This window comes from Centropristis striata, chromosome 21 (genome assembly GCF_030273125.1).
Source record: "Centropristis striata isolate RG_2023a ecotype Rhode Island chromosome 21, C.striata_1.0, whole genome shotgun sequence".
NCBI classification, from domain to species: Eukaryota; Metazoa; Chordata; class Actinopteri; order Perciformes; family Serranidae; genus Centropristis; species Centropristis striata.
The window spans coordinates 25,193,957-25,296,472 of NC_081537.1; the positions used below are offsets into that span (position 1 = coordinate 25,193,957).

A 102,516-nucleotide genomic window follows, 5' to 3' on the forward strand; every position below is an offset into this window, starting at 1 on the left:
TGCAGTGTAAACAGTTGTTGCTGGAACTTTTCCTGCAGGATTTTCCGTCATTGAATCAGACTTTCACCATCTGAAAGGACATGGACATTAGAACTGAGCTGCAGAAGGCTGGTTTTCTCTCAGCCCACTTAAATTAAAATAGGCTGAAAGGTTATTATTCATTTTCTGCCTAATGACACATAAATAAAACTTCCTCCTCCTGATTTAACCTTTCTTTAACCTGCCTGGAGAGACTGAAACGTCCTGCGGTCAGTGAAGTGGCTCCTGCAGGTAACAGACTGCTGACCACACAAGGTTTAAAAAATAAAAAAAATAAAACAGGTTTCCAGCCTGAGAAGGATCCCACGGCAGCACCTGGCCCACAGAGAACTCCCACCAGGATTAACCCAATCAGCTCCAGACACACAGAGAGGAGCAGCTGGTGGAGCGGGCAGCTCTCCAACACGGAGGGAGAGAAGGAGGGAGGGAGAGAAGAGGAGGAGGGACAGAGAGAGAGGAGAGAAGAGGAGGAGGGAGGGAGAGACAGAGGAGGGAGAGAGAGAGGAGGGAGGGAGGGAGAAAGAGTGGAGGGAGAAAAGGAGGGAGGGAGAGACAGAGGAGGAGAGAGAGAAGGAGGGAGGGAGGGAGGGAGGGAGGAGGAGGGAGGTAGAAAGAGAGAGGGGAGGGAGAGAAGGAACGAGAAGAGAGGAGGGAAGGAGAGAGAAGGAGGAGGGCGAGAGGGAAAAGGAGAGAGAGAGAAGGAGCGAGAAAGAGAGAAGGAGCGAGAAGAGGAGAGAGGAGGGAAGGAGAGAGAGAAGGAAAGAGAGTTAGAGAAGGAAAGAGTTAGAGAGAAAGAAGGGAGAGAGAGAGGGAGAGGAGAGAAAGAACAAAGCGTCTCGTCCTGCCAACATCTCAGCTCAACATTCCCAAACACATCTGACCGTCAGTTCTTCTGCTGCTGTTTCTGAGCTCAACGCTTCTCGACTGGGTGTCAAAGTTGGCGCCGTGTGTGTGTGTGTGTGTGTGTGTGTGTGTGTGTGTGTGAGGCCTCAGCAGGGTCAGTGTGACACAGGGTCTCTGTTTAGTCCTCAGGGCCTCGCTGCCTCGCTGCCAACACTCGACCTTTGTGCCGATCTGTTCCTGCAGCTTCTGTTCCTGCAGGGTTTAATATCATACAGATCATTTTAACAGTTTTATTTCCTCCTCAGTGGATTTGAAAGTGTTAAAATCATCTTGTTCCACATTTTATGAAGCTGCAGTGTTCTTATGGCTGCACCTGCAGATATTTTACATTTTTTGTGAATCTTTCTCGATTTATAGTTTGCAGGTGCATCTCAATACAATAGAATATGATGTAAAAGTCCATTTCCAGTAGTTCAAGTCAAACAGCCCCAACCAAGTATTGAGTCATATAGATGGACATACTTTTCAGAGGAGAACATTTCCATATTAAACATACTTTTTAAAATTGGTCCTTTGTAATATTACATTTTTTGAGACACAAAATTTTAGGTCTTCATTAAATGTAAAAAAGACATGAAATGTTTCATTCTGTGTGTAATGGATCTATATAATGTTTTATTTCACCTTTTTTAATTGAATGGCTGACATAAATACACTTTCTAATTCTAATTTATTGAGATGAACCTGTAGTCAGAAAATAGTGAAAATGATGGATCCCAGTCTCTCAAAAGGGATGTCTTGTCAGATCAAAACCCAAAGATTTCCACTTTAATATGATATAAAACAGAGGAGAGCAGCTAAATCTCCAGATTTGAATCTAAAAACTGCATTTTCTGCCACTTTAAAATCCCTTTAACGATTAATTGACTTTCAATGTGGTTGTGAATTATGTTTCTATTCCACGTCACGTTATTCTAACTAAGAAAAAAGAGCTGCTGCTGTCTTTAACAAGCTCTTAAATAATGCAAAACCACTATTGATTGAAGCTGCAGTGTTTTTATGGCTGCACATGCAGATATTTTACATTTATTGTGAATCATTTTATAAACATTTTCCCCAAAATGTGACAAGACAGAAACTTTGTGATCTCCACTTGAGTTTAAACTGAAAGTCTTGTTGATTTGAACCAAGCTTTATTATTCAGAAATATTAAAAAATATGCAAAATATAGTGAATATATATTCATATAAATATCTGAATTATTTAAAAAAGTCACCATTTCTTACAGATATTTTTTTTAAATAGACAATTCATTTAAATTATACTTTATTATTATATTGTGTGATTATCTTTCCCTTAACATCACTTTTACATCACATTTTTAATATATTTTTTAAATTATATTCAGTCACCGGCAACCTTCATATAAGTAAACCACCAACACAGTTTCATTTTACATTATTTATTTATATTTTTTACACCAGAAATTGTTGTAGAACTTTTGGGTTTGAAACCATTGGCTGCACAGATTTGGTGCGAAATTCTGCCATTTCTTTGTGCTTAACCCTTAATAGGGCACTCATTGAAATACTTGCAAATTCCAAATTTCAACCCTAGAGAATATTGGAGGATATTACATACAGCCAGAATGTGTAAAAAAACATATGAAAATAATATTTTGAGAAAAAAGTTTATGAGATTAAAGTGGCAAATCTACAAGAAAAAATGCACAGATTTATGAGATTTAAAGGGGTGAATCTGGGAGAAAAAAGTTGCTTTTCCCCCCACTTTTTTCTTGTAAATCTGCGCCTTTTTTTCTTGTAGTTTTGCCACTTTAATCTAGTAAAGTTGCAACTTTTTTCTCAAAATATTACCTGAAGTTACCAAATATAGTTCTTTGCCTGATAAAGGGTTAAGATTCCTGCAAGAAACAGCATTTTTTGTGCAATTGTATGGCAGCTCTTGTGTTGTGTTCCTGCTGAGGAAGCCCCTTATTGTAAGTCTAGTGTGTCAGCCATCCATCCTCTGAATGCTCCAGGTCTCTAGTTTGTGGTTGTAAAGTTTCATGAGGCTGTGATTATCCTAGAGGTCACAGCAGCTCATTTTATACACTGAACTCAAGTTTTACTCACTAACATCATCTTCAGACTTTAGTTTGTATATTCTGAAAGTTTAGATGTTGTTGATTGTTGGCAGCAAAGTGTCTGTGTGGTGTTTATTTGTAGTTAATGTAATTATCGTGATGATCCTCCTCAGATATCTCCTGCTCTCTCAGATTATTGGTCTCTCTCCAGTTCATTGTCCTGAGACTCTTAACTGTAAGTTCATTAACCTGCGTCTAATACAGATAATCGTCTCAGTGGGAGACTTAAGAAAGTGTTAGTTGTCATCTCTGACCCCCCAATTAACGAGCTTTACCCTCTCATCACGACAAAAAAAAAAAAAAAAAACACAAACAAACCAAAAAGTCCCACATTAAATAATGATGCTATACATATATATTACATAAACACGATGATTCTTATCTCTTCCTTTTTTCTCTCTCAGTTTGAAGCAGACATGTGTGGGTTTATACATTTCTGCACACTGCTATATGTACATAAGTATTTTAACATAATTTCTTTATTATTATTGTCATGTTGTAAACTATAGTTATTGATTTTATTTGCATCCATGGCTCAGGGTTCACGGTGGAAGAATTTTTGTTCAACCAACCGACTTAAAAAAAGTGATGCATTATCTTTAAAATGAATTATTTTAAAATGTCAAAAGTAAGAAAAAATTGTGTTTTTGTGTTCATCCATCCCTCGTGTAATTGTTGTTTTGTTGACGTCTTTTACTCCCAAATAAGTTAGTTAGTAACAATTAGTAAAATTAGTAAATAATCATACTGCTTCGCCCTTTTCTTATCTCTTGTGGGTAAATAGAGAGAAGACTCTTTTAAATCCAAAATCCTGCGTTCCGTGTCTTACTCTTTGGTCCCTTATGGACAATTTTAGACATATTTCTTCCCACATGCTGTTAAAATCTCTTAATAACTATGCCCACTAATATAGGAATGTTTTTTTTATTTCAGACTTGATACAAACAGTAAGGTGAGAAAACATGAAAAATCAATAAATGTCTTGGAAACATTGGAACAATATAATAATAATAATAATCATAATAATAATAATAATAATTCATAATAATGTAAAGGTGAAACATTTACTCAAACACTGTACTTATGTATTTGACTTTATACTTTTACTCCATTACGTCTCATATATATATATATATATATATATATATATATATATATATATATATATATATATATATATATATATATATATATATATATATGTGTATATATATATATATATATATATATATATTTCCATCCATCCATCCATTTTCTTCCGCTTATCCGGGGCCGGGTCGCGGGGGCAGCAGGCTAAGCAGGGCAGTCCAGACGTCCCTCTCCCCAGCCACAACGTCCAGCTCCTCCTGGGGGACCCCGAGGCGTTCCCAGGCCAGGCGAGAGATATAATCCCTCCACCGTGTTCTGGGTATATATATATATATATATATATATATATATATATATATATATATATTTATATTACATGTTTTTTTGTTTTTTATATAATATGTTAATGTATCACAAATGCTGTTGATTAGTTTTTAATTTACAATAACAAAGAGATCATTTGGCTGCATGGTAAGAATTTTCTCATTTCAGCCGCTTGTATCCGCGATCTTGCTCTTTAGGTCACTACCCACAGTTCATGACCATAGGTGAGGGTTGGAACGTAGATGGACCGGTAAATCGAGAGCTTTGCCTTCCGGCTCAGCTCCTTCTTCACCACGACGGTCCGGTACAACTATATATATATTTATATATATATATATATATATATATATATATATATATATATATATTTATATATATTTATATTACATGTTTTTTTGTTTTTTATATAATATGTTAATGTATCACAAATGCTGTTGATTAGTTTTTAATTTACAATAACAAAGAGATCATTTGGCTGCATGGTAAGAATTTTTTAGAGTCTTAAATAATCAAACGTAGCAGAGAAAAATAAAAATAAAATTTCCCCTCCCAAAAAACCCCAACTCAAACTAAAAAAAAAAGAAGCTTAAAGAAGTATTTAGACCCTTTATTTATGTAAAAGTAGCAGTAATACAGTGTAGAAATACTCTGCAAGTAAAAGTCCTGCAATTAAAACCATACTCAAGTAAGTACATTTTCTCAAATATAGTGCATTCTGCACGATAAATACTTTTACTTTGGGTATTTTTAAGAAGGCCTGTACTCTGATACTAATACTTGAGTAAAGTTTTAATGCAGAACTAAAGTGTCACTTAATTTTACTGCTATTTTTACTCCAGTAGAAGCTCTGAAAGCTGAATACAGAAGTGTTTTTAATGTGTGCTTTTGTAATATTTGCAGTGTGTGTGGTGCATTAGGTGTTATATAAATCCCGTGTTTCAGATGTTGTATTTGCACTTCTTTGTTTACAGCTCTGTGGCAGCAGATGGCTCGGTGTCAGCAGACAGGTTGCATTTCAGGACAGCCAGTGAGCTCCGCAGCGCCCCGCTCAGGCCTGCAGCGGCACTGCGAGGACGAGCTGCGAGCCCGGCGAGAGACTGAAGACACAACACCGCTGTCTGCACTCAGGTAAGAGCAAACCGGACGGATTTCTTTTATTTCTATCAATCCAGAATCAAAGCAATCACAGCGAGACTCCGCAGCAAACCGCAGAGCTGCGAGCAGAAACGCTGCGTCGTTATTTCTCCATCGGCATTCGTCTTGTCACTTAATATTTTTTGCATGAGGTGGGAGAGGTTGGGCCTCTGAGCGTTTACACGTATAGAAATATCATGCACATGAATGAAATGCGTTTTTCTTCCATCATATTGCTGCACAAACTCTCCTGCAGCGCGTGATTTTTGCACGTTTACGCTGTTTTTCTGTTTTTATTAAATGTAATTGTGCGCGATTTCTCCATCGATCCTGCATCTACAATAAACACAGAAACGTGTTTTTGTTGCAGCCACAGTCACCTCCCTCCACGTACACAAGCCGTGTTTTCTCCTCATTCCCTGCAAAAACAAAAATGTCTCCATCCTCCTCCGGAGCAGGTCCTTCTGCTGCTCCAGCCTCATGCGCGGAGATTGTCCTTGCGCGCTGTAACAAGACTAATCCGCCAGAATATTTATAATCTCATTATTAATGGATCACAAGGGAGGACAACAATGCAATGTTATTTTTCTAATGTACAGTCCAGATTAGCTGCTAGTCTTCTTTGTGTCGTGTGAGTGTCAATGTGGCTCTTCACGTTTTTTCCGCTCCCGTTATTCTGGATCTTTCGCTTCTTTTCTTACATCTGAGGGCCTAAATGGTTTCTAGCATCGCTGTACGTGCAGCACGCAATCCCTCCTTTTATTCTGTAAAAATCTGTGCATCTGAAAAGCAATGCACACACACACTACCCCCCCTCCTGGTTTGTTGCAATCAATTACATATATGTTCATATTCCTACATTATTTAGAGAGCACATTCTGTTGGGAATCGGGCCGATGCGGCGCCTGTGCGCAAATGCCAAGCCCATTTTTCATTTGATCAACAGTGGAGAGTGTGCGCGCAGCAGCGCAGATACTCCGCTGTCACACAGCCCGAGCAGTGAACCAGGCTGCTTATCTGACACATATGGGCTGCTCGGTAATCCGCCCGGGGTCAGCGGACAGGATCTGATGGCACAGTAGGTGCATGAAAAGCTTTTGAACCTGAGTGAAAACAATAGGGCTTAATGCTGTGTTTGCATGCCAGTGGTAATAGGTCTGGAGGACTGGATGGATTTGTTGGGAGTGAATCTCTTTCTTTTCGCCTCCTGACACACCTCTTTCCATCCTCATGGGAAGAGCCAGTTTCTTGTTCCATTGATTTCTGGAGGGAGGGAGGGAGGGCCGGGCATGTTGTAGTCTGTAACCGCAGCTGGAAATCATTCCAACCGGCCAGATGATCCGCAGCCGAGAGGAATGAAAGACATCTCAGTGTCATTTTGTTAATGTTTGGACAGACATGAAGCAGCCTGCTGCAAGTTTCTGCAGCGCTGGAATGAAATGCACTGGTATGCACGCAGTCAGGTCTGACACGGACCCTCCCTGCAGGAACTGCTGAAGTTGAGCTTCAGGTTGAAGGACGGCTGCAGGGTCTAGTAACACACCGATCTCTTTAGTCATTTCATATTATCAGTACGTGTTTTTTGCTTTTTGCATGTTGTTTTTGCGATATAAGATGCTCAGAGTAAGTGCTCTGGAAGTCAGGTGATGTATAAAGAGCAAGAAAGTCCGCGTAGGGAGGACGGAGTGGATGCATGGGTCAAACAAACACACACAGCACCTTGTGCCCCGTGTGAAACATCAACATTGACTACTTTATTTCCACTCAATAATTTGGGTTTTTAAAAATGTTGTGTCCCCTAGAATGTCTGACCTTCACTATATTGACTTGTATCTGTGCAAAGATTGTCACTAGAGACTTGTTTTCACTCCTTTAACTGAAGGAGGAGATGTCTGTGTGCTTCACTACAATCTGAGATTCAAACGTTCACCGTGTGGATAGATCAGTTAAATAACAACTTCAGTTGAGTCGATCAAAAGAAACCTGAAACCTGCAGTACAGAGTCGACCTGTCGGTACAGAGAGTAAAACACAGTGTGACATGGTAGCAGATGTTAATGTGCATTTCACAGCTACTAATGCTGCATCAGTGATACATCAGACTTCTCCTCTGGAGGATCTCTAATCTTTCCTCTGACAGAGAAAACGGAGCAGGTCAACCTGGTACATGAGCAGCGTTAGTGAAGGGTGGAGGCAGATACAGAATATCTCTGTGAGAGAGAAAGAATAAATCTCTTCCAGTCTTTTTTTATCAAGTAAACCATGTTAGATAAAATATTAATCACAGCAGAGTATTTCTACTTTAAAAAGCATCTTGAGTGGAACTTACATACACTACTTACAAACATACCTATTTGAACTTAAAACCAGATCTTTTTGCAAACATAACCAAGTTGTGTTTGAATTCACAACATTAAAAATGTGTTTCAAACTGCAATCTTTATGTATCCTAATATGAGGAGTTGGGAATCAGAACGGGGCATAAAACCTGTAGGAGTCAAACAGAAAATACCCTTTTTGTTATTTTGCATTGATGTAGTTTCAGACGTGTTTTAGCCACGTGCTAAACACAAACAACTGCAGAAACTTGAAGATTTAACCTTTCAAATGGAGCCGCATACGTTTATTTGGGCCTCATAATTCTGTTATAAGCTTTTTCTCAAAAGATTTTTTGGTGCAACTCAAACCAAGCCCTAACCCACAGACAGGTGGATTTTGAGAGTTTAATTGACATGCAGAAAGCTTAAAATGCATAAAAATTTGCATGCTATATTTTGGCCTTCCTATGAGATCACATAGATCATGCAAGAAAAATGTAACTGTTATTATGAGAGGTCTGATTCTTTGCTACATTATTTAGTTTTTGTCTTCGGTTAGACATTGGAGACCTTTCTCCATCTTGATAAAGGTTGGAAGACATTTAATGAAGAGATAATGATTGAAATGAGTGAAGGACTTTAATCGTTCTGTCGATAACAAAGCTGCAGGCTCACTGTGGTCCTCTGGGCCGTTAACTGAAACAATCACTCTCTGACTTCATCCAGTCATCGTGCATTATGAAATGAATCCACAGTGAAGTGCTCCATTTAGCAGAGAGTGACGGCTGCAGCCTCGTGTGGAGGTGACCTCACCCAGCAACAACACCACTGACGTTACTTTTACATCAGTTCTTCAGACTCACATATCTGCCTCAGAGCTGAAAATATCAGGCTGTTCATCTATTAGTCAATAGATGGAAATTAATCTGCAAAAAAACTTTTTTTAAAGTCATTTTTATGCAGAAATGACAAATATTCGTCTCAAATTTGCTGCTTTTTCTGCGTCATAATTGTGAAATTAACAAAGCAACTATTTGAAGACGTCAACTTGAGTTTTTGCAAATTGTGACACAATATTTTATCGTAACATTATTCCCGACACAATAACTGATAATGAGAAGAATCATCAGTTGCAGCCTGAATCTGCTCTCTCTTTCTCTCTCTGTGGTCAAACCACAGAGTTGCTTTTGCTTAAAGTTTGTAATTATTCTTTTCATAAAATCAAACTTTTACAGTTTTTGATTCTGGGGAGTGTCCCTCTTGAGCCAAACATTACCCTTTTCTTTGTGCATGTGCGCATTTAATCAGGTTTACATTGAGAAAAAGAGGAACATGACAGAGTTTTAACTGTCAGCTGCTCTGACGTTCGTCTGATTGAGTCGTCTCGTTAAAGAGAAGAAGAAAAGCCACGGAGAGCTTTAAATGCATTCTTGAAGGCAGTTAATTGGCACCATGCTGATGGAGGAGTTAGGTTCACTTCACCAGGAAACGTGTGTGTGTGTGCATGTGTGTGCATGTGTGTGCATGTGTGTGCATGTGTGTGTGTGTGCATGTGTGTGTGTGTGTGTGTGCAGCTCTTGTGTACATATTGAGACATGCAGCAGCTGGAGATCTTTCCTCTCTGCACCATGACAACACGAGAAGAATTCCTCATGTTTTCAGTTCCATCCTGCAGGAGTGTCATGTTGTTGCACGGCTGCAGGATGCTGCAAGAATTTTCACCCTCTGGGGGCGTCCACTGCTCCCCTGGAGAAAATCTAGTGCTTTTTAAAGTTAAATAATCTCTCTGGTGCTCTTTGAGGCTGCAGCTACCAGGAACTTTGTGCTCATGTAAACAATTTTGTGCTCTAGTAAACAATTTCAATCATAAACACATTAGCTGTGTAGATCATTATTCTGTTCTATTATCCTGGGAAATGATCCATCATGGACTCATCTGTAGAAGTAAAAGCTGTTTGAATTTATCATCTCGTTTTTCCTTTTTTAATATTATCTTGACCTTTCTTTCTCCGGAGTGGGATCAATATTTGTCTTTTATTGTCTTATCATATATAAATAAAAAGTCACACCCACAGAGCCTGGTGAACATTTTTAGGACAATATAAACTATCACGATAAACGATAGTGTCGTTGTGTTGATGTGGTTTTAGTTTTATAACGATTTTAGAGCATACTAACTTCATCCTTTTCCACAACAATTACTTTTTAAATCTCGAGAATATTAAACATTGGAATTGAAATGTGGAAAATAAATATTAAAGCATAAATAAATAAACTACAACCAAAACAATTAAATTAGACTTTCAGGCTCTGTTAACAAAACATTACAATGAGATAATCATTATGTATTTTATTATTAAAATAACATCTGGAAACAGCTGGAATGGCTGCTCTGGGAAATATAGTTTATTTTTGGCAATTCGTGCTGCCTGTTAAACATTTGCAGCATTACTTTGAACACAAAAAAGCACAAAAAGTCACACATGTAAACAACAAAATATCGAGTCCAGAAAAAACTATTGTGTCGAATGATAAGTCGATATAGTAATTATCATGACAGGCCTGGGGATTATATATTGACGTGGAAACAGTCCAGATTTTCTTGTCCTTTTTAAGAGTCAAGCTCCAAAAACCTTAAGTGCATCTAAAGTCGCTTTCACAACCCAAAGTTTAGTCCGTTTCAGTGGAACTTGCTTGTGAACGCTAGTTAGGTTTGATTCACTGTGAACGTAATCCGACCCAGCGAGAACCATCCAGCAGCGTATCATGATGGGATCCTCCCATACTCCTTAAATTTGAGAAATAAAACACATTGATCAGTTTATTTTAGATGAGGCATGTCCAAACTGTTCCAGAAAGGGCCATGTGGCTGCAGGTTTTCTTTCCAACCAAGCAGAAGCAGATCTCAGGGTTCAAATAGCTGATTGGTCGAATCAGGTGTGCTCTTGATTAGTTGGAACAAAAAAAATTCTGGAATAGTTCAGACATGCCTGTTTTAGACTATCAGCGGCCATATAATCTTTAATATCGAATCTCAAATCAAATCTTTATTGCCTGATGAGCTGATTCTTGGTGTATTTCAGGTTTTAGGTGCTTGCGATCAGTCAGCTGTGGTGCAGCTGCTCCCAATAAAATTAATTATTAGCATCTTCTCTGTTTTAGCAGCAGTAGAGTCAGATTTCAACACTCACACGCCGGGTTCAGACAGAGAGTTTACTGTCTAGACGAGGGCGGGAGAATTTTGTGTCAAAGCGACAAAGCAAAAGCGCTGGAAAATCTTCTTGTCGTGACATCACTAGTTAGCATCAGAGTTTGACAAAATTTCCACAAACATGGAAATTTTGCCGACCAGGAACCAGAAATTCATTCAAACTCCTCATGATGAATAAACCAAACTTCATGTGTGAAATTGGTGTAGATTTTTAAAAAATCTGGACATTCTGTCATTTTATTTCTTCAAACTAGAAGCTAATTATTAATTTGATGATACGACTCATCCGACGTGTTGAATCTAGGGCTGCACCGATCGATCGGCACTGATTTCCTTAATTTTGCGGGATCAGCCGATTCTTTTATGTCAAACCGATCTTATCTAGCGATCTTATCTAGCGATCTTATCTAGCGATCTTATCTACCTCCGCAAAGGTCTATTTGCTGTTTATTTTATTTGAATAGCCACAAAGCTGCTGCATTTGGGCATTTGTTCTTGTTTTACTATAACGAAACCAAAAACTCAGGACACTTTATTTATGGTTGCAGTTCTTTTGTTAGTTTGTCCTGTAAATTATTTTAAGTTCAATATTTTATTAACTACCTCAGACATTGTGATTTCCTTTATTTGTTAAAGGGAAATACTGCTGTGTGTGTTATTGTTTTTCAATAAAATAAGATTCAAACATTGAAGGTGTATGCTGTGAGTTATAAAAAAATCGGTATCGGCCAAAATCGGAATCGGCAGGTCAGGCTTTTTAAAAATCGGTGATCGGCTAGAAAATTGCAATGTGTAAAAGGAGACCTTTGGTTCTGTGCGGAGCAGAAACAGTAGCAGTATGATGTGTTGTCGTCCTGCTCCGTCTCAGGCGGAGGAGATGCATCATGCTGTCGTGTCTTTTCCTCCTTGTGCAAACTGGAAGTGAAAGTCAGACTTTGATTATGTAACGTCTTGTTTTTAGAGTCTGACAGGAGGATGAGGATGTGTGCAGAGGTAGCAGGATGTGGTGAACACCCTGCAGGTAACGAAACAAAGAGGGTAAATAAAAGAGACTGCTGAGTCCCAGCAGCAAGATGTTTCCCTGCAGCACTTAGAGAGACGGAGGGCAAAATGGAAACGGCTCCACCTCCACCGCCCCCCCACCCTCCGCCCAGCGCGGGCCGGGCCTGTTGGAGGAAGGTGGAGCCGGTCTGCTGCTGCTGGAGGCTGCTGGAGGAGGAAAGTAGGTCAGAGATGCAGGAGCAGCCGAGCATGAGAGCAGCATCATCGTCTCTCAGCTGAGCTACGAGCACGACAGCACAAACCTTTGTTTCTGTTTGTCTGTTTCAGCACAAATACACCAAGAATCAGCTCGTCAGGCATTAAAATGATCAGAGAAATGTTAAATATTCTCTGCTTTCAGCTAAAAGATTCACTGCTTTTCTCTCTTTCATGTCGATGTTAAAGAAATATCTTTGTCTTTGTCATTTTGCACTATTTTTTAGGTTTCAGTTGTTTTCTCTGCCTTGAATTAGAGCTGAACCGTGATTGGTCTTTTTGATTTATCGATGTCTGCAGCTAATGATTATAGATTATCTCTTCAGGTGTCTAAACACACAAATATTGAGTTTCTAATCATGTAAAATACCATAAAAAGGCAGCAGGGAACCAGAAAATATGTGTCATTCTGCTCAGGAAAATAATAGAAACAATTAATCGAATATCAAAGAAAACATTTTGACAAGAATTAATCATTTAAATATTTTTTCAAGATAATTTGCTAAAGAAAATCTGTCTCCATCCTCTAAAATGTGAGGATTTTCTTTGTTTTATATGATAGTAAACTGAATATTTTGGGGGGTTTTGTGACAGTAGAAGCGATTTTAAGACTGTAAACCTGTGAAGGTCACTTTTATAGAATAAACAATTAATTATTTGTACGAAATCTGTCTGAAAACATCCTGCTAGTGTAAGTGTGTCCTGTAGTCCTTAGGTTAGTGTTAGGGATCAAGTTTGGTTCAGATTTACTGTCTATCTTAATTTAAGGGTCCAACTCCAAAAACCTTTAGTGCATCTAAAGATGCTTTCACAACCCAAAGTTTAGTCCGTTTCAATGGAACTCGCTTGTGAATGTCAGTGCGGTTGAATTCGAGATGTTGAATAAAGTGACAAAAACAAAAGACGTTTATAAAATAATTGGAGATCAACTGGAGAAGAATTTGTGCACGATAGATCAGATCAGAGTCAGGATAAAAAAAAACGTCACAGCAATATTTCATGGTGTATTTGGCTTTGTGTTTCTTTTTTTATTTCCAACTTTCCAACCAATAAGAAATACATCTGCGAGTATTTTTCCAGCCCTCGCCTTCGTATACGCTGCTCAACAAATCTTTTTTTTTTTTTATTTGGTCCGCTTACATTTCTACACAACAGGATCTCCATAATACCCGTACGGTTCACTGCTAAAAAAGCTGCAGTTTCTGTGGATTTAGGCTACAAAAGCTCTAAAAGACAGTTTAAACAGGAAATAAATGAAGTGAATGAGTTAGGAGGACGACAGAAAAAGTTGTTAACTTTTGTTTTACATGGGAAACCAACGCTGTTCTCCTGCTCTCATTCTGTCCGTTATCATTTTTGTTTTAGAAAGGTCCTTTGGTCATTTTGTGTCTTTTTTGGTAATCTTGTGTCCTTTTTGGTGATTTACGTCTTTTTTTCTGTAATATTATGCCTGTTTTTCACCATTTTGTGTCTTTTTTGATCATTTTGTGTCTTTTTTTGTAATTTTGTATCTTATTTTGGTTCTTTTTTTGCCATTTTACTTTTTTTTTTTTTTTACCATTTTGTGTCTTTTTTTTGTAATTTTGTGTATTTGTTGGTCATTTTACGTCTTTTTTTTGTCATTTTGTGTCTTTCTTGTGACAAACCTGTTCTCTTCAGTTTGTTGGACCTGTTCTCCTCCCTCCCTCCCTCCCTGAGTGTGACATCACCATTAAAACTCCACATCACCCTCAATCATTACTGCTACGTCAGCAAGATGGAGCAGAGGAAAGTCTGAAACGTAAATATGAGTCGGATTCTGCTGCCTGTACAAACGATCTATACTGTTGTTTATGAGGGGAGACCAATCTGCTCTGTGAAGGAAACTTGACTAAATATTATAAATTTCACACTGATTCAGACAAACCAGATGGACTCGGATTGTGAAAACGCCCTAAAAGCATCTTTTCGTTCGTGCCTGTCATGTTTGTTGGTTTATGTGTATAATCACTTAACAGAAAGCATTTTGCCCACTTTGCTGCATCACACTGTGTGGGCAGAAACACTCAGTCTGAGCCTGTCCTGCTGCTGCTCCTGGAGCTGTGTCAACACCCTGTTGACCGGCTCCTCTCAGACCGTCTTAGCTGGTTTGCTCGGGAGCCAAGATTATATTTTCACACGCCCCTGAGAGGAACGAGCTGCATCAGCAGACCTCTGAAACCTCTCTGCCCCTCATCAAGCTGCGACAAAGAGCGCTGTCACGTTCTTTCTGCAGCAGGTGAAATGTGTGTGTGTTTTTGTCCCAGAGCAAATTATGAAGCCTGGACCCCCCTGACTAACTCTCAGGTTTAGAGTCTGACTCAGACCGACTCCTGTAATAAAAGCTGCTACAGACTAATGTAAATATAACCAGCAGCAGCAGCAGGATCCAGCTCTTATCAGCGGATAGTGTTTGCTCTCTGAGCTGCAGGATGTGAGCGAGTCCTCAGAGTCTTTGTTGGCAGTGAGTGCAGCTCGCTCTCTTGTTGTTTGGATTCTGTCATGTGTAACGCTACAATGGCCGTCCTGTCCCGGAGCGCTCAGACTTCAGTATTCATCAGGATTTCTATGGGACGCACAGACATCTCTTTATGGTTTATAATAAATCTTCACTCACTGTTCCTTTAAATGCATCTTTTTAAAGGACAAGTCTGCTGTTATTTTAAGTTCTTCTTAGTGTTACAACCCCCATGTAAAGACAAGACCATTAATGGGTGTGTGTGTGTGTGTGTGTGTGTTTATGAGTGTGTCAATTTATGTGTGTGTGTGTGTGTGAGTGTGTCAATGTATGTGTGTGTGTGTGTGTGTGTGTGTGTGTGTGTATGAGTGTGTCAATTTATGTGTGTGTGTGTGTGTGTTTGTGTGTATCAATGTGTGTGTGTGTGTGTGTGTGTGTGTGTGTGTGTGTGTGTGTGTGTGTGTGTGTGTGTGTGTGTGGCTCTCAGCTGGCTTGAGACCTTTGAATCGCTGCTCAGATCTCCAGCGCTGCCATCACTGTAGGTCTGCTGTTGGCACCGTTTGTTGGGGGATAGAAAAGGTCCAATCAGAGCTCTGTGGGCCGGATTAAGAATGGGGGCGTTGTGTTCCTGCACCGGAGCCAGAAAAATGACAAAAAAAGGCATGAAAGTGTCCGAGAGCGTGGGAGAGATCGATGCAGCTGTGCAGGCTGTAAGTCAACTTATAGAGATAATAACTCTTAAATTTGTGTTTTTCCTTAATGCAAATGTTAAATTAACGGCTAATAATAATGTTGCTTCAGTGTTGACTCACAGTGATGTTGGGGGGCGGGGCTTCTGGTCAGTGGGCGGGTCTCCTGATCGGTTAGAGCAGAAATCTGAAATTCAGTCTTCAGATTATCAAGATCAGAACCACTTATCTTGAGCATTAAATATTTTTTAAAAATCACAAATATTAAGATTTGTTTTTAAAAAGCCTAGTAAGAAGTGCACCGACAACCCACCTGCTTTAAACACAGCTAGGTTCTCTTTTAAAGCATTTATTTGATTTGCAAAGCAATTAAAATAGGCAATTTTATTGACCTGAATATCTGTTCTAAACATCTTCAGATCCACAGTTGTACATTTTTTATATTCATTTCAGCTAATGGCAGTAAAATGTTGTACTATGTTACTATTCCAAGATAATTTATTAATAAGAAGTTGTTTTTTTAAGAAAGACAAGAAGAAGAAAAAAGGTTAAAGCTTCTACAACCGCCATCCCAAAGAAGTTGGGACTCTGTGCAGAATATCCCAAAAATTTTAAATTGTTGTATAAGGTGATTTTGCTCAGGAGGAGTTAAAATGTTTTACTTTGACAGAATAAATCATAGTGCATAGAAATAAAGACATCTACTGTTAAGTTAATGAAGAATGAGAGAAATCAATAATTTAAAAGAAAAAATAAATAAATAAATAAATGAAGCATAAATAATTAAATGAAAACACAGAAAACATAATAATAATATTTATAATAATAATAATAATAATTAAAAAAATAAAGAACATCAATTTAAAAAAATACATAGAATTAATTCCAACAAGGAACACACAAAATAAGCAAAACAACAACAACAACAATGATAATAATAATAATAATAAAAAATAAAAATAAAAAACAAATAAAATGTATAAGAATACAAAGAATTAATACCAACAAGGAACAGATAAAATGAGCAGAAAATTAATAATATTAACAATAACAATAATGCTGATAATAAACTAATAATAATAATAATAATAATAATAATAATAATAATAATAATAATAATAATAATGCATCACTGGCAAATTTTTAGGTGGAATATTTTCTTGCATAAGTTGACCATTCCTTTTGTTTTTATTGCCTCTCCTGCATAAACTTTAGTGATGTTTGGATCTTGTAGCGCTTAAAAATGTCAATTTATTTCACCAGGATTATGCAAACTGTCAATATTCTATTTTCTCACATAGAGAAAAAGAAAAGTGTTTCTGCTCCTTCTGAACACTGCAGCATTCATCAAACAAACATGAGCAGATAGTGACTTTGTTGGCACTATTTTCTTGTAATGTGTTGAATTGTATTTGTGCTGTAATCAGGGCGCCACTGGAAATGAGAGCTTGCTCTCAAGTGGCCCTCCCTGAATAAAGGTGAAATGAAAAAAATTATGTATGCGTGTGTGTGTGTGTGTGTGTGTGTGTGTGTGTGTGTGTGTGTGTGTGTGTGTGTGTGTGTGTGTGTGTGTGTGTGAGACTGAGTCAAAACTAACTGCAGTGCGTGTTTTTGATCAGTGTGTGTTTTTGGTGGAGCTCTGTGGCTCAGAGGAAGAAGATTATACTTAGTAGGATTAAATTAGTTTGTGGTTTTGTTCTTTTTATGGAGTTTATTGACATTTATATCACCAGACTTCTGTTTTTTCGTCTTACAGACATTAACTGGAGATTTATAGTTTCAGACGGAGGATGTTTTTAAATCTGAAGTGTTCTTTGGCCTCGTCTTGTCCCGTTCACATCGTTTGTGCTGCAGACGTTGTTCAAACAGCCGAGGTCAGCAGATATGAATGTACACAGAGAGGAAGGTCACACAGCCGAGCCAAGGCGCCTTTATGGTCCTGAGTTACCACGGCAACAGTTTGGGCATTACTGGCTGTAAAGAGGCGATTGCATCACTGAGAAGAGTTTGTGGGGAAAAACTAAAGAGGAGTGGGGGGGCTCTGCTTTAATGTGAAGGAAAGTCATTAAACAAGTAAAAATGCTGCAAGTTTTACTACAAAATGTACTTGAAGTATCAAAAGCACTGCAGAAGTGTGGTCCTTTAACTAATATATTATCATATGTGATAATAATATATTATTATATGTGACTTATATTATAGTCGAGTTTTTAAGTGTTTTTGGCTCTCTTTGTTTGTTTGTTTGTCAGTAGGATAACAGAAAAACTGCTGCGCCGATTTTAATGAAATTTGGAGTGAGAGTTTATCATGGGCAGAATAAAAACACTTTAAATTTTGGAGCAGATCTGAATCACGATGCACAAATAATTCTTTACTTACGTTAATGCACAAAATTCACTGCATGTACACAGTGCCCCTTAAAGTTGGAATAAAACAGGATTGTGTCTGAAAACAAAATTATTCCAACTTTATGGGCGACCGTGCATAATAATGTTAAATATTACTTAATGAAGTTACTGTTAAATAACTGAGCCTTCAGAGCACCTTTGCAGAGTCATAACGGTAAATCCACATAAAAAAAGTTTTTATTCCAGCTCAAAATTGTACTCCATATAGTTTATATCGGTTAGCTGTGTTTTTTTCCTCTTTAAAATCAGTATCAACCTTAAAAAACCCAAATCTTTCAGACTCAAAACATTAATGCTACAAGAATTATTTACGTTTAGAGGAGAAATGTCTCTTAGGTGGAAAACAACTCTGGTTTAGTGTTTTAGTTTGTAAACTTTTCATATTTTGCTATAAATAAATTTGTAAAGTAACTTGTAACTGCAGCAGTCAGATAAATGTAGAGGAGAAAAAGGACAAAACTTTCTTTCTTTCTTCAAAATGTCAAAGTACCTTAAACCTAACCAGAGGACACTGTGCGAATCTACTCAGTTTCTTTCACCACCAACAAACATATTAAACATAGTAATCAGATTACTTCCTGTTGCTGACTGTTGATAAACTGTAAAAACTCATGATATAAACAGTCTGCCGCTTCCTCCTGCAGCAGCTGACAGATTAAAGTGTTTCTGAGGCAGCAAAAATAAATAAATCACAACAAACACGGAAGGAAAGAGCAGTTTATTACGACATAATCTGTGTGTGTGTGTGTGTGTGTGTGTGTGTGTGTGTGTGTGTGAGAGAGAGAGAGAGAGAGAGAGATTCGGAGTGAATCTGCTGATGTAACAAGCTGCTTGTCTTTAATCTGACAAATAATCCTCTTTTTATGAGATCTGACTCAGGACGCAACTTCCTGTCGCACAGTTACTATGTAACTAAGTACATTTACTCAAGTACTTACTAAAGTACAAGTCTGAGGTACCACATACGAAATCTTAGGTCAGTCTGACTAACGGTCAGCGAATATGCCCTACACACACACACACACACACACACACACACAGACGCTTCTTGCTTTTATAGATAGATATTTGTCAAACAAATGTACCTTTAGTTGTACCAGGCACTAAAATGAACAAGAAATTGAAGAAAAAAATGGTCTAATATTTTTTTCCATGACTGTAAGTAATAAACTGTGTTAGTTTTGTGTTAATCTGTCAGTTATAAAGAGTTTCCTGCAGCTCTGAGCCGGTTCAGGTTCAGTCGTGGTTGTTTAGGAAGTAATGACAGTGAGAGCGTGGTGCACATGGACACAGCGACTATTTTTATCTGTCAGTCTGTAACATGAAGCTGAGTCTTCACGTCACGCTGTAAAAATAACCCACTCAGTGTCTGTTTACATGTGGAGGTGACGGACTCGTCCTGCACGCCGCTCAGCAGAAACGTGTGACTCGTCATATGTTTCATCCTGGAATAACTTTCATCTCCTCCTTCTATCTGTCTGTCTGTCCGTCTGTGTGTCTGTGGCCGTCCTGCAGCCTGACCTGCGACCGGCAATGGACTACATGAACAACGCCTCCAACAGCTACAGCTCCGGAGACACCATGAGCTCCTCTCTCGCCAACATGACCATCAACGACCAGCACCACCAGGAGAACGGCGTGCAGGCGGGACACAGAAGCCCCGGGGACGCCAAGATGAAAGGTCAGCACACCGTTATTATTTATACAGCAAAATATGACAAAGATTTACAGTCTGTGCAGCACACGACGCACTTTGTCCTCCATTCAGCTGAGAAAAACTCTCTAGAAACAGTTGGAATGAACTGGAAGAAACTTCTAGAAGAGCCACTGAGAAGCAGATCCTCAGTGATGCAATAGTTGCATGTCTGAAGATCAGAGCAGTGAAACAGTTTTGCCAACAAAGATGCTCCTCAGTTTGGGCTAAAAGATGAAAGTAAACACACCTGATAGAGCAGAAACAGAGATCCAACAGGCTGCAGGTGCAAATATACGATTAAATATTATCAGGAAGTCGAGGTTGATGATTGTGAAGATTCATCAGGCTGAGAGAAAAGATTTTACTGCAAGTTATCAGGATGTAAACAGCAGAAAAGGAGAATCAACTAAAAATGAATCTGCAGAAAATTTAAATGTGGTTTGTTGACGTTGCAGCTTGTTGCATGACGTCATTTTTTGCAGGAGCCAAATATCACAAAGATTTACAGTCTGTAGCTTCCAAAAACTCTCCAAAAAACACTCGGACAGGAAAGAAATGGAAGAAACTTCTAGAAGGGCAACAGAGAAGCAGATCCTCAGTGATGCAATAGTCGCAAGTTTGTAGATCAGAGCAACAAAACAACAGAAACACCATTTTTGTCAAAAAAGATGAAAGTAAACTCACCTGATGCTCAGAGCAGAAACAGACATCCAACAGGCTGAAGGTGCAAAGTTATGATTAAATATTATTCAGGAGGTTGATGAATCTGAAGGTTTATCAGGCTGAGAAAAGATTTTACTGCAAGTTTTCAGGACGTAAACAGCAGAAAAGCAGCATCACCTAAAAATGACTCTGTAGGAAATGTAGATTTGATTGTTTGAAGTTGCAGCTTATTGCATAACGTCATTTTTTCCACATTTCAATTCCAATGTTTAATATTCTCCAGATTTAAAAATTCATTGTTGTGGAAAAGGATGAATTTACTATGCTCTAATATGGTTATAAAACTAAAACTAAAAAATTATAACATCGATACAACGATATTATCGTTTATCGTGATAGTTTCTGGGAAAATATATTGTCCTATAAACTGTGTTATCGTACTTTAACCTCCTTCATGAAAAGATTGTGAGTCGCTCCAAAGTCCTGTTGATGTGCACGTCTTTTCTTTTGGGCGTGCATCTTTAAACAACAAACACAGCCTTGCACAGAACCACAGCTCCTTATAAAGCGTTCAGATGGAGCTCTGCAGAGTTTCAGCTCTACTTTGTTTTAATCCCACTTTTACATAATGGGCAGAAGAAGACATGCAGCTGTAATCCAGACATCTGGGTCAGGAGCTCCTGCTGCATCCTGCATCAATAATCAGCCCTTTAAACATGAAGAGGCAGATTTAATGAGTGACAGGGAGAACGGCCGAGCTGTTTGTAGACAGATTGTTCAGCTTGGCAGCTAATAATCAGTTCCAGTTTCTTCTTCTCGTCCATCCTTATCAACCATACGGCCCATTAGTGCGTAGCCTAGCCTTCCCCAGCCTACAGCCTTCTCTAGTGCGCTCGTTCTCCCCGTTCCCACCCCACATCATGTCGTATGCAGACAGGAAGCAGCAGCAGACTCAGTCCGCTCCGTCTGCAGGGGTAGACAGCACGGTAACCAGCGGAGCAGCACAGAGTGAGTACCTGAGTCTGTAGAGGTAGTGTTAGTGTTAGTGTTAGTTAGCTGTGTGTTAAAGGTGAATGTAGAGCAGTTTAACCCTCTGGAGTCACGATCACATCACAGCTTCATGATGTCACAGTGTTTCCTGCTGTTAAAGTTCTGCTTCAAACTCCATGACAGTGTCTGTTTGATGACGGTAGAACAAGTAAAACTGGAGATAAGGTCACATATACACTGTAAAAAAAAAATCTGTTTAATTTACAGTAAAATACCGGCAGAAGGTGCAAAGTTATGATTCAATATTATTCAGGAGCTGGTTGAGGTTGATGAATCTGAAGGTTTATCAGGCTGAGAAAAGATTTTACTGCAAATTATCAGGACGTAAACAGCAGAAAAGCAGCATCACCTAAAAATTGCTCTGCAGGAAATGTAAATTTGATTGTTTGACGTTGCAGCTTATTGCATAACGTCATTTTTTGCAGGAAGTTAAGCATCGCCCAAACATCACAAAACATCACAGCGTCAAACCTTCATCAGTGTTTCCTGCTGTTAAAGTTCTGCTTCAAACTCCATGACAGTGTCTGTTTGATGACGATAGAACAAGTAAAACTGGAGATAAGGTCACATATACACTGTAAAAAAAATCTGTTTAATTTACAGTAAAATACCGGCAGCTGTGGTTGCCAGAACTTCACCTTAAAAAAATGACTGAGTGGGTTTCTACTGTAAATGACACTGTAATTTAGACTGAGTAGTCCCTTTATTTTTGGGGCAACTGTGTCCTTGTGACATTATGCTATTTCTTAATTTTATATGACTGTTTTCTACAGTTTAAAAGTTTTGTACTATTCTTTGATTTAAAGTTATTAAAGTCATCTACTACGGTGATATTCAATTTTTATTTTTAGCTCTATTTCTGATGTAATTTGAAAGGGGTTTACTGTAATTTCTACAAACATTTTTTTACAGTGTACACACAAAGTTGGAATAAAATACTTTTTCCTAAGTTTATATCTTCTCAAAACTTTATGAATGAATATTTTCCAAACATATTATAATAAATATGAAAGCACAATTAACAGGATTGTGTCTGAAAAATAAAATATTCCAACTTTATGTGCGACAGTGTATTTAATATAAATATATAGAACGAGATGTTCTCCTCATTTTACCTCTGAGATGTTAGATTTGGAACCAACATTTACAGTTTTTCACTGAGCATGATCGTGTTCTGATTAATAAAATCAGATTATTATTATTTTTGTTATTCCACAAACAAACAAAAAAACACTTTAACGGGGGAAACGCAGTAAGAAAAATTTTACCTGAAAACTGAAAAACAATAACGGAAAAAAGAAAAACTTTTACCGGGAAAAAATAAAAACTTAACCTTCGAAAAAAATGAAACTTTATGAAAGTAAAAAAAAAAACTTTAACAAGGAAAAAATAAAACTTTAACTGGGAAAAAATAAAAGCTTTTACTAGGGGAAAAAATCATTTAAGAAGGAAAAACAAAAAAAATATTCTGGAGATAAGTAAAAAAGTTGAATGAATGAAATGAAATGAAATAAAATAAATTTAAATCAGATTTTATGTTTTTTGTTGTTATTTTTGGTTCTAATTGTTGATCCAGTCAGTCAAAGTGAACAATAATAATCAGGTCATAAAGGTGAGGTTGATACCAAACATGACCTGGTAAAGACAGTTTATATACAAACAGAAAGAGAGAAAATAATAACCCAAACTCCAAAGGGTTAATTAACGTGTTTGTTAAAGATAATGTCTGTTTGAATTTGTTGTAACTGTTCAAACCTTAAACCTTTCTACGATCTGACTGATGCAAATGTTTTAACCTTTTTGATTCAGTTTTACAGGAAGATCATCTTCTGTCTCGTTAACCCTTCAGTGTCTGTTTCCTCCTCAGAGGACGAAGCGTCTCTCTGCAGTGAAAACGGAGCGAAACCGTCTGAACTGTATGAGGACGAGCTGACAGCCGGTAGAGACTTCTCTCACTAACTCTGTTCAGCTTGTTTCAGTTTCTCTTCTTTTATCAATAACTTTCCTTTTGTTTCAGATTTAACTGAAGAAACGTTCATGTTTGTTTGTTGATTTTCTTCCACCTCACCCTTTTTTATTATTTCCAGCTTGTCTTGTGTCAGTTTGCTGTTGTTTCAGTTTGCTGATGAATTATTTTAACCTGCTTTCTTCTTTTGTACAAACCAAACAAAGTGCAACAAGAACTGAACTTCCCAGCTAAAATAATCACACATGTGGTCGTTTAACATGGAAAATACTGTCTCTGTGTGCCTGTGAGAATTAGCCACAGTAGCTAAAGTCTGGTCAGCTCGCTTTGATCACCAACACTGAGCGTGACAGCGTGGTGAGTTCAGGGTCGTCAGGTTGTTCAGCAGCTCCTTGATCTGTTAACCAGCTCCCACAAACGTGACAAATACCTCAACAGGAGGTCAGCGGGAGTCGGTTCACAGCTGATTCAGCTCCAGTAAACTGTCAGATTAGGGGCAAGTTGAAGGTTTGAACTTTTCCTCTTTCCTCTGACTGACTGACTGTTTCTCCTGCAGTAGAGACGTCTGCAGAGGACGGCGGCGTCGCAGCTGAAGCGCCCGAGCTCTCGCAAACAAAGAGCGCCTCGTGTGAGGACGAGGGGCCGATGGGTACGCCTCCGCTCCCTCCGCTCCCTCCGCTCCCTCCGCCCCGCTCTCTCAGCTCTCAGCTCCCGCCTCCTTTCAGCTGCTTGTGCATTCAGTTGTTTTCCTCATTTGACATTTTGGGAAATAGATTTGCTTTCTTGCATGAGAAGATTAACACCACTCTGTGTGTCTTAGTGGGAAATGTGAAGCTGCAGCCATTAAAAGACCAGTTAATAAAGACCAGTGGTGGAATGTTACTAAGTAATTAAGTACAATTTGGAGGTACTTGTACTTTACTTGAGTATTTCCATTTTATGTAACTTCATACTTCTACCTCACTACATTTTGAGGCAAATATTGTATTTTTAACTCCAGTACATTTAGCCGACAGCTTTAATTACTCTTCAAGTTGAGATTTAACACGAAGAAATATATAGTGATATATGAAGTGTTTATGCTAAGCTAAGCTAAGCTAACTGAAGCTTCAGACGTCAGAGAGGTGTCAGTCTTCTCATCGAGCTCTTCCTTTCTGTTTTCTGACCAAAGCTTCTCTTCTGCTTGTCCTGATTGTAAATTAAGCTTTTTTTCTTTCAGAATCTTAATTGGAAAAGTCGTTTTATTCTTTGGCTTCTTCTTTTCTTCGTGCTTGCTCTGACGGTTTGATGATAATTTGCTTCTGAACTGAAACATGATCAGAAAAAGACTGAAACATCCCCCTTTCTTTAAAACATAAACATTAAAAGCTGGTCAGATGGTGGGCTGGTGGCTATTTGAGGGTGAGGTCTGAGCCAGACCGCGGCGGCAGGCTGTGATCTGTTCAACAGATGCATCAGAATAATGTTAAAGCAGCTGCAGCAGCCGAGGCTCCGCTGCACCACGTCAGCCCAACAATCCATCTTTATGTTATTGAGTGATATATATTTAACAGTTATTTGCTTTGTGCATTAACTGAATGCTCGCTGTGCGGCTTCATATTGATTTCTCAGAGCATTAATCTGCCTGACTGACAGAAACTCTTTACTGATTACTGTCTTCTTCCTTTTGTCTCTTCGTGTCCAAACAGCAGCAGGAGGAGGAGCCGCTCCAACAGGTAGGTCATGATCCATCCACCCGCTCAGGTTTAATATTTACTGCAGAATATGAGGACAGGTAGATAAAGCTCCAATATGTCTGATACATGAACACTTAAAGGGTTTGATTTAAAATAAATGTCAACATTTAAAAAGGTCATTTTACATTGATTCATTACATGTAATTACTAAATTTACCAGAAAACAGATAAAATAAATAAATAAGCATCATTTTTATTAATTTTCTCATCAGTGCACAATGTAAATATATGATTTAGCAAAAAAAAGAAAATTCAAGATGTCTTATTGAAACAGTCCAACAGTCATTTTTGGGATTTTCACTGAACTTCACACACAAAAAAACATAATTAAGAAAAACTAAATCACAACGGAGATATCTGTTCTGGCAAACTAACTCTTAGTTTGTAATTAAACGTTATATTATTAAAGTTAAAGAAACTATATAGAGAATCATTAAAGTTGCCAATTAATTGCTTTTACAAGAGAGAAGCAAAATCTACTTCTAACAAGGTTTTTGCATTATTATTATTATTATTATTATTATTTATTTGACCTATTGTTGTTGTAAAAATAGTTTGTGAAGCTTTAATTATTTAATAATTAATTTATTGCAGAGATGTTGTCTGATATGTGCCAATATGAAAACATATATTTTAGATAATTTATTTTATTTTTATTTATTCTTTATTTAAAAATGCTCAGCAACTGACCGAGCTTAAAAGTTACTTAGCTTTATTTATTATTCTTTATGTTCTCCTTTTATTTTTAGGATAAGTTGTAAGACATTGTATTCTATATTAATGTTAAAAATGACTTGATATACATATGTTTTTATCCATAATTTAAAGGCAAAAAGGAGGAAAAATATTATTTTTAAAAATAAATGTATCTGAGGTAATTAATGTTTAATTTAAATGTTAACTAATTGCATCAATTTTCATACATATATTTTTTATTATACACTTTTAATTAAACACTTCTTATATAGATCTTTAATAGTTTGTTTCAGTGGTTTTGGGAGGGTTTCATTTATAATATAATATAAGGAGATGTTCAGAAAGATTTCATTTCATATTTTAAACACTTTTTTACAGTGAAGTTAAACATGTTAGTGGTCTGTCTGTCTGTCTGTCTGTCTGTTGATGCATTAACTCATTTCCATCTCATTTTATTTTCATGTGAAGTTTTTTTCCCCTGAACACTGATCACGTCTGCATCTTCACCTTCTGTAGCTCCTCCTCAGTTTCTCAAACATTACAAATGTCTTTATTTCAGTTCTGTTCACTTCTTTATTCATTCTTTTTTTATTATTTTAATGGGGAGATGGAAAACAAGTGCTGTGAATGTCATCATTAATCTGTTTCTCTGCTGACTCTGGAGCTGCGAGCGGTGAATTTGCGTTTGCGAGCGACGGATCAGGAGGAGGGGAGGACGCCAGCTTCATGGGAGCGTCGTGCTCTCTGAACGCCGGAAACGAGGCGGCGGGGGAGTGTGGGAAGAGGCTGAGTGAGTCTTTATGGGCCTCTGAAGACCTGGGCAGCGGGGCAGAGGTCAGGCGGGACGTCCCGGCCAGTGGGAGGAGCCCCGAGCGGCCCGGAGCCGTGGACTCTCAGCGGGCGATCAGCCTGGACGCCTCCGAGTGTCTGACGGAGATCACCAACCTGTCTCTGGTGCGCAGCGCCGCTCTGGAGGACCTGACGTCCATCGGGGACAGAAAGACGTGGGTCAATCAAGGAGAGGAGCTGGAACAGTCCAGAAACACCCCCTCAGAAACTCTGCCACAGTTTGACTCTCATTCAGAAAACATTTCCGAGAAGGAAAGCCTTTTAACCAGCCGCGGTGACTCACGCTCACACAGGGCCGGCTATTCACAGCCTGACATTTCTAATGACTCAGACACGAGTGTGGCTCAGACCGCCGGTACAACCGAGCTCCAGAGAACTCCCCCAGCCAGAAAGTCTTTGGTGCCGGTCGCTATTTTCAAAGGTCTGTGTGCCGTCACATTCACCAGTTCAGAGTCCTCTTCAGTTAACTCCTTCCACTTGTTTCTTTAAAACGCAGCTTCTACTGTCTGTCATGCTGCACTCTCCCTCCGACTTGTTTCTATTGGACGTTAACTTTGACCCGAGGAGAAGCTTGTTGTCCTCCCTCCCCACTTTTTTCTTTCATGTCTCCATCTCTGCTCACTCTGCTGGTCATGCAGCCCCAAGAACAATAAAAAAAATCCACTTTTTGTTGTTTTTTCACGAGCACTTTGTGTCACCATGCATGCTGCACATCACCAACGTTGGTTTGGTTTCAGTTCTTTGCCATGTGAACGTGTTTAGGCACTCACCTGGTAGCCAAAGAACTAACAGAGATATGAACGATATTAAACATCTGCTTCTCTTCTGTCTGCAGCTCCAAAGATGGATAACGGCTCTGCAGATAAGGTACGAGACCCAAAACACTGGCATCATTTCTTTGTTATTAAAGGCAGAATTCTGGTTTATTACACATGCTCTTTCCCCTAATGGAAACACGGCTATTGTTAGTTTCAGTCTGACTCTGTTGTCGTTTTCACATCTTGCGCCCTCGTTCTGTAAACAGCACGTGTACTTCCACCTTTCTGTGCCCCTTTGGGTGTGCTGGTCTTAAACTGAGGTGTGTTCAGTTGCATTGTTTGGTGCATTTCTATCTCGAGACAGCAGAAAGATTGATAACCCAGTCTAAAGTCAGTGGTGCAGTATTTTCCGAATATTTAAAAGGCACATTCTTCAGATAGTAAGATGCAGAAGTTTCCTTCAATGCTCTTAAACTTTAGACCTTACACTATTGATTAAGCGACATGATCTTTGATTTGGAGTTTTTGTGTTTGTTTCCACCTCATGAAGTCCAGTATTCACACTCTTTTAGCTCTGTTTTTGGTCTCCACCACCTCCTGAGGATAAAGATCTGTGTCTTCACTATGTCAGCTGCTGCTCTGACTGTCTGCTGTTTACTGCTGAGCAGATAGTGTGTGCTGCCTTTAATGATGCTTTAATGATGAAAACAGCTGGTAACACAATGAGAGAACCAAAAACAGTAAATCTGTAGTCCAGAAAACCAGAATAATGACATGAAAAATGCTAAAAGCAATGTTCTGAAGAACTGAAAGTAATTTTTGTGCCTAAACGGGTATGAATCATTGTGGTAGCAGTGATTTTTAAGGTTTTAGGAGACAGATTATGTTCATTTGGAGCTTTTGTTTCCTGTCTGACTTTGTTTCCGTGGTGTTGTTGGTTTTGGATTTTGCTCCTTGATCCCATTATTACTTTGTCTCATAGAAATGACGACCAGGGCGATAAAACAGAGTCCCATGTTGTAACAAACCAGAATAATCCTGCCTACACTTCCATCATTTTTCATTTGTTCAGTCATTCCTCTGTTTTACGTTCACTGCCATTGGAACTTTTTGTTTGTTTCATTTATGTTTTCCTCCTCATGAAAAAAGACTCAAACTGCCACCAAACCAACCTCTTCCCTTAAAAGACCGTCGTTAGTCACCAGGAGCCCCAAAACACCCGCCTCCCCCCGAAACGGCCCCAAATCCATCAGCTCCATCCCTGTTAAAGCCCGGGGCAGCAGCAGCAGCAGCAGCACGGGGCCCCGGCAGCCCGGAGTAAGTACAGATCTGAGATCAGCTGCTAGAGACGAGGACGGACGCTCGATCTCCAGAACATAAATGCACCCAAACCTGCTCCTCTTTTATTCTTAATTACCATAAAAACTCACCAAAGCCTTCATCTCTCACTGTTTCATTCTCATTTGTTCAATTTGATTTCTTGCATTTGAGCTTTCTGAGTCAAAAACAACATTTCTTTTGTAAACTGAACAACTTTTCCGTCTGTTTTGTTGGTTTTCAGAGTCTTGGAGGAGCGAAGTCTCAAACCCCCGGAGCCAAGACTTCTGCCAGAACTTCAGCTCAGCCAGGTGCAGAACCAGAACCAGAACTTCACTTTCATTGTGTTCATTTCTGTTCAATTTTTTATATGATTTTTATAAGGATTAATTTATAAGGATTACTTATGATGTGTCATATTTTTTTATGATGCAGCTAGTGCCAAGAAACCGCCCACTCCAAAAAATGAAAAAGGTAAAAATAGAAATAAGGAAACCAATCATTAGAGTCACTTTTAGCCTCGCATGGGCACCAGACCACAGTCTGATCCAGCGAGTCAAACTTGGTCCGCTTCTAGTCCGTAGAGCTTCTAGTCTGGATGTTATTGTCTAGCCTTTACCCTTCAACGACTGTTTGACTGGTTTAAAACTGACTCTTTGCTGCAGATGGGAGCGGTCAGAGCAGCCCCGGCACCATCCAGTCCCCGTCCAGCGCCGCTCAGTCTGCTAAGGCAGCGGCCGAGGCCAACAAGCTGAAGAAGGTCGCCGTGGTGCGCTCCACGCCCAAATCCCCCGGCTCGCTGAAGAGCCGCCCGCCAGCGCCCCTGGCTGCAGCCGCGCCCATGCCGGACCTGAAGAACGTCCGCTCCAAGATCGGCTCCACAGACAACATCAAACACCAGCCGGGAGGAGGGAAGGTAACGGGACACTGTTGGATCCAGATTCAGAGACGGAGAAGCTTTGGAGGCAGAAATAATCATATTAACCCTTTATCAGGCAAAGAACTATATTTGGTAACTTCAGGTAATATTTCGAGAAAAATGTTGCAAATTTAGTAGATTAAAGTGGCAAATCTACAAGAAAAAAGGTTGCAGATTTAAGAGATTTAAAGCGGCGATTCTGTGCGAAAAAAGTGGCAGATTTACGAGAAAAAAGTGGGAAAAAAGCAACTTTTTTCTCCCAGATTCACCATTTTAACCCTTAACAGGGCACTCATTGAAATACTTGCAAATTCCAAATTTCAACCCTAGAGAATATTGGAGGATATTACAAACAGCCAGAATGTGTAAAAAAAAAACATACGAAAATAATATTTTGAGAAAAAAAGTTTACGAGATTAAAGTGGCAAATCTACGAGAAAAAAATGCACAGATTTATGAGATTTACAGTGGTGAATCTGCAAGAAAAAAGTTGCTTTTTTCCCACTTTTTTTCGTAAATCTGCGACTTTTCGCGCAGATTTGCCACTTTAAATCTCTTAAATCTTCGACTTTTTGTCTTGTGGATTTGCCACTTTAATCTACTAAATTTGCAACTTTTTTTCTCGAAATATTACCAGAAGTTACCAAAAATAGTACTTTGCCTGATAAAGGGTTAAGAGTTTAAACTTCGAGGTCGAACACTGAATCTATCATCTAATTTATCTTCCAACAGCACATGGTTACTGATAAAAGAAACATGGCATTAATACTATGGCTACACGATTTGGAAAATATATCTAACTGTGATTATTTTGACTGATTTTGCGATATGATTCAGGATATTTTTGCACCAAACAAAGAATTCTTCTTACGTTTGTAAAATATGATTTTCAGTATTTTGACACATATTAACTTAACAAATATTGCACTATGATATTGCACTAGTCTATATTGTGATATCAATCAAATTTAAATAATTGTGCAGAACAAATTTTTACAAACCCATTTAAGAAGGTAGAATAGATACTTCTGGTACGATTTGCAGACTTAAAACACGTTATTAGTGTATTTCCTTTCATAGAAAACATTTGCAAAGATGTTTTTGTTTGCCACATTTGCCACTTTACAGTTTTCTTCTGCACGTCCTTTGAAACCACAACATTTCTCATTGTTGCTGTTACCAACTGTTGAAGTGTGAAACTGGCACCTGGAAATTGTATTTCATCACTGTGTTTGTGCACATAAAAACTAAGCAGAGTCCCACTTATAAAAACATTGCTGTAGTGGTCAAACACTCTGAAGGACATGCTTTAATTTAGTCAGAAACCGGAACAGTCAGAGTTGGTTTTAGGCAGAGAAACAAGAAAATATATTACCCTATAACTATTATAATAACTAATTGTCGTAAGCAAACATTACAGTTTACTTCTGAGGATAAAGTTATCACTGCACAACATGAAAACAACATGAATCCATTCCTGGTTCAGAAGGTAGAATATGAACTTAAAAGTAATGTTTAAGTCTTTATTTACTAAAATACCAAAATTATATTTTTACTCTCCTTTACGCTATAATTTCCACTACATTAATGTCTAAATCTGCAAAGGTACACTTCCATAATCAAAAGCTTCTGGATTAGTCATCCGGGGCTGAGAAGTAACTTAAACCTGCATTCTGTCTGATGTCCAGCAGGGGGCGACTCCACTGGCTGCAAGAAGAAGTCAGCTTGTATAGAAGTCTGTTGGAAAATGAGCGTACTTTTCACTTTATTTATGACCCCAGTAGCCAAAATCAGCCAATCAGAACATTTCTGCTTCCAAAGACTCCAAAGAGAAAAATTCATGGATCCAAAACTCAGATCTGCCTTTTTAGTGTGTGTGTGTGTGTGTGTGTGTGTGTGTGTGTGTGTGTGTCTTTGTTCTAGTTTTGTGTAGCTGCATCACGTGTTCAATGTTTCACTGCCTACTCTTGCAGAATCTTTTGTTGTGATATTTTTGGACCAAAAAATAAATAATTAAGGCTAAAGACTCTTTTCTCTTGCTGACGTTTGAATGGCAGATCAAAAAGGATGAAAATCATTTACTGCCTCCAACGGTTTCTGTGTTTGGTCCTAAAAGGGAATGAGAGTTTCCAGCCCAGTGTTCCTGTCTGAAACCTGCATGTTTCACATCGTATCATCTTTTTTCGTCTCCACTCAAAAATCTAAAAGCGTTTTCACGTTTTGTTTTTTTTCCAGGTGCAAATCCTTGATCAGAAGGTGGACTTTAGTAGTGTCCAGTCTAAGTGCGGCTCCAAAGCCAATGTGAAACATGTTCCCGGGGGCGGCAATGTGAGTAACTGAGGGATGAACTCAACACGACTCTTGAGCATCTCTGCAGTTATCATCCAAAACCAACTGTCGGTAAAAAGAAACTAACTCAGTCAAACAAAAGGTTCTGACCTCTGCTTTAAAATCCACAAAGAAGTGGATGGACTTCTGAATGGAATCTCACCTCCTCCTCCTCCTCCTTCTCTCCTCTCCTCTCCTCTCCTCTCCTCTCCTCTCCTCTCCTCTCCTTTTCCTCCTCCTCCTCCTCCCTTTTCCCTTCTCCTCCTCCTCTTCTTCCTCCTTCTTCTTCCTACTCCTCCTCCCCTCATCTCCCCCCCTTCTCCTCTCCATCACCCTCCTGCTCCAGCTCCTCTTCCTCTCATCACTCTCCTCCTCCTCCTCTCTCTCTCCTCCTCCTCTCCTCCTCTCCTCTTCCTCCTCCTCTTCATCTCATCACCCTCCTCCTCCCTTCTCCTCCTCCTCCTCCTTCCTCCTCCTCCTGCTCCTCCTCCCCTCATCTTCCCCCCCTTCTCCTCTCCATCACCCTCCTCCTGCTCCTGCTCCTTCTCCTCCTCCTCCTCCTCTTCCTCTCATCACCCTCCTCCTCTCTCTCTCCCCCCTCCTCTCCATCACCCTCCTCCTCCTGCTCCTCTTCCTCTCATCACCCTCCTCCTCTCTCTCTCTCTCTCTCCTCCATCTCCTCTCCTGTCCTGCTCCTCCTCCTCCCCCTCCTCCTCCTCCTCCTCTCCTGTCCTCCTCCTCCTTCTCCTCCCCTCTCCTCCTCTTCCTCCTCCTCTTTCTCTCCTCCTCCTCCTTCTCCTCCTCTTTTTCTTTAAAATGCATAAAAAAGTGGATGGACTTCTGAATGGAATCCGTCACAATCTGCTCAATAAGACTGAAATTTTCATTTTATTTTATTCCACTAAAAGTTGCATTTAACCAAAAACCACTACTGTATCTCATTAATAAACATCATTGGCATCCATATAATAAGATAAATATGGTCGTCTGTGTGTGGTGAGGTGCATAAAACACAATATTTATATTTTTATACAAAGTTATGGATGGAAGCTTTAATGAAATGAGTCAAAAATAATGTTAAATTCTTCATCCTGTCATCATCTTTGGGCTGATCCACTCCTGCTGAAGATATTCTCATTTTAATAAAGTATTATTCACGTTTTAACTGATATATTATTTCTTCTCGTTGCACGTCTGCAGGTCCAGATCCTGGATAAGGAAGCTGGACTTGTCTAACGTCCAGGCTCGCTGTGGATCTAAAGACAACCTGAAGCACACGCCCGGAGGAGGCAGGGTGAGCACGTCCTGGTTTCACTTTCTCTCTTTGAATAATTCACTTTATTTTATTTCTCTCTGAGCTCACAGAGAGGATCCCTCTGTCACCAGTTGAGGATGTTTTACAGGTGAAAGTCCTCAATCAGGAGGTGGATTATAGTGATGTTTGAAACATAAGAAACAAAATCAACTCTCTTGGTGACGATAAAATCTTTTTTTTTTAACATCTCCAGGTCAAAATACTTCAGAGGCTTTCAAAACCTGAAAATTCAAAATATATCAAAAATCAAAGTATAGTATATAATCGTAATTTTTTTTTTTTTTAGTCAGTATAGTATGTTGTCAATATATAAAATCACGTTCTTCTTTTGCATGAATGGGTTTAAAGTATTTCAAAGTATTTAAAAACCACGGTCTGTTTGAAAACCTGTGAAGTATTTGACCTGAAGGTGTAAAATATGAAACATGAAGGTGATGTGAGGGAGCAGAGTCTCTGCAGGAATAAACCCTGTTAGAATAAACCAGCTGGTCAGCTCTCTCTCTCTCTCTCTCTCTCTCTCACTCTCTCACTCTCTCACTCTCTCACTCTCTCTGTCTCTCTCTGTCTCTCTCTCTCGCTCTCTCTGTCTGTCTCTCTCTCTCTCTCTCTCTCTCCTCTTCTCTCTCTCTCTCTCTCTCTATCTCTGTCTCTCTCTCTCTCTGTCTCTCTCTCTCTCTCTCTCTCTCTCTCTGTCCCTGAGCCTCTCTCGCCCTGCAGGATAACCGTCTTTCATATCAACTTTCCAGGTTCAAATTCTTGATAAGAAGCTGGACTTAAGCTCTGTGCAGTCCCCGATGCGGCTCCAAAGATAATATAAAACATGTACCAGGAGGAGGGCAACGTGAGTAGATCTGAGCTGCAGGGCTGCAGCCGGGGAACAACTTCTTCTCCTCCCTCCTCCTCCTTTTCTTCTTCTGCTTCTCCTTCTCCTCCTCATTCTCCTTCTCCTTCTTCTTCCCCTCCTCCTCTCTCCTCTCCTCCTCTATCTCTCCTCCTCTTCTTCTTCTGCTTCTCCTTCTCCTCATTCTCCTTCTTCTGCTTTGTCTTCTCTGTCTTCTCCTCTTCTCCTCTCTCCACCTCCTCTCCTCTCCTTTCTGCTCCTATTTCTTCTTTTTCTCCTCCTCTCTCTTACTCTTCTCTCCTCCTCCTCCTCTCCCCTTCTCCTTCTCCTTCTCCTCCTCTCTCCTTCTCCTCCTCCTCTTCTGCTTCTATTTCTTCTTTTTCTCCTCCTCCTCCTCCTTCTTCTCCTCCTCCTCATCTTCCTCCTGCTGCTCCTCCTCCTCTCTCCTTCTTCCCCCACTACTTCTGTTGCTCCTGCTGAATGCACCTCCCCAGAGGAGCAGGATGTGAGCGTGCACGCCTCCTCCTGTGTCTCCTCGTGACCTCGACACTCCAACACTGTTAACTCGTCCTATTAACAGTTTTATCATTAATACAGACATGAGCATTTATACCATTTATTCACAAGCTAAACTTCATCTCAGAGGGAAAAATTTAACTGTCTACGTCACTACATTTATGTGAGAGATTTAGTTCATTTACAATTTTTTTTAATCTAAAAACTGTTATTGAAAAATGTTACTTAAATATCATATAATATAACTTTTAGAGCTGAAAAACATAGTTTGACTTAATATTTTCCCAAGAAGGATTACTTTTAATTTCCTTGGAACTATACAACAACAATCTAAAGTTTTTTGCAGATATAAAAAAAATATATATTTTTTAATTTTCAAAACAAAAGTCATAATAATATAATATTGTCAAAATTTCTAAATAAAAGTCATAGTGTAGTATGTCGTCAACATTTCATAAAACACTCCATAGTATATAATGTCGTCAAAATTTCAAAATAAAAGTCATAGTATAGTATGTTGTCAAACTTTCAAAATAAGTCAGTGTATAGTATGTTGTAAAAAAAATAAAAACAAAAGTAATAGTACAATATGTTGTCAAAATAAAAATAAAAGTCATAGTATAGTAAAGTATGATATCAAAATTTCAAAATAAAAGTCAGTATAGTATGTCGTCAAATTTTCAAAATGAAAGTCATAGATTTAAGATGCAATATCCCTTCTAGTTCTATAGATTAAGCTTTATTATAGATTCAGTAATTGGTTGATACAGAAGGGTAATGCATTTACTTAAAAAAAATCTGCTCGACAAATTTCAGATACATCAGAAAAAGAAATCATCATTTAATATAAAAAAAATCACGTTCTTCTTTTCCATAAATGCACGAGTAAAAATAATCTAAAGATATCAGATATTATAGTATGTTTAGGGGACATTATTCTACTTTTAATGCTTTTAGTTTTAGTTTTCCTGATTGTACTTTTACTTGTAGTATAAGTTAAAAATCGAATAGAACTATAGTAAAGTATTAAATACAATTTAAAAAAGAATAATCAGCAGTTAATATATAAAATCACATTATTCATTTGCATAAATGTACAATTAAAAAATTAGGGGACATTTTTCTCCTTTTAATACTTTTATTTTGACAGTGTTGACATTTCACAGTGTTGTACCAGTATTTTGACTTCCTCCTGCTCTGCCACAGACGTATTTAACTCCCCAGCGGTCTAATATTCGTCCGTACTGACTCTTAGATTTAACAAGTTAATATAAACTGAGTGTTTCTGCTGGTCTGGTGCTCTCAGTGCCTCTGTGTCTCAGCGGACAGAGTTATGTAATGCTCATGTTCCTCTGTAAGCTGATAACTCTGTTGAATCTGTGCTTGTCGGTTTGACTGTGATCAGAAAGTTTTACCTCCCAGACTGACCCCGGACACAAACATGCATGAATCCTGTGTGTTGTTGTTGTCTTGACTTAGGATGTGGATATTTTATCAGAGAGAAATCTATAAAGAGAGCTGTTAATTGGCTCACAGTGAAGCGATCTGATTGTGTCCCAGAGGAGAAGGAGTCTCTGCAGAAACAAAGAGTCTCTGTCCCTCTGCGCCCGTTGAGACGAGCGCTGGGATGACCTCAGCTCACAGACTGAGAGCTTTGTGCTACGAGACAATCAGCCATGACAGGAGAGATGAGCCTTTGTGACGCACGGCCCACAAATATGGCTTTTCATCTCCGATCAACATGAGCAGTGCATGTTAAAGAATGCAGAATATGATCGATTTGCCTTAATACTTAACGTTTTTAACAAGAAACTAGAAATAATGCTCACGGATTGCACTCCAACACTTTAAAGGGGTAGTTTGGATATTTTTAAGTGTGGTTGTTTAAGGTACTTTTCTATTGTCCGTGTTTAATCTGCAGTAGATGTTGGTCGAACCACAAAATTTCAAAATAAAGGTCATAGTATAGTATGTCTTTCAAATTTCATGAAAAAATGTCATAAGATAGAATATCGTCAGAATTTGAAAAATAAAAGTCATAGTAGAGTATTACATAAAAAAATCAATATAAACGTCATAGTATAGTTTGTTGTCAAAGTTTCACAATAAAAGTCATAGTATAGTATGTCATCAAAATTTTGTAAAAAAAACGTCATAATATACTGTCATCAAAATTTCAAAATAAACGTCATAGTATAGTATGTTGTCAAAATTTCTAAATAAAAGTCAGTTGAGTATATTGTCAATTTTTCAAAATAAAAGTCATAGTATAGTATGTATACTGTAGAAAATACACTGACTGAGAGAAAATACCTCATACAACCTCACTTAAAATATCCAGACTGTCCCTTTAATATCTAATCCAGTTTGTCTTCATGTATATGATCCGTGTGTTTACTGATGTGTGTTACTGATGTGTGTTACTGATGTGTGTTTCCTTCCTGTTACAGTTGTAGAAGACTAACAGAACAGTTTGTAGCTTCAGTTCCTTCTGTAGCTGCATGTGAACAAAGAGTTCAGAGAGACATTTGTTTCTTTAAATATTAAAAAACTGTTGCTGCTCTCTGTTTTGTCGCCTTCACAGGTTCAGATTGTGCACAAAAAGATCGATCTGACCAACGTTCAGTCGAAATGTGGATCAAAAGACAACATTCGTCACAAACCAGGTCTGTCTTTGTCCATATTTTTTTTTACATTGTTTATATTTGTATTTTTACTCGAGTAGAGGATCTAAGGGTGTCTTTTACCCTTGATCTCTTGCTTTTTATGCAACTCTTGATTGTTTTTATGTGATCTGTCTTATATCCGTATTTTAAAAAAATGTAAATACATCAAATGCATTTTACGTATGCTGCTGTACATTGTGTTTTTTTATGAGGTGGAGGAAATATTGAGATAAAACACGAGAAGCTGGAGTTCAGAGTCCAGTCTAAGATTGGCTCTCTGGACAACATCGGCCACGTTCCCGGAGGAGGACAGAGAAAGGTAAAAACAACCAAACTCCTTGTTAAAAACGCTCGATTTAGTCTTAATTATGAGTGTGTCGTTGTTCTTCTTCTTCATGCCATCACGTCCTGCCACCTCAGCTCATCTCAGCTTTTTATCTGCACATCTGGAGAGTTTGCTTATTCATTTCCTTTAGAAAAAACAGTTTTAATTAATGATGAAGACCTGCGGACGGTACCTGAACGCAACACAAGTAGCAGATCCTTTAGAGGTGTTTGTCTAATTAACCAACTGTTTGGATTTCTTAGTGGGTAAACAACTCAAATATTTCAATGATTTCATCAAAAATATAGTATATTCTAATGGTTCCAGTTGTAAAAATACAGTTGAGATAAGAAAATTCAGAGCAAATAAACTTTACAAGCAGCAACAGATGGTTTTTTTGCACTGCATGTTGCCTTTAAGGACTCCTGGTGGAGGCTGTTTTTTTGTTTTCAAATCTATCCTCTTAGTTTGCACTTAATATTCTTCTGTGAAAAATAGATTGTTTATCATAATAAACAAAGTATTATGATTTAATATAGGGTCTGTTTCATGACTAAATGTCTAGTGTTAATATAGTTGGAGAATATCTATTTTTTTTATATTTTGTAATATTATCAATATTATATAAAGCAAGATGGAATCATATTCAGGTTTAGTGCCAATGGTGCATAAAGGAAACAATAAATATAGTAAATAACTATAAAATGTGTAAACTATATCTGTTTAATCCTATGAACCCTGAACTGACATGTTTCAAATACATATTTTATTTAAAAGTCAAATTCACCAAAATTACACCATTTATCATTTATTAATTGAAAAATGTTCAAAATTTCATAAAAAAACATCATAGTATAGTATTTTATCAAAATTCCACAGTAAACGTCATAGTATAGTATGTCATCAAATTTTCAAAATAAAAGTCATAGTATAGTATGTCATCAAATTTTCAAAATAAAAGTCATAGTATAATATGTCATCAAATTTTCAAAATAAAAGTCATTGTATAGTATGTCATCAAATTTTCAAAATAAAAGTCATAGTATAGTATGTCATCAAATTTTCAAAATAAAAGTCATAGTATAGTACGTCATCAAATTTTCAAAATAAAAGTCATAGTATAGTATTCTGTCAAAATGTCATGAAAAAAACCTCAATGTTCTCATAGTTTCACAATAAAAATCAAATTATAACCAAATTAAAACAATTTTAACGCTAAAACTTCACCTCCAGTCATCCGTCTTTCATAGTTTATTTTCTCCCTCTTTTGTTCAAGCTTCTTTCTTCTTCATCCAGCTGATTTTGTCATAAGTTATTGATTTGTTGTCATTATCTTCTGTTTCCTTTTCATTTGGTCATGTTGCGTTTTGATTTCTGTTGATGCCATCACGTGTATTTTTGTTGCATGCCTTGTCATTCCCTGTGCTGGGGCTCCTCTGTAGAGGGAGAAGGGGAAGGAAGCAGAGGGCAGCACCTCAGACAGCCCCTCCATCCCCTCCCCCGCTGTCACCCCCCCTCAGTCACCTCAGACTGTCCCTTCAGCACCCATCACACCCATCCTGACGAACCCCCTCATAAAGATTGAGGACTCCTGTAAGTACTCACCAGCTGTGTGTTGTCTGGTGTGCTCCTTCAAAGAACAACACAAATGTTGTTTTTGTTTCTTTTTACTTTGTTCTTGTAACTTTAAGAGACATCAAGGGGCTGAATGTGCAGTCTAACAGACATGTATGTGTCTCCTACTATGAATGGACAAATATACTGTTCACACCAGGTTGTAATAATTTATTTATGTGAAGAAACATCATTATATACCATATCGTAAAAACATTGTAAAGTAACATAGTGTGTTTATTGAATAAATCGTCAACATTTCATAATATAAGAGTATAGAATGTCGTCAAAATTTCATCAAAATTGCATTGAAAAAGGTCATATGTATGTCGATTTTTGTCAAAAATTGTCAAATTTTGAAAAGGCTGAAATTACTTTATCATAGTCTGTTGATACATATTAGTTGTATAGGTTGTCAATGAATGACAGGAAAACACAAATTATGGGATGGCCAAAAATAAAAAAGCGATACTATAGTATGTCAGTTTTTGTCAAAAATGGTTAAAATTTAAAATGCCTAAAAATGACTTTATTATAGTCTGTTAATACATATTAGAGCATAGTTTGTCCATAAATGACCATATTATGGGATGTCGCAAAAATTGGACAACAACAAAAAAGTCATACTATAGTATGTTGTTTTTTTGTCAAAATTGATCAAACTTTAAAATGCCTAAAAATGCTAAAAATGAATTTATTATAGTCTGTTCTTACATATTAGAGCATAGTTTGTCCGTAAATGACAGAAAAACACCTATTATGGGATGTCCAAATATTGGCCCAAAAAACAAAAAGTCATACTATAGCATGTCGTTTTTTGTCAAAAATGGTCCAATTTTAAAATGCCTTAAAATGCTCAAAATTACTTTTATTATAGCTTGTTGATACATATCAGTTGTATAGTTTGTCCATAAATGACAGAAAAACACCAATTATGGGATATCCAAAAACTGGCCGAAAATAAAAGTCATACTATAGCATGTAGATTTTTGTCAAAAATGGTCAAAATTTAAAATGCCTAAAAATACTTTATTATAGTCTGTTGATACATATTAGTTGTATGGTTTGTCCAGAAATGACAAAAAAAAAACCTATTATTGGATGTTCAAAATTTGGACAAAAAAACAAACAGTCGTACAATATTCAATGGTCAAAATTTCATCAAAAAACATCATAGTATAGTATCCTATAAAAATGTCAGAGATGTTTTCCACACAAAGAAGATTCGAGTTGTAGTTTGAGTTCAAATCGTTTTATCTTCACAGGATCAACAGAACAGTTAAATGTTTGATGACAGAAACAGGTCGTCAGGAGAAAATAGTCATACAAACAATAACAATGAAACAAGACAAAATTATGTGATATATACATTAAAGTGCAGCTTGGTTTATCATGGCAATGTTTTTTTTTTTTTTCATTCATTCACCTTTATTTAACCAGGCAGGACATTAAGAACAAATTCTTATTTACAATGGCGGCCTGGTTAGTAGCCTATGTCTAAAATAAAAAATAAAAAAAACACCATATTTTAGTCCAAAAAAAGCACAAAAAAGCCATAGTATAGTGCAGGGATGGGCAACTGGAGGCCCGGGGGCCGCATACGGCCCGCACCCTCACTTGAAGTGGCCCTCAGTACAACTACATGCATTTGAGCATGAAATCTTAAAAGTGCTGTGTAAAAATGCACAAAATTACTTCTTGCAATTAATGTTGGACTGCTGTTCTTGCACTAAAAAAAAGAAAATAAATCACAGTAAGTGGTTATTTTTTTTATACCTTTTGTATTCCTATTTATACTGTTCTACATGCATTTGAGCATGAAATATGTTAAGTTACTGCACTGTAAACATATTTAAAATTGCAGTTTCATCATATCTGGTTAAGTGCACGGTCCTTTATGTGGCCCTGTGGTAGTGTTGATGAAAAATTGTGGCCCCCTGCAGCATTTAAGTTGCCCATCCCTGGTTTAGTGTGTCGAAAATCCTCATATTGTATAAATACAAGAGATAGTTGTGGTTCCATGAAGTGTTTTAACTGTTCCCACCAGAGGGAGCTAACAGTCTCTGCTGTCTCCTCCTGTTCTCCTCCTGTCTCCTTTTGACTCCCTGTCACCTCCTCCTGACCTCTTCTAACCTCCTCCTGACTCCTCCTGACTCCATTTCACCTCCTCCTGACCTCTTCTAACCTCCTCCTCTCTCCCCCTGTTCTCCTCCTGACTCCCCTTGACTCCTCCTGACTCAATTCCACCTCCTCCTGACCTCTTCTAACCTCCTCCTCTCTCCTCCTGTTCTCCTCCTGACTCCCCCTGACTCCTCCTGACTCCATTTCACCTCCTCCTGACCTCTTCTAACCTCCTCCTCTCTCCTCCTGACTCCCCCTGACTCCTCCTGACTCCATTTCACCTCCTCCTGACCTCTTCTAACCTCCTCCTCTCTCCTCCTGCAGATTGAGAGCCACAAGCTGAGTTTCCGTGAGTCGGCCAAGGCTCGTACGGACCACGGCGCTGAGATCGTGTCTCTGGAGGATTCCCCCCACCAGCTCAGCACCGTCTCCTCCTCCGGCAGCATCAACATGGCCGACTCTCCGCAGCTCTCCACGCTGGCCGACCAGGTGTCCGCCTCGCTGGCCAAACAAGGCTTGTGAATGCACTTCCTCCTCCTCCTCCTCTTCCTCCTCCTTCTCCTCCACCTCAACCACACGACCACGTTTAGAGGAGTTGTGATGCCTTCCTCGTTACGTTCACAGGACTTTTTTAGCTCCATCACTGTTTATCCTCACTAACCTTTGAAACTGAGAAAGAAAAAGATTAACCCGTAGGCCGACGTGTATTTAATTCTCTCTGTTTCTACCTTTTGTAAGTCTCCCTTTAAGCAGAGCAAACTTCTCCCTGTGAATCTGAGGCCGTCCACTCACATTAGCGCTCGGTTTCCCGTCACATTGACTGTAAACCCTCTTTAGAAACGTTCTGTTGTCCGTGTCCCTCCGGTGGTATTTCTTTAGGTAAAACCCGGCGCGAGGCCTGGGTCCTGCTGCAGCAGAGGGAACAGGGTTCAGGTGAGTGAGGGAGCGAGAGGGAAAAAAAACCTTCAAAAAGAAAAGTAGCAGATTTTTTCTCGTCAAAGGCAGAAAGAAGAAAAGCTTTCAGACCTCAGTGCTGTCTTTTGCTTCGTGTAGTCCCGACACGCCGAGGGGTGAGTCCAGGTACGTCTCAAAACATTAGAATATCGTGAAAAAGTTCAATATTTTTTGTCAGTCATTCCAGAAAGTGAAACTCATACATTATATAGATTCATTAGCCATAGAGTAAAATATTTCAAGCCTGTTTTTCTTGTAATTTTGATGATTCTGGCTAAGACATAATCAAAAAAAGTCAAAAATGGTCAAAATTTAAGTGTGTTGATACATATTAGAGCATAGTTTGCCCATAAATGACAGAAAAACACCAATTATGGGATGTCCAAAAATTGGACAAAAACAAAAAAGTCATACTATTCATGTCGTTTTTTGTCAAAAATGGTTTAAAATGCCGAAAAATGCTAAAAATGACTTTATTATAGTCTGTTGATTTATATTAGTTGTATAGTTTGTCCATAAATGACAGAAAAACACCAATTATACACTCTGTGTGTAATGAATCTGTTTAATAAATTAGTTTCACTTTCTGAAATAATTGACAAAAAAAATTGAACTTTTTCACAACATTCAATTTTTTTAGATGTACCTGTAAGTAAAACAAAAAAAAAAGAGAAAGAAAACCATAAAAAAAAGACGAACGGCTAGAGTAGAAACTTTGGTTTGTGTTGGGCACAGTTTTATAATCGTATCTGTGGATATATGACATGTATTTGATATGAAGAAACATTTGTATCGTGCCTGCTACTGTCAGTGTTATTTTACTTTTTGTTACTGCTGCTCTGTTGTATAAAAACGCTAAAAAAAAAAAAGCTTGATGGAGGATAAAATTTAACCTTTTATCACGGCCAAATTATTAAGACATTAATCTGCTGTATGCACATTAAACAGGTAGGTAGAATAAACGTCATCAGTTAACGGAAAGTTCTGTTAAAGAGAGACTACGTAACTCTAAAATAAAGAAATAATGCTACATGCTAAGCTACTGTAGAGCAGCTGACGTTACATAGTCTCACTTTAAATAACGTAGTGTTATTAAAATGTACTCAGCCAGAATGAATATTAAAGGAGCAGATGAATGGATGAACAGACGGATGGATGATGATGATGATGATGGATGAAGGTTGATCGGGCCAAGAAGAGATGAGGGAAGAAAAAAAACTGCAAAGTGCAGTTTAATCATTTACACCTGAGGCCAGAACCACCGTGCTCGCAATTATTATTATTATTATTATTATTATTATTTATAATGCCGTTAATCTTAAGCTCATGAGTTAATTATTTATTTGTGTGCAACAATTAGACGATTAATCAATTTATTGGCAACTATCTATCCAAACTTTTGCTTTTTTCTGCTTCTTAAATGTGTCGTGAGTGAAAATAAACTGAAAAACTTCAGATTTCTGCACTTTTGTTTGGATAAAATACTATTTGAATGCGTCAGCCTGAGGTCTGGGGAATAGCATGGCGCAATTTTCACTTTTTTCTGACAATTTATTAACAAAACGACTAACGGAATAACGCAGAAAATGAAACAAAACTAATAAATTAATTGGTTAAATAATTGTTCTGCAGATTAGGTCTGCAGCAAATAAAGCTCCAAATAGAGCAATTTACTTTATTTTGAGAGGAAAAAAATGCAGATATTAAGATAATTTATCACGAGAGAACGACTTGTTTTCTTAAGATCACAAGATTAAAATAAAAATAAAGTTCAGGATCTCTGTTGATTCAGAACTGTTAATTGATTAACGAGGACTCCTTGATTTGACATTTTCATCTTAAATAAACTGTCGGGATGTCCTGATCTCTGATAAATATCAGAAGTAATCAGAGGAAACAAGCTTTAGTTTTCTCGTGATAATTATTTAATTATCTCGTCATCTTAAGAGAACTTAACGGCATTCAAATAAAAATATTGCAAACATGGCCGTTCTCTGTTTCTGTACTGAGCACTGAACACAGGACTGAACATGGCCACTCTCAGCTGGTTGCTTTTATCTTCTGATTAAAAAATAATAAAAATAAAAAGCTGCAGAACATGGCCAAAAGTATGTGGACACCTGAATATTACACATGTGGTTTTAAGCATCTTATTTAAACGGAATGTGCTCTAATCTGATGATTTTACAGCCTTTGTTTGTTTGTTTTTAAACCTTTTTGCTGTGACAGCCCTCCTTGTTTATCTGTATTTTATCTGAATACTTTCTAAAGGTTTAAAGTGGTAAAATAATGCACTAATTCACAGGCATAAGAGGAAAGTATGCAAATTAATGCATGTTTTATTCTGCTCTACTCTGCTGTTTTTCAGCCCACGATGACTTTAAAATTATCTTGTGACCTCTAGTGGAAGATCTCAGCCCTCAGTCAGTAAATATTGTGTCCGCAGCCTTAAAAATTAATTAATTGCCACTAACAAGCACTAATTGGTACATCAGGACAGTCAAACGTCACAATAAGGGATGTTTTATGGGCTACTCCTGTAAAGGTGTTATCATTAAAACTAATCAAACTATGATGGTGTGTTCAAATTCTATATATTTATTATTCAATATTCAAGCATTTTGCTCCCTTTAAGCTATTGCTGCACATCTGGACTCGTCTCTTCTCTATTTTGACCAAATTCTTTTACTTTGGTTTCGTTCAAACTTGATTTCAGGGGGAAAAGACTCAAAGTGCAGTAATTAATCAGGGCTGTCCACAAACTTTTGTCCACTTTGTGTGATTTGGCTTCAGGTCAGAAAAGCCTCTGAGGGAGAAATCTGATTATTACTGTAAAGAATCTTGTTTCGGTTGAATGAAATGAATGCAACCAGCTGTTTTCCCTCAATTTGTAACAAACAATGTTCCCTTAAAACTATATCAATGTGCTCAAACAGCGTCCTGTTGATCAGTTCTCCCAGTGATTCGTCACTATTACTCACTTTAATATTAAGGAACTTCTTGCATGCACCTCATGTAAGAGAGTCTGCTTGTTGCCTCCCCCTTTCACAAAGTGGTCTCTTTGTATATCCTGTTTTATAAACTGAAAGAGAGGAACAGCTGTGTGTGCTTCACATGTTGCCAACATAGATTTAAAGACTTTTATCTCTATGATCGCACTTTGACTTAGCAGATAGGACTGAAGGGTTGTGCTTGCAACATTATCTGCATGCTAAATTCTTTTTTCTGTTCAAATAGACACATTCGTCTCAGTGCAGGACAGACAGACAGGCAGACAGACAGACAGGGTGAGGGCGGGGCGGTGCTCCAGCGGTGCAGAGGAGAACGTTAGAGTGTGCAGTCATGTGCTTTGGTGGGTCCTCTCATGTCACGAGAGGGTTTTTCTGCAGTAACAAAACTTTTTTTGGTTACTTCTGACGCTGTACAGTTGTGGAAATGTGATTGTTCTCGTTATTGTGCATTTGATCAATAACTGGTTTATGATGATTCTTGTTGCTGTATATGTGTATTTGAAAATAAATGCTATGAAGTCACCGTTTGTCGTGGAGTTTCTACTTACTGGTGGTGGTGCATTTTAGGATATGAGCATTTTTGACAAATTGACATGATATATAGTATGACTTTTTTTTGAGGGGGTCATTTTTGACATCCCATAATATGGTGTTTTTCTGTCATTTCTGGCCAGATTATGTTCTAGTATGACTTTTTTATTTTGTTCAATTTTGGACATCCCATGATTGGTGTCTTTTCACTATTTTTGGACAAACTATGCTCTAATATGTATCAATAGACTATAATTGGTCCATCTTAGCATTTTTAGGCATTTTAATATTTGACAAAAAACATCATGCTATAGTATGACTTCTTTTACAAAAAATGTCAAATTTTAAAATTCTTCTTTACAGTCAGCTGATACCAGTTATAGCATACTCTGTTCAGAAATGTCAGAAAAAAAAAACAATTATGGGATGTCCAAAAATTTAAGAAAAAATAAGTCATACTATATAGCATGTCGATTTTTTGTCAAAAATGGTAGAATTTGAAAATGCTTAAAATGACTTTATTGTAGTTTGTTGACACAAATTAGTTGTATAGTTTGTCCAGAAATGACAGAAAAACACCATATTATGGGATGTCCAAAAATTTGACAAAGTAAAAAAAGTCTTACTAAAGAATGACATTTTGTTTTGGGCAAACTATGCAATAATATATATCAACAGACTATAATAAAGTCATTTTTATGCATTTTAAAATTTGACCATTTTTGACAAAAGTCAACATATTAACTAATTATTCGAGGCAGCAGTACACCAGCTCCCTCTGCTTTCTGTGGGGTAAAATGACTGTTTTTGTCAATGGAGTCTGGTGGCTTTGAAGAGAGAATAACCGCTTCAGTTCCCTGTCAGAAACAGCTCCGACAGCAAGATAAAGAGGTGAAAATATTCTAATTAATGCAACTGCTCTTCTAAAAATTAAACTAAATAGTTTAATTATGAAGCATTTGATTGAAGAACTTAGTTTTACTTGGTATTAAGTAAAAATGTTTCTTTTTTACCTCCTCAGCTCTGGAACATAGTTTAGTTGTAAAATTTCAAACTGAAGTATTTGACGTTTGACATGAGCTCTGAAACAAAGTGTTGACAGTGCAGGAGAGAATCTCATTAATAAACCTCTAATAACACAATTATACTCTGAAATCACTCCTTATTGATCACATAGTGCACTGAATTCATCATCTACCATGAAAGTGACTGAACACACTTTAATACGACAGACGTGTTGACACAAATGGCATCAAAAAATTATGATAATTTTCTGCTCATTTTAGACTAAATAAAGTCCAACAGTGCCTGAGTGATGGAGGAAATGACTTCAGACTGTTTCCACAATGAATAACTCGAGTCCAGACCAATACCTCCAAGTTAAACATAAATGTTTTAATGGTACTATTTACAAAAAAGAAAAAACAATTCTGCTTTTTGATTAGGTTAACTGCTGCAACAATCGAACAGGTACATTGACATCTTGCTTAAACTACAAAAGAAAAAACAGTGATTGAATGGCTGTGGCATAAAAAGGAGGTGTAAAATGAAAAAAAACAACCATAGTTTTTTTTTTTTTGCATAGCAATTAGTTACTTAAGGGGTGAGGAGGTGAAGAGGAGGAGGAGGAGGAAGGGGGGCGAGAGGAGGAGGAGGAGGAGGAGGCGTGGTCGTTTGGTGGGGTGGCAAAAAAACAAAATCCATCCTGAAACAGAATCTGATCAGAGAAACTATTAAACAGCAAGAGAATATTCCCTTAATTGAAAAACCTGAGCTCGGGGTGGCTTCTAGCTGAGAGCTGCTACATTTGAAATGTTTTGAGTCAAGCTGAACCAGAAAGAACGAGGGAAGGATTTACTGTTTTATGTCTCTGTGTTGCCATGGTTTCATCTCAGCGACGCCTGTAAAGAAACCAATCTTACTGTGGTGATAAGACTAAAACATCAGCATGTTGTTCAGCATGCAGCAGCGCTTTCTGTCGGGCAAGTGCTCAAAAAAAAAAAAAAAAAAAACAAGGTTCGCCCAGCCCACCGACCTCTAAACAGAACAGAGAGCAGAGACAGCGGGGCGAGGAGGAGGAGGAGCCGGACACTCTCCACAAGGAATGATTCACTATTTAAAAAGAAAAAAACAACACAGAGAAATGTGTGACGCAGGAACAGAAACACAAAGAAAAAAAACAACATGTCAGGAATGAAAAAAAAAAAAAACAAACAAAAGCAAACCAACAAAACTAACTTGGCAGCTGGAGAAGAAGAAGTGCTCTGAGTTCAGGAGACCACATCTCAAATGTACCTGTTTATCTGGAGGAGGAGGAGCAGGAGGAGGGGAGGAGCAGGAGGAGGAAGTGGAGAGGGAGGAGAGGAGGAGAGAGGAGGAAGTGGAGGGGGAGGAGAGAGGAGGAGGAGGAAGTGGAGGGGGAAGAGAGAGGAGCAGGAGGAGGAAGTGGAAGTGGAGGGGGAGGAGAGAGGAGGAAGAGGGGGAGGGAAGAGGGGGAGAAGGAGGGAGAGGAGGAAGAGAAGGGGGAGGACGAAGAGGAGGATGAGGTGGGGGGGGCGAGAGGAGGAGCAGGGAGGAAGTGGAGGAGGAGAAAGGGGAGTAGGAGGAGCAGGAGGAGGAAGGAGGAAGAAATGGAGGAAGAGCAGGAGGAGGAGAGACGAAGGAGCAAGAGGAGGAGGAGGAAAAGGGGAGGAGGAAAGGGAGGAGAGAGAGGAAGAGGAGGAGGAGCAGCAGGAGAAGAAGGAGAGGAGGGAGAGGAGGAAATGGAAGAGGAGGACCAGGAGGATGAGGAGCAGGACAGGGAGGACGGTGATGGGGAGGAGGAAGAGCAGAAGGAGGAGACTGAGGAAGAGGAGGAAGAAGTGGAAGAGGAGGAGGAGGGATTTTTTCTTGTTTTGTTATTTGTCACTCCACTAAAAATGTACATGGGAATCACAAGCAAACTAGCAATAGAAAACACCCTTTGGCCAGTTGAGGAGTCGCTACATAGTGCGCTACGAGTGACAGCCACGTATAAACACCACTAAGCCCCCATGTACATTGTTTAGCCTACTACAGAAAACATTTTTTGTAACGTGTTGTTTTATACTTTTTTTTTTTTTTACATTTATCCTTTTTTTTCCTGTGACAAAAACAAGTGTAGGGAAAGGCTTCTATCTCCATAATGTTCACTAAAAACTGTGAAAGTATTAGACTGATGTTTGAATATCAAACAACAGGAACCCATTTAATATCGTATTCTGCGTTGAGGTTCTGCTTGTTAATGCCAGAGAGGAGCTGAGGGGGGCGGGGCCTGGGCCTGTCAGTCATTCATCGGTGGGCGGACGAGGCCTTGTGTTCGTCGCTCGGCGGCTCCGTGTCGTCCGAGTCCAGCCGCCCGTAGGCCGCCGCTCGGCAGCCCGAGATGCTGCGCATGCGGGGCCGGATGTGGTCGCTCTCTGGCTCGGGCTCCGGGGCCGGGTCCTCCGGCAGCGGGAAGCCACGGCGCTCCCACGGCGCCACCGTCTGGAAACAACACACAAGGTTTGTTAAAAAAAACACAAAAACATGGCTGAACAACTTTAATTTGATATAATCATGACTAACAAATAATTCAATATAATTAATTTTCATTTAAAAAAAGTATATTATATGTCAATAATTAATATAGTATTGTATACCCCTAAAAATGATAAAAATGTTATGATTATAGTCCATCAAAAAAAGGAAAAAAGTTTAATGAAAAAGAAAAACTTAGTTATAGCGTAGTAGGTCATAAAAAAAGCTATAAAATGTTTAATTAAAATTAATAGAATGGAATGTCAAAAAAAAGTTATGCCAAGAAAAAATTAATTAAAAAGTCAAAAGTATCCTTTGCAATAAAAGCTTGATGGAAAAAATATAGTATAGTATGTCATCCAAAATTTCTTTTAAATTAAAATGGTACAATGTGTCATAAATAATAAAGAATAAAACAATTATTGTACAGTATGTCATGAATGTAATTTTACAAAAATTAAAAAGTTATGTCATAAATTTGTTTCAAAATTGTTATATTATGCAAAAAATAATACTAACAATTAAAAAAAAAATAGTATACTCTGCCATCAAATATATTGGAAAGGGTATAGTAGGTAGTATATTATTTAAAAAACCCTAACAAACATAAGAAAGCCACATGGTATAGTAACTATGTCATAAACAAAAAGTGCACACATAAGTTAAAAAAAATGCATTAAAAAAATCATAGTCATACAATAGTATGTCTTACAAATGTAATAGTATAGTGTGTCATAAACAGGCCATCATATAGCATGTCAAATAAATAAATCATAGAACGCTCACTCAATAATATTAACATTTATTAAGACTTAATATTCTGAGACGTACCCTCTCCTCGAAGGTGAAGTCTGGCGTGGAGCATCGAGTGTCCTCGCTGGACAGCAGCCGGTGGGAGTCCCTGCTGCAGGGCGTGTGGGGGTTGGACGTGGTGTCGGGGCTGGCCGGGCTCAGAGGAGACGGCACGTGGCTGTAGTCGTGGAGCAGGGGACAGTGTCCCGGGTCCGGGGACGCCGGCTGGGGGGTCGGAGGGTTGGTCCCGCACAGCAGCGGCGTGGTGCGCCCGTCCACGGACTTATACGACCTGAGGGACGAGACAAGGACACAGTGAGGGACGAGACAGATACAGTGAGGGACGAGACACGGAGACAGTGAGGGAGGAGACACGGAGACAGTGAGGGAGGAGACACGGAGACAGTGAGGGACGAGACACGGAGACAGTGAGGGAGGAGACACGGAGACAGTGAGGGACGAGACACGGAGACAGTGAGGGACGAGACACGGAGACAGTGAGGGACGAGTCAAGGAGACAGTGAGGGACGGAGCTTCAATGAAGACTGAAGACCTGTGAGAGGGATGAAGGGACAGAGGGATAGACAGACAGATGGACAGGGGGACACTGACCTGCTGCCCCTCCTCTTGGCTGGAGCCAGAGCCATCCAGGTCCAGCGGGAACGCTCCTGGTCCTCGTGAGGCTGATGGAGCTGAGTGAAGGCTGCGTCTGACAGGTCCTCCACCTACACACACATCAACACACATCGTCAGGACCCTGAGAGGAGCTCACTGAAGCCAGCAACTGAATATATATCATCTTATTAATCAACTGACATTAAATGAATCCTCACTAATCATTCAAAGTCATTTATTGAGCAAAAACTGAAAAATATTCTCTGGTTTGAACGGAGTTAAAATTAAGACTTAGGCTCCAAGCTCATAGCTTTAGTGACTTTTGTAAAACCAACAAAGAAAAGGTAATTAAATGCAGCTCTACGCAGCCTTTTGAATGGTGACTTTTTACAGAATGAAAATACATCATTATTTATCTAAATTGAAAACTCAGGTTCAGTCTCTGTGCACACCCCAGCAGTATACAACAATCATTAATAACAATATTTTGGATTAATAAAACCACATCCATACAAGTACAAAAAAACATTTGTAGCTATAAAAATCCTCAGACATGTTTTGGCTAATATCATATTTAAAAATGTTTTAATATTACAGCCTAGGGCATTCAACATGTCAGACCTTTGTAAATTAAATATTCATGAGGAAACTGAAATAAATGCTCCATTAGACTAATCTAATCGTAAACTAATATTGATATGTTGGATAAATAAAACAAAACTAATTTGATAACTGATGAATATTTCCAGAATTCCCCAACATTTTTAGGATTTTTTTTTTTAAGTAACATGAAATACTCAGTAGATTTATGTGTATTAAAATGAATGATACATTCTTTAGATGTAAAGCTGATTAGAGTGAAGTGCTTCACTATAGATCCATAAACCTTCAGTTTCAGATCTGACCACCAGGAGTCACTATTCCCTCTCTGCCACACACAATAACTGGGTTCACTATTAAAAATATATCTATATTGTTAATTTCTTCTACAAAGTGAATATATATTGAAATATATAAGTGTAAATCCTGATGAAGATAAACAAGGAGTGAACACTGACCTCCCGTTCGTTCTCCTCCTCAGTGATTGGCTGAGAGAAGATGTCCACAGATCGCCACCTGAACCAACAGAAGAGCAAACATGAGTCACAATAACTCTCTAATGGAAGATTATAAACGGACAGGAACCTGAAACCAAGCTACTGGAGGGTTTTTATGTGTTTTATGAGTAAACATGCTGCAGGCGTACGTGCGTGTGTGTGTGTGTGTGTGTGTGTGTGTGTGTGTGTGTGTGTGTACCTGGGTGTGAGGATCTCTTTGTACTGCAGCTTCTCCACCCGGGTGGTGGCCGCCACAGACATAGGGATCACGATGTTGTTGATGTCGAAGGAGCTCTCTCCTCGCCTCCTCTTGATGGGCTGCTGCTGGGGGACAAAGGGACAATTTAACACGGACGTATTGACTCTTATGAGAGTTTAATAATCAGTTTCTGTTACAGCTTCAACAGTGAAGTGTTTTTTTTTTACTGCAGGTTGGAACTCTGACTCACAAATCACATCATGAGCTCCTTTCAGAACAAATTAAAGTGGAAAATGATAAGAGTCTGGATGTTGTAACTAGGCCTGTCACCATAACACATTTTTTAGGACGATATATTTTTCCAGAAACTATCACGAAGCGATAAAATTATATTGATTTTGTTTTAGTTTCATAACGATATTAGAGCATAATAAGTACATCTTTTCCCACATCAATTAATTTTTAAATCTCAACAATATTAAACATTGGAATTGAAATGTGGAAAATAAATATTAAAATAGCCTAGATAAATAAAACATAAATAAACAAATAAAACTTTCAGGCTCTGTTAACAAAACATTGCAATGAGATAATCATTATGTATTATATTATTTATTATTAAAATATATAGAAAAAGCTGGAATGGCTGCATTTGCATCATCACTTTAAACTCAAAAAAGCTGAAAAAGTCATGCATGTAAACAACAATATATTGAGTCCAGAAAAAAACTATTGTGTCCATTTTTATATATTGAACCATAAGTCGATATAGTAATTATCGTGACAGGCCTAGTTGTATCAGACTGGAATTATCGATATGTTCATGATATGATTAAATGTTTCTCAGTTATTGCAGATTATATTTTTCTCCCTCTGATTGCTCTGAACTGAATTTATGCTGTTGAGTCACTCTGAGGGGATTTCTAACCTACAATAAATGTTTTAAATGTGTTTTTTAGTTTCACTTTTTCCGCTTCAGTAACCGCAAATAAAAACACACAAAACCACAGAGATTTGAGTTTCAGTTTTGTTTGTCCTGCCGAACGACTCTCTTCATCATAATCTGGCACGTCAGCAGCTTCTTTATGATATTAAACTGTGTTTAGGACAAGTTTTCTACATTTTACAGTTTTTCTCAGTTGGTAAAGGTTGCTGCCTCTGGTGTTTCCCAACATTAAATTCATGTTTCAGTTTTTGTTTACCTGTTATTGAATGCTGCTTGTATGACACACAAGTAATCTGAGGTGAAAAGTTGGTCCTGTTAATTGAGTTTGACTGATGGATTTGTGTTAATTTCATTATCCTCATTAGTGTCAACAGATTCTGATTCTATTTCAAATTGAAAAGCCATCCAAGCTCATCCAGTAAATGTTATTTATATAGTCTAAAAAAGGACTATAGTATGCCATAAAAATGTCACAAAAATTGAATTAATTTTCATTAAAAAGTCTGTATAATATGTCAGAGATAAATTATTGTATACTACTAAAAATATGATAACAATGTCATGATAAAGTGAATAAAAAGTAATTTTTCTGACATTTGTATTCTTATATTTTAGCAATAAAAATCACAGTAAAGTATGTCTTAAAAAAGAATAAAAATATAGTACAGTATGGGATAAAAAAAAAATCCATTGATTATATATTGTAGTAATGGAATAGGGTGTCATAAAAAAATGTATAATAATTACAAATAAAGTGTTGGATGCCATAAAGAAGTCACAGTATAATAAGTGATGAAAATGGGTTGGTCCTGTTTGGCGAGTTTGACTGATTTGTGTTAATTTGCATTTAGTTCCTCTTGCAGAACAAGCTGCGTTAGAGGCCAAAATCATTTAATTCCATCATCTACGGTCACTGAAATGAGCAGTGCTGCTGCTGCTGCTGCACCTGAAGCTCAGGTAACATGATCTCCAGGTGTTCACAGCTCAGCGACTTGGTCGTCTCGATCAGTTCCAGGGTTCCTCCGACAGAAAAAACAAACTCTGGGCGTTGAGCCTCAGCTGTGTCTCTCTGCTGAGTGTCAGTTTCTTAATCAGTGTGTCAAAGTCAATGAATATTCACAAGTCACACGTCAGCTGAATTAGTCTGGTTTACTACAGCAGTGTGAACCTGGAATAACTGATTTTACTGTGATTTGATCGCAATAGACAGAACAAAAGGGACGCTGAATTAACTACAACATGATGCTGATTAGTGAAGAGACTAGAGTCAGGGTCTGTCAGGTGAGTCTGCAGGAGGCAAGGAAACTACTTTAAAATGCTCGTTTTCTGAATGGAGGTCTGAACCATCAGATCTGTGTAAAAAAACTTGGTGCGAACACACTTTAAGAATCTTTATTATATATTTCCACGGTCATAAAATTAGGTTTGTAAACAGACCAACAACCATGACGTGACTTTGAATAATTGACACTAGATGTAGTTTGAAAACAGAACCAGCGAACAAAAAGTGAGACACTGTGCCGTGTTCCTTACAGGCTGAATTAACTACTAAGCAAACAACTTTTAAAACGCTTGTTTTCTGAATGGAGTTCTGATCCATCAGATCTGTGATATGCAGGAGAATCCCAGGACTGAAAGGCACATCTTCACGCTAATTTCAGCATAAAAATGTTGCATTTGGTGTGAACACACTTTAAGAAACTTTCCACACAGTCAAAGACTTGAGAATGAGAGTGTGTTGTGGTGCTTTACAGGTTTGCAGTTTGGTTATTTTAAGATAAAATAAGGTTTGGAAACGAACCAACAACTATGACTTTGCTTTGAATAACTGACACTAAATGATTGTATACTGATTGATAAATGATAGTTTGATAACAAAACAAGACAGCAGAAAGTGAGACGTGTGCATTGGTTCCTTACAGGTGTGCTGGGGACGCTGTGGCTGCCGGGGCCCAGCGGCGTGGAGTTCTCTGAGGACGTGGACAGCTGGCGTGTGAGGGGGCTGTGGAGGGACGAGTGCATGTTGGCCAGAGTCGTACAGGGGCTGCTGGAGTCCAGGAACAGTTTGGGGGAGGCTGGAGGACGAGAGACAGACGGACAGAGAGTTGACTGCTCGCTCTCCTGGAGCCATGACAAAACTATTTTGCTAAGACACCTTTAATGTCCCGTTTGTAATGTACACCCAGAGACTGTTTACTGTCTGTTTTGGACTTGTGGAAGCACTCGAATCCTATGGCAGGGCATCTGTTGTTTCGTCTTGGACAATATTTATGACCAATTTAATGCTTTGCCTAAAAAAAATTTACTATTTGGATTTACAATGTATGAAAAAAAGACGTGAAAATAAATATTATCTATGCAACCTCATTATACTGTTACCTAAGTTTTATATTCATAAATGCAAGGTTCTAAAAACCCAACCTGCTTTTTGTGCCTTCAAAAAAGAATTAGAACTTTACTTCAAAACGCTGTCTAACTCCCTAAACCAAAAAGCTGTAAAGACTGTAATTCTGTGCTCCAGATTTAACATATTTACTAAATGTCTTACAGTCTTTATCAATCTTGGCTAAACCAACATAAACCCCTGGTGCTGCATATTTTTGTAACCGTTTAAAATGTCTGCCTTGTTCTATGTGTTTTGTATCATTTGTATAATGTAATCTTCACCAATAAAGATGAAAACGTCCCGTTAAAAAGGACCTCTAAGAGATTTAATGCACTGCTCAGGACTTCATTCTCACACTCACTGTCGGTCCTGTCCAGCGAGTGCTCTCTTAATCTCTTGCGGCTGTAGTTCTTGTCGTAGGGGCCCAGCGGGGTGTTGAGGCCCTGCAGCCGCTCTGTCTTGCACACGGCCTGGCCCTCCAGCCGGGCGCTGTTCAGGACGGCGGCGCTGCTGCTGCTGCTGGCGCCCACGTTGCTGTCCAGCGTCCTCTGCTTCTCAGCACGGTTCTTATAGTGGCTCAGTCCTGCAACACCAGCAGACACACACAAATGTCTATTAGATATGGCTGAGGCAAGTCTTTCAAATTAAAATACTTTTCTTTATACTCAGCATTTAGGGTTAACCTCTTATGATTCTGCCCCTTTTTATTAAGAATTGGGGGTTGTGGGCAGTGGAATTTTAGGGGGAGATAGCAGGTCAACAAGCAATGCCCCATAGAAGTTGTGAACATCATCTGAAAGCTGGGGATATGAAGATTCATTTGGATGCAGCAAATTAATTAATTAAACCTATTAAGGTGAACAAGGGTTCAGAACATCAATGTATGGCTTTCTGAAGTCCATTTTATTGTTTAGGGACCCCAATATGTACAAATGTTCAAATACAATAGGCATGCGTGTCATTATAACAAAGCATGTAAGAGAACACTTGTGGGAACCCATAAAACCCATATTCATTCATAAATTATGAGGTCGGAGCTCAGAGGATCGCTTTGGAAATCGCAGTGCTTAATTAAAGAGCAAAAAAATAGCCGGAATTTGCAGCGTTTTAGCCAACGTCCTGACATGCTTGGTACCAATGGATTCCTTAGATCTTATGTTTCATATGATATCAATATCTTCTCTGTATAAAAATCGAGCCCACTATAGCGCCGTGAGCCCAACGTCCCAAGGGTGGTACAATGGAACCACTGTTACTATTCTGCCCTACAAAGTCTAACTGCAGTAACTACATAAAGGGTAAAATTGAGAAAAACTGCTTTCAAGTTTTTTAAAACATTTTTAACTGGCCAGCCAAATGGGTAAAAGCAGGTTATTGATATGACACTTATTTCTACATGTATTGATGACATAATTTTTATGCTAAAAAATCATGACAATTTATTTGACCTTTGACCCCAAACATGTAGTAACTGCATTCTGGTTTTGCATTACTATTCCCTTTTATAGCAATGCAAAATCAGAGTGCAGTTACTATAATGTTGTTGCCTTTTTTCAGCTTTTATATTTTGTTTTCAGTGAATAAACATTTTTCAAATTGATTTTATTAGTGTATTTAAAAGTGTTTAACAGCTCTATTCAAATATTTCTGTATTTCAGACTTAATATCATTAAGTAATGTTATCTAGATAATCATTCCCCTATCAAATAAACTTATAATTTATATTATTCACGATTCAACACAATGAAGAAATACAAGGCTACACTGTATCACAGTCAATGTGACGTTACTGCAGTCTGATTTGGTTTTGAGTTGGATTTTGTAGTTACTGCCATTTTTATATTAATATTTCTCTGAAATAAAGCAAATTGAAATCTAAAACTTTGTCACAAGATAAAACAGACATCAAGGTGTTAATTATTTTTGCCCAAAAATGTAGTTACTGCAATTAGGCTTTGTAGGGCACTATAGCCGTTCAAATATGGCTCAGAAACTGTTTTTGTTGGGTCCTCAGGATCATGTGATTCACCTCCCCGGGGTATAAAACGTCTGTTTGTTTCACCACTAAAATAAAAAGCTGTAGATGTGTCACATCACAGGTTGCTGCTGCTGCTGCTGCTGGAGCTGGGCAGCAGAAACAAACAGCCAATCACAGCAGCTCTGCTATGTGGCATTGTGAAATAAAATGGTTACCGGGAAAATTGCCATTGTGAAATAAAAACAGCTGGAATGAAACAAAAACAACCTGCAATAAAGTCTGTTACTGTGAAAAGGAGCAGCGTGAAGTGAACATTTCATCATAATGAGCCTAGTTTGGAGAATTCGTTGGATTATTTCACTGCAATATTTGTGTCTCTGTTTATTCAGAAGGTTATTTATTTCATCATATGGAACAGTTTGGGTCTCCACATTGAGCTATTTTATTACGGTAATATAATTTCAGACAAATGTAGAAATGTGTATTTGTTTGTTAACCCTCTGAGCCCCAAAACCACCTAAGTATGTTTTGTTTTTGAAACTATTATCAGGCATTATCTTTGGAGTGTGAACTTTCCACAGTCGTTGAACAGATCATTTTATTCTACCTAATAAAGAGTTTGCACTAACCAGATCCTGTTAAAAAACATTAAATTCTGCTCCTCAGAGACACTGTGAAGACATGATTGATTCTGCTGAGACCAACGGTCACGTGACAAATATTCACTGAAAATCTGTTTACACAGAGCAGAGAGGAGAGGACAGGAGAGGCTGTTTACACAGAGCAGAGAGGAGAGGACAGGAGAAGCTGGAATATGTACAATATGTGGAGACCCATTTTTTCCTCAACATTCTTGGCACTTGTGAGCACTAAAGTGTTTGTGTTTGTATGTGTGTATTATAGTATTTATAAATTCAAAAATATTCCTTTTTCAAAATTATGCAGCAAAGAAATTCAACTTGCACTTTTCCTTTTGTATGATTTATGACATTATAACTGTTATCCTTGAGTTCTTGCTACTTCTTGTCATGATTGTGCTGTTTCTATAGGAGCTGCAGGACTTTATATATAAGATTTTATATATTGCCTTAAAGAACAAGGCCACAGTGAGTAAAGTGTGACAGGAGGCTGAAACGGCTCGTTGTGTTTCAGAAACTCTGCAGCATTTTGTACTTACTGACTGCCATGAGTGAGTTGGTGAACTTGTGCTTCTCTTTGGACGAGGACAGCTTGTGTTTGAGGGAGAGCTTCTTCAGTGGTTTGCTCCTCTCCAGTGACTTGGTCTGCCACTGGCTCTTCATCACCTGCTGCAGACGGAGGCCTATACAAACGTCTGAGGAGCAGAAAGACAGCAGAGAGACACTGAATAAGGAGACTTCACCAGCGAGTGAGGAGAATACTTCAAATCTGCCATCTGTAGTTCAACATTAGCAATTCACAAAGGCATGCAAGATTTAGATGTAACCATAGGCAATATACTAAGAGCCAAATCCACTGTGTGTGGAGGTTGTAAATACAACTTTGTCTCAATTATGAATCAGCTCAACGCGGTGCACGCTTTGCATTTGGGACAAAAAAACTAAACAAATTCCTCCATAATTACAAAGACATCTTGAGTTGTTTGAATCCAGGATTACACACAGAATGACAAGAGGAAGATAATGTTCTTATGGTGCTCTGATGCAATATAAAGCAGCCTGAGAGAACAGCTCTTATTCTGGGGAGAACGACACCCATTAGAGACTATTCAGTAAATTTAGACAATGTTTTCTAAGAACTTCCTGTGCAGAAATCTCTCCGCGACCCCGCCTTGTTTGTCTTCCCCTCCAGATGTAAAGTAGGAAATGGCTGCGTAAACTCCGGCACTGACCGTCAGGGAAGGACAGGATGGGGTGGACGCCAAGATCCAGTCTTGACAGGCGCTCCAGGGTGGGCAGCTCGAACTGAGGGTCCTCTCTGGGGGTGGGCCAGCCACCACACATCACACAGCTGGGGTTCACCCGGCAGCTACACTGGATGCAGCTGCTCCTCTGGGCCTGTGGGCGGACAGACACACGGACACACGGAAAGATCAAACGTCAATACTCATAATCCGCTTTCTGCATGTATTAAAGTGCCCATTACTCAGAGAAAAACACACTTCTATAATTCAAAGCACTGCAGGAGTCATGTGAGTCACCACAGAAAACATTTTGCAGTTTGAAGTCGTTGGCGTCATGGTGGCAGAGAACCAGACGTGGTTCTAATTTTAGTTCTACTTGGTCCTGAATCCCACGTTAATTTACCTAGAAGTTCCTCTTTGTGGTGGTGAGTCTTTACCAACCACTTATGTTGTAGTTTACATCAATTTACACTTTCAATCCAACCATCGAAATCATTTTAATGCATCAGATAGAGCTTGACCACATGTAGAAATAATGATAATACATTATATTTATATAGCACCTTTTAAAAGCAGCAGTTTACAAAGTGCTTTGACAGAGAGAAGTTAATCACAACGAGAATGATGTCATAAGGCTAAAAACAATTCTTGCATTAATAGAAAAAAAGACAAGAAAAACAATAAGAGACAGAGCAGGAACAATCACAAGACATTCTCAGATATACAGAAAATAAAAAGTAAAAGGAACAAGTGAAGAAGTAAATAGGAGTGGTGAGATAGAAAGCATTACATGAAAGCAAGTCTATAAAAGTGCTTTTTAAGAAGTGATTTAAAAGAAATTACTGCCTCTGTGCACCTACCACATGTTTAAATAAACCCAAAGCAGGACAGATTGTGATTTGAACGGCAAAATCACCTGGAGGAGTTCAGGGACGCACTGAACACAACTGAGAATGAAGAGTTCATTTGCAAAAACTGATTTTAATAAATTAATAAACCAAGTGCAGTTTGATTGATATTCCTTTGAGTGAAACACAAAAAACTGATATCTCTCCTTGAAATTATCAAACAAAAGCAACACCAGTTAACCTCCTGGCTTGCACAAAAAAACAGATTTAGAAAAATAAAACATCTCTTTGCAAATGAACCCTTCAAAAATAATCCACATCCAACTACCAGCTCCGGCCATTAACAGGTCAGGACGCTGGGGAGCAACAATATTCAACCAGACATGACGAGCATCTCTATGCAGCAACAAGGGAAACGTTCTGTTTGAGGAAACTAAAGAAATAAAATATAATCAGATTGCAGCCTGGTGGTTGTTGGTGCAGGAGCTGAGGTGAGAGCAGCCAGTGAGACTCCAATATGTCCCAGAACTGCATTTATAACTGTGAACCCAACAGCAACATGTCCATATATATATTGTTCGATATATAAATGGACACAATAGTTTTTTTTCTGGACTCAATATATTAACTATATAATTTACATGCGTGACTTTTTATGCTTTTTTGTGTTTAAAGTAAAGCTGCAAATGTTTGACAGGAAGTAAGAATTGGTAAAAAAAAACAAAAAAAACCTTTATTTCCCAAGCAGCAAATCCAGCGGTTTATATTTAATATTAAATATATTATTTTAATAATAACATAATAATACATAATGTTTATCTCAGTGCAATGGTTTGCTAATAGAGCCTATTTAATTTGTTTTGGATGTAGTTTATTTATTTATTTATGTTTTATTTATTTAGGATATTTTAATATTTATTTTCCAGATTTCAATTCCAGTGTTTAATATTCTCAAGATTTAAAAAATCATTGCTGTGGAAAAGGATGTACGTATTATGCTCCAATATCCTTATATAACTAAAACAACATCTATTCAATGATACCATCGTTTATCATGACAGCTTCTGGGAAAATATAATGTCCTAAAAAAAGTTATCGTGATAAGCCTAATTGGAATTGACGAAAATGTTGTTGGATGTGTGTCAATATGACATTTTTTTGACAAAATATAATGCAGAGAAGCGGCCTGGGTAATTTGAAATTTGTGTCATCACAGAGCTTATCCAGCAGAGCTCAACGACTTTTAATCCAGCAGCACAGAGAGAGAGACAAGAAGCTGCTCTCACTGAGTCAACAGAGCAGTTAAAACTATAAACCAGCACAGAAATAATTACCAACATAAGCCGCCAAGTTCTGAACAGACACACTGTAAACATTCACAAGTAATGTTTTCATCTGGGATCGTAAAACAGCACTCGAAAAACATATCGGCCCCGGCATATAGAATATTGTTATTGGTGGAACTCTACTGGAGACATCAATACCAGGCTTAAATGTAATCAGGTTAAATCATATCAGGATACAGGCTGATACAGGAACCACTTAATGCCAGGTGAAAACATCTGTCCGGAGTCTATAACATACAGTATTAGAGGTGGGGGGAAAAAATCGATACAGCTTAGTATCGCGATGCTTTGTGTGACAATATAATAGCGATTCATGGCTGCCAAGTATCAATATTCAGTGCTCCGATGGCCCGTCAGTAATTTAGTAGTGGGTTCACTTTTAGTATGTGTGTATATATATGTATATATATATATATATATATACATACATATATATATATATATACATACATATATATACACACACACACACACACTGGAGCTACTGGTATCATATGAACATCTAGAGGATCTAAAGAATCATGGATATCATGTCGGGAAGTTGTCGAGATAACGCTGAACAAAGTTAGGCTTTTTTTATGTTTCATTCAAAAAAATTCAGAGCGCTGAAGCTTAAAGTCGAGGAATGTTTGATAAAATGCTGCAGTTGTTGTCGTCCATACATGTTTGATATCAGTTCAGTTCGACTGAATACTTTGTTGGTCAGTCTGTGGGTTTGACTCTCATTGTGGAGAAATAAAAAGACTGAAGTGAGATGAATACACTGAGAATTTTCTCTCATTGGACAAAACAATTGATGATGAATTGTGATTGAATTAAATTTTATGGACACAAAATGCAGTTAAACAGTTAAATCGCAATATATTGATTTAGTCACCATATCACAAAATGCTTAAAATCGCAATAATATTGTATCGTGACTCAAGTATCAGGATAAAATCGTATCGTGGGGCTGCTGGGGATTCACACCTCTATACTGTATGTAGTGAAGACTCAGTGGATTTTTGGATGCTTCACACATCTTGAACCCGGCAGCACAGGAGATTTATACAATCACCAGTTTCAAGAGAAACAGGAATGTCAGGAATATTTCCTGAGTTGAGCAGAAGCATGTTGTTGGGAGGTCACGGTGACCTTCTCCAGCAAAATTGAATCAGTTCAACTTTGAGTCCAAGTGAATGTTTGTGCCAAATTCTAAGAAATTCCCTCGAGTGCTTTTAAAACATATTGCATTCACAAGAAACAGAAAGCACAGGGCCTTCGGTCACGGCTGCACCGAAAAAAAACAAAACCAACACAGGCAGAAACATATTTCCCGTCCTGAAACTATGAAATAACATTACAACGGGGGAAACAGGAGTTCATATTGTACTTCTAAGTATTCACTTACTGTTAAAGCAGCACTAATAAATCTCCAGCTGCAGCCTGTGGAGGAGAAGCTCCAACAAAAAGCTTCATGTTTCTATTTTTCCTCAACTGAAACTTGTGAGTCGTCACAAGGGTTATTTCCTCTTCTTTGTTGTTTGCCCTAGTTTTTCATAAATAAGTCAGCCGTCTCTTGTTTACTTGGCTATTAGGTTACAACCCCAGAAACTAATCAGTGAGTGCAGCCTAAAACACACAGCATATTGTGGCAGAATAAAGGTCCTCTTCATTACCCCTCATAGATTTTTTTCCACATAGATTTCACTATCAGACCCGTTTGTTAACCCTCAGACTCGTCCTCTCTGTGCCTTTAAATGTTAAAGCAGAGCTGATGGTGGTGTGAGGACTCTGTGCCTCTGACACTCACCTTGCCGTTGAGGTTGGGCACAGTGTTGGGCTGAATGAGTCGCCGTCGCCGGCAGCTGACGAGTGGCCGTGTGCGCGCCGCCACACACGTGCTGTCGTAGACGGACGGCTGCTGGTGCTTGGTGTCTGCACTCTCCGCCATCCTGACAACAGCAAGCATCAACAAGTTTAAAATCAGGATTAAAGAGACACTGACGGTTCTTTAATGAGCTATGCGAGTATCTAGAAGTGAATTATTATTCTCATATTTAAAAGGTAAAATAGAGGTTAATCTCAGCTGCAACTGGGGGGGGCGCGGGGGGGTGTCGCCGTTCAAATCTTAAGTGAAAATCGATCGAAATGAGCTTTTAATTTGAATCATCAACAACAAATACAGCATCAGCACAATTGGAAATCTGATCGCACAGCCTGACTGAAGATTAAGATGATTAAATCACACTTTATATCATGTAGCCTCTTTTTAAAGAACAGTTTGAGTTAAATATGACAGTTGTCAGGGAATAAAACTAATAATCTGCAAATCACAACACATCAGTCTAACAGAGGCAGAACCTTCAGTACAGGAAAGTGTAAATTGAACCAAATCATGACCTTTTCATTTAGTAATTTAAGCAACAGCAACATTTGACCTACAGATAATGCTCAGTTTCATCCAATTTAATGCTCATTCTCATCAATTAGTCTGCCAATCAGTTTTTCAATTAGTTGTATCCATGACATGTCAGAACAAGTTAAAATACATTCAGTTAAATATCATTAATGATAGAGAAAAAACAGGATTAACGAAGGTGGAATCTGAAGAGGTGGAACTAGTAAATTTACAGAATGATAGTTCCAAAGCTATCTATTTAAATCATCGTTTAATCTGTGACCCATCAGCTCCTTTTCTTTGTTTGGGTTGTAGCGGTTTCTTTCCACTGATATTCCCACTCTTGCTATTGTGTCTGATTAAGCGGAGCTTCTTTGTGTACATTTAAATGTGCTGTATAAATAAAATGTATCATTATTAGCTGTGGTAATTTTGCTTGAACAGTTGCTATTACATTACATTACATGTCATTTAGCAGACGCTTTTGTCCAAAGCGACTTAAAATAAGTGCAACTACAATTCTACAGTGCTATAACAATTTCTCCATTTATCCAGTGAATAACCGATTAATGGTTGCAGCTGTATCAGTGATTGTGATTAGTCAGAAAGCAGACTCAGGGAGAAGCAGAGAGGTTCAGTTTGAAAATATAACGACGGTTGTCAGAGAATAAAACTAATAATCTGCACATCACAACAGCTCAGTCAAAGCAGAACCTTCAGTACTGTAAAGTGCAAACTAAATCAAGTCATGACCTGTTCATTTAGTAATTTTAGCAACAGCAATATTTGACCTGCAAATAATTCTTATTTTCATCAGTTGTTCTGCCAATCAGTTCATCAATTAGTTGTATCTATGACATGTCAGAAGATGTTAAGTCATTCAGTTTAATTCATAAATGATGAAAAAACAGCATGAAATAAGGGGGTTTGAGAAGGAACTAGTAAATGTACAGTATTATAGTTCCAAAGCATCCATTTAAAACAGCTTTTAATCTGTGATCCATCAGCTCCTTTTCTTTGTTGTTTGACTCTTTCCACTGAAATAGTTTATCCTGATTCTTACTGTCTCTTATTATGTAAAACGTCTTTGTGTACATTTTAATGTTCTTTACAAATAAAATAGAGTCATGGAAAAAATTATTAGACCACCCTTGTTTTCTCCTTGCTTTCTTGTTCATTTTAATGCCTGGTACAACTAAAGGTATAAATATAATGACAACAACTAAAATAGTTGAATTTCAGAGCTGATATCTAGACATTTTCCATGGGTTTTATTAATAATAACCTAAATCATTATCAAGAAAACCATAGAAAATGTCCAGATATCAGCTCTGAAATTCAACCCTTATCAGCTATTTTTGTTGTTATCATTATATTTGTCCAAACAAATGTACCTTTAGTTGTACCAGGCATTAAAATAAACAAGACATTGAAGAAAAAGGGTGGTCTAATAATGTTTTCCATGACTGTATATCATTATTACGAGGTATGTTTTTTGGAAAATAGTTACATTTCTATCCAGTGAATTACTGATTAATGGTTGCAGCATTATCAGTGATTGTGATTAGTCAGAAAGCAGACTCAGGGAGCATCAGAAAAGGTTCTTGTGTCCATGGTGTACCTGCTGAGGACGCCGTTAACAGGCTGTGCGTTTTGACCTTTCCAGGGGCCGGGCTCTGTGTTGGCGGTGTGGGCGGGGCCTGTGTGCTCCAGCCGCTCTGAACCAACATCCTGCTTGGACAGATAAGACAAAGCCAGTGAGACTCCACCTCGAGTTAACGGCTGACCAGCAGCTCTCACACACACACACAGGGTATTTAAGGGAACTCCAGAACTGAATCAGCCCGTCCTGTGGCTCTGAATTATTCAGGGTAGATTTGTGAAGGAGAAGGGAAAAAAAAAGGGCTCGGCTCTCCTGAAAACCTAAAAACCTATTCTGCAGTGTTATCAAGATGCATGCTGGGAGCACCTTCTGCACAATTCACACACAGACGAACAATTTCATTGCTTCAATCGAACTTTTAGGTCTCGTCCTCACAATTCTGAGGTCACATTTCATTTATTCCACAAAAAGCAGATTATTTTCATTTTAAATCACTGAAAAGCTCCAGCAAAGACACGACATCACTCTATTTAACAAGGTCGTCCACCTGCAGCTGCATTATTTAAACAAACATGTGTCCTAACAGAGAAACAGGCTGATAAATCTGTTATCAACTATTAGTCAATTATTTGGCTGAATGTTGTTGTTGAAATAGGTTTTTTTCCCTTCATCTGATTCATTTTAGAGCCGAGGGACAGATAAAAAGAAACTATTTCCTGTGAACATTTCATATTTCATTTCCAGCAGCGATTTGATTGACAGGAACATGTTGAATGTTTCATTGTTTATCAGGTATTTATGAATAAACTGCACAAAACGAACCACATTTACCTGCTAATGTAACAGTCTCGCTCTGTTCAGGAGGTTTAATCAAATATTTGCTGAGAACTTTTTCTTTTCTGTTTTTATTTTTCACTTCAGTGGAAGGTTAACTTGAATGGGCTGACAAATGATTTAAAACAACATTTTTTTTTAAGAGAATGTTTGAGGCTTGAATATTTTGTATTTGCTGAACCTTACAGCGTTTTGCTCAATGTCATTTATTAAATATTAACTGTTAGTTCCCAATAAAGAAGGCCACAATATTTCTGCCTCTATAATCACAACAAAACAAATTAATAACTAAGAGGACAGTTACAAGCTTCGTGCAGCTTATAAAGACTAAAATTCAAGCACTTTTCAAGGTCCCTTAAACACATTTCCAGACTCTTAAAGCCTTTATCATCACATCTATATGGTTACTATGCAACGTTGATCATGAATATTTAATAAATAATCATATTGTTGAATGTGTAGATGAAAACATCAGATTATGTTGAAAATCAACAAGGATTATATTTGAATTCTAACATTTTCCTGACCTTGAAGCAGCAACGGTTACAATTAAGCATTTCCCAATATTTCAAGACTTTGTCCCAAAGCTACAAGTAGCACAAACTACAGAATACTCAATAAGAAACTCTGCACATTAGAGACATATTTAAGAGCCAATACAACTTACGAAAAATGAACAAATTTCAACAAATAGACGGGTCTGCAGATAATAATCACTAATAATTTGGTTCAGCACCAGGAGAGTGAATATGTCCAAAGCACAGCTGTACAGGAACAACTTCAACACTCACCTGAGAATTTACAGACTCCGTCTTGACTTCTGTCCCCCCTGCAGGCCCTCCGCTGGGGGACACACCTCCCAGCTCCACTGAGCCCTGAGAACCAAGACCGGACTGTTAGACTCCCACCACAAAGATTAACAGAAGGAGATTATTCATGTGAACAGCTCAGTGTTCTTCTGGACTAAAGAGATGCTGGTAGACGGACCTTGCTGGCGCGGATCTGTCTGTAAATGTCGGTCTGCTGCCGGATGCGGTACTCCAGGTCTGAGATGTGGGCCTGGAGCCAGTTCCAGTGGCTGATGATGGCAGCTCTCTCCACAGTGTAGCGGCTCTCTGCTCGCTTCCATCTGGGGGTCAGACAGGGAGAAAGGGCAGTGAGTGTCAGAGGTGAAAACATGGGAGTCTGCATGAACATTTGCCACAGAAAGGCCTCGTCCACATCATCACAATCAGCCAAACACTCAGCCATGACACTAAAAATCTTCGAGATAACACTAAGCTACTCTTTCTGTATCCATCACTCCTCTCTGACACGTTTCACTGCTGTCTTCCGGCAACAAGTCTCCTCTCACAAGATTCAGAACAAAACTTCTCCTGGAGCCAGACTTGGTCAGACAACAACAAACAGACTGAATCTCTCTTTAGGGTCATTTCCATGATGTCAGACACTTAAAAGTCCATCTAATTGTTTTTACTTTAAATGCAAAAGAAAAAGTTAACTGAATATATTTACACCCAAAGCACTAGTGTATACTGACTCAGCAGCTGTTCACATTATTTTTTATTCTATATTTTCTCTGTTGTGACATGCCAGAAGACAAACATTACAATAATGTGATTATTTCATTTAAAATATTAAAAGATTTTTGGTTTACATGGAAGATTATGTAGAAAAAAGGATCATAGGGATTATTTTCAAACTAAAGCACATGCCTAAACTTGAAAACTTTCAATACTTTGTAAAAACTCTACAATGATAATAATCCAAGCCTGAGTAAAAACAAGCTCTTTTAGTGGACATACATTGAGGATCTAAGTATCTAATCTCTAATCTGCAGCAGCATGCTCACTCAGTAGAATTTTTTTTTTAACTTGTTTGAAATTATGGGGAAACACGATCCACGTTGAAAAATAAAGTATAATAAGTATTCCTTTAATAATTTTTTAAAGAAAAAACTGACAAAAACATGCAGTTTTCAGCATCTCATATATGAGATATATATATATATTCTTCTTTTCACTGCTTCATATTATTAAAAACTGAATATCTTTGAGTTTTGGGCTATTGGTCAGATAGAACAGAACATTTAAAGATGTCACCTTGGACCGCAAATGGACATTTTCACTATTTTTTTATATTAATATTAAGAATAATCCGATTCGGATTAAAACAGTCAATAGCTGCAAACCCAGCTTCAGTCAGATAAAGTTGATTTATTTTCCTGCATTGATTTACTATCAGCTTTAAGTCGTCTAGAGGCAGAGAGGGTGAAAGGCCTGATCTGTTATGAATCATCCCAACAAACATAATGCACTGAAACTGATCATTCAGAGCACATTATCTGGTGAGCCTCCAGCATTTCCCCTGTCAGACTGCAGAGGTCAGTGAATCAGCATTATACAAAGCTCCCAGCAATGACAGCGGCAGGCACCCTGGAAAATCCTTCACTAATAAAAGAAAACAGCTTCACCAGGGACGCATCGCAAGAGCAGGAGAAATATAAAAAAGGGGAATTTTAACTGCACTGGTTAAGTTGATGGCTCACAGTGAATGCCAGCTGGGAGCAGAGTACTCCATTTTACCAGTATGACACACAGAATGGGCATTTCAAAGGCAGACATGAGAGGAAAATGTCTGCTCCTGCACCGTGCAGCAGCAACCACAGAGGGCGCCGTTTCATCAAAATACAGGCTGCAGTGACCGTGGCTGAACAATGAAAAAAAAAATGACTCAGATGGCAGACAAAGATAGACCTTGCACTCCTCTGCGCTTTCTCCTCCCCACACCCGTCTCTGTTTTCAATTTTCAGAGCTCCACCAGGATGGAGGAAGTGGAGAAAACGCTACTAAGAGAGAGAGAGGGAGAGGAGACATCAAGGGGAGGAAGGGGAGAGTAGGAAAAAAGAAGGGCAACAAGGACTGTGAGAGCTCTGGCAGCCTGGAGAGGAACAGACGGGCTTTAAAAGCAATCTACAGGCCACAGGGTGCTGGGGGGGGGTGGGGCTGGGTCAGGGAACAGTGCGGCAGACACTGGGATAACCAATAATCCAAGCAGGCATCCTGTCTTATTGTGGAGCTGAGCGGAAGAAGAGTTACTGTGGCTTTGACGCAGACATCAGCCACCAATCAGTGCAATGAAAGACGTCTTGATTCCTGCTTTTACTCGATCCACGGCCCACTGGCTGCAACACGCCACCAAGGACACACAGCTGCACACACAGCTGCAGAGCTACCTGCTAATAACTCTTCCTGTTGCTATATTCCACACACTCAATCCTGTTCTGCACAGATAAACAAACATGTACTACTCTCACACAAAAATACACTGCAACGCTCCTGAACACGCCCATGGCTGCATCAGATCAATGCACTGGCAATTCATTTGCATCCCTGAGTCCCCGTGGAGACTCTTCTCCTAACAGCGCTGGTGCTGCTGGTGGCGCAAAGTGTGTCGCACAATCTACTGCACAAATGAGTGAGGAGCCTGTGAGCCTGATGCACCAGGGTGGGAGGACAGCTGATCTGCAGAAACAGGGAGGTGACAGGCCAGGTGTGTTGCCCCTCAGGGTGAACTGGAAGATGATCTCAAGGAGATTCATCTCTGACGGAAAGGATCCGTCAGCACTGGCTGCTTACCGAGGAACGCAAGACAAGAGGCACAAGACCCACAGATGGGAAACAGCTCAAGTATTGTACCGATGTAACGTAACTGTATCCCAAATTGGACACAGTTCGACTAAGATTCTATCAAAATTTCACATTAACTACCAATGTAAATGATCATGACTTCCAATTAATTAAATGGTGTGAAACTAAAGTCTAACTTCTTATCTTTCGAACCGTATGTTGTTTTAACTGTGTGTACGTTAGCCTTGGGTTTACCAGAGTCGGCTAAAGGACGCTAACGCCGGTTAATTAGCCGTGTGCTAACTGTATCCCACATCGGACACTTGGATCTCCTTGCTGTAAAACAATTAAACAATGGGGGCTGCTGAGTTTTTTGGGGTGAATTAGATGTTTCTGGGTAAGCCAAATAAATAACACCGTTATCAGCCATCGTTAAACACAGCCGGACCGTACTTCTGTCCTTCACAATAAAATACAGTACAGCAAAAGATTTACTTTTTAAGATCGTTGCCCGAGCACTCTTACTGCTTTCTCTCATCAGAGTTACTTTGGTATTGTAATTAGACATGTAAATCTACATGTAAATACATTAATTTATTCATAAATGGTGGGGATCATATTCAAAATGGCCTTGAAAACACCGGAAAATGCGGCATTGCAGATGTGTCCAATTTGGGATAGTCTCTCTACAATTTTGGAGGTTACTACTTCATATTCCTACTCAACTACAATTGAGAGGAAAATTCTGTACTTCTAAATCCACTCCATTTATTTGATAAAATTGGCCACTTCTGGAAGATTAATAAAACAAGATATACAAATACATAAAGAAAATTTTCCACCCGTAAGTCTTTATTGCTCCACAGGGAAGCCACCCAGCAGTAATAAACATATAATTAATGAAGCCAAATTAAGAATTGCCCCACATTTATCAGCTTCAACATGAAGGACGTGCACATTCAGGGTCCAGATCGGAGAGAGGGACTTTTACAGGTTGTAAAATGGGAGGTGCACTGCCCAAAATCTCAAGAACTGCACTACTTTGCCTCCAGTCTTGCAGTTTTCTGGTCCAATCATGGTAACTACATTTGGTTAGAAAACCATAGAGTTAAGCAACAGCCACCACTAGTTTGTCACAGATAACCACTTCATCCAATTGTACAACTGAAAGAAAAAGCACAAATGACACCAGGTGCTTTTTCTGCTCTGATTTGAATTTTAGAGCAGAAAAACACTCAGCCATGCAAAAGCAGCGACAAAAAACACATTGAAAATGACTACAAAAAGGCGCCCCAGGCTGCTGAAATGTGCTTTGTCTGATCAGTGCTGAACGCCTCAATAATCAAAAGTATAATGGACATTATTCTTAAATGGGCTATTCTTCAGAATAGGGCTGGGCAATGGTTCAAGATGATAATTTATCGTCTTTTAATCATGATACACAATTACACTGTCTAAATCTGATAAAAAAAGCACACACTGACTCAAATAATAAGGAAGAATAATGTGTCATGGCCCACTTGGAACCCAAACGTTGGTTAAAATAAACTGAGAGCAGCGTTTTCCTACAGCAGTGTGCAGCATTTTCTTCAATCATTCAGATTAATTATTCAACTCCTGCCTGCCGACTCCCAAGAACCTGCATCTGGGAATACACCAACGTGGTTAAATCAAACCACTGTCATATTCTCATCACTCTGTTTTTGTGCATGCATGTAAACATAAGGTATACGTGGAAAATTATATAGACATATTTATTTTTATGCATTTATTTTCTCCATAGTTTAATATGAAATTGTTATGTTCATTTTGCACTAAATAGTATACAAAAACTAGCTTTTTTTGGTTAGTTTTTTTCAGATACACAATTTATTTATTAAGCTAAAAGAAGACATGCAGTAATATATAGATATTGTTAGAGATAAACAACCTACAGTCATGAAAAAAAAATATTTGACCATTGTTTTCTTCAATTTCTTGCTCATTTTAATGCCTGGTACAACTAAAGATACACTTGTTTGGACAAATATAATGATAACAAAAAATAGCTGATACGAGTTTAATTTAAGAGCTGTAAGTACTAACTGCTTCAGATTGGGCTTGCCAGGTGAATTAAAATGTGAGTAGAAGACTCATCAGTTTTCAGGGTCCAGTGGCTGAGAACTTGCAGCCATTCATGAACATTAGAGTGAAAAAGGAAGCAGGAAGAGCTAAAACTGTAGTAAAATATAAACACAGAGGCCAGCACTAGTCCAATGACCTTAATCGTCAGCGTGACGAAGGACGTGAGGGGGAGGAGGGGTCCGTCAGCAGCGCTGAGAAATCCCCCCTCCCCACAGCAGGAGCTCCACCTCCCCCAGTCTAACCAGGACATATTTTCCTCCCCCCCGTCTCCCAAACACACAAAGCACCAGCAGCAATCACTACAGCCGCCGTTCTGTTGCCGTCAGCACATTCTCCATTGTGGCGCTTCTCTGGATGCAGCACATACGTTGTACGGTGCTCCCTGTACCATACTGTCCCACCAAAACCAACACGTGGCCCAGCTTTACGCCAAAAAACCCCAGCAGGCCTCCGCTGAGCGCCCCAGACCCTCGACACCTGATGCACCTTTCCACTGGAAATCTACCACGACGACAGAGAACACGTGTGATGTTCCTGCAGGCTAAGAGAACCAATTTTCCCTTTCAAAGAACCTGATGTAATTTTAGGAGCTGTTCAGTCACAGCTCTTTTCATTTTGTCCAAGAAGTGAAAAGAACACATAAAAACTCATTTCTTTCAGCGATTATATGCCGAATTTAGTGCAACAATTTCAACCATCTTTCATCCCTCCTCTACTCCATTGTGTGTTTCTGTTAGTACAGGAGGAGGCTGGACTTCCTCTTCATATAGACACTCAACTGGCTGGTGGGTGCTCATCACTCAGCACTACTAGCACATGTGCAGCAGAACATACACTGCAAAAAAGCAGCGTCTAAAAACAAGATAAAAACACTTAATCTGAGGGAAATGATCTTGCTGCATGGACAGATAATTTCACTTGACAAGATTTCTTGAATTAAGATAGTTAAGTCTTGGAAAAAACATGTTGAACACTTAAAAAAAGAAATTAACTCAAAACAAGATAAATTATCCAACACTTCTAAATCTGCGTTGTTTTTTATCTTGGTAAGAACCAAATTATTTGCAGCGTACAGGTGCATCTCAATAAATTAGAATATGATGTAAAAGTCCATTTCCAGTAGTTCAAGCCAAACAGCCCCAACCAATTATTGAGTCATACAGATGACACTTTTCAGAGGCCAACATTTCCATATTAAACACACTTTTTAAAATTGATCTTTTGTAATATAAGGATTTTTTGAGACACTGAATTTTAGGTCTTCATTGAATGTAAGCCATAACCATTATAATTAGAAGAAATTAAATAAATGAAGACATGAAATGTTTCATTCAGTGTGTAATGGATCTATATGATGTGTTATTTTCACTTTTTGAATTGAATTACTGACATAAATAAAACTATCCTATGATATTCTAATTTACTGAGATGCACCTGTATATGCAAGTCTGCTCTATCTCTATCTAACCTCTCTATCTATATCTAGAGAGGTTAGAAACACCCATTAAATCTCATCTCACACTCTACTACTGAGACGTTTTATTATTTGTTTGCTGCTGTATTTTACTAGCAACAGTTTTGCCAGAAAATAATATCTTCTATGATTATTAAACAGAAGCAGGGAAGCCTCTGAAGGCATGCAACATGATTGAAAATCTCCTAAAATATAATACAATTCAGGATTTTTATATTCTCATGATTTAACTTATTTTTGGGGGGAAATCAATACTAGGCCTGTCACGATTATTACTATGTCAACTTATCGTTCAATAAATAAAAATGGACTCGATATATATCATCGTTTACATGCTTTTTGTGTTGCGTTTAATTTGTGCAAATGTTTGACAGGCAATAAGAATTTATCAGATTAAAACCCTATATTTGCCAAGCAGCCATTCCAGCTGTTTATATGTCACTTGTAATATAAAATAATATAATTAAAAATATTTATCTCAGTGCATTTTTTATGTACATTCTATTTTATTTGTTTTGATTGTAGTTTATGTTTTATCTAAAATATTTTAATCTCTCTCTTTTTCACATTTCAATTCCAATGTTTAATATTGTTGAGATTTAAATAATAATTGTTGCTGGAAAGGATGAACCTGGATTATTATGCTCTAATTTCATTGTATCAGTGGTATAAAATGGTCCTAAAACGACTTCAAAGATACTGTCGTTTATCATGATAGTTTCTGGGGAAATAAATCGTCCTAAAAAATGTGTTATCGTGACAGGCCTAATCAAAACACAATTTATTTAAAGCATAAATTCAGAACTTCATTTAAAAAAAATAATGTCAGAAAGTCGCTGTTTTCTGTGATTCCTCTGCACAACAATACCAACGACCAGTGAGCTCAAACCACAATAAACAAACTCCAGACATGGAGCAGTGGATCACAGCAGCAGGGGGGCCGTGAGCCCCTTCCCCACTTCCTCAGTGCTGTTGATGGACCACACCCATCTCAGAGCTCTGCCTTTATTTTTATCTCAACTACTCCAAGGCTGCTACAGCTTAGGGCAAGTTAGAGTTAAGACTTGGTAATGCCACTCGCAGTCACGGTTCAAAGTACTAGGAATATATTTGCCCTTTAACTGTGAGATCAGACAGTCCTTTATGACTGGGACAGTCACCTACGCTCTCTTCAGAGCCACCACATTCCACTGACAAAAACACCTATTTTACCTTGCAGAACAGGAGAATAACCAGACTACTGTTACCGGTTAGTTTGTGTTATTGTGTGGCTTTCTCATCCGGACTAACGTAGCTTCCACAGAAGTACAGTCATGGAAAAAAGTATTGGACCACCCTTTCTTCAATTTCTTGTTCATTTTAATGTCTGGTACAACTAAAAGTACATATGTTTGGACAAATATAAAGATAACAAAAATAGGTGACAAGAGTTTTATTTAAAAGCCGATATTTAGACATTTTCCATGGTTTTCTTGATAACCAAAATCATGATATAGAAAACCATGGAAAATGTCTAGATATCAGCTCTGAAATTAAACTCTTATGAGCTATTTTTGTTGTTATTGTATTTGTCCAAACAAATGTACCTTTAGTTGTACCAGGCATTAAAATAAACAAGAAATGGAAGAAAAAGGGTGGTCTGGTATTTTTTTTCCACGACTGTATATTCTGTGGTGTGATTTTTAAAAACATGACCCACTGACTCAGCTTTACAGCGTTTCCAGCTTACTGTGATTCTGCTTTCTGCCACGGCTGAGTGGGCGTTTCCATTTTGAAAACCTAAAAAATAAATACATTTTGAAAATTTGATCCAAGGCATTTATAATACCAATGAATACCAATGGCCTTGTTTTTAGAGGGATATAATTCAAAGCCTTTAAATATGTTTTAATGCTGGGAGCCCTGCAGACAGCTGTAAAGTGACTGCCTCCTGCACAGATGTGACATTATCGCATTGACAAAAATCTGTTCGCAGACATAAACACCTGGCTCACAACTCATAACTGCCTCTGTGGCAGCTCCGGATACAATAGGCGTCTCCAGCACCACAGTTTGCCATGATGACACACACACATGCACAGACACACACACACACACACACACACACACACACACAGACTCACACACACAAGGTGAAAACAATACAAACCACATGCTGTCGTGGCTGATGATGAATACATGTGAGGCAGTGAAATGAGCCTCAAACAAAAGCACTAAATATTCAGCCATCCAACTTATGCCCATCTCACGCCTGCTGCTCATCTCTGACCTGAACTCAGCTGTGTCACTTTTATGCACAAAAATACAACACAGTTTTGGATGTACAGCTTGTGTTTGCCCAAATGTCCTCGTTTCAGCGAGGTTTTGCAATTATGCAGCAACTCTAAATTGCTGATATTAATCGATAAACAAGTTTTAAAAGTCCATATGTTGCTCAGGGTGACAATGAAGAGAGCTTAACTGTCTCCAAACCTGATATGCTAGCTCTCCAAACCATCACGCCACAATAATATAGTGCTGCACCCTACAAAACTTTCTTCACACACCTTACAGAAAACAGGATTGTGCAAATGCAAAGCTGTGGCTCAGGACAGATTTTTTTTAAATGCAGTTATTAAGCTCAGGCTGCAAAACATATCTTAACTACATTGGATTGGCATTTTAACTTGTTTTGCTTAATTTGGGTGCACTTTGTAGCTACACAGATTATGAGGGAACTTTTGTTTTAGGATAAATGACAGATTGTCGATATAAACTCCAATCGTGGGCAGAAACCAGTTTAAGAGCCCATGTCCCACTTACAAGACAGTTATCTTGTTCATTATTTGCATTAAGTGAATAACTCCAATAAATTTGTACTTCATACCAATGTTCACATCTTGAACAGTGAACTCCTTATACAAAGATCTGCCAGAGGAACATGGTTATGAAAGGAAAGCACAAACAAATTGTACTTTTCCATATGGAACGACAAGTCAAACCACTTTGCTTCACAAACCGTTCAGTCATCATTCATGCTTAGTAACGAGAACAAGGGAAATCAAAGCTGCAGCTGTCATTTTAATTTCTTTGTTCTCTAGAGTCAGGGATTTTCAAAGCACATTCAAAGAGCTGAAAATTATCCAGACATAGAAACATTTTAGAGGCTGAGGAGACTTTAAAACTGCTTCATTTTTCTGGTATATTCTGATTGTGCCCGTGTGGCTGGCTGGAGTTTCACAGGACAGCTGGTTAAACTCATCGCTTACAGGAAGAAAGTGCTCGGGAGCGAGGCAGGCAGACAGGGTGTGGGGCAGGAAAAACTAGAGAGGGCAAATTCAGCCAGAGAGCTGCAGCAGTCATTACATAAAAGAGGGGGGTTATGTAACGCCTGTGGGTTCGTGTTGAGGAACTTGGGCCGAGCTAAACACATCCAGATGTGTCAAACGGGACAGAAACCTATACACATACATACATAAATACACGCACACACTCACACAGGAATGAAAACAGAGGGGAAAAAAACAGAGCTAAGCGACTCAGACTGCAGAGTAATGCTGAGCCATAAGCATGAAAGGCACGCTGTAGTCCCGGCCAACCTAGTTACCCTAATTCACAAGCAGCAGCAGACTCTGCGGACTCGGCGGACTCTGGATCATCCGGCCCTCGTTTTATCACCTGACAGACAGAAAGCCTGGTACATCTTAGTGCTGGTCAGATAACAGAATTCCCGACACTGTCACTGTTCGGTCTATGGGCCATTATGTAAGCTCTGTAAGAGATTTTTTGATGAGCATTATTGTTGCCTCAGAAACAAGAAAACTGTGCCCACTCGATCCTTAATAAAACAAGCTCTCCATGAATATGTAATTCTAGTGCATTAACTGTCATTTTTGCAGCTAATATAAAAGCAGAATTCACGTCTGAAGCTAGTGAGCAGCTCCCACACCCTGCTACAGGCCACTGTGGACGTCACATCCACAGACGGACACACTGGCTAGAGTAGAAAGGCCCTGCAGCATAAGCACGACAACAGATGTTGGCCGGCCCCCAATCCTCTAAGATACGGGAAACCACGTCTACAGTATGGACAGGGATGACAGGATTAGTCGTAAGCAACACACTGCATCCAAACAAGCAGCTCAAATAGGTTATTTTCCACACTGCCGTCAACTCGGCTGACGTTGAATAATTGAGGTGTTGCTGCATGAAGAAGACGTTACATTGTCTGTAGTGTTGACTGGTGTCGAGCTGTAAGACATTAATTGGTAACTGAGACAAAATGTCAGTTGTGAAAATGTGGCATTATGGTTACATACACACACCCTACTTCCTGCAGGACTAACGTGTTCACAGCGATGCCAGGTTTCTCCTCTGTGGGCTGGGAGCTGAGAACCAGTTTTTTACTTGTTGTGGGACGGATGATTGTACAATGTGCATCAGATGACTGCTTATAAAGGCATTGCAGATGAGCAGATTAATGTTTGTGAGGCAGCTTTCACTGGGCCTACAGAGAATTATTATTAGGTGTACATGTCAGCACTGGGCAAACATTTGCAAACCTGTAAGTGATGGGTGCCTTTGTGACAGCGATTCAAAAACCTTCAATTGTGGCTTATTCAAGAACAGCTGATTACATTAACATAGCCCCTTGAGCCTGAGTTATTGCACTCAAAATTGCATAATTTGACTGTGTTGTGAAGCAGGTAAAACAGGCCAAAAAACAAGACCTGTGTCCTTATAAAACATGACTGAACCAGTCGTCAAGCATGCTCAGGTCTGGGTTATTTTTATGAGTGAAGAAGATGACATTGGGTTGAATAACACATCTCCTGCTGCGAGGGCAACATCTCAATATTGGCTCCAGCAGCCTGTTATGTGGGTCAGCATCTGAACAATACAGTTAGTGAATTAATTCAGAGCTTACTGAGACTTCTGTGTCTTCTTCATACGCTGGTGTTACAAGCAAAGAACATTTAAGTCAGCTATGTACAGCCAGAGGCACCATGAGCTAATGTACTACAGTCTGTATTATATTTAACCATACAGGCTGAACACTGTAGTACAAGGTCTGCCACAGTTAGTTGTTCGGTTTGTTTGCATTGTTGGGGGAAAAATACATGATAACATTTCAGCATATTGTAATTCAAGTGGTCTGACACAAAACTACACGTCGCACCTCCTCTTGGATGTTTTCAGGCTTTAGAAAATCTAACCCATGATGGGAAACTTTAGCCAATCACAGCTCATTTCAGGGAGAGGGTGTTTCTATAATCTGTTGCAATGTTGCACAAATGCACATGCACATCCCTTCAGCTGGTGGAAAATCCTGCAGAAAAACTACACTGCAAAGCAACACAAAAAGAGTGGACGGACTTATCAGAAAGAGAGACCTACAGACAACCGACAGACTTCATTCTTGTTAACAGCATCATAGTCAGAATATTGATATTGTCCAAAACTGGTTTGGCTAATTCCTGTAACAATCATTACTATCCTGTAAGGTTCTTCAATGGGACAAACCTTAGATTGTCAATAGTAGATATTTCTAGTCCACTACTATCCAGAAAGCTATCTTCACGCTATCAAAAGTCCTGCATAATGTTGACGTCTAACAGTAAATATAATATAACTATATGGTTTAACAACTTGCTAGCTTTCCAGCCAAATCAATAAAGACTTTCAGTATGTATACTACTTGCCACATATTGAATTGCGAGTGGGATGTGAGATGATTGGGTTTCCGTTGTCAGGGATTAATGGACTCTGCAGCCTCAGATTGAGTATTCACTCAGATCATGGTATAAGTTGTTAACAGTTTAGCCTTCAGCTCTCTGGAAAACAGACGTTTTCTATAGAACATGCTGCTATAGAACATTACCTGGTTAAAAATCCTGATCGGGGTGATTAAAACTCTTTGGACAAACTGTAGTAAAATATTTAACTGATCCACAGACAGAAGAAGCAATAGAAATATCCGTACATTAATGGAGACTGCTCTCAGCAGCTGTAAACAGCAGTGACTAAGGTTGCAGGAATCACAGTAAAACCAATGGTAAATTTCCAATTGTTGCCTGGAAAGCTTTCACGGTAAAGCAGGAACAAGATGTGTCATGTTTGCTGTAACATAAGATAAACAGCAGCTTAGAAGAAATCAGATAAGACAGAAAACGTTGTTACCAGTAATTTTCCCTTGTTGTTTAAGGCCATGAGAGGGAGGACGTTCCAGATTAGAGAGAAACTCTGTGATGACTGTAATGAGGCTGGCAGGAGTCATGTTACCATTGTACTGAGGGAGCTGCTGTTCAATCTGAATACCTCAGCTTCTATCAGATGTATGGAGCTACATGCAGGAGGTGCTACACAGCTGTTTCAAGGCTACAAGGAATATGATTAATGTTTGAGCTATGCAAACAACCAGAGCCGGTCGCTTTTCATCAGAGCATGAATATAATGAGAATGGAGACATTTTACATTTCTCTGTAAAGAGAAAAGAACACAACACTGTTGGATAATGTAAAACACAATCACCTGAGCTCAACGACAGATCCTCCACCCAACTACACAGAGATTAATGCAGCTTTTAAACACATTTTCCTTAGTATGCCAAAAATATTCATGAGGGTTAATTATGCAAATACTCTTGGTCCCAGCTACACTCGCTGGTATAATTTTCAGCCCAACAATATATTCCTGATTTAGTGAGAAAATTATATTTAAAATGTTTCCATTTTCTATCATCCAGACCTTCTGACAGATTTCAATACTCAAACTCATACGATATAAATATTACTAACTGTGGAAAGCACCTACTACTTCCAAGGGTCTCCACTTTCAAACCCCCCTCTGGAAAGTCTTTCACTTTCACTATAACAAGTAAATATATACATGTTTGTATTGCAATAAGTAAGAACAGGGCTGCACAGTTCATGTAATACCAATACATTTTTACTTATAATGAGAGCCTGTCTCATATTGGTTGGCAGATATTAATGGGTGATATTTGCAGACACACCTGTATTTATAATGAGGTGATAGATTCCCGTCTGCAGCCACCACTGGAATCTAATCCTACAGATAATATAATACTAATATTGTTTGACTCCATCTGCATACAGCCATATACTTTTATTTAACCCTCCTGTTTTGTAGTTTTTTCAGGAACAGCGATAACCCGGGGCACGTTCAATTATCCAAAAGTGTCAGTTACTAAAAAATCCCAATAAACATTGTATATATTTCATTAATAACTCCATGAATAACCATGTCAATCCATATTTAGTGCAATGGCGCTCTTTACCTCTCAAAGATCTTGTTTTTATCTTCTTATGACAAAATACTTAACTATTTATTTTTTTACTTTGAAATGGGTCAATTTGACCCGCAACATAAGAGGAGGGTTAAATATGCTGTTTTGTTATAAGCTCAAAGGATTGTATTGTGTCAATGTGTAATAATGACACCATAAGACCACTATATCAACCATAATTATTAACCATATACCATACAGCACATACCAGCTGTCAGGCTACACTTCCTTTAGATAATGAGACGCCCTTATTAGGTCAACAAACTTCCTCATTGCAACATTTACCTTTACCACACATACAACTATTCTATCTCAACAGAACATCTCATTATTGATATTCAGGCATGTGCAAAGGTCCGAGATGCAGAATATATAAAATATATATATGGTATCCACCCACGCTACGCGCAAAACACCACGCCCCATCACATATAACCCTCATATTATTGCTGTTTGTTTAACTGGTGGAACTCGCAGGACCACATCCTTCTACCTCTGACACACACACACACACACACACACACACACACACACACACACACACACACACACACACACACACACACACACACACACACACACACACACACACACACACACACACACACACACACACACACCTAATTATAATTTTCATTAACATTTTCCTTAGCAAAATGTGAAGGTTTTGACTTAAATTATGCAATTTCACATGATTTACCTTTATAATAACCATATTTGACAAAGATTAAATAAAAAACTTTAGTTAAATAATTTCATTCACATTTATTACAGCCTCTGCCTGAACATTTTATTCTTCTTACAATGTTTGTCCTGTAAAATCATAATCTGAGAACCGAAAGAGCAGATTCCAAAAACGTTTAAATAATCATAATATAATAATAATAATAATAATAATTATTATTATTATTATTATATTTATTCACAAATACATATTTTTACTACAAATTCAATTATTTTACAAAAAATAATTATATATATTATTATTTAGTATATTATTATAGTATATTTAATAAATTAAAAATACAAATATTTATAAAATATTTTTATTCATCATAGCTAACTCTAGCCCTATAGGCAGCTCTACCTGCCCATGTCTCGTCCTTTTCTCTCACCACATCTGCAGCAGCTGCTGCTCGACTCTGGTAAACAATCCGAGCTGCTGTGTTACATCACGTGTTCAAAGTACAATGAGTTAAATGTTATGAGCTACTATTACAGTATTATTCAGTTATTTTCCACTGCTCAGGGCCAATAACACCTCAGTCATCTTGTACTTATTCACTAACTTTTTGACCCTGAAACTTCATTCATCAGTGCTCATCATCGCACATCAATAAACCATTTCCGACCACAGACTGCATAAAACTGCAAGTCGTCTCTGTGACGTCACCTACAGGTTTCTGTAGTGGAGCTCAGTGTGGTGGCTCCAGCATCCTAACCCCCAGGCTAATCCAGAATGAGTCAAAGAGGTGAGCTGAGGCCTGATTGAAGCCTGATTGGTGAAACACGCCACCTATCAGCTGATCTGTGATTGGCCAGTATCTGCTGATAACATCTGCTGATCTATTGGTCACCCTCTGTAGGTGACGGCACCCTGATTCTCACCCTCCCTTCCCCCATCCGAGGCATCCTCTCGTCCAGATGCTTTTCACATTGTTTTTACGTTCTTGCTGCTACTTTGGGCGTGGTGCTAAATGCTAACGTGGTGTGCCTAAGCTGTACAACAGCAGGAAAAACTCCTACCAGACTGTGCCTGGGCTGCACCTTCAAAACTATCCGATTGGCTCATATGGTTTGCAGAAAACAACATCTGATTGAATTGTTAAGTAGTTTTGCATAGTCAGACAGATTTCCACAGCGCTGGGGAAAGATCTAAGGGAATATCGCTCCAAATAGTTTGTATTTCATTAAAACAATCAATCAATTTGGGCGGTGCTAAGCCCGGGATGCAGAAGGTTTGTCTCTGCAAAATAGATAGCGGAGATAGCGGAAAGAGAGAAGAAATTATTTATGAAATAGGCAACTAATGATGGGCTCATCCTAACAGTCCCCATCACGTGAGTCAGAAGAATTATAAAGGGTTTTATGACACATGCAGGTTGTGTTTTCAAGTTGGAAAATACAGGGGAAAAAAAAAAAAATCACATCCTCCATTATTATCATTATATTATTAGTTTTGGCCATTATCCTACTGTTAAATTCTAAAGCATAGGCCTGTCATGATAAAACATTTTTTAGGACGATATCTTTTCCTAGAAACTATCACGATAAACGACAGTGTCGTTGTATCGATGTTTTAGTTTTATAACGATATTGGAGCATAATAAGTACATCCTTTTCCACAACAATGCATTTTTCAATCTCGAGAATATCAAACATTGGAATTGAACTGTGGAAAAGAGATATTGAAATATCCTAGACAAATAATCAACCAAAACAAATAAAATAGACTTTCAGGCTCTGTCAACGAAACATTGCAATGAGATTAACATTATGCATTATATTGTTTTATTATTAAAATAACCTATAAACAGCTGGAATGGCTGCTCGGAAAATATTTTTTTCCCGGCAATTTGTGCTGCCTGGCAAACATTTGCAGCATTACTTTAAACACAAAAAAAGCACAAAACGTCACGCATGTAAACGACAATATATTGAGTCCAAAATCGTGTCCATTTTTATATATCTAATGATAAGTCGATATAGTAATTACTGTGACAGGCCTACTAAAGTACACAATATTCACATTTGTAAGTAAAAATTTTTTTTTATTTTAAATTTGGGAGTTAATGATCAAAGAATTGAATGTATTTGTTTACATAAGCTGTCATTTTGGTACCGACGTGACGACCTTTACTCCTCCTACAGTCTCAGGCCTCAGATGTAGCTCACTGTCTGCTGTCCTTGAAAATAAAGTGCTATAAATTTGCACACAAACAGCTCTCACACTTCCTTTGACCTTAAATAGGACACAGACACAGAGTGAATACATCACAGGCCAGTTTTCTCCTTTCGGCTCATGCATGCAACACACAAGCTTCCTGTTTGGTTCTGGAGATATTTAGGTCAAAGGTCCAAAGTCAACACAGGGACGGATCATAAAAATCAGTGTTCTCAGCTATGTTGTTAATAATCTACCCAATCCTACACAGGTCGTTAAGTCCATTAACGCTGCCGACCCACCTGCTCTACTTTCTTTTCCCCTTCCAAACACTAATGACACAGAAATGAGGACTCTTTAGTGAACTTCCCATGGAATACATTTGCAAGCTCCTGCTAAGGCAAAAACCTGACAGCAAAAAAAAAAAAACATCAAACCCACACCTCCTGCAACACACCACCACAGCCCTCCACTCTTTATGTTTCCTCATTGGTTTCAGTTTAAATCAAAACACTGAGCAGCTCTGTGGGCGCTCACTTGTTCACTCTGCAGATAAACAGAACGTTCAGTTTCAGCCTCGGCCCCACTCAGGAGGAAGCACTGTGTGACGAGAGAGCTTTTTACTTTGAGTCCAATCCAGCCTGCGTTCTCCACAGGAGGATACCACCCACACGACTACACATGCTCTCTGAGCCAACCGTATCTCTACCCCTCCCTGGAGTTTGACCCAACCACTACTGAGGCCGACCAGGCAGTTATAATTGTCATTAGCACCTGCTAGGCCTGAGTAGCATACTGCAGGGCCAACAGATACAGGGACAGTTAAAGAGCTCAGAGCACCATGGAAATATAAGTGTAAGGTGAATTATTTGTGGAAGGGGAAAGTGCAACGGTACAACATGGTACATTTTTAAATCAATCTTTTGGTAGAAAGCTACTGTGAAGCCTTTTTTAACATGAATGCTGCTTCTGAGCCTCAGCAGTGAATCCTCCAGTCCTGCAGACTCGTGTTTGCATGTTCAGCCCTACAGGTGCACCTCAATAAATTAGGATATCATAGAGAAGTTTATTTATGTCAGTAATTAAATTCAAATAGTGGAAATTACACATTATATGGATCCATTACACACAGAATGAAACTGTTCATGTCTTCATTTATTTAATTTCTTCTAATTACAATGATTATGGCTTACATTTAATGAAGACCTAAAAATTTCAATCAATTCAGTGGCTCAAAATATTTATTTTTTTTATAAAATGTTTAATATGTAATGTTGGCCTCTGAAAGTATGTCCATCTATATGACTCAATACTTGGTTGGGACTGTTTGACTTGAACTACTGGAAATGGACTTTTTCATCATATTCTAATTTATTGAGACCTGTAAATAAGCTTGATGTCTCGGTGCATGAGGACACATTTACTTACATTTTGACGTGTCGCTGCTCAATGTCCACTCTGGTCAGCTCCTCCTCCTCCAGGTCAGAGTCCCCTCCAGAGCTACTTTCTGTAACATCTGAGTCAAAGGCGCTTTCTGCAGAATGAAGGTTGGCCGAGCCGCTCAGATACAGCCTCTCCAGCTCCAGGGGCATGGAGCCGCTTTTCAGGAAGCGACCGAGGCCATCTCTGTTGTTTGACGAAGAGTGGCGCCCGGTCCTCCATGTGGCCGTCTGGGTGGCCGTCTCGGACTTGCGGTTCCCGGCCAGAAGCCGGTTGAGAGCCGAATCCAAGAAGCCGCCCAGCTGCTGCTGGATGTGCCGCTCCACCTGCTTGGCCTGAACAACCTGAAGACGTTTGCGCAGGCGTCGCAACCGGCTCTCGATCTCAGACTGGCGGTTGCTGTTGAGAAGGGTGCGCTCCCTAACGTGAGCATCAAGGCTGTCCGAGGAAGAAGTGCAGGGTAAAGGGGGCTGAGGTGCAGGCGTGCAGGACGGGGAGCCCTGCTGGCTGCTACCTGGTCTCTCCCTATCAGAACCCTGTGGCTGACTGCTCGGCGTGTGTGAATCCGCCTCCTCCAAGTTCACTGGTTCATTGGGGTTAGGGTTGTCATGTGTATAGGGGGAAAGTGCAGCAGACTGGAGCACTGGTGGTTCAAGGTTTTTTCCATCTGTATTTTGAGAAACCCCAGAGGAATGCTTCTGTTTAAGGGTTCCTTTCACCGGGATATGCCCCGATAAGGTAGCTGTCAAGGTCTCAGAGTCTAAGGGCAGGTTCTGGGACTGAGAGTCTGTGGTGGCAGACGGCTTGTCACCATTCACGGCCACCACACAGCCAGGGCTGGACATCGTGGCCAGCTTCCGGGCCAGGCCGTTGACAGGTGCCATGGGCTGGCCACCTCCGTTAGTGCTGCCGCTCATGAGGCTTTTGAGCTGGCCGCCAGAGAGTTCAATCGCCTGCCTCTTCCTCAACAGGAAGTCTCCTCCGCCGTTGAGCAGGGAGCTGGGCAGGATTCTGTGGCTTTTCAACACAGACTGTTTGATGAGGACTCCTTGCAGCTTGATTGACTCCTTAGTTGAAGGGACAGGTGTCACATCAGAGCATAAGTAAGAAGCCACCAGCGGCTGGAGCTTTCCCAGGGCCGAGGCCTGGGCCACAGAGTCGGCTTGGGGCTGCTGCTGCTGCTGCTCCTGGTCGCCGCCGCAAAAGTCGAGAGGGCAATCTTCGGACGCGGCCTTGCACTTGGCGGGGCCGCTGCTGTGGATGAGGATGTTGCTGGCGTTACCGTTGTTCTCTGCACTGGCCGGTGAGAGACTTGAGGATGGGGCAGCCAGTTTGAAGCGGATGTGGTGAGCTTCGGCTGGGGCGTCGGTGAGAGCGGGCGCCATCGCAGCCATGCAGTGCAGAGGGACGGGCACCGCGGCCTGCTCCACACCACCCGCTTACTGCCCCACCTGAGGACAGCCTGGACACCACACACAGGAGATAGAGACAGAAGAATAAAGTTAAATTAGTCTCATCAACTTAAGTACACATAAAAAGCTCACTATATTAAACTCTGATCCAGGTCGCTGTGGGAGGATGTTGGGTGGATGGATTTTACTATCAACAATTCTCAGGTAACAGAATCAGGTCCCAAACTTGCACAGTGACGGACCCACAACCACATAATCTAAACACACATACAGACACTACCTAGAATGTGTTCAAATACTGATTTAATACCAAAGCCAGCAGCGATACATACATTTATCTTGTACTAGTGCACTTTGCATTATTCAAAAAGCAATCAAATAAGTACAACAGCTAATCTGACTCCCTGAACATATGTTAAAGAAAAAACTACACACACAGTTGAGTTTGTGACTGAACTGTTGTATTATGTGCAATTTATGGCCGAATGTTTTTTTTAAAAACTTGCTTTGACTTAAAAAAACACAAAAACATGTAATATTATATAAAAATATTAAGTAAACAGCATTAAAATCGGGCTGTAGATACAGCTTAAACTGAAGAAAAGGCTGCCTGCATCTGCTGATAGAAAAGTAAAGCATACAACTGAAATACTTGCCCTACAGGTTCTGTTAGCCTTTGGAGAGGCTGGAAAATTACTAACCAGCACACAAAAAAGACAGAGGTTACTGAAATATTAAACACCAAATATAAATCAATAGAAATGTACTAATACAACCACTTAATATCCAGTCCAACTGCAGAAAAACAAAGGTAATAATCTCCAACTGATCAAGTTTAAAGGCCTAATCAAATGAACTGGTGACTCATTGACATTTTGTTGACCTACTTGTTGGGAGTGTTGCTAAAACTGATACAAAGGGACAGCCGGGAGGAAAAGCTTCAGCTGGAGAGGACCAACATCTGAGATGATCAAATTCACTTTTATCTTTCTCACTTACACGAAAACACACTGCATATAATTGGATTCCCTTTTAATCACAATAATGCACACATCTACAGGAGCCCCTTTCCGATAATTCAATAAATACCAAAAAATTAACGAGCGCTGACCTTGGTGAGTGGGATGCTAATGATATAGATGAAATAACAGCAGACATCTGAGATACTTCTTCACGGGCCAATAAATAATTCCCACTACACCCAAGCTAGTGTGAACATGTCAATTACTTACAAGTCTCCTCTTTAAAAGAGTTTAAGCTTGGGAAATGCAATTCTAGTGTGGAGAGAAAACAGGAAAAAGCCATGCAAATGGTCCAAACCCCACTGCCCTATGTGCCCTGGTAAGTCAGTGTGCAGTGTAAGTAGGTGGATTTAGGCCCCAGCATTAGTCCAAAGCACATGATGTCATCCTGACTGTGTTCCTGTGTCAATTTCGGCTGAACCCATTAAATCTTAACCAATTTATCCAAAATGATTGGCTGCAAAATGCTCCTAAGATTAAATGTAAAGAGAAGGGTGAAGCCATGATTAACATGGAGCACTCAGTGGTTAACATGGCGTTCAACCCGACTCCTAATCAAACTATTAGATTAAAAAAAAAAACACATATCTTCAAATAATACGAGATAAAAGCGGGCTGCATCTCCGCGTACCGTCTGCAGGGTCAGATGAATGGGGGCTCAGTATTTCACCGCAGTTTCTAGTCAGCGCGCACTACGCCATGTTGGTATTTCCGAAGCAGATTATGCAATGCAATTCATCTACCTAAAACCGCCCATTCCGCTCCAAACACACCGAACTTGTTCATGCAACGATGGGAGGGAGATTAAACCACCAACGTTTGCAGATGCATCCCTTTAATTAGGATGCATTATGACACAGGATCCTGTGAACTGTCTGGCTTTGAGATGCGACAAAAAAATCCACATCCAACGTTAAGCCAACCATAACGTAATCATCAAAATGTCTTCCTAATGTTTACAAAAACATTTGTGCATTTTTAAAAACAGAGCACAAGCCTGGTTCCTCTCTGCTGCATTAAGTGTATCAACGATATTTCGTAATTCGTTATAGCTTCCGTGGAAAAAAACATCATCAGTGTTTGTACATTATCATGGAGTCGCGCCAGTATAGAAAGACATACAATAAATAAATAAATAAACAAAAACAGCAGCCGATCACCACCGAGAGATAAATATCTCTGTCACTCTACACTGCGTGCAAATTAATGCGCTGCTGGCTAGCGTTAGCTCGCAAAGCTGCTGATGCAAGAAACACAACCTGCTCACAGCTAGCGTGCGGATCCACAAGCCAACTGCAGTGAAACGCTACCTTACCCTCATCACATTATGCCTCATTTCTACAGCTTTAGTTCTTGCTAACACAGCTTAGACAGATAGATCAGTATTTTTTTCGTTGCAGTTGAGCTTTACGCAAACATCGTTAGGCAAGTAAACATTTAAGTCACTGACTACGTAACCCTACGCTCACCTTACTACTAGTTTATGACCAAACGAATATGCAAAATACACATTTAAGAGCTATAATAGAGCATGCAGAGGTTAAACACAGGTGCTGTGACATGGCACATTTGTCCATAATAACAACAAGAATCCTTAATGGATCACAACTAGTGCAGAGTGGAGACATGGTGTGCATTGCAATTAGACTAAAGGAAATAAATACACGGCAGCCCGCTGGGGAACATGAAGGCTGGCCTCCGTTTTAAAGCCAGCCGCCCGTATGGCGGGTTACGAAACAGTCTGTAGCGGGTAACACACATGTCAGGAGCGGGGGAGAGAAGTTGGGAGTAGACCCTGCCAGCCAGCCGAGCTAGCTCGCTAACAAAGAAAAAGGAGGAACCTACCACGTGACGAGGTTGCACTATCCGAGGGAATTTCGGCAACAATCCCCTGCAGTTTAGTGGAAAAAAACCAAAAGGCTGCTAACACAAAAACACGCGGCTTCAGTCGATCACTGCCATTAATTATTCCAAATGTGAAAATGCAAACCCCCACGTTATAAAAAAAAAAGGCCCAGCAGCTCACGGAGCCGCTCGGGTTTCGTTCCGGATTCAGGCGAATGGGCGAATCACCGATCTCCACCTTGCTCGGCAGCTAGCCGCTAACAGCCAGATATAAGCTCACCAAGGCCGAGAAACACTCCCTTCTACCGCGGTAAAGTTCAGCTGTAGGCGGCCTGGCGGCGGTCCTCCACCGAAAAACACGATTCTGGGTGAGCGGAAGGTAATCCAGAGGGCTTTCTGTCGCGACTCTTTTTCTCTCGTTTTAGGGAGAGACGCTTAGAAAATGGCGGCTAGCTCCTCTCCCTCGGATTTGAGTCTGACAAACATAGGAGGGCTGTGTGTGTGTGCGTATGAGTGTGTGTGTGTGTTGCTCGCTGGTAGGCGGGAGACATTTCTCATACTCGCCACTAGAGTAAAGGGCAGATAAGAAACGACATAAAAGCTCAGAAGCAGATACCACAGGAGGGCATTGTCTCCAGAAACACAGCAGTGTCACTTTAACTCTGTTAAAACACTAAAACACGTGTTTCGGTTTCTGCTGCTTCAAATGGAAATATAATATACCCAATGCGACCTGACTCTTCTCAACCATAACTACATGAACTATCTTATTATGCTCCGTTTTATCAACATAAAGCACCTGCAGCCACAGAACCAGCCATTTACTGATTAATCTAGACATGAAGGGTTTGAGTTCTCCTCTAGAAACACTAAATTATGACACTAATAAATGGTCTTTATGCTCAATATCACAAACTAAAGTGTCACTGTTAACAGGAACTACAGCAGGAAGCTGCAGCTGGTGGCCACTTGAAGGAGCTCTTCAGCACAAATACAACTATTATTGTATATATTTACAAAAAAAAAAAAAGTTTCTCAGTTTAAGCATTAGATATGGTGTCTCTGTAAAAGCAGTTTGCATTGTAATAGCACAAGACAAAATTTGGACAAAATAAAACCTGCATGATCACTTAAAACTATAGGTTTGGATATTATTCTAATTAATTATATTGCCTATTTTGTGTATATGTATATAATCAGTATATGGTATAAAGCTATGGTGTGTTACCTCCTCTTTGCTGAGAAGTCTATACATGAAGGGTTTTATTTCTCCTCTAGAAACACTAAATTATGACACTAATAATAGGTCTTTATCCTCTATATCACAAACTAATGTGTCACTGTTAACAGGAACTACGGCAGGAAGCTGCAGCCGATGGCCACTTGAAGGAGCTCTTCTGCAGCCAGAGCACAAATAAAAATATTATGAAAAAAGTGGCGAGGTAGGTTAATAAAATTAGAATGCATTCAACTATACTAATGTAATGTAAAAAAGTAAAGTCCTTCAGTGCAAGCAATATATATATCCTGCCTTTGCACTGTTTTAAACTGAATGTCGGTCTCAGAGGATCTGCAAGTCATTCTGATTTTATCTTCTTTTTTTTTATATCAGGTTGTATAATATACCATAATATTATAGTGTTTAATAACGGTCTGGGGAAACTAAATTTGTTCAAAACAAAACCTGCACTGGTACCTTTAAAGTACAGGGCTGGACATAAAACAAAGATATCTGATTCATATTAATCATACTGTATTGTCAGCGTGGGTTCTCACCGGGTACTCCGGCTTCCTCCCACAGTCCAAAAACATGCACTTAGGTTTAATTGGTGACCCTAAATTACCCGTAGGTGTGAATGAGAGCGTGATTGTCTGTATCTATGATAGCCCTGCGATAGTCTGGCCATCTGTCCAGGGTGTACCACGCCTCTCGCCCAACGTCAGCTGGGATCGGCTCCACCCCCCTGCGACCCGATTGCGGATAAGCGGTTAACGATAATGAATGAATATTGTATTGTATACAGTACAGGCCAAAAGTTTGGACACACACCTTCTCATTCAATGCATTTTCTTTATTTTCATGACTATTTACATTGTAGATTCTCACTGAAGGCATCAAAACTATGAATGAACACATATGGAATTATGTACTTAACAAAAAAGTGTGAAATAACTGAAAACATGTCTTGTATTTTAGATTCCTCAAAGTAACCACCCTTTGCTTACTAGAATATAAGACATGTTTTCAGTTATTTCACACTTTTTTGTTAAGTACATAATTCCACATGTGTTCATTAATAGTTTTGATGAATCTACAATGTAAATAGTCATGAAAATAAAGGAAATGCATTGAATGAGAAGGTGTGTCCAAACTTTTGGCCTGTACTGTTTCTCAGATTTTTACTGTGTTAACTCCAGGGGTTAACTCTGCAATATGGTTCCTACTGCAACTACTGCACATGATTTTATATATATATGTATATATATATATATATATATATATGTCTATTATTATCACCCACCCTTGCTGTTTACCATATATATTACCGGCTGGACGTCTGCATATGACTCTGCTTCCTGTTAGAGGCTGACTGTGTTTAATTCTTTCACTACTTGTTCTCGGTGCAATGACATTTAAATTTAATCTAATTTAATAATACCAATATAATGTAATTTAAAGCAGTGGCCTTTAAGGTTCTGCTTTTGTTTAGTCTGTGTCAGAGGCTGTGATTGGTAAATCGAGGCTGTAGCTAGTTGGTTGTTTTGTCGAGGATTAAGATGCAAGATATTATATTTTATAATGCAGCTTGCACGATGGACGAAAACATCATAGCAAACTATTTTGATAGTTATTTTTTCATGACGAAAATGCTGTTTTCAGGATCATACATTTGTTGATTTCCTGCTTTTCTCAGTTTTAAATAATATTAAACTGAATAGATTTTGTTTTTTTGATGGGGCTACTTAAATATGATTATCACCTTTAAATGGAATTATATCATGATAAACAAAGCTGTCTAAATTCATTATAACAAACTCATTTAAATTTCACAGAAATCTGATCTATATATTAATTTTTATTTTATCTTTTCACTTTAAACTCATTATGAATTAAAGTTATTAACTTAGACCATTTTTGTCAAGTATTGAAGCCAAATACAAAAACAGGCAAATGAATATAACATATATACTAATTATTTATTGAATTACCAGAAAACATGCTGCTTCACGACATGTCTTGTTAGCAAGCGATGAAATTAGATTTTGCCCTGGTTTTGGACTGACAGGAGACACTCAGAGACATGTCTCGACTGGGTCTTTGAGGAACTGGGACGGACATTTTTCACTATTTCCTGACATTTTAAGATCAATCGATTAGAAAATACTCTGCAGATTAACAAATAACTATAATAATCATTAGTTACAGCCCTAGTCCAGATTATAGCAGCTCTGTGCAGGTGCAGCCTGCGGCCACATGAAGGCGCTCTTCTCTCCTGCTCAGTATCGCCTCAGTGTCTGACCTGCTGCTCTGAGACTTCAGGTTGATGCAGATCACCGTCATGCCTCATGCACAATTTGCATTTGTTTATATATTCATCATCTATCTGTTTGTATTTTCCACAGTAATCTTTATTCTTGCACTGTTTTGACATTTGAATCACCTTTTACTGAACTGTATGTTACTTATTATTCTTCATATGTTTAGCTTTAATTAGTATTTTATATTATTCACAATAATCATTATTCTTGCACTGCTTTTACTTTTAAAATCGTGTTTTGATTTGCACTATTTCCATCGGTATATACTGTATGACACGACAGCTCTCTGTGGTGGTTCTATAACTTCACTCCTGTGTTTTTATTCTCGTGTTTCTTCTTTGTTTCAGTCTTTTATGTATGGTAATAGCTGCTGCGTGGCTAAATGACCCTCTGGGTCAATAATGTAGCTACTACAGTGGTCTTTAAGCTTTCATGTTGTTCTCTGAGTGTCAGAGGGCTGTTGCTGGTTTTATCGAGGCTGCCGCGAGTTGTTTATGTTGTAGTGGATTATGATGATATAATATTTTATATTAACCAACACCTCAAACTGCAGCCTCAGTGTTATATAAAAACATTTCTGAGTCTCAACAAAACTGCACATTCAACAGACTGCAAAAAACTTGGGCTGTTTTCTAAACTAAAATAAAACAGAATGACAAACTTGCAAATCCTTTGTGACAATATATTAAACACCTAAATATCCACCTGTTTATATTATTTTGGATTGTATGTTTTTGGTCATAATTATTCAATGTTTGCATAGTATTTATTTAGCATTTTTGTTATTTCAGCTTGTGGTTAGAAGCCTGGTTGTACTTGTGTAAGTGAAATAAATTGTATAAATGAACATTTTCCTGTTAGATAAGTGATGGTTATGATCCTATTTTCATTCTGCTCTCTCTCTCTCTCGTTGAGGAAGTTTACATCTCTTTAGTGACTCTCCTGTTTGTGTTTCTGATGTCGTGACGACAGTTTATCTTCTCTGACTTTCACATAAACAACCTTTTTATCACTTCCTGCCACTAGAATGACTTACAGCATTTTAGATGTTTACGGTGTTGTCACTGTTAACTAATGCAAATGAATGCAAACCACTTATTTCCTGCAGGTCGTGCATGGCCTCTGTGTATTATCAGACTACCAGAGGAGACTTGCATAATAAATAAGTAATTATCAACGTGTGTGCCTGCGTGTGTGAAGAAAAACTGATCTGGAAATGATTTCACACTGAGAGCTGCATCACCATCTCTAACTGTCAGGGTTAAACAGGTGATGTGTCTGATGGTTATCCAGTGAATTTATCCTGCAGTGATCCTTGTTTTGTTATACCGGTAATTTGTAAAAGTATCCATCCATCTTCTGCTCCCGCTCCAGGTCACGACAGCAGCAGGCGAAGACGATGCAAAGCTGCAGACGTCTGCAGCCTCCCGATCCTCATCCTCGAGATCCTCCAAACAGGGACTCAAGACACGTCTCCGAACATATTCCTGAGACATTTAATCCACTTGGTTTGTTCTGGGTCTCCTTCCAGCTGGACATGATGGCGTCTGAAATATATTTCCTGAGGGATGTGTGGGGATCCTGATTAGATGCACCCCTCATGTTGCTCCTTTCCAGACATGAGGGCAGCCAGGCACCCGGAGAAAGAGCCTCATGTTGGGCCACGAGTATCCACAGTATGGTGCTTGTTGTTGCCCAAGAGCCCAGAGGAGGACTGGCTCCGTCACAAACACACAAACATAAAAACTGAATAACAATTACTACTTAGAAATACCTTTAAGTTCATTGTTGAAATGCGCCATTCAATAATCCAAGGGGCCATAACTCCAGTTACAGGACACCTGAAAACAAAAAGAAACAAATATTAGTTTAATCTGAACTTCCCTGGTTGATGAGTATTTCTTGAATTACAGTTTTTTGAGGAATTTTATATTTAAATATGCAAATGGAGCGTTTTCTTTTCAAATATGTGCTAATTTGCATAACTTTCCAGAGCAGAAATATGAATATTGGATAAAGCCAGGCTCAAAATTCTTGTTTTATGTTGTTGATATATTACAGTCAGAGGATTTTACGCAGGGATTTTTGGAAATCTCTTTTTATAAATTTCTCTATACTTCTACTTTTTCCTCGAGGAAGTTTAGATTACTTTAGTTACTTTGTGACTACTGTTTATCTTCTAAACAACCGTTTATCACTTCCTGCGCACAAGAAGATTTTCTTAAGAAATACTGTGCATAAATGTATCAAACTAGATTTCTCAAGTTTATTGGTTACATATTTTGTTTTTTAAACATGTTTACAATATTGTGTCCCTGCTTGTGGCTGCACATTTACACATTCTGCAAGACACAACAGGTGAATATGATTAAAAACTTCTTTTTTTTTTAAATGTTCCCATGAGACTTTCCAGTTTGTATTACTTGCATTTAAACATTGTTCTGATTTTGCATTAAAAGTTCTCTGAAATCCATCCATCGTATCTTTAATTATTCAAATGGTCCAGCACCAATATTAATCATTATGATTTTTTCTCACCTGTCCTGACACATCTGGGCTCAGAGTGAGACCCAGTAAATAAAGTTATTATAAATATAAGTATAAGTTATTAACTGTTATTAACTGTCTTGGCAGCACTGAGACTCTCGAGCCTAAACAACTATTTATAACTTCAAGATTTCCTCAAGAAAAACTGATCTCACATTAGATGTTTACAGAGTTGCTTTTGACTTTACATTCAAAATGTACTACAAATGAGTTAAGAAAAATGTAACAAACAGATACCACCATGAGATTTCCCAAGATTATTAGTTAGGTCTAAAAAATTTTTTTAATGAATGTTAAGTTCTCTGAAATCTTATGATTAAATATGCAAATGTAGCCACACCTAGTAACTTCTGAATATAGGAGAAATTACTACAAACACTCTGTAGTAAAAATACTACCTCAATGTGTATTATTTATTTCTACCAGTCTGAAAGAAGACACGTTGTGGAAGCAAAATAGTATAGGATTTTTTTTTTTAAAAATACATATCTGTCTTTTAATTATCTCACAATGTGACTTCCCAGTTTTATTACTTGCATTTCGTCACCCTGTTAAAATAATCGCCTAACTCATTTTTTCAAGTTTTGCAGGAAACACAAAACTTCACCAAAAGTGTACATATGACATTTATTGATCATTTCACTCAAAAAAGGATGTAACAAAGGATGGCTATTGGCATAGTAATAACACTGTGTGTAAATTATGTATTTTAAGAGAAATAAATGACTTAGGCAATTCTTTGAACATGCCTTTGTGATTTAAGCAAGATATGGTAACACTTTATTTTGAAGGAATCTACATAAGAGTCACACAAGCCTGTCAGAAACATGACATGACAAGTATCATGAGCATTAATGTTACTTCAAAGTGCCATTAATGTTCATGACACATCCCATGTCATGTCAAAGTGTTACCAATATTAGTGTCAACAATAAAACACTGATAAACTAAACTGATAACTAAACAATCTCCCTCTAGCTCTTCTTTGCTGGGTTCTTATCTGATTCCTATGAATGTGGCAAATTGTCAAAGAAGTGATGATCTTAAAGGGGTAAAATCACATGATCTGATCAACTGAGGATGTAGGTGATTTTACCATAGGTGGCCGCCGTCATGACTCATGAGGAGATGATTTAAGCAAAAAAAAAAATTGACAAAAAATGACTTAGGCGATTTTTTTAACAGTGTGATGATTTAGTCATGCAATATGTAATTTGACAAGTTATTTTTAAATCTTACGTTGAAATATGCAAATGGCCAAGCACTAAAAGTAACCTTAAGTGTTTATTTTACTACATTGAGTCTATGATTGTTTTCCTAAATTTTCCAAATCTATATTTTGGATGTTTTGTTTTTTAATCAGTCTGACAGAAGACAAAATGGTCCAAACTATGTTTTTTCTCACCTGTCCTGAAACCCTGTGGGTCAGAGTCAGACCCGGTAGATAAAGTTATTATAAAGTTATTACCTGTTATTAATGTCATTAAGTGTCTCGCAGCGCTGAGACTCTGAGCTTTTTCTCCTGCGTCCAGCTGGCATGCTAACGCTAGCCGTGCTAACGTTACCGAACGTTATCACTGCAAATTTATAATGAAAAAGTTTTAAATGTTGAATAATGTTGACACTAAGCGCGGGAATTTAAAACTAAGTTACCAAGAGGTGTTTTTCTAGTGTTTGATCGTGTCAAAGAATGCGTCTCCAGTGATTTTTGTGTCACATTAACAGTTACTTTCTCCCAACGGCTGGATGAGATGCTAGCGCTGAAGCTAATGTTTGAGCTAGCGGCTAACGGTCAATAACAGGCAGCGGAGCTAGCGGCGAGCTAATGTTAATGCTGGAGCTAACGGCTAACGGCTGGCCAATAACAACTGAGCTAGCAGCGAGCTAATGCTAACTAGCTTGTTTGCTTCCCGATCCCACTCTGACTTCTCAATGACTACCGTTTGTTTTTGCACGTTTCGGGCAGAAAAAGTGCGCTAAAAAATCCAACCTGCTCAAGCCAAACAGCCGCTACTTTAACCGAGTGTGTGTTTTTTCCTGACAAGCGGGCGGCTCGTTAATTTTGAGGAAAAATAACAAAATCTGACTTACCTGCTTGTCCTGTTACTAACCGTTTACGACCTGATAACAACCCGCCCCCCGGCGCTCCTATTGGTCGACGCGGCTAATCGAGGCTTCCCATTGGCTCCCCGCGGCTGTCAGTCTTCTCAAATGCCCGTACAGCGGAAATGTGGGGACGAAAGTTCATAGCACGAAACTTCATTATCCCAAAAATATTGTTTTCAATTGAAAAATGTCTTCATGATATTTTATAAGCGGCTGATTTTGCTGCAGCGAGACACGAGTGTTGTTTCCACCACAGCGCATGCTAGCTACTCAGAGTGCAGCTGGTGTGTTTTCACTCAACAATATCTGATATTTCACTGCTTTGTGTTTGGGACTTCACTCAGAAATGAAGCCTGGTTTCATCAGTACATTATAAACAGCATGCACACAGTTGCTGCAGGCTGCAGATTAGTTTTCTCACTGTGTTTTATTTCATGTTATTTCATGCATCAGATGCTAAACAGCCTGAGCTGCAAGCTGATTTCAGTCCCAATGCCTGACCCCAGACTGAGACATGAGACACAGAGAGGACATTTCTCTCACTAGAGGACAGTTTAATCTGCAGCTGAGGGGACAGAAGAGATGCAGGGTGGATGGAGACACAGAGGAGAGGGGCAGTGTGGAGCTAGAGGTCTGAATATCTGATATTTAGTGATGTGAAGTAACTAAAGGTTGAAAAGAGACAGACAGGGGAGAGGAAGGCTTCAGATAGAGCCTGTAAATAATCATAATAAACTTTATCTATTTGTATATTTCATACTTCTGCTGTATTATATTACATTTTATATTATTGTCTTTTGTGCACATTTTATTTATTTTTATCATGTTTACCTGGAGCTGCCTCCACTGGAGAAGCTCCTCGGGTCAACTCCTGTTGTTTAAAAAAAAAAAAAAAAAGTGCTATATAAATAAAGTGACTTGACCTGACAATAGAAAAAATAAATAATTAAAAATGCATTAAACAGGCTTCGTAAATTTTAAATAAAATTATATAAAAAAAAAATAATATAGCTTAAATAAAATAAATTATATGATAATTGTAAAAATATTTCAAAATATTGAAGTGTTGATGAACAAGTATGCAAGATGTAAAAAAATTAAAAATAATCACAATGATGGTGTGGGGTGGAGTTTATTAAAGGCTTTGTTTTGAGCTGTTTCTTATCCTTCCCATTATCCTCGGGTCAAATTTGACCCGTTTCGAGGGTTTTTATATCAGAAATAAGGTTTCAAAATAACAAAAAATAGTTAATGATGATTTTTTTTATTACATTTTGTATATTTTATTCAGTTTATCAGTTGTTTTCCTTATGGTGCAAAAGGGCAAAGTTACAGGAGGGTAAACATGATTTAATCACAGCTTTTTTTCTGAAAGGGGGCCAGAGCTCACACACACACACACACACACGCACACACACACACATGCACGCACACACACACACCAGCTGATAGTGGTGTCGCTTGCACAGAGAGAGATAATTTCTGTTTATTTACTCAAAAACAAGAAGCAGGATTTAATGTAAATGAATCTACTGACCAAATATTGTTTTTACAAAGTGTTTGTTTATGAGCTAGAATGAAGTTGGCCAGGAAGGTGTAACTCAGAATTAGGTGATAATTTATATTTTTTGCTTTATAAACTGAGAGGACAAAAGCTTAAGATCGATGGGAAGAAATAAAATATTATTTATTGTTATAGATTAAAGGCCTCGTTACATTTATAGTAAGAGCATCTTAAAAACATTAGAAATGTCGGAGGAACACAAAGTCAGAAAGTTTATTTATTTGTGGTTTTAAACACAGAGTTGCACAATAAAATGATTGTGACAGGATGTAGCCGTTCATTTATAACAATCCTTTATTGAGATTAAAGGGAGAAGTTATAAATATAATAAAATGAAATATAGCTCATGACAGAACACAACTCACAGAGCAGCGAGGTGTGCTTTCTTTAATAACTGTGTTTAATTGTATGCAGATACATTTTATATAATAAACTCGCTGCAGACGCTGAGCTGGTGACTTTGTTTTCTTTCTTTCTGTTGGAGCTTCATCACCCAAAACATTCTTGCTGCATCTTGTGCAGACTGTGTAGAAAAGTCTCAGAAATCACCTCTTTATAGTTCACATTAATATTAAAAACACCTCCTGACAACATATTGATATAAACAGGTAGTTAAATAACTAAACATACTGTGATGTTTACAGGTATAAACAGGTAGAAATAAATATATATTCAAACACACTGAACTATATTCTTGATATTCTGCAGCATGTCTTAATTTTTACAGACTGTTGTTAGTTGATGCAGTATTATTGTTATTTTCTTAATAATGTATTTATTATTTTTGATTACATGCTATTAAAACATACAAGAAAACACAAAAATAAATTGTATAAATACATCTTAAAATAAAAAATATAGATAGATAAATATAAAAATTTTTTAAAAAGTAAACATAAAAAAACAAGTTATAAAAAAACAGAAGAAATACATAATACAACTGAATCAATGAATGAATAAATAATAATAATGATAATAAAATATGCATGAAGACGAGCAGATTTCCGGCGGTGACGTGTTCCATCGTTCTGTGTGAATCAAACTGTTTGAGACGTTCTGCCTGTTTTATTATTTATATTCTCTGTGAGAACAAACACCTGAGCTAATAATAACTCTGTTTTTATATCCACATGTGAAGCTTTTCTCCGCTCACTTCTCTCCATCTTCCTCCTCTCTCCTCTCCTCTTCCTCCTCCGTCTTTCTTTCAGCTTCTCACACATTATTTCCCATATGAGGTAAAACGACTTTATAAAATGTGTTTAACTTTATGAGTCAGAGCGGTTTGTTTATTTTTACTTTATGATGGAAACTTCTAACATTTATTAAAGGGCTGAACACAGGAAAGCTTTAACTGTAGCTGCAGTGAAACGACACTAGATGGCGCTGAAACATCACAGTCAGCATTATTACTCAACACAGTGATAATAACTAAATAACTAAACTGATGATATTTATGTTAAATCTACTCTTTAACATTCATAAACAGGATGCAAGCATCAGGGCAGAGTAATAGATTACATGCAATCTGAATTATATTACAAAAAATAAGTAACTATAATCAGCCCACATTGATTAGAGTTACATTATTAAGGATTGTCTTTAAAATATGGCTTTTTTCAAATGATGAAACTTTTTTAATGGCATGTTTATGGCAGCAGGATTTTACTTCAGGTTTTTATTATGAAAACAAACAAAAAAATACATGTATATATAATAGTTTTCATACTTTTCATGGTACTGACTTTCCATTTGTGCTTAGAATAAAATAAAAAAAATAGACATTTTCTAAAACTTAGCTGTGAGTTGAGTTCAGAGGTCATGACCTGTTATCTTATTTTATATTTTATACAGTTTCTAGTTTGAACACAGAGACATGAAAATGGAGAAGTTTCTTGTGTTAAAACACAAACGGCTCCTAGTGAAGGGATGCAGAAGTCCAAAATATACAAAGGTAAAAGTATCGTCTTCTATATTTTGTCTGCTTTGCAGGAACAAGTTCAATAAAAATAGGTTTGAAATAAATCGTCTGCAAAATGCATTACAAAAAAGGTAAGAAGAAAAAGAAAAGGAGTGCAGATCTAATGAAATTCCACCTATTTTCATACTTTTTTTCTTTATTTACCTTTGAGAAGCTGTAACCAAGAAATATTTCTACATGACAAATAACAGAAACGACTATTAAAATAGTTGCTAAATCATCTTCTGTGAAGAGATTTACTGTCTTGTGTGCAAAAATATGTAAGTAACAAAAGATGTCAGATTAAAGGAAATATTTCTTTCTCTGAAATGTAGCAGAGTCAAAGTAGAAAGTAAAGTTGAGTGAGTTAAGTAAATGTTCTTATCTCCATTCTATCTGTGCTCAGGAACACAAAGAAGAACAGATATATAATGTGTATAAAATGATGCAACGTTTCCATAAATGTTGCAGCCATGAATAAATGATGTGACAGCAGCAGATAAAGAACATAAACGCTGAGCCGAGTTTAATAATGTAAAGCTGAATGTGTGTTTAATGATGACCTGCAGGTCCCCGCAGCGATGAGACGTCCTGCTTCGTCTGCAGGGACTCAAACATCCGGTCCGTCCTCGTGTCAACATACAGCTGAGACACAGAAATCAGAGCAGCTGATTCCATCTGATGACTCATAAATTACTGTTTTATAGCTGAAGTCTGGTGGGCGGAAACACAGTTAGACAGTTCGACATTTAAATTAGTGTGTTTGTTGGAAACAGCTGGAGGAATATTTAGATCCAGAGCTGTAAAAGCCATCTGATACAGTCCTGCAGAGAAAATGTTACTGAAGTAAAATAATATTATTATATTCTTATTCTTATTATATTATATATGATATTAGTCAACATGATCTCACAGAAATCCGTGAAATAGCCACGGAATCTCTCAAATTTCCGTGAAACTGACACGGATTTCGCTACAATGCAAATTAATGACAGTCATATCCCGTGGCTATTCCAACATACAAAGTGATTATGTACATTCACTGAGTGAATATTTAGAAAATAAAACATATATTTCTCAATAGAAATGTGATCAAAATCCATTTTTATGCAGAAACTAAGTCAAAATATTGATTTTTCATTAAAAATGAGAGAACTGTCCGCCATGTTTTTTGTTCTGACCGCCGGGACCTTGAAAGTCACGTGACTTGGAACAAACCAATAGCCACGGGATATGACTGTCATTAACTTGCATTGTAGCGAAATCCGTGTCAGTGTCAGTGTCCGTGTCCGTGTCAAGATGGCAGCACGCCTGTACCTGTGTGACTGACTACCTGTGCAACCTGTGTGTGTTTAAGTGTGTGTTTAAGTGTGTGAGTGACTAGTGTCAGTGTTAAGGATATATCTGGTCATTTATAACATAACCTACCGACCATCCGT

At 38.5% G+C, this 102,516-nt stretch overlaps 2 protein-coding genes across 2 annotated transcripts; one reads left to right on the top strand and one right to left on the bottom strand.

The window, feature by feature from the left end:
* The first annotated feature begins 15,444 nt into the window (after nucleotides 1-15,444).
* Nucleotides 15,445-45,794, top strand: mapta (microtubule-associated protein tau a). Its single transcript, XM_059324274.1, is given in 14 exon segments — nucleotides 15,445-15,543; nucleotides 19,446-19,611; nucleotides 23,207-23,278; nucleotides 23,862-23,954; nucleotides 24,994-25,020; nucleotides 27,422-27,453; nucleotides 28,906-28,972; nucleotides 29,327-29,577; nucleotides 31,816-31,908; nucleotides 33,109-33,126; nucleotides 33,128-33,202; nucleotides 37,165-37,246; nucleotides 37,459-37,565; nucleotides 41,631-45,794. Coding segments are annotated over 14 exon segments (1,380 nt in total). The 3' UTR covers nucleotides 41,829-45,794.
* Nucleotides 45,795-48,536: 2,742 nt separating this feature from the next.
* Nucleotides 48,537-90,118, bottom strand: kansl1a (KAT8 regulatory NSL complex subunit 1a). Its single transcript, XM_059324470.1, has 15 exons — nucleotides 89,364-90,118; nucleotides 85,073-86,546; nucleotides 67,233-67,374; nucleotides 67,037-67,120; nucleotides 65,430-65,539; nucleotides 63,221-63,362; nucleotides 59,223-59,388; nucleotides 58,530-58,685; nucleotides 55,730-55,957; nucleotides 54,909-55,063; nucleotides 52,043-52,167; nucleotides 51,805-51,862; nucleotides 50,744-50,856; nucleotides 50,171-50,423; nucleotides 48,537-49,306 (listed from the first exon to the last, which is right to left on the bottom strand). Exons 2-15 carry the CDS (start codon nucleotides 86,476-86,478, stop codon nucleotides 49,112-49,114), a joined length of 3,333 nt encoding a protein of 1,110 aa, XP_059180453.1. The 5' UTR covers nucleotides 86,479-86,546; nucleotides 89,364-90,118; the 3' UTR covers nucleotides 48,537-49,111.
* Between the last annotated feature and the right edge of the window lie 12,398 nt (nucleotides 90,119-102,516).

What these genes read in the sequence shown, in the direction of transcription:
- kansl1a (XM_059324470.1), bottom strand. Translation starts at nt 86,478, where the DNA reads ATGGCTGCGATGGCGCCCGCTCTCACCGACGCCCCAGCCGAAGCTCAC. An exon ending in CATCCTGTCCTTCCCTGACG is followed by an intron (nt 58,686 to 59,222) that starts GTCAGTGCCGGA and finishes TCTGCTCCTCAG; the next exon opens with ACGTTTGTATAGGCCTCCGT. An exon ending in GCCAAGAGGAGGGGCAGCAG is followed by an intron (nt 50,424 to 50,743) that starts GTCAGTGTCCCC and finishes CTCGTCCCTCAG; the next exon opens with GTCGTATAAGTCCGTGGACG.